This window comes from Erpetoichthys calabaricus, chromosome 5 (assembly GCF_900747795.2).
Source record: "Erpetoichthys calabaricus chromosome 5, fErpCal1.3, whole genome shotgun sequence".
NCBI classification, from domain to species: Eukaryota; Metazoa; Chordata; class Cladistia; order Polypteriformes; family Polypteridae; genus Erpetoichthys; species Erpetoichthys calabaricus.
Window position 1 is genome coordinate 236,109,826 of NC_041398.2, and position 144,179 is coordinate 236,254,004.

The window sequence follows — 144,179 nt, forward strand, 5'->3', positions numbered from 1 at the left end:
CTACTGCCCTGCTCACTCTCTCTTCCTCCACCCCTGCTCGGACCTCTTCCTGGAGTAGATGGATTCTCTCCTTGCCCTGGGCCTTGCTGACCTGGGTCTTTGGGAAATAGCCCAGACCTGCTCTACCTGTTTCCACGGTGCCCACTAGAGCCTTCTGTCTCAGGCGTGACGCTGCCACCTCCACAGCCTTCTCCGCCCTCCATTTCCTGCCTGTCCTCAGCTCAATGCCAGCTGCTGACACCTTACAATTCTTGGGGTCCCTGTACTGTAGGGCTTCTCTGGTGTGTGCCACCATGAATTCTTCAGTGAGGCCACAAAATGGTAGCCGCAGGATGTTACTTGTCCCATACAGTGCTGCTATTGAAACAGCACTTTTGTATATTGAACAGCAGGAAGACGCTCCACCTGTTGACATTTTCATGCCGAGGCAACTGCTGAACATTGCGACAAAGAAGCGAGGAACATTACATTCACTACAGTATGAAAAGAGGCTTAATAATAATATACTGTATACTGTGTAGCTCCAAGAGCATAAGGTGAGTTCAAGAACGGGTAAAACGCGTGCCGAAATAAATCTCTCAGTCCAAAATTTCATTTTAAAATATTTAGTGAAAATTCAAAGGAAAGAATCTACACAAGAATAAAGAAAAAAAGTTACACTGGTCAACAAGCATTTTGCTACTGGGATTCTTTCACCTGTACTTTAACACATTTCACTTGCTGACTCCAAATCTGAAAACCGTTTTCGTCCAGCACGTCCCATTTTTTAGTTATGATGTTCCAGGTCTTGGACAACTAGGGTGACTGGACAGTAAAGGTGATGTGTTTCAGCATTTAAGAAATACAGTAAGTTTGGTCTTGAGAAAAGTGAAGCCAAAATTAAGGAAGGTGTTTTTGTTTGCCCTGAAATCCATGAACTGGTGCTTGGACGATGAGTTCAAAAGGAAACTGAAGCCCACTGAATCAGCACCCTCATTCGTGCAGGCTGTCCAGAATTTTCTTGACAGTCACAGAGCAGAGAATTATACTGAGCTTGTGGAGAACCTGCTAAAAGTGTATCAGCTTACGGGAGCCAGAATGTCACTGAAGACGCATTTTTTACATTCTCATCTCGATTTTTTTTCACTAAATCTAAGCGATGTCAGAGATGAGCATGGGGAAAGATTTCATCAAGATATAAAGGTGATGGAAAACTGATATCGGGGAAAATTCACTCCGAGCATGATGGGTGACTACTGTTGGTTCTTGCAAAGAGAGACGGATGTACAGTACAAGCACAAAAGAGAGTGCCTCTAATATTTTTGTGCACACTGACCTCACTTTTATCCATCCATCCATCCATTTTCCAACCCGCTGAATCCAAACACAGGGTCACGGGGGTCTGCTGGAGCCAATCCCAGCCAACACAGGGCACAAGGCAGGAACCAATCCCAGGCAGGGTGCCAACCCACCACAGCCTCACTTTTATATCGAGGTAAATTGACATAAATATACTTTAACGTGTCTCTGGTATCATCTGGTTTATTTTCAGAATAAACGCATCAAAACAATTTTGGTGGGACAGAGTCCAAACTCTAGATATCGTGTTGATATATTAAATTGATATTCAAAAGTATCAAAACGTCAATGATGTGTATTACAAAAACCTGACGTGCTGGCTTAATTCCGATTTCATATATGGAATCAGTGCAAAAAACTTAATAAAGAGATGCTGTTAAGTTCCCAGAAGCAAACAAAAAATATTTTTTTGTTGACCAGTGCTATTACACACGTAGAATAAAAGGCAAAAAATAGAAAAAAAAATGTATCTTCTCTAAACTTAGCTTTTCTTGTAAAACCTTAGTTGTTTCTATGCTTAAAGTCTCTACTTCTTCTCTACACTTAAAACGTACAGCGCAGCACATTCAATTAAGTACTTTGTCTTTCATGTTACTTGGCACACAAAACACTTAAGGTATGCAAACTGAGAATAATGTTTAGTCAGAGAGGCTAGAAAGAGTTAGAAATAGTTAGAATATACCAATTCAATTCAACTTATGGAGGTTATAGGAACCTCCCATAGATTATGCACTAATATTTAGTAAAACATTCACAAAACTTAAATTACTAGCAAATGTCTCTTACATACTGTATAAATTGGTAAAATTTTTTACATTCATAATTTGTCATGGGGTGGCATGGTGACGCAGTGGGTAGCGCTGCTGCCTCGCAGTTAGGAGACCTGCGTTTGCTTCCTGGGTCCTCCCTGTGTGGAGTTTACATGTTCTCCCCATGTCTGCGTGGGTTTCCTCCCAAAGACATGCAGGTTAGGTGGATTGGCGATTCTAAATTGGCCCTGGTGTGTGCTCGGTGTGTGGGTGATTTTTTGTGTGTGTCCTGTGGTGGGTTGGTGGTCTGCCCGGGATTGGTTCCTGCCTTGTGCCCTGTGTTGGCTGGGATTGGCTCCAGCAGATCCCCGTGACCCTGTGTTCAGATTCAGCAGGTTGAAATATGGATGGATGGATAATTTGTCATTAGAAATGACTGTATTTTATCGAGGTTTTCAGCAACTCAAGGTAGCATCAGTCCACATTACCTCGGACAATTAATGTTCTACTGTACTAAATTCATTTGAAGATCAGAAAAAATGAAGTGCTAGGAATAAGAAAACATAGAGGAAATCAAGAAGTGGGCAAATACTTTTTTTTGGCACTATATATAATGCAAAAGCAGGGCCTCACCTGGAATGCTGTGTTCGGTTTTGGTCTTCAGGCTACAAAAAAGACATAGCAGCACTAGAGAAAGTCCAGAGAAGAGCAACCAGACTGATTCAAGAATGAGAAGTGTGAGCTCTGGGGAGAGATGGAAGAAGTTGAACATTTTCAGTTTAAGCAAATGGAGATCAAGGAGTGACATGATTTGAAGTGTTCCCGCAGCCAGATGCCACATGAAGAGGTCCTCCACCTGAAGCTAAGCACTTTCAGGCCCAGTCAGTACCTGGATGGGAGAAAAGCTTGGGTTGCTGCTGGAAGGGAGGAGGTGTTGGCAAGGCTGGCAAGGTGGGTTACCCTGTAGTCTGTGTGTGGATCCCAATGCCCCAGTTGCAGTGATGGGGAACACTGTGCTGTGAAAATGGTGCCATCCTTCGAATGAGATGTAAAATCAAGGTCTTGACTCACTGTGGTCATTAAAGACTACTGGGCATCCTTTGTAAAGAGCAGGGTGTATGCTGATGTACTGGCTAAATTGCCCACCATGGCCTCATCATTCCCTGTCTTTAATTGGCTAGCTGTCTTTCACTCCTTCAACATCTAATAGCTCATGTGTGGTGAGCATACTTCTTCAAAAATGGCCACCATCACATGATCCAGGTGGGTGCTGCACATTAGTGGTGGTTGAAGTGGCTCCACACTGACTATGTAAAGTGCCTTGAGTAATGAGAAAAGCACTAAATAAATGAAAAGAATTTTAATTATTTTAAATTATGAAAGGAATTATTACAGCATTACTTTAAATAAATTCTACAACAAGAGCACAGGAACACGGCTCAAATATTTTTAATGGCAAATTTTGCACAAATGTTAGAAGGTTTCTTCTTAATGCAAAGAACCATAGACACATGGAATAAATTACCAAGTAGTGTGGTGGAGAGCAGGACTTTAGGGACCTTCAGATCTCAACTTGATGTTGAAGTGTTCAAAATTATGAAGCAAATTCGTAGGTGGATGTCAGTAGAGCCTCTGTTGCACTGTGGTGTCTGAAGGAATATCTGTAATGGCAGAGGTGACCTAGAAGTGCATACTGGAAAGCAGAAGTGGAGGTGATAGTACTTATGGGAATCACCTGATAAGGGCATTGTGACGGATGGCCACTGCCAACATCTGGTCGCGATGCCAACTGGATGGAAGGACAGACGGAGGGAACTCCTACGAGGCCCTAGGACGCTAGAGAGCAGCCTACCCAGGTGGCTTGGTACCACGGGTTTCTACAGCACAGACTAAGAATGAGAGTTTGATGTACCCCTGTTGGTTTCCATGGGGGCAGCCAGGGGCAGCTGCAGAGTCTGGCAGTGGATTTCCATCACACCTGGGTGTGATTCCAGGTAATGCTGATGTAGCACCAGGAAAGCTCCCAGGATCTGTTTAAAGGGAGCCTGCCACGGCTAATGGGAAGCAAGAGTTGGGAAGAAGAGGACAGAGTTTGCCAGAGATAGTGTGGAGGCGGAAAGTGTCAGAAGATGACCTCTTGTGTGTTGAACTGCAATTTACATCACTGTTGTAATGGTGGGAAGTGAAGTAGAGTGGTTCCCACGAGGAAGAGTAATACAATTGTGTGCTGAATGGTAAAATCCTGTGTCTCTGCCTGTCTGTGTCAGGTTAGGGTGGCTCTCTGTGCCCCTGGTTTCCACAGCATCCACCTCTTCAGTTGGACAAGCATAGAGTAGGGCAAGCAACAGAAGCAAGGACTCGTCTGCCAAGAAGAAAAAGTAGGCCAGTGAGCCGAGGAAGAGGAAAGTTGCGAGGCAGGAAGCCATGATGAGCTGTGTCAGTGAATTTCTTTGTTGAATAAAATATAACTGTTGTCACGTGGATATGCACGGGAGGCAGCTTATTGGCTTTGGTGACCCAGCTGAACCAGGGGTTGGCACTGTGCTCTAGTGTCTTCTCTTTTCCTCTCTCGGCAGAACAGAAGTTTGATGGCCACTCCATTGCTGACATCACTTCCTCCTGGACCCATCCCTTTCTGCTTCTTGATCATATAAACCTGGAACCGGCCATCTTCTTTCAAGTTCTGCCTTGAAATCACATCTCCACAATTACTGTGTGTGTTTCTCTTCTACAAAACCTTCAATTTTTACGTGGTCACCACTGTTTATCTTTGTTGGTCTCCTTTTTACACCATTTATAGCTTGATTCTTTTTCTTTTTGTAAATACACTACCAGGCAAATGTTTTAGAATACCTCAGTTTTTCTTCAAATTTAATCAGTTGAAATGCAATGTATAACCCAAAATGGCATAAAGGTAAGCAGTAAACTACCAGAAGTTTAAATTTAAAGTTTTGGTTAGCAAAAACTGAAATAAAAGGGACATTTCTGAATATTACAAATGGGCCTTCTTCAGGGAACAACTGATCAGTTACATCCTGCAGATGTTCTGCAGCAATTCAAGTAAATTAAGCTTTGCAAGTTGAAGCAAACAATTTGCACATGTGTCCCGACTTCTGTTGATTACTTAAAAACTCTCAGTCTATCTTAAAACAGAGTTGGGACAGACTGTATTACTACACCCTCTGAAGTATGACTTGGGGCAATATTCCAGTGAAAATGGCAAGAAAATGGTGATTAACAAATTAAATGAGACACAGCATTAATACCTTTAGACGTGTCAGTCTTTCATTTAGAGAAATTGTTAGGAAGAGATCTGGCAGAGCCAAAGTCACAACCCAGTTTCTGAGGTTCACCAGCTTGCATGATAGGCAACTCACAGCACAACAGCTTCAAGCACAGCTTAAAAGTGGCCGAAAAAACCAAGTGTCAGTTTTCACTATGAAGAGGAGACTTTCTTCCAGTCTGCAGTAGTCCATAGGCGGTATTTCTAGGCCCTATTTTGTTTCTTTAAGGAATGGTTTTCTCATTTCCACTTGCCCTGTCAAACCTGCAACACAAAGTCTCCTCCTTTGATCATCACTGAGATGTTTCTACATCTTGTTTGGAGTCCAATTGTGGTCACTTCATTTGATTGTACTGATTAGGAAAGGCATCCACCTGGCTATAGAAGGTCCCACAGTTAAGCAAAAACCAAGCTCTGAAGTCAAAGGAATTGCCTACAGAACTTACAAACTGGACTATGTGGAGGCGCAGATCTGGGGATGGCTACAAAAAAATCTTGAAGCATTGAATGTTCCCAAGAGTATATTGACCTCCATAATTCTTAAGTGGAAGAAGTCTGGAACAACCACAAGTCTTTCCCAGAACTGACTACCAGGCCTAACTGAGCAATGAGGGGAGAAGGGTGTTGGTAAGAGGGATGACCAAGAACCTGGTGGTCCCTCTGGCTTAGCTCCAGAGAACCTGTGTGGAGATGGGAGAAACTTCCAGAAGAACAACCACCACAGCAACATTCCACTGATCAGAGATTTATGACAGGATGGCTAGACAAAAGCCTTTCCTTAGCAAAGCACACATGGAAGCTCATCTGAAGTTACCAAAAAAGACACCGACAGTACTGTCAGAGTGTGGGAAACAAGATTGTTTGGTCTGATGAGACCAAAAGTAGTGTTACGTTTGGAGGAAACCTGTGCAAATAGCATAACAAGAGTGAAGTATGATGGTGCCAACACCAGACTTGGGTACTGGAAGACTAGAGGGAGTTGAGGGAACACTGAACGGAGAAAGGTACAGAGATATCCTTAATGAAAACCTGCTGCAAAGTCCTCTGAACCTTAGACATGACTGTTGGTCCAGAGCAGGACAATAACCTTACACACAAAGCAAAGACAACACAGGAGAGGCTTAGTATTAACTCTAGGAATGATCATGAGTGCCCTAGACAGAGCCTGGACTTGAATCACAAACTAATATCTCTGGAATGAACTGGAAATAGTTGTCCACTGATGATATCAATCTAAACTGACAACGCTTGCAGAGAAGAATGGCAGAAAATCCTCAAATCCGGGAATGTGGCGCATATTGTGTCAAACTCAAGAACACTCTGGGCTGGAATCGCTGCCCAAACTAACTATGGAGTGAAGTTCCTGAACATTTGTGTCTTGTGTTCCCTCTGCACTATTTAAATACAATTAATTATTATTATTATTTTATTAATTTGTTTTACTAATAAGTTTGAATAACATCGCAGTGCAGATTCAAAACAGGGACGGGTGGGTTCCTCTGAAGCACTGATTATCGCGAAGCAATGAATCATGGTTGAAGAGCCAGGGCTGTGTTGGTGGAACAGTTCCCCATGAAGTAATATGGTAACACATGTGCAGCAGTTCAAAAGTGCTGCATGGTACCATGAAAACCGCTTTATAGGTATGCAGTTTAGAGGATACATAGCTTGTGTTGATGTGATGTTTCAGTTTTTTGTATCCTTCCATCCTCTTTCTAAACCTGCTTTATCCTGAGCAGGGCTGTGTGGGAAACCAGAGCCATCCCAGGAATCATATGGCACAAGGCATGAACAAGCCCAGGACAGGGCACTTTAGTATCAAGGAGTCAATTTATTATCTCCAATCCACCTGCATGTGTTTGAGAGGAAACTCATGCGGACATGAGGAGAACATGCAAACTCTGTGCAGGGAGGTCCTGGGATGTGAATTAAATTTGTGAAAATGTACAAAATCCAGTTTCCGATTTGTCATTCAGGGGTACTGACTGTTGTTTAATGAAGGAAAACATGGATTTTTGCACAAGGCCGTAACATACAGTAGCAAAATGTGAAAAAAGTGAAGAGGTCTGAATACCTTTGGAATCCTCTGTAAGTCTTTCTCAGGTCATCTTCAGATAAATGTCACTTCCAGAAATAAAAAAAGACTGTAAAATGGTTTATTTCCACGATACTACTTTCATTGACCATATATATTTGTGCACATCAGTCAACAAAATATATTGGGTGGTATGAACTAAATTGATTACAAAATAGATCTTTACACATCACAAAAAAAAAAATGAAGACGCCTTCACATGCTTGTTGTCTCACAAAAGCCTCGGCATGTGTGGCTCAGACATGTCCACGGTGTGGAAAGATGTACTAATCACCTACTACAATTTTTAAGAGTTGTGTATTATTTTATTGCTCTTTTTCCTTGATGCTCCCACAGGTGGCTCTGCAATCTTCATTAGGGCTTGTGGAGAAGTTCATAGTGGAACAGTTGAGAGCTTCTAAGAAGTAACAAATGCCTGGAATATCACTGGGGAAGTTGGCTGGGAGGTCCCGTCTAGTGCGGGGTGTAAAAAGAAAGCCAGGATGATCTTTTAAAAGCCTGAAAAAGGAAAAAAAAAATTAGTGTTTTTGTTATGTTAGAGTCTTAAGGTGACCCCATTCTGTGTTTAATAATCTATATTATGTGGGCCTTACCGGAAAGCCCCCAAATCCCATATAGTTACCACACTGTTGTAATTACCTGCTACTTTCCCCTTTCTTTTACATTCAACAACACCTGGCAATTAAACAGAGTACCACAGCAAGCAGTTTTGGTAGAAAAAGTAGAAAAAAGTACAAATAGAAAAAAAATACAAAAATAATTATGTATTGTAGATAATATGCCCAAAATAATCAAGAAAGTAAAATGAGAGTAACTAAAATACCATTACAGCCTAAGTAGCAGTTCATCTGGTGTCCCTGTGCTTACTACCTGGTGTCTGTCTTACAGTATTAGTCTCTGGTCTGGCTTGGTTTTAATCCAGCATGTCGTCTACTTAGGGCAAAGCAGCATGGCCTGTATGAATATGGTTGTCAAGAGAGGTGGTCCCCTAGGAATTGAAAATGTCAGAGAGAGACAGTTTCTTTATTACTATGTCTTTATGTTTGTGCAGCTTCCTTCATGCACCTCCCAGAACAATGGGATATCTCAGGGCAAGGCGTCTCCCTGCTTATTTCCAGTCATGTTTAGACAGGACTCAGCCCAGGTAGATTCAGCCTCCATTCCAGTCCATGCTGACCTCCTGAAGGGAAAAGGTGTGTCAGACTTTGTGCCTGTTCCAGTCTATGCCAGCTTGTTTACTGGCCCTTCAAATTAGCCCACCTGTATTCTCTCAGGCTAGCTAACCAGAACGTTTCTGAGATTGTATCTATACTAGTTTTAACCACTAGCTAGTACAATAATTGGTTTCTAAAATATTATTTTTCTTTCTACTTTTCTATCATAATATTACACAGAGGGTGGCACAGTGGGTAGAGCTGCTGCCTCGCAGTTGGGAGACCTGGGGACCTGGGTTCGCTTCCCGGGTCCTCCCTGCGTGGAGTTTGCATGTTCTCCCCGTGTCTGCGTGGGTTTCCTCCGGGCGCTCCGGTTTCCTCCCACAGTCCAAAGACATGCAGATTCGGTGGATTGGTGATTCTAAATTGGCCCTAGTGTGTGCTTGGTGTGTGGGTGTGTTTGTGTGTGTCCTGCGGTGGGTTGGCACCCTGCCCGGGATTAGTTCCTGCCTTGTGCCCTGTGTTGGCTGGGATTTGCTCCAGCAGACCCCTGTGTTCGGATTCAGCGGGTTGGGAAATGGATGGATGGATGGATGGGTGGCACAGTGCCAGCATTATTGCTTTGCAGTAAGGAGACCAGGGTTTGCATCCTGGCTCCTCCCTACATGAAGTTTATATGTCCTTCCCATGTTCAAGTGGGTTTCCTCCTGGTTCTCCAGTTTCCTCCCACAGTCCAAAGACATACAGGTTAGGTGGATTGGTGATACTAATTTGCCCAGGTAGGCGTTCACCCTGCCATTGCCTGAGCATCTTGGATTGATCCATATATCTGCCTATTAATTACACTTGGATAACACTCACAGTGCACCACTCTGCCGTGGCACACTGGATGAAAAACACAGATCTATTTTATAATGCTTTTCATATCTATCTATCTATCTATCTATCTATCTATCTATCTATCTATCTATCTATCTATCTATCTATCTATCTATCTATCTATCTATCTATCTATCTATCTATCTATCTATCTATCTATCTATCTATCTATCTATCTGTGGTGGCGTGGTGGCACACTTTTTGTAACCAAAACATCTCAAGGCACACCACTGTTTTGGTAATCACAAAAAAAAAAAAATCTCATACATGTGTTCAACTGTTGGAAAGGCCAGAAATAATGCAGTAGCTGGTAAAAAAAGCAGCTCAGAGATCAGCACTTACAGACACAGCACTTATTGAGTACTTTGGTGGCATCTCCCAGCTGCTTCGTCCCTTTATCCACCCCTCTCTGTCTCAGGGGCAGCCCATATTTACCCACTATTCACCGGCACTGGAAGGCTTGCTGGTGACCACACAATCAGGCAGAAGAACTCTTGCAGCCAGGAGACCACTTTTATGCAAGTTTCTTCAGGTAGTTCTGTCCTCCTCAGACAGGTCTCTACCACCTGAGGACTTTGTCTCTCTCAGGTTCAGACCCAGGTGGACTACATTATTATTCCCATGGCACACTTGGGTAACACTCACGATGCACCACAGTGCCACGGCATACTGGTTGAAAATCACTGATCTGTTATATAGTGCCTTTCATATCTATCTATCTATCTATCTATCTATCTATCTATCTATCTATCTATCTATCTATCTATCTATCTATCTATCTATCTATCTATCTATCTATCTATCTATCTATCTATCTATCTATCTATCTATCTATCTATCTATCTATCTATCTCATTTTACATTTTTTCTGCTCAATGTGGCCCATGTTATTATTAATTACAAATGGAGGAAATGATCTGTGACTTGAATAGTGTTTAGCTCTGCTGCTTCATGGCTCTATGTTCCTGTGTTCAAATCTTGCCCCCCGCTGTTGTCTGAGAAGAGTTTACACATTCTCCCCATTGTCTGTTTGGGCTTTCCTCTGGTGCTCTTGCTTTTCTACCACATCCCCAGAGATGGGCCTACTAGGTCATTTCCAACATTGACCTTAGTCAAATGAGTGTGAGTGCAGGTGACTGCATGAATGGGATGCCTGATGGAATGGCGCCTGGCGTCAGGGCTAGGTCTTGTCTTGCACCTGATGTTGCTCTCCCATGATCCAGATCTGGTTTCACAGTATTTTCAACAGCTCCATGCATTATACAGTACCTATATGAGGTTGGGCTGACGTTGATTTTCCTTGGCATGCTGCATGATTCAAATTTGTTGGCCAGTGTCACGTTGTTTCCAAAGAGACAATATCGTGGCATTTTCACCCCAACTACCCCAGCCAGGACAGAACCAGAGTGAAGGCCTATGCGCATCTGTTGAGGAAACAGATTTGGATATAAGTCTTTTAGCATGTCAGATTTACTTACCTGATTCTTGCTCTGGTATTGGGTTGATGTAAAAGTAAAATCTGTTGGAGACAATCAGTGTGATCTCATGGCTAAGGCTGCTGGTTCATTGGCTGTCTCAGAATAACAGCCTGACTCTGAGTAGATCACTCGTGGTTAAACATATCTACTCTAGGGGGTCTATTCTTCAATGCCCTTGGATGGTTTTCACCGTAAAGCCAGGATCTTCATTGATGGTTTTGGAGGGCCGCAATGGCTGCAGGTTTTTACTTCTTAATTAAAACCCATTAATTTGCTAAAGCAAGATGTTTTTTGGCTAAAATTTAGTTAACTCACATGTTACGATTTAGAACCCCCAATTGTTCATTTAAGCTTTAAGCAGCTCCTTTTCGGTTTTAATTGTTTTCTGTTTCCTTAAGCAGCCACCGTTAATGACGAAATGCAAATAACAAAGAAAGAACTGGAACCGGCTCTACTGCTAACTGGGCTCCGTTTACAATTGTGAATGTGCATCATGAAATATGTGTGCTAATAAAATGTCTAGAAAACATTAGAGAGAAAAGGGAATGATCGTGAAGTATAAATCTGCTCTGCTCTATAAAACATATACATAATGTTCTTAGAAAAGGAAACTCATTAAAATGTGTCTTGAAGGAGTGAGAGCATTAACAAGCAAAACAGTTAAACACCAAATATCATGATCAGCAAGGACTGTCTTCTAATAAGGAAACTAGCTGGAATGAAAACCTGCAGCCACTGTGGCCCTCCAGAACTGCAAGTGAAGATCCCTGCTCTAAAAAGGCTCTATATAAAACAACGTGGGCTGATCTTACCAGATATGACTGCAATTACAATTTAACCAATTAAATGCTACATAAAGCACATTGACAGAGATGCCATTATGAAAATGGACTGGCGGGGCATGTTTCATGAATGTCATTTAATTTTAAAGAGATAAATTTTAAATTTTTACCAATCAGTCTACACTCAATAACCCATAATGACAAAGTAAAAATGTTTTCAGAAAGGGTCTCAAACTTACTAAAAATCAAAAAATGGAAATATCTCATTCTTATAAGTATTGAGACCTTAAACTCAGTACTCCACAGATGCCCCATTGGCAGCAATTTCAGCTTCAAGTCTTCTTGGTAAGTCTCTTTAAACTTTGTATACTTGAATTTAGACAATTTATCCCATTTTTCCCAGCAGGCTCCCCTCAGGCTCCGTTAGATTGGATGAAAGGCCTCTGTAAAATGCCATCTTGAGGTCTGTCTCTCCACACAGTATTCCATGGGCTTTAAGTCTTTGCTTTGGTCAGGCCACATAAGGACACTCAGAGACTTGTCTTAAAGTGTTGTCTAAGTTGTATGTTTTGGATATTTTGTGCTCTAAGGTGAACCGTCACACCAGTCTAAGGTTTTGTGTACTCTGGAGCAGGTTTTCTTCAAAGACCTCTCAGGATCTGACTGCATTCATTCTTCCCTTAATTCTGACCACGTTTTCCTGTCCCTGTCGCTGAGAATCATCCCCATAGCATGATGCTGCCAAAACTAGGCTTTACTGTAGGGAGGGTATTAGGCAGGTGATGAGGAGTGTGTGGTGTTCACCAGACATAGTGCTTGGTGTTCAACCCAAAGAGTTCAATTTTTGTCTGATCTGACCAGAGGATCGTTATCTTCATGCTTTTAGCGTCCTTTAAATACCTTTTATCTAGCTCCAAGTGGCCAGTCATATGTCTCTTGCTAAGGATTGGCTTCCATCTGGTTGATGGTGTGGTGCTGAGATGGTCATCCTTCCGAAAGGTTCTTCTATTTCAGCTGAGGGCTTCTGGAGCTCTGTTACTGTGACCATTGGGTTCTTGGTCACCTCTAGTTACTCAGTTTGGCCAGACAGCCATCTCTGGAAAGTGTCCTGGTGGTTCAAAATTTCTTCCATTTCACAATTATTGAGGCTGCTGTGCTCCTCAGAACATTCACAGCTTTAGAAATGGTTGTATCCCTTTGCCCTGATCTGTGTCTCAACACAATTTGATTGTGGAGGGCTAGAGAGTTTCTTAGACTTCATGGCTTGGTTTATTTTCTCACATACAGTGTGAATTGTGCGACCTTCTATACACAGGTACATCTGTCCCTTCCCAAATGATATCCAAGCAATTCAGTTTGCCACAGGTGGACTCCAATCAAGTTGTAGACACAACTCTGACAGAATTAAAGCAAACATGTGCTACAGCAAATTGTCTGAATACTTCTAGATATAAGAGATTTCAGTTTGTGATTTTTAACAAATATGCAAACCTTTCTGAAAACATATTTTCATTTGGTTATTATGGCTTATAGAGTATAGTGTGGCAGGTGGCCGGGTGTGGTCATCAGCCACCTGCCTATTTGAGGAGCCACCTCCCCTCACTCAGGGCTGGAGTCGGGTGAGGAGGTGGACGAGGTCGGAGAGGAGGTGGCAAGGAGAGGCCTGGAAAGACAGAGAAAGAGAAAGAGAAAGAGAGGTGGCTAACTGAAGCCTGCACTTTTGGGAGACTGTTGGGGTTTGTGTGGCGGTGCACTTATGGACTCTTGTAAATACGGTAGTGCAAATAAACGTGTGGTGATGGCTTTAAACGTGTCTGCCTGTCTGTGTCCGGGCCGCATAATTCACAATAGATTGATGGGCAAAATTAAATCTACAACACAGTAAAGTGTGCAGAGCAAAGGGGTCTCAGTACTTTCTGAATCTAGTATAACAGGTACACTTTGACCAGAAATTAATACTCTGCTTCAAAAATATGGACAAATATTTCTGACATAATTAACTCCATTTTGTTTTTTGCTATTCGGCTGCCAGTAATCCTTGCACTGTGGTGGCCATTTTGTTTATGGTAATGATGTCCACTACCAGGCATGATGTCAGTTCATAAAACCTATTGAAGATGGTGGCTCACTTAATCTGGTATGCAAGCTTGTGAATAAATCTGAAGGATACACCTACAATTTGGTCGGTTTAGTTATGGTTAGGACTCATTTTCAGGGTTGTTTTTGATTTTGAATTTTGGCTCTCAGTTGTGCTTTGATGATCTATAAAGTTTTATGATTTGATATGACGAGCCTGGTCTGCCTCATGACTGCTGTTGATAAACAGTGTGTCACACATGTGCGCTTGGGAGGCAGGCTAAGGGCTTAACCAGGGGCAGAAAACAAGAGCAGGTTTTTTCAAAGTGCACTGACCTTTGCTCTCCTTCTCCTATAGATCCCCCGAAGGGAAACCAACATAGAATACTTCCTGCTTCCCTTACCTAACCGCGCCTCCTACCAAGGTCACTTCCGGCCTCAATTATTGGACCCCACCTCTTCCTCCCTGGCTATTATAAAAGCCTAACTCCTTTTGTGTTTAGTTGTCCCTGTTTTGGACATGGAACCAGACGTCGCTCTGAAGCCATTTATTGAAACTTTGAGTTGCTTTGTTTTGTATGCTGTACAATATAGGGGGTGGTTCCCCACACCTTTTTCTGCCTTCTTTGTGTATCATTACAAGTGTATGAGTGCTTTATCTCCCGGCTGGATTACCGGTCATTAATCAGCTTCTCCTCCGCCTTATTCAGATAACAGATGTTTCATTTTAAACAAACCTTAATGATCTCTCCTTCAGGAGTGAGCACCTCATCTGCCAGTTCCATCATCTTTAAGGCCATCAGTGCTATCTGCAAAGCATGAGTCTGACTCTCCTTATGTAAACCTCCTGCTACACAGTAGGCATCTCCAATGGTCTCCACCTAAGACAAAACAACAAGGAAGTTTGAAAAGAAAATTAAATTCAATGCATTCTTATGGCACATGGTACACTTCCATATAGAGTAATGTGCATTTTCAGGAATAATCTAGAGTTAAAACACAAAAGCACCATCTCTATCTATATAAAATCCAACATCGGTCTGTCTGTCTGTATGTTTGTCTGCTTTTCACGAGAGAACCACTTAACGGATTTAGATCAGGTTTTTTTTCCATAATTTGTTTGAACATTCTGGTTGATTTTGAGACTTCTCTCATTGCACTATGTATCATAGTTCTCATGCAGTGCCGATTTATTAGCAAGAATCTGAGAGAGACACAGTGGGCAGAGGGGAAGAGGATGGGGTCCTCCTCACTCACGCACCAGCCTCAGGGCGTGTACCTTACCTCCACTTAGCTAATGAATGAGAGAAATGCTTAACGGATTTAGATCAGATTTTTTTCTATAATTTGTATGAAAATTCCAATTGATTTTGTGACTTCTCTCATCGTGCTAAGAATCAGAGTTTACTTGCAGGAGCGATATATTCATGCTAATCCGAGACAGAGGCTTCGGGTTGAGGGGTGGGGGAAGCGTGACGTCAAGAATAGAGAGCCGGGCAGAGCCCTCCTAACTGTCCTGTTTCACTACTACGCAAGCAAAGTCTAATATACTGTATACAGGGAAAAACACAATATGCACTATATGGACAAAATGTATGTGGACACCCCTCCAAATTATGGAATTCAGGTAAAAGGGTACATAAAATCAAGAACATAGCCATGCAGTCTCCACTGACAAACATTGGGTGTGACTGAAGAGCTCAGTGACTATAAATGTGCCACTGTAATAGGATGTCTCCTTTGCCACAAGTCAGTAGGTGAAATTTCTGCTCTGCTAGATCTGCCTAATTGTGAAATGGAAACGTCAAGGAGGAACAACAGCTCAGCCATGCTGTGGTAGACCAGGCAGACTCACAGAGTGGGGCTGCCGATTTCTGAAGTGTGTCAATATCACTTATCTTCTTTGCATCATTCACAATAGGATTCCAAACTGACTCTGGAAGCAACATCAGCACCAGAACTGTTTCTTGGGAGCTTCGTGAAATTGGTTTCTATGGCCGAGGAGCTGCACGTGAGCCTAAGATCACTACGTGCAATGACAAGCGCAGGGTGGAGTGGTTGTAAAGCATGCTGCCATTGGACTCTGGAGGAGTGGAAATGTGGAGTGATGAATCACGCTTGACTATGTGGCAGTCTGATGGATGAATCTGGATTTGGCCGATGAATTAGAATGCTACCTTCTGGACTGCAAAGTGTGTACTATAAAGTTTGTTGGAGGGGGAAAATGGTCTGAGGCTGTGTTTCAGGCTTGGTGCTAGACCCCTTGGTTCCAGTGAAGGACACCATCAATGATACAGTAATACAAAGACATTTTACACAATTAGACACATCCAAATTTGTGAGCTCTCCTAACTCACTTGGAGATGCCAGAAGATGGTGTTCAGGCAGAGGTTGGCACATACATCCCAGGAACATTTTAGAAAAACTAGACAACAATGAACTCACAAAAAGAAATCGATTTGACAGAGAACAAATAATATTTGCAAAAAATCTTGTACGTTACATGATCGAACCAGAAAAACTATACTCACTGTCAGCCAAAATGAAAGTGTTGGTAATGTTTTGCTTTATGGCAACAATGAAAAATGCAGCTTTGCAATTGACAAGATTTGGGTAAGTCACAACCAACCATTTCTCAAATTTTCCACCCAAATTTGAATGCCCTTACTGGACATGAGGTAATGTGCAGACTAACATATTTTCCTACCACACCACATGAGGGTATTGTTAAAGCAATTCATCATTCATGCAAATCAACATGTGCATAAAGATCATTGTCCCGATTGTGGATATGAATTTCAAGTGATATCACTTAATCAACATACAGGTGCTCACCGATGGCAAAGGGTATTGTCCCCAGAAAATAAGTAGGGCTGAACTGGTGATTGACAGTCAGATGTCACACAGGTACGCTGAGCTCTGCATTCCACAAACCACGCTGATGTCTCTTACCACATTTTATAAGCCTGGGAGAGTTCAAGAAGACAGTTGGAGACTCCTGGGACATTGGATAAATAGCGTCTCACAGAAAATAAAGGGGGATCACAGAGAAAGCAAAGACACATGAGTCTGGAAGACGATCGGAAATACTGGAAGAGTGAACATGACGTCAGACACATTGCTGGAATAGCTGTGGGTATAGTTTGAGTAACTGTTACATTATGAGGCCAAAATAGCAGAAAGTGAATGTTCTGATAGTATGCCTGTACTGTATATATATTATTCATCGTTAAATAAACGTGCCCAATAATTTTTCTTTGTGTGTGTGTGTCTCAATCTATCCATCTGACCACAATTACATGCAGCTTAGCGCAATAATAATAAATAATAATAATTCATTAATATCTTATCTTATTATTTTTTCCTTCTTCTTCTCCTAATACTTTGATGATGATGATGATGATGATTATTACTAGCTATGTAAGCCCGTGCTGTAAAAGCCTGGGCTCCTAGAAACCATGAATTCTGGCACTTCAATCAATCAGTCAATCGGTTGTGCATTAGCCGCTAAGTGAGGTGTTCTTTCCTCAGCGGTTTTGTTTTGCCGACGTGCTCGCCTTCATTGTCTATCATCGGCTAAGTGAGTTTAGTCCTCCTCCAGTGGTTTCATTTTTCCGATGTGCTCGCCTCGCATGTGTATTAGCGGCTAAGCAAGTTTCTCTTTTCTCGGTGGTTTCACAGAGTCGCTTTCTTTGAGCTTCATGCTGTACCCTAGCAGACAAACAGACACACACACTTCCACGTGTAGACGTCTATATAAAAATTTTTTATTATTATTATTATTGTGAAGCCTGAGCTTTAGTTTTAGAAAACTACAAAATGTCATCCTGAGTGGCAAATTGCAGTTCAGGGTGATGTGAAATTGTGATGTCTTTTCTTCTTAATCAAAAGTGTACTCGGATGCTTCAAAATTACTGCACTTCTCATGCCCTACTGAGATGTAGGACAAATTTTTCTTTTTGTTCGACTTATAGTTCAATTCCTAGGAGTAATTCTGAGACATTTGATAAACACGCGCTCTGGAATAGGTCCCCATGCAGTCTCCTCTGCTCGAGATTAAACAGACAACTCCCTGAGTCACAGTAGGACATGTCCTGAAGTCCTGAGATGCATCTGGTTGTTCTCCTCTGGAAGCTTCAAGTGCTGCTTTATGTTTTTTGTAGTGTGGTGACCAGAGTGCACATGATATTGCAGATGCTTTCTCACTGATGCATCCAGGGCCGGATTAAGACCCTTAGATACCCTAAGCACTAAGTAATTTTGGTGCCCCCTTACACTAGTAATTCAAAATATTAAAATAACAAACTAGAAAATAAAATTTTATTTTATTATCGAAAATTCAAAATTAAACAAACATACTTATAGTAAGAAGGAAAATAATATTTATTTTTGTATGCTTCATTTTATTTTTATCTTAATAATTTTCTCCTACTTTTTTTCCTTGCAAACTCTTTGATTAGATCTTCATAATCAATCTTACATAACACATCTGCTTCTATACATAATAGAGATAAGGCATCCAGCCTGCCTTGATGCATAGTTGTTCTGAGGAGATTTTGAATATATTTCAACCAAGAAAATGAGCGCTCAGCTGAGCAGTTTGTGACCATTAATGTTAAAAATATACTGTCTACATTTGGAAAAGCACACTCAATATTGTCTTCTAAAATTATTTTATAAAGTTCTGCATGACTGAATCTTGTTTTTACATTTTCTGTTGCACTGAACATATGGCGCACATATAAATGAAACTGCTGAAATTCAGCTTAGAAATTACTGTTGAAGAGAAAATGGCATCCGAAATTTTACAAATTTTAACGTTTGGGGTCAATTTTAAAGGATTTTTTTTTAAATGTACGGTTTTCATTTTGAAATGAAAACCATAGATTTACCATTTTGATTATTTAATTTATTTATGGCTTTTGTGTCAGTTTAGCAAATCTATTTACACATATTCTTAGTTCAAGATTTGAAGAATATTTTGTGAAAATTTTGTTAATAAATCTTTATTAGTAAAAAAGTTATAAACAATTTTATCCAATAGTAATCAGCTGTACGATTTTCACTTTTACATAATGTAAATGAATTTAAAAATATCCAAGAATAGAATTAAATAGACTTACCAGAATATTTTTCCCTCAAACTGGGACGATTTTTTGTTTTTGCTTAAAACAGAAAATAACGCTTTCTACACACTAGAAATTTATTTTAAGTTAAATAACAGACAATTCACAAAACACAACAATTATGTGATAATAATTTTTAATCAACTATTAACTATTATTTCAAAATATAAAACATATTGTTTTGAATCAAATTATTTTCACAATATTTTGACATAACATGGCATTTACGGAAATCACCATGAAATGGGAATTCCCCATCGTAGATGGCACCAGTATGCAGAGCACACTGTGTAAGGCGCCATCTACGAACAGTGACGGCATAGGGAGGTACTGGGAGGCATTATTCATTTTTCATTAAATTTTGAAAATGGCTATAAATTTAATTAATTTAATAATTTATGTGATAAATTTGGCCATGAAAAATTTTTGTGGTGCCCCCTTTACCCTTGATGCCCTAAGCATGTGCTTACTTTGCTTATATGGTTAATCCAGCACTGGATGCATCATACAGTCTGAGCATAAATGCACCTTATATTCTACAGTTGGTACAATATAATCTCATTTTTATTTTCATTTGCTTCTTCACATTGTTGTAAACAACAAGAATGTTGCACCAATTGTCAGTGTTTGCTTCCTTTAGGACAGTGTCGTCTAGTGATATCTAGTATTTATAATTAACTATCCTTTTGCCCCTTTGTAACACTTTGAACATTTCTAGTACATTAAACTGTATTTTCTAAGTGTTTACCCAGTTCTAAACATTGTCCAGGTCTTTTTGAATTATTTTTTCTGCCTCCTCAGCATCTACAAATTTCACAAGTTTACTAAACTACACCAAAATTTTTATTATTAGTATTGTCACGTGTGCGCATGGAAAACAGCTTGAAGACTTGGGTGATGGTAATTCTCTGCTGAGACAGGAGGTGGCACTGTGAACTAATAACCTCTCTTTTCCCCTTTTGCAGAGAAGATGACTGACACCATTCCATCTGACATTAGCACCACAGTTTGTCCACTTGGACCCAACTCTTCCTCCCAGATCGCCTTAAACAAGCCTAACTAGTCAACCTTAGATAGAAATCAAGATGACTCCATTTGTCATTATAACACACATTTTCTTGAAATTTATTGTTGAGAATTACATGGGGTTGGACGCAAAGGTGTCCCAAAAGTCTAACCCTGTCCTGTTTTTACTTTTACAGTATAAATCAGAAAAAATAGGTGTCCAAGTGCAGACCCCTGAGAGACTCTACTGATGACCTCACTCACTCTTACCCGTAACGATATGCATTACCCCATCATTGTGTTGTAAAGCGAGAGAGTTGGCAAGTGTCACTAAAGGTTCTTGGTTAGAGGAAACAAGGTTAGATCAGTTGATCTACTGAATATGGTAGCTGGATCCTAACTGACCAAGAGAATCAATCGTAGAGTGGAGAACAGTACAAGGAGACAACATACACTGTCATGACAAGGAGTAGCGAGAGGAGAAGTGGAGGGCTTCTTTGGGTAGACCTGCTTAGTGACTAGCTATTATTTAGGCAGTCATATCAAGTCAAGTCAAGTTGGGGAGCATGCACTGGTACAGTGCGTTGCCGCACCCGCTACATGACGAAACAACTCAGAATCCCGGTTGGCAACCCCCCAGGCAGACACGCGGCCCAGTCCTACACTCCGGAAATTATCCTCTATCTGCCACAGCCAGGTGTTATGTGGGTGACCCCTTGGCCTGGTCCAGCCACTTGGGTCCCCAACAATGAGGATCTTACGAGCTGAATCACCTTTGTGGAAACGTGCCACATGGCCGTAGTAACGTAACTGACGCTCCCTCTCAATGCAGGTAATGTGCCTCATTTGGGACTCCATTTGCAACCGCTAATTCGACACAAAGTCAAACCAACAGTACCCAAGGATTTTCTGGATAGACACAGTACCAAAGGAGTCCAGTCTTCATCTCAGGCCGCTGGATAGCATCCATGTCTCACAACCATATAGCAAGACAGGAAGCACCAGAACTCTAAAGACTTGCATCTTTGTCCTTTTGCATAGATATCAGGAGTGCCACACACCCCTTTCCAGTGACTTCATGACCCCCATGCTCTCCCAGTCCGTCTACTGACTTCACAGGAAGAGTCACCAGAGACATGAATGTCACTACAGTCATGTCCACTATATAAAAATCGATAGAACAATTATAAAGATTTGGGGAATCCACCCCGTATATTGTCACTACCAACACAATATGGTCAAGCGTAATTATAAAAGACTGAGTCACATCAGACTGATCAGTGAGTGGTAGGTTCAAGAGGCAAGATAGGAAGGGAAGTGAGGTCAGTAGAAAGGCGTGGTCTGAAACCGGAAGTGGGTGGAGTTTTAAGTGGTCTTCCTTTCTGAAGGTTGGTGGAAAAGGGAGAAAAGGCATTAGTGCTGTTTATCAACCCCAGCCTGTTTTGCTTATCCTCAGCTAAGCCCTTAGACTGCTTCCCATGCACATGTCTATGACAACCCTAAGCTTGAAAATATCAAATAACTTTACTCGAAGTCTGTAAAATGATGAACAAACTCGTCTCACTATATAACTCAGATTTCTGTTTTAATCTCTTAAACAAACTGCAAATCAGTCACTGTGAGAGAATAAAAAACAGAGTTAGCCAGACAGATAGTTTTACGCATGCGTCTTTGACCGTTACAGTGCGCCTCATTTGGAGCACAAGTGGCATTTTGCTGAAGTGGAACTAACAATTTTTATTATCAATAACTTTTTTCCTTCTTTGTGGCTTCACTTCATCAGTATAATCCTTTAATAAATGTTAATTGATATGTTAAGTCTGAGGTCAATTAAAATGAAATCAAATAGCAAAGAAAATTGGTAACTAATTAAGAAAAGGGTTAGAATGAAAACTTGCAGCCACTGCAATGCTCCAGGACTGGAGTTGGCAACTCCTGCTCTACAACATTGTTATTAGTCCAATTCTTTTTGAATGTAGGGGTGTTTTGATGCTAAATCTGAAAATGTATCTTATGCATTATAGTTTTAACACACAGTTATGCTAATATTAATTGCTAGAAAAATTTTGTAATTAACATGTTCTTGCATATACTAGCTATCCCCCATGGCTCCACCTGTGTAGTAGTGAATGTGAATTTCCCATTGGGATTAATAAAGTATCTATCTATCTATCTATCTATCTATCTATCTATCTATCTATCTATCTATCTATCTATCTATCTATCTATCTATCTATCTATCTATCTATCTATCTATCTATCTATCTATCTATCTATCTATCTATCTATCTAGTGAAACAGGACAAACTTTAAAAATAAATTTAAAAAAAAAATGTAATAATTTGTATTGAGATGAATTTATATTGATAACTTTCATATCCGAGGGCCTCTTGATATATAATACTTTTGGTTTTGCTATCAGGGGCGAGAATGTAGCTGTGATCTCTTTGCCAAAATGTAAAAAGTTGTCAAGATATCTATGGCCAAGCAAAAGGTAAGGTACATTCCAACGTCTAAAATGTTGCAACTGTATATCTGATCATGTTCAGCTCTGATAGGAGAGCATCCCACGCATGGGAAGAAAAGCACATGACCGTGATATCTCTGCCAATCAGCACCTACCCTCTAAAACTCACGTAGCTCTGATCTTTCTCTCTCAAAAATGTCAAACGTTACTCTTTAACAATCTCTAGATGGTAATGTCTGCTGAACAAACAGGTATCGCTACATAAGTGGAGGCAAGGTCCGCTCCAACATGTGGCGCGAGGTAGAGTGACTCGAACGGAGGCCGGCGCATGAGTGAGGAGAGCCCCGCCCAGCTCCTTACTCCTGAGGTCCCGCCTCCCCCTCCCCTTGGCCCACAGCCTGTTTCTCGGATTTTCACAAATAGATCGGTACCACAACCGAACTATGATACTTAACATTATGAAAGAAGTCGCAGAATCAGCCGGAATGTTCAGGCAAATTATAGAAAAAAACTCGATCTAAATCCGTTACGTAGTTCTCTCATGAAAAGCGGACAGACAGACAGACATTGTGCACTTTACAGGACAAAAATGTGCCTGTGCAACTAAAAGGTCTACTCTGCATTATCTGTTGACAACTTTTCAAAACATTTCAAGCAGAAAGAAAGTTTTCTTCCCATGCTTTTGTGATTATTGAGTAGAATTCATCCGCTGGAAATGAGAAAACCATGAAGAAGAAAAAGAGTGTGACGCTCTCAGTTTTCAACCATTCAGTGCAGAAGACTTTATAGCGACCTTATGAAAGACCCAGTCCATAAACCAAACACTTTCTTCTTCCATGGCATCTGTGTGAACAGCATGTAGACTTCCTTACCACAATTTTCATTAAAGTTATTATTACAGTGGATGAAAGTAAGGAAAGGTGAGTCTGTTTAATTCTTTAACATTTTTTCCCCTGTTTCTACTGTTAGGATATTTATCATGCAGTCAATATATGTGACTTTTTAAGGATAATAACCAGTTTAAGTCACACCTTCTAGTAAGCTCATCTAATAGCATGCTTTAGTTTTCCTGCAGAGCTTGTCAAGTTAAAATCACAACAATAACTTCTAAGAAAATCATGAAGTATGAATTATTGTGTTCCCTTAAATAGACTTATTACTTTAAAATAACATGGTTGCTTGTGTTTCCAGCTAGAAATCTCTGACTTGCAGAACATTTGTCTTAGTGTGAAATTTACCAAGAAATTTTAAGTGAACTGGGGATTTATTTATTTATGTATGAATGTGTGTAATTTATAGTATAACTAGACAAAGAGCCCGTTTCGACAACGTAAGATGAAACGGGCACGAGTTTGTGTCAGCAGTGTATGAAGAACAAATGATAAGTAACGAAGAAGTTGTTTTGTAATGATTGTAGTCCACTTTACTCATTACTGTACAGGCTTGTACTGTTAGTTGATGAATTTTCCAGGCCTATAGTATAATATTGAATGATGAATGTTCCAGTACAATATGGAATAGTAATAAGTATAAGCACCACAAACCTGATACAGGTGTATTGAATGAATACGTAATTGACTCAGAATGTGTAATTAGGCCTCGAGCTGTAGTCAAAATATTTTGTAAGCCTGAATCTTCCCATCTTACTTTGAGTGTCCAAAGAGCCCAAACAGGAGCCTGACTTGTGAAATGGCTCATATTGCAGAGTGATTTCAGTTTGTTCCAGTCAGGCACTTGTTTCCTGGAGGCAGGCACCATCTTTGGCTCAAATGATGAGATGTTGTTGTTTTGTATTTTCACTACACTGCATGTGTTATTGGTTGACTTTATAAGCTGAAGTGTGCATTGTAAGAGTAAATTGAAATTAAAATGGAAACTGATGTGCAGTTTTTTCTCTCAGCACTTGAGCCTATGAGGTAGTGTGAGGTGCTTCATCGTGATGGACACTTTGATTGTAATCATTGCAAACATTCATTGGCCGTATTTCTCCTCAGTGAATTGATTGCCTCGATTTATTGAAATGAGTCCAACTGGGAAAGGTGCCCATTATAAAGTGACTTTTAAAAATCACTGAACCAATTATAAGCAACATGCAATTCAGCCATCATGTAAAATTACAGATTACAGGTGCTTTATAAAAAAATGATCACTAAGTGCTCTGGTAATTACAGACTGCCAATAATAATAATAATAATAATATCGACCCCCAAAGTTCTACTGCCTTGTCGTGGTGGGGGACTTGTAAATTTTTATTGTTCTTAGAGCGATACCAGCGAGATCTTTATGCTCTTTGTAGGGCCACCATTGTAGGTAAGATTGAGGTGACAGGGTGAGACGAAAGGTAGACTACTACTCACTGTGGCAGAGATATTACACATTAAAAATTGTTATAGAAAGAAATGTGAATAATCTCAAGTTGCCAGCCTGCTTATGAATCCAAGGATTAATAAAATCACAGTGGGAGGTCGAGCTTTTAGTTACAGGGCCCCAAAGTTGTGGAATGGTCTTCCTTCTACTATAAGAGGTGCCCCTTCATTCTCAGCTGTCAGATCCTGACAGACTTGCCACTTCAGTTTAGTATACCCTGACTAGAGCTGCTGATTAGCTATGCATACTGCATATCTGTTGTTAGTAATTACCACTAAAATATAAGTAATACAATATTTATAAATTTTCAAATCTCAGCTGAAGACTCACAACTTCAGTTTTGTATCCCCTGACTGGAGCTGCAGATTAGCTATGTGCACTGAATCTCTGTTGTTAGCCATTAGTGTTAAAATATCGATAAACTGTTGCTAATCCTCCCCTATTCTGTTTCTCTTCTCTGTATCCTCATGTGGCACTTGGTGCCACTGATCTATTGCCAAATTGTTTGCCTGCCTATAAAAAAGTCAACTCAAATAAAGGAGCACTGGAATCTTGTGGTAGAAGGGTCCTTTCATTAGATTTGCCAGCCCAGCACCGACTTGTTGGTCGAAGTCTCCAGGATTCTGACTGTGTCTGTCTTGTCTGACTGTGGCTGTGGCTGTTCAATTAACTGATGGACAGATGTTGTTTTTCATTGTTGCTCATTGGTGTGACATCTGGACAGAGGAAGTAGGGCAAAGAAACCTAATGGTGGAATGAGGAAGTATAGGAGAGTATACAGAGGAACAGGTTATTGAAGAAGTGGGATAGTCAGAGAGATGCAAAAACTGGACAGGAGTACAAGGAGATAAGACGTAAGGTGAGGTGGTGAAGGCTAAAATAAGCTGTATGATGAGATGCATAAGAGGTTGGACAATAAGGAGGGAGAAAAGGACCTTTCCCGACTGGCTAGACAGCGGGACTGCTGGGAAAACTTGGGGAAAAGGTTAGGGTAGTAAAGGATAAAGATGGTAGTCACAAGCAAGGAGGGTGTGTTGAGCAGATGGAAAGAGTACTTTGAGAGGCTGATGAATGAAGATAATGAGAGAGAGAGAAGGTTGGATGATGTGGAGATAATGAATCAGGAAGTGCAAAGGATTAGCAAGGAGGAAGTAAGGACAGCAATGAAGAGGATGAAGAATGGAAAGGCCGTTGCTTCAGATAACATACCTGTGGAAGCATGGAGGTGTTTAGGAGAGATGGCAGTGGAGTTTTATACCAGATTGTTTAATGGAATCTTGGAAAGTGAGCAGCTGCCTGAGGAGTGGAGAAGAAGTGTACTGGTGCCGATTTTTAAGAATAAGGGGGATGTGCAGAGCTGTAGTAACTACAGGGGGATAAAACTGATGAGCCACAGCATGAAGTTATGGGAAGGAGTAGTGGAAGCTCGGTTAAGAAGTGAGGTGATGATTAGTGAGCAGCAATATGCTTTCATGCCAGGAACGAGCACCACATATGCAATTGTTGCTCTGAGGGTGTTAATGGAGAAGTTTAGAGAAGCCCAGAAGGATTTACATTGTGTCTTTATGGACATGGAGAAAGCATAGGCACCTTGAGAGGAGTTGTGGTATTGTATGAGGAAGTCGGGAGTGGCAGAGAAGTATGTAAGAGTTGTACAGGATATATACGAAGGAAGTGTGATCGTGGTGAGGTCTGCGGTAGGGGTGACAGATGCATTCAAGGTGGAGGTGGGATTACATCAGGGATCAGCTCTGTGCCCTTTATTACTTGCAATGGTGATGAACAGGTTGACAGAGGAGATTAGACAGGAGTCCTTATGAACTATGATGTTTGCTGATGACATTGTAATCTGTAGCGAGAGTAGGGAGCAGGATGAGGAGACCCTGGAGAGGTGGGGAATTAATTAAGAAAAGGCTTTAAACAGGAGAGAAATGAAGGTCAATAGGACCAAGACAGAATACATGTGTGTGAATGAGAGGGACGTCAATGGAATGGTGAGGATGCAGGGAGTAGAGTTGGCAAAAATGGATGAGTTTAAACACTTGGGATCAACAGTACAGAGTAATGGGGATTGTAGAAGAGAGGTGAAAAAGAGAGTGCAGGCAGAGTGGAATGGGTGGAGAAGAGTGTCAGGAGTGATTTGTGACAGACAGGTATCAGCAAGAGTGAAAGGGAAGATCTACAGGATGGTAGTGAGACCAGCTATGTTATATGGGTTGGAGATGGTGGCACTGACCAGAAAGCAGGAGACAGAGCTGAAGGTGGCAGAATTAAAAATGTTAAGATGGAGAGGATTAGAAATGAGAACATTAGAGGGTCAGCTCAGGTTGGAAGGTTGGGAGACAAAGTCAAAGAGGCGAGATGGCATTAGTTTGGACATGTGCAGAGAGGAGAGATGCTGGGTATATTGGGAAAAGCATGTTCAAGATAGAGCTGCCAGGGAAAATTAAAAGAGAAAGGCCTAAGAGAAGGTTTATGGATGTGGTGAGAGAGGACATGCAGGTGGTGGGTGCAACAGAGCAAGATGGCAAGGGCAGAAAGATATGGAAAAAGATGATCTGCTGTGGCAACTCCTAACGGGAGCAGCCGAAAGAAGAAGTTTCTACTTTGTTTTTGATGTATTTGAACAAATCTGTATCCTCATATGTGATAGTTCTGTATTTAGTGAGTGGCATAATCTTTCTTGCGTTTTGCCTAGAGAGTTGTCACATTGCTCTGAGCCTGCACTTGGTGTGTTTCGCTGTGCAAGAACAAAGTCGTTTGTACTGTTGTCTTGTATTTCTGATGTGGCCATGATAGATTTACCATCTCACTCTGTGAAGAGGATTACTTATGTTTTGGTGTTGTATTTACCCCATTCTTTGACACCCATTGCACACCCAATCTACCTGAAAGGGGGTCTCTCTTTGAATTGCACTTCCCAAAATTTCTTCTCAAGATGTTTTTCTGTACAAGGTTATGTTTTATTCAATATGTTTTTAATGTAAATTTATGCTTATGTGATTTGTATGTTAGATCGATGGAGTGGACACTGCTGTTCTAAAATAATTTTTTTGGGAGTTTTTTCTTGTCTTCTTAGGGAGTCCAGGCTGGGGAGGGCTATCAAAAAACAGGGTCTGTTAAAGAGCATTTAAGCATTCCTTGTATGATTTTGGGCTATACAAGAAATAAATTGTTGGTGATGTTGTTGCTCAACACCCAGGATAAGAAGGGCCACGTGCCTGAGTTAGGCCTATGTTCACAATGTGAGGTAAAATATCCTTTGGCTACTTGGGGCAAAAGCAGCGCCGGCCCAAGTGTGGCTTCTGCAAAGCCCACTCCACAAAGTGGTGGGTCAGACCACCAGACTCAAACTGCTATGGATGACTTGGGTGGGCTCCAAACACCTGGCCAACAAAGCAGATGAGATCCACCAGTGCATGCAATGTACAAAAGATACAAATGAGTTCATCTTGCATCCATATTATAGGCAGTCATTTTTCTGAACCACTTCGGGTCGCAGGGGGTGTTGGAGCCTATCCCAGCATGCAAGGCAGGAACAAATCCTAGACAGGGTTCCAGTTCACTTCAGGGTGAACACACACAAAATCCCCAACCACACACTAGTGCCAATTTACTGTAGTAATGCCAATCCACCTAACTTGCATGTCTTTGGACTGTGTTAGGAAACTAGGGCACCTGGTGGTATCCCACACAAACACTGGGAGAACAAACCCTGCTCTTCTTACTGTGAGGCTGCAGCGCTGCCACTGAACACCATGCTGTCCTAACATATAACAGAATTATAGAATTAGAAATGGACACAAATTACACTTAGCATTTACACAGATATACCCGAAACTGCCAATCACAGAACAAAGAGTTTCAGATCAGTGACGAACTATTCTCACACATAACTTCATCCCAAAAACAAGACTCGACAAATAAAACAGTGATTTGCTGGTAACTGTCAGAAACCAACAGAAAGTCCCAACAAAAACTCAGTCTCATGTGACACATAGGAAGATAACACATTCAACAATGCAAATCCTAGAACAGGGGGACACTGCAATAAATTATATTATTATGACCAAAACCACCAAGACATATCAAAGATTATACCTTATACTAGTACTACACAAACAGAGAAAAAGACACTGAAAGAACACTCATACGATACACAGGGACAGTCCCCACTCAGCATTCCCTTATGCCAAACACACATAACATGAAGAAACTGTCACAGAACAACAAAACTCGTTAATAAAAATATACTTCCACAATACAGAGGTAATGGAAATGCGAATATACAGGTATGCATTGGCAGTCACCACCATCACCCATGTTTTCTTTTTTCTTTTTTACAATTAATGCTGGACTTTGGAACACAATTTTGTGTGGCAAGTGCATGGGGACCGCCCTTCAGGAACCCCCTCTTAAACAATTGTTCAGTGAGAAACAAACACACTCTTACAACTCCTCTTTGGGGGATCAGCTGCAAGCATGCAGGCTTGGGCTTCGAACATTTAAAAAACTGAGCCACTGTCATCCTGAGGTCTCACTCTCTTGTCTCTCTTCCCCCAGACTCCTTCTGCTCCGCCTGCTGCTTCCAAGCTGCTGTACCCCTCTTGATGAAGAAGACTTTGTGTTCTTTTGAGCAGGAATTTGGGCCAAGGCATCACGTTTGACAGTTGTTCCTTGTGAGGCCGGATTGCCTCTATAAGAGACTTGTGTTTGTATCTGTCTGAACAGCAATAAAAGTTTCTATTCCTTCGAAAACCTTCGGTAATCTCATGTGCAGCTTTGTGGCCCAAGATTGACAGCATATATACCACGATTATGAAAGTAATAACTTTGACTTGAAAAATATCGAATGTATCCTTTGTCACAAAGTAGAAGAGAAGTGTATGGATCAAGTGAAAGTAATTCCACACCAGGCCAGCAGGTGGTGGAGTGCACTAAACCCTCTTCTGTTGTCTCTACAGACCAAAAACGGAAAAACCTGCATGATTCTCCCGTAAAGGCATCACTTCCGGTTCTGGCGCCCAGGAGAACGTCACTTCCAGTTCCAGTGCCCAGAAGAACATCACTTCTGGTTCCACAATGCCATTTCCGGTCATGGCCTTTAAAGTCGCCATGTTTTGAAGAGTAATTCAGTTCAGTTCAGGACTCGATTTAGTGCACCTGAGTGCTCATTCTAAACCCTTTTGCAGCCAGGGACAATATATGGGTGGCTGCCCTAAACCTTTTTGTGTGTGTCGAGGCTGTTCATTTCACACCTTCAAACAAAAACCCGTAGTTAAAACACAGATAGAAATTATGCAAAGCTTAAAAACAACATGACTCACGATCCCAAAATAATGAAAAACTATTCAACAGACACATACTGAATAACACACAGCATTAGACACTAATGGCACACCAACAGCTTCCACAGTTATCGGTCTGTCGAATGAGATTCAGCATAATAGCACGGTAGCTCAGATCAAGGAGGAGCATAAAACACGGATAATATAATGCCTTAACAGATCTCACAGAAACAGTAAAAGGCACCAGGACTGGATGGCGTTCACAATTTGTGGTATCAGAGGCTCACCACTCTGCACTTAATACTTACAGACAATTTGACAGACATTCTACACAACCCACAAGAAACCCCTCAGTTTTAAACAGAAGGCATCACATACTTGAAACCCAAGTCCAAAACCACAGTTCCCAAAAACTGCAGATCTACCACCTACTTGCCGATGCTCTACAAAGGACTTACTTAGTGTATATCAAACAATATAGACACACACATCACAGGTGATATGCTTGAAGAACAGCAAAAAGGCAACACTTGGTTATAATGAACTGCACTTTGTTGATTCTGTGATACCCCAGCAAGCATACAAAAGATACAGAAACCTACACACGGGATTCCTTGACGACAAAAAATCATTTGACAGCGTCCCACACACATGGTTAGTCCAAATTTTACACTAATACAAGATACACCAAGTATTCATATACTGCCTATAAATAGTAATGGAGCACTTGAGAACAACACTACATGGATGTGTGGACAACACATCAATACACACCGACTCAGTACAGATACAATGAGGCGTCTTCCAGGGAAACTCTCTTAATCCATTCTGGTCCTATCTCACTCTCAACCCATTAAACTGCACAACAATTTTTTTGAAAAGTTTTTTCTGATTGTAACAGGTACCTACTGGGTATGCACAAATATAGTTTTGGTTTTCTGCATCACGTAGGAACTCTGAGAAATTGACATTTATATGTTTACTGACAATAATGTTTTTAGTCATGTTTATGTTTCGCATAAGCTTTTAAATTCAATAGAATTAAAAGTGTTTTGCTCCTGATTTTCTTTTGTATTCAATGTCTGGTGCATCATGTTGCAGTGTCCAACAGTAGTCAGCAAGCATTGACAGATTCCAGTTGCCCTGGAATTGTTTCTCCATCGTAGCAATGTCCTGGTGAAACCTTTCACTGTGTTCGTCACTGACAGCACCGAGATTTGCGGAGAAGAAGTCCAAGTGTGAGTGGAGGAAATGAATGTTGACTGACATGTTGCATTTCATTGTCTTGTATGCTTTGAGAAGTTTGTCTACCAGCTGAATGTAGTTTGCATTGTAGTTTGCAACTGCACAAACCGTTGTTGATAAGTCACTTATGGGAGTGAAAATGTTTGGATACAAATATAAGAAAAAATCATGACAAAACAGAAGACAAAACGGTACATGATGGGTACATTTTGATGTAATATTTGTGATCAGAACCCATAAATCTATAAGAAACACCCAACAGTGTTCAAGAAGCAAAAACTTTGTTGTACAGTGTTATCAGACTGAGTAAATGGCACACAACATGAATACAAAATCAAAACCCAATAACACCAATACACCCTATTACAACTATTCTACATGGACGACATGAAGACATATGCAGGAACAAACAAACAAATCATACAGTTACTTGAAATAATCAAAACGTATTTACAAAACATACAGATTGAGTTCGAACTGGACAAATGTAGAACTCTTCATGCAGAAATGCTAATCCTTATAGAAGGTGGGTGTAGCCTTGAAAATGTCAAGGCCATGGTAGATGGTGAACTGTACAAATGCACTGGGTTCCAACAGGACAAATGTATACAACACAAACAAAATTAAATATAATCTTGCACAAAAATATACATCACATTTTTCACAAATACTAAAAAAACAACTACATACACTATACCATTACTCACAAACTCCTTCAGAGTGATACAAACAGAACTACTGACAAAACACACACAACACCATCCTAAAGCTGCCACGGAGCAACTCCAGGTCAGGTCAGGTTGGGGAGTGTCCACCACACGACACAACAGCTCGGGATCCCAGTTGTCAACCCCTCAGGCAGACAGTGGTCCAGTGCCACCCTCCGGAAATGACCATCTATCTGCTGCAGCCAGGTGTTACATGGGCATCCCCTTGATCTGGTCCAGCCACTTGGGTCCTCACCAATGAGCATCCAACTAACTGGATCACCCTCTGGGAATGGCGCCACATGGCCATAGTGCTGTAACTGACGCTCCCTCACAATGCAGGTAATTTGCCTCATTTGGGACTCTGTGAGCAACCACTAGTTTGACACAAAATCAAACCAGCAGTACCCAAGGACTCTCCAAAGAGACACAGTACAGAAGGAGTCCAGTTTCTGTCTCAGGTCACTGGATAGATTCCATGTCTCACAACCATGTAGCAAGACAGGAAGCCCCAGGACTCTAAAGTCTTGGACCTTCATCCTTTTGCAGAGATATCGGGAGCACCACACTCCCCTTTCCAGCGACCTCATGACACCCCAATGCTCTCTCAATCTGTTTACTGACTTCATAGGAAGAGTCACCAGAGACATGAATGTTGTTGCCTAGGTAAGAAAACCTATCAAGGAGGTCGACATTCTCTCCACAGACAGACACACTGCTGATGGCTGTGCCCAAGACGTCATTAAAGGCCTGGATCTTTGGTTTTTATCAGGACACTCGCAATCCCAGACACTCGGACTCAGGCTCAGTCTCTCGAGAGCCCCGCTGAACCTCTGTTGACTCTGCAAAGATCACAGCACCATCACCAAAGTCAAGATCAGTGAATTCTTCTTCACCAACAGATGCCCCACAGCCACTGGACCCCATGACCCTGCACAACACCCAGTCCATGCAAGCACTAAACAAATTAGGAGGAAGAACACAACCCTGATAGACTCCAGAATCAACTGAGAAAAACACAAAGGTTCTGCCACCACTCTGCACCACACTCACAGTACCAGTGTACAGGCCGGCCATGACATCCAGCAACTTCAGGGGGATGACCAAGGCTGCAAAGAAACTCTGCTGATACTTGTATTTGCGTTTCATTAGAATCCACAGTACCAGGATGCAGTCGATGGTAGACCTCTTAGGTGTAAAACCAATCCGCTCCGGTCACTGGTAGGTGAGCAAGTGATCACGGATCCTATTGAGGATGACCCTAGCAAGGACCTTACCAGGCATAGAGAGCAGTGTTATCCCCCTGTAGTTGCCATAATCCAGGCAAATACCCTTCCCTTTCTAGATAGAGATGACAAGTCCCATTTTCCAGTCATTTGGGTTGGAACTCCATAGGAAGAGATCTCCTTAATATCTTTTGGATTCTCCTAGACAACAATGAGATTAGAAAGAATATAAAATGGAGACATCTTTAGTCTCCTGCTTTTCAGATTTTTCTCCTGAGAAATCTAATTCCCAATTATTGTCACAAGAGTCACCTCTCAGGGTTCAGCGAAGATCTCAGCAAAGTCATACAATGAACTCAGATTTTCAAAGTGATGTCTTGACATTTTTTTTGCAGCATGAAAGCATTTATATTGTGTGCTCAGTAATATGTGGTGAACTGTATGGACAGCTGTTTTTGGTGATAAAACACTGTACTGTGATTACAGATCTGTAGTCCTTGCTTCAGAGTAATACTATCAGCTGCACTAATTTATTTTGCTGTGTCCCAATTTGATCAAAATAATTCTGGAAAGAAAATACCAATACCAATCTTCACAAACTCTTTCAGAGTTATACAAACAGAACTAGAACAGCTCCAAAGGAAAACTACTGACAAAACACACACAACACCACCCCAAAGTAGTTAAGACTTTGTACTTCAATCCCTGAGGTTGTGGGTTTAAATCCCACTACTGACACCACTGTGCAAGCACAAGAAAGTCACTTCATCTGCCTGTGCTCCAATTGGGAAAAACAAAAGAAATGGAATCAATCGTATCTCAGATGTTGTAAATCACTTTGGATTAAAGGCATCAGTCCAATAATAAGTAAAACATATGAAGTCTTGAAAGAGATTAAAACATGACTAGAAATTGACTATAACATGCTTTTCAAACCATATTCTCAATTTTGACTCTCGTATCTCACATTTTCTTTTTGTCTAAGGCTGTTTTTTCCTAAGAAATTTTAGGAGAAACATCTGTGACAAAGTTAATTCTTCAATGAAACATAAATGATAATCTCAACTGCTCAACTGCTAAGATCAACTGCTCAGCAGTAAAATGTTCTGGTGGGCCCAGGATCGGAGATGGACACCCCAGCATAGTTTGATTAACAAGTTCAGAAAATTAATAAAACCTTTGTGATTATGAGATTTGCCAAAATATAAATGCATTTCAAACCGAATTCTCAATTTAGACTCCTTCTCCCTCAGGCGGGTCTCATGTGGAGACTGTGGAAGATTGTGGGTTCGCTTCCCGGTTCCTCCCTGTGTGGATAGCGCTTTGAGTACTGAGAAAAGCGCTATATAAATGTAATGAATTATTATTATTATTATTATTATGTCTCCTTTATGTTTAAAGCTATTTCTCTTAATGAATTTAAGGAGAAACATCTGTGACAAAGTTGAAATGAAACATAAATGAGAATTTCTTTTAAGCCTCATGAACCATCAGAGATCAGCCTTTGAGCAGTCAGATTCTCCTATGGGGACTCCCTCTTCCACATGCTGAAGGAGGACAGGGTCTCATAGATATACAGTCAAATTAAAAAGTATGTGAACCCCTAGGAATTCTCTATATTTATGTCTAATTCCCATATAAAACATGGTCGTATCTTCATGTCATTCACAATAATGAACAAACACAGTCTCCTATAACTAAAGATACACAGATTTTCAGAGATTTTTTTACCAAATTGAATAAATCATTCAAACTGTGAAACTGAAGGTTGGAAAAAGTAAGTGAACTCTAAGCTATTGACTTTTTAAAAAGCTCATTGCAGTCAGAATTTAGCACACCTGGAGTACATTTAATGAAACGAGTTCAGAGGTGTGGCCTAGAATTACTTTGATTGATCACAAACACTATAAAGTTTGAGTTTGAGCTTTTGACAAGAAGCATATGCAGATGGGAATCATGCCTCACACAAAAGAGCTGTCTGAAGAGCTATGATCGAGAATTGTTAATCTACATACAGTAAGGCTGGAAAGGGTTACAAAGTCCTCTCAAAGATTTGAGATATTCATCAGTCTACTGTTAGGCAAGTTGTCTGTAAATGGAGACAATTTGATATTGTGGCTACTCTGCCTAGAAGTGGGCGCCCTGCCAAGATGACCCCAAGAGCACAACGCAAAGTCAGCAATGAGGTAAAGAAGAACACTAGAGTGACAGCAAAGGACTTCAAGAAGTCATTAGAACTGGCTAACATCTCTGTTCATGAGTCAACTATACGCAAAACATTGAACAAGAAAGGAGTCCATGGCAGGACACCAAGAAGGAAGCCACTGCTACCAAAAAAGAACATTGCTGAACACCTGAAGTTTGCAAAAGAGCACTAGGACACTTCACAATGGTACTGGGAAAATGTTTTGTGGAGTGATGAAACCAAAATTGAACTATTTGGGAGGAACAAGCAGAACTTCATTTGGCGTAAAAAGCAAAGCAGCGGGTCCAGATGGAGTACGACTGCTGAAGGTCTGTGCATCGGAGCTGGAGGGTCTTCTACAGCGCATCTTCAACCTGAGCCTGGAACAGGGGAGAGTCCAGAGGCTTTGGAAAACATCTTGCATCACCCCAGTCCCAAAGGTATCACGTCCTAGTGAGCTGAATGACTTCTGGTCTGTTGCTCTGACATCACATGTGATGAAGACCATGGAGAGGCTGCTGCTTCACCACCTGAGGCCACAGGTTCAACACTCCCTCGACCCTCTGCAGTTTGCATATCAGGAGAAGGTGGGAGCGGAGGATGCCATCATCTACTGTATATGCTACACCGATCCCTCGCCCACTTGGACAGAGGCAGTGGTGCTGTAAGAATTATGTTTCTAGACTTCTCTAGCGCATTCAACACAATCCAACCTCTTCTCCTTACAGACAAGCTGACAGAGATGGGAGTAGATTCATACCTGGTGGCATGGATCGTGGACTATCTTAAAGACAGACCTCAGTATGTGCGTCTTGGGAACTGCGCGTCTGACATTGTGGTCAGCAACACAGGAGCGCCACAGGGGACTGTACTTTCTCTAGTCCTGCTCAGCCTATATACATCGGACTTCCAATACAACTCGGAGACCTGCCACGTGCAAAAGTTCACTGACGACACTGCTATCGTGGGCTGTATCAGGAGTGGGCAGGAGGAGGAGTATAGGGACCTAATCAAGGACTTTGTTAAATGGTGTGACTCAAACCACCTACACCTGAACACCAGCAAAACCAAGGAGCTGGTGGTGGATTTTAGGAGGCCCAGACCCCTCATGGACCCCGTGATCATCAGAGGTGACTGTGTGCAGATGGTGCAGACCTATAAATACCTGGGAGTGCAGCTGGATGATAAATTAGTGTGGACTGCCAATACTGATGCTCTGTGTAAGAAAGGACAGAGCCGGTTATACTTCCTTAGAAGGCTGGCGTCCTTCAACATCTGCAATAAGATGCTGCAGATGTTCTATCAGACGGTTGTGGTGAGCGCCCTCTTCTACGCGGTGGTGTGCTGGGGATGCAGCATTAAGAAGAAGGACGCCTCATGCCTGGACAAACTGGTGAGGAAGGCAGGCTCTATTGTTGGCATGGAGCTGGACAGCGTGACATCTGTGGCAGAGCGACGGGCGCTCAGCAGGCTCCTATCAATTATGGAGAATCCACTGCATCCACTAAACAGTGTCATCTCCAGACAGAAGAGCAGCTTCAGCGACAGACTGCTGTCACCGTCCTGCTCCACTGACAGACTGAGGAGATCGTTCCTCCCCCAAACTATGCGACTCTTCAATTCCACCTGGGGGTGTAAATGTTAGCATTATACAAAGTTATTGTCTGTTTTTACCTGCATTGTTATCAAACTTTAATTTAATATTGTTTTTTTGTATCAGTATGCTGCTGTTGGAGTATGTGAATTTCCCTTGGGATTAATAAAGTATCTATCTATCTATCTATCTATCTATCTATCTATCTATCTATCTATCTATCTATCTATCTATCTATCTATCTATCTATCTATCTATCTATCTATCTATCTATCTATCTATCTATCTATCTATCTATCTATCTATCTATCTATCTATCTATCTATCTATCTATCTATCTATCTATCTATCTATCTATCTATCTATCTATCTATCTATCATATCAACCTCAAAACATCATCCCTACAGTAAAGTATGGTGGAGGGAACATCATGATTTGGGCCTGCTTTGCTGCATCAGGGCCTGGACAGTTTGCCATCATTGAGAGGAAAATGAATTCACAAGCTTATCACCAAATTCTCCAGGATAATTTGAGGGTGTCTGTCTGTCAACTTAAGCTCAGAAGAGGCTGGGTGATGCAACAGGATAATGACCCCAAACATCGCAGCAAATCCACAGGACAATGGCTTCAGAAGAACAAACTCTACCTTTTGGAGTGGCCTAGTCAGAGCCCAGATCTCAGTCCTATTGAGATGCTGTGGGATGACTTGAAGAGAGCCATACATAGAAGACCACCAAAGAATATGGAAGAGTTAAGGCAGTTTTACAGGGAAGAATGGGATAAAATCCCCCAACCCGCACAATGTGCAGGTCTGATCTGCAGTTACAGGAAGCGCCTGGTTGAGGTCATTGCTGCCAAAGGAGGATCAACCGGTTATTAAATCCCAAGGTTCACTTACTTTTTCCACTGCCACTGTGAACATTCAATGCGTTTGTAAAATAAAGACATGAAAGAGTAGAATTTTTTGTGTGTCATTGGCTTAAGCTCATTGTGTATATCAGTACCTGTGACTTAGATGAAGATCACATCACTTATTATGACCAATTCATGCAGTAAACCAGATAATTCCAAAGGGTTCACATACTTTTTACTTTGACTGTAACTAATTTACACAACACGCAGATTCATAATTTAAGAAAATTCTTCCGCACAAATCAGCATACTGTATATCAGTCAGTCAGTCAGTCATTTCATAACCACTGGGGTCTGCTGGAGCCTGTTTCAGCCAGCATAAGGCGCAAGGCGGCATCACAGACGGCCGGGGTCCTTGTCCGGCCAGGATGCATCTTCACTGAGAGGACTGGGGGTGCAAGCGTGGCCAGAACAGTTCCTTCCCCAGGACGCTAGATGGCAGGCCCCATGGGTTGCAGTGGTGCCTCAGACTCCTACAAGGCTTCATGGGAGATGGAGTTGGATACAGCCCTTTTGGGATCCAGGAGGTGCTGCAGCTGCTGCTGAGCCTTGGAGAGCAGCTGTTCCACCACACCAGGAAATGCTGCCAGAATTAGGTCAAGAAGCACCTGGAGCACTTCCGGGTGCCTTATAAAAGGGGCCAGCTGACACTACTCGGAGAGACAGAGTCGAGAGGAGGGAGACAAAGACAAAAGAAAGAGAAAGTATTGTGATTGTGTTTAGTGCTTGGATTGTGTTGTGGGCTCGTGGGGACATGAAGATGTTCCACATGAGCAAAGAAAAATAAAAAACAGCTTGTGTTTTCATAAGTGTGCCTCCCGTGTCTGTCTGTGTCGGGTTAAGCACTGGTATAACTATTGTGACAGCGGGAAACAAACCTTGGACAGGATGCTACACAAAGCACAAACAAAGTACACACCACAGGCAACAGAGGACATACCAACCACACAACCAGAAAACATTGCATGGCAGACGTCCTCATGAACTTGATTGGCCTTTTTGAAGATACGATTGCTGGGAGGACTTTTTAATGGAATGTTGTCGATGGATGGGCATCACAATCGGATTGCTTCGTAGCACTTTTCCCTGTTAGAAGGTTGTCATAATGACCAAAAACTGAAATCTCTCATTCATAGAAGTATTCAGACCCTTAACCCTATGCACAGATACACGTGGGACTCTCTAAATGATGGCCAATCAATTCAATTTTCCGCAAGTAGACTCTTATCAAGTTTTCGCCAGGATAACTAAAGCAATCAGGATGAGACTGAGCACAACATGGAGGGGCACAGCAAAGGGTCTGAATATTTACCGAAATGAGAAATTTCACTTTCTGGTTTTTAATAAATTTGCAAACCTTTCTTAAAACATGCTGTCAATTTGTCATTATGGGTTAAGGAGTGTAGATCGATGAGCACGAGTAACAAATGTATCTATTTCAAATTAAATTTACAACACAATAAAGCATGAAGAAAGTGATGGAGTCTGAATGCTTTCCGAATCCACTGCAGGAATTAAGGAAAGAGCAAACCCTGAGCGGGACACCAGGGGCCTCATGTATAACGCCGTGCGTAGAACTCACACTATAACATGGCGTAAGCACAAAAGCGGGAATGTGCGTACGCACAGAAAAATCTAGATGCAGGAATCTGTGCACACGCAAACTTTCACGTTCTTCCACTACATAAATCCCGATCAGCGTGAAAAGTAAAGCACGTGCACGCGCCTTCTGTCCCGCCCCAACTCCTCCCAGAATTACGCCTCTTTGAATACGCAAATCAATATAAATAGCCTTCTGTGAAAAGACAATGAGAAAAGCTCAGGAGAAAATATAAGAATTTCAGCGAATACCATGTGGAGGCAAAGGAAAAACATACTATTTGTTGGTTTAAACAGTGGTATAATCAACAAAAGAAAGTTGATCGAGTGACAGAGTGTCGGAGAAACTCGAAAGCTCAAGTTCAAAAAGTTGCACAGTGCCCAAAATAAAAAAGAAATCACATATCAAAGTCGCCGTGAAAAGGCGAGTCGTAGCCCACTGTCTGAGTGTCATATGAAAGCTTATTAGGGTACAGAGAAAAAAAATAGGTACCCAGTGGGAAAAAAGCACGAAATGTCAACTTTAATCTCAAAATTTCCACTTTAATCACGTAGTTTATTTTGTCATTAAAGTAGAACATCATAAACTTCATCTTAAAATCGTTTATTTTACTAGTTTCTCAAGTAACACGTTTAATGCTTTGTTCTGTGTTTGATCTTCTATGTGCTCTATGTGTGTGAATCACTACGTGCTTCCGTTGTTTCTCTTTCTCCGACAGGACACAGAATCCATTACATTCGTGATATTACAGCTCTCTGAATAATTTAAATACTGAGATGTATACGTGATATCTTTTTCATGATGATAGGAATGAAAGCATGTTATTAAACATGGGAACACGGTGGAGCAGTGATTGTTCATATCTCACACAAAAGGCTTGCTGCGCTATGTGTGACCTTCGATGAAATAATTTATTACAGAAGTACTGTCTCTTTTAAACGTACTAACCTCCAATTCCTGTCCTTACTTTTCTTTCTTCAAATACCCAATCGCCACACAATCAGCTCTGTAATAGACGTTAAGCCATCAGTAAGCTTAGAACGCCGATTCTATAAAACTTTTAAGGAACATTGAAATATCTTCGTAGTACATGTTTAATTTTTCTATCCGTCTATCCTTCCAGTGTCGCGTCAGCACCAGCAATAATACAGCGCAAGGCAGGAGCTATCCGTGAACTAGCTAGCGCTGTGGCACCGTGTCCTCACATGTTTAATTATTAACAATATAGATTATTTAAATGAAGTTAAAGCTTTATCTCTATACTATAAGCAACATATTTTGCTGCATTTCATCTTAAAAATTATATCGTCATCATACGCGCTTTACAAAGTGGCGCAGGTTGTGCATTATTATAACTGTAGTGCAAGTTTACAGTGGGGTAATTGTACTTATAAGTACAAACAGTTCTACAAGGAGCACTTGATTGAGTGTGTTTATAGTTCTTGAGATGACACTGTTTCTGAAACGCGAGGTCCGTACAGGAAAGACTTTGACGCTTTTTGTCGTGGCTGAGGTAGTGTGTGCTTGAAACTGCATACTGATAATTCTCTTTCTGATCAGCTGCTGCTGTGATTCCCCACTCAGATACAGTGATATAAATACTCCGAGTGCTGCAGTGAGAGTAATATGGAAAAAGATGATCCACTTTGGCAACCCTTAACGGGAGCAGCTGAAAGAAGAAGAAGATGCAGTGAGAGTAACAACGCTAAAGCAGTTATGGTATTTGGAATACTATGGCTATTCCCTGGACCATTATATTGCTACAGGTTAATTACAATCAGATGCATTACACTAATAAACAATATGCAGTTAATTTCAGTGTATTTATAAAGCCGCGTCAGGAATGTGGGTCTAAGAAAGAAAGGGTGACCACACAGGAACAGTAGCACTGCTTTGATGCTGGGTGCTGCCAGTCTGCAAAACCGAGCGGAGAAATTGCGTACGCCAAGGTATGAGGTATGGAAATGTGCGTGGCTTTACGCCAAGTTTAGGTTTTATACATCGCGATTTGAGCGTGGAAACATTCGTACGCAACATTTCTGTGCATACGCACCATTTATACATGAGGCCCCAGGACATTCAGGAAGACCCCAAAGCTTACAGTCACAAAGAGTCATTTAGAGAAATAGCGTAACTTAAGCAGCATGTCTTTGAGGTGTAGAGACCACTGACTGCTATGAAATGCCAAACAATAACTTGAGGAGCTGGTGGGGCTGGAAGGCTTACTTAGACCCTCTTTGGTAAGATCTTCTTAGTGACTAATTAAGTAGCAAACTATTTAACTAATCTTGTAATATCACAGGATATAAAAACACTATGTCACCAACACCTTTCACAGTGATGTGCCTGAATGCCTTCACTGATACATAGCAGGGCTACGAATAGATACACCCCACTCCTGGGTGGTCCCAAGGATGTGTAAAAAGAGTTGGACTCACACATGCAGTGACTTGTCTGGAAACTGAGCACAGGTTTCTACAGCTGGAAGTGTCTAACAACTGTGTCACCATGCTTTTTAAACTATTTAAAAGGTTCACCAGAAGCCCACAAATCTGTCAACCTGCTTGTGTGGTCTTCACTCTTGGACTCTTTTCAAATATTCTCAACAGCAGGTTGTTTGGCCAGCATGCAGAACCCAACACATGATTTAATTCCACTCTACCTTATACACGTCCAGCTCCCCGCAATAGAAGTCAAAGCGCGTGTATAGCTCACTCAGCATGGTGACCACCTGCATCGGGGTGCACTTGGCACAGATGGCGGTAAACCCAACTATGTCGGAGAACAGCATCGTGACATTATCAAACTTCTTGGACTGGACGTGCTGCCCTTGCCAGAGTTGCTGGGCCACTTCCCCTGGGAATATCGCAAATAAGAGATCCACCGTCTTTTTCTTTTCTTCCTCCAGAGCTTGGTGGGCCTGCTCCAGATCAGCCTTTGCCTTGCTTAGTCTTTTCTTCAAGCCATCTTGAGCCTTGGCTTGTTCTCCCACCAATACCACATCTCTCAGTGCATTATGGATCGGGATGTCAGAGAGGTAGAGCCCACGACCCGTCAGCTCCTCTAATTTGCCCACCCAGGGTGAGCCCAGGAAAAGGATGGTGTTGGATTCCGGGACATAAATCATCTGACCTTTAAGATCCATCAGCTTTAATTAAAGAGAAAAGAGAGAAGAAAATTAAACTTATCAAGCACCACCAATTGCTACAATCATGATATAATTGTAACTATAATGAAGTATTATCATAGGAAAGGCAGTTAATGTCAGAAACTAAATTAAACACAGCTTTTAAGGTTTACTTTCTTATAGGGAAACAATGTTGGTGATTAGGGCTGATTCTTAGGACCCTTTTGGATTGGGAAAAATGAATATAATGAGAGTGTTAGAAATAAACTTGATCTATTAGGCTTAAAAGTTAAGACAGAGGTAAAGGGTTTAGGGGTAATTATTGACTCTGACCTAAATTTTAAATCACATATTAATCAGATTACTAGGCCAGCATTTTTTCACTTAAGAAATAGAGCAAAAGTTAGGTCCCTTATAACTCTGCAAGATGCTGAGAAATGAGTTCACGCTTTTGTTTTCAGTGGGCTAGATTACTGTAACCCACACCTCTCAGGACCACCCAAAAAAGACAACAATCAGTTACAACGAGTGCAGAGTGGAGCTGCTAGAATCTTAACTAGGAAAAGAAAATCTGAGCACATCACGCCAGTTCTGATGTCACCTCTTAAAGACAGACCTCAGTATGTGCGTCTTGGGAACTGCGCGTCTGACATTGTGGTCAGCAACACAGGAGCGCCACAGGGGACTGTACTGTCTCCGGTCCTGCTCAGCCTATATACATCGGACTTCCAATACAACTCGGAGACCTGCCACGTGCAAAAGTTCACTGACGACACTGCTATCATGGGCTGTATCAGGAGTGGGCAGGAGGAGGAGTATAGGGACCTAATCAAGGACTTTGTTAAATGGTGCGACTCAAACCACCTACAACTGAACACCAGCAAAACCAAGGAGCTGGTGGTGGATTTTAGGAGGCCCAGACCCCTCATGGACCCCGTGATCATCAGAGGTGACTGTGTGCAGATGGTGCAGACCTATAAATACCTGGGAGTGCAGCTGGATGATAAATTAGTGTGGACTGCCAATACTGATGCTCTGTGTAAGAAAGGACAGAGCCGGTTATACTTCCTTAGAAGGCTGGCGTCCTTCAACATCTGCAATAAGATGCTGCAGATGTTCTATCAGACGGTTGTGGTGAGCGCCCTCTTCTACACGGTGGTGTGCTGGGGATGCAGCATTAAGAAGAAGGACGCCTCAACAAACTGGTGAGGAAGGCAGGCTCTATTGTAGGCATGGAGCTGGACAGTTTGACATCGGTGGCAGAGCGACGGGCACTGAGCAGGCTCCTGTCAATCATGGAGAATCCACTGCATCCACTGAACAGGATCATCTCCAGACAGAGGAGCAGCTTCAGCGACAGACTGCTGTCACCGTCCTGCTCCACTAACAGACTGAGGAGATCGTTCCTCCACCACACTATGCGACTCTTCAGTTCCACCCGGGGGGAGGGGGGAGGGGGGGGTGGAAGCGTTAACATTATACAAAATACAAAGTCTATCTATCTATCTATCTATCTATCTATCTATCTATCTATCTATCTATCTATCTATCTATCTATCTATCTATCTATCTATCTATCTATCTATCTATCTATCTATCTATCTATCTATCTATCTATCTATCTATCTATCTATCTACAGTGGTTATCCGTGCCATTTAGAATTGACTTTAAAATACTGCTTATGGTTTATAAAGCCTAAAATAATCTGCTCCATCCTATATTTCACAATGTCTTTCACCTTACACTCCAAATCGTAACCTTAGATTTTCAAATGAGGGTCTGCTTACGACTCCAAGAGCTAAACTTTAAAGAAGTAGTATTATGCATCTAAAATCTGGAATAGCTGACCGATAGAAATTTGCCAGGCTAATACAGTGGAACACTTTAAAAAACTGCTGAAAACTCATTACTTTAACATGGCTTTCTCATAGCTTTATTGTAGCGTAACCGTGATATTCTGGATATGCATTTAATTATCATTTTCATCATGGCTCCACAATCTGTACTAACCCCTACTTTCTCTGCTGTTGTTTTTTTCGTTTTTCTGTAGTGGTGTTCTGCACCCCCAACACCTGATCAGGGCACCGTGCAGTCCCTCCATTGATGGATTGAAGGCCAGAGGTCCACATGACCATCATCATGTAATTCTTCCATGTGGAGCCTGAAAACCGTGAGAACTGATTGAGACCATTTATGTTAGGTAGAATGCCTAGAGGGGGGCTGGGTGGTCTCGTGGCCTCAGTACCCCTGCAGATTTTGTTTTTTTTCCAGCCATCTAGAGTTTTTTTTTTTGTTTCTTCTGTCCTCCTGGCCATCAGACCTTACTTTATTCTTTGTTCATTAGTATTGCCTAATTTTATTTTTATATATATATTTTTTTTTTCTTTCTTCATCCTGTAAAGCACTTTGAGCTACATCATTTGTATGATAACGTGCTATAAAAATAAATATTGTATTTATTGTGCGAAATTTACCCTTAACAAGTTTCCAACTGTGTCCCCATGTTCTTGTTGAACTCATTTTGAAGTCACAGTCTCGATCCACTGGACTAATTCCCTTCATAATTTTAAACTTTTTAGTCATGTCTGCTCTTCATCTTCTTTCGCTTACACTGTAAAGGCCCAACTCTTTTAATCTATCCACATAATTTATCCCCTTTAGCACTGGAATCAGCCTTGTTGCTCTTCTCTGGACCTTTTCTAGTGCTGCTGTGTCATTTTGTAGACTGGAGACCAAAACTGCACCCAGTGCTCTAGATGAAGCCACACCAGTGTGTTATAAAGCTTGAGCAGAACCTCCTGTGACTTGTACTCCACACATCAAGGCGCTATATAACCTGACGTTCTGTTAGCCTTCTTAATGGCTTCTGAACACTGTCTAGAAGTTGATAGTGTCGAGTCCTCTGTGAATCCTAAATCCTTCTAATAAGGTGAACTTTCGATTTTCTGACCTTCCATTGTGTATTCAAAACTCACATTTTTACTTCCTATGTAGAGAAAAGCCTTTTATTGGCTAACTAAAAAGATTACAATATGCAAGCTTTCGAGGCAACTCAGGCCTCAGGCCCCTTCTTCAGGCAAGATGTAATACAGAAACTGGAGCTCCCTATGTTTATATACACACTCTACGACAAGAAACAACATTGGTAAATCTTTAAATGAGAAATTTTAAATGTAAAAAGTTAATAGATTCATTGAGACTAGGGTTAATTTAACAAGAGAGAGAAGAACAATGTATGGTCAAGATCTCTGGATAAGATAACTGTCCAACAAAGTCTTTTGAAGTTTGTAATGATTTATTTCAAAATAATGTGGATCTGTAGACAGGCTGTCTGTCATTCTGAGAGATGTAAACAATCCTCATATCTGTCCATAAAACTCTTGTCTCTATTCATCCCATGTTGCAATGTATTAAATTTTAGCATGAGTTTAACTTCCCATTCTTTTCTCTCTTGCTTTGTTCTGAAGTTGCCCATAAGCTCTGTGACTTTAAAGTCCCTCTCACAGTGTCCATGGCTGTTGAAGTGGGCCTGCTACAGGAACATCTGTATTGCCATGTTTAATGTGGAACCTGTGTAAATTCATTCTCTGGCGGAGTGTTTGTCCAGTTTCACCCACATAGAGTGCAGTGTGATGTTCAAGTCGGCAGTGTGGTATAACTATACGGTCTATATCATAAATGTGTGTAATACTTTACATTTACTGACATTAAATTTAATCTGCCACAAGGCTGCCCAAGCCTGTCTGCTATCCAAGTCTCTCTGTAATGATATAACGGATTCCAAATTATCTGCTAATCCACCTATCTTGGTATCATCTGCAAACTTAACCAGCTTGTTACTTATATTCCTATCTTAATCGTTTTTATATATTAAAAATAGCAGCAGCACCAGCACTGACTCCTGTTTGTCACCACTCTTAATATCACCAAATTCTGATTTGGTTCCTCAAACCATCACCCTTTGCTTCCTGTGTCCGAGTCAATTCTGCACCCATCTACACACATCACCCTGAACTGCCACTTCTTTTAGTTTGATGCCCAACCTCTCGTGTGGCACCTTATCAAATGCGTTCTGAAAGTCCAGATAGATAATATCATATACACCACTCTTGTCATACCCTTTTGTTGCTTCCTCATTTACAGGCTGCACATTTAGGTATTCCGTGCAATGAACTGAATGCTTATATGTTTGGGAGGCTTGTCTAACAATCAGGGTTCACCCAGATCTCAAACATGTATGTAAAGAATTTTGGAGAGCTTGAATTGCAGGATACCTGTAAAGTAGGCAGACATGCATGTAAATGTAAGCTATTTTGGAGAGTGGGATGAGGTCCCCTCTGAAGGTCTGTAGATGCCAATATATATTACAATGGAGTAGCTCGTAAGTTACCTGTGATTTTTAAACCAAGCTTGTGTTCGATCAGATAATGCCATCTCTGCCTTTACTCCCTCCCTGGCATTTTGTCCCTAGTGAAGCAAAACCAACGATTACAGCCACAGTACCTAACCCCCTCACTAGAGCTTTATAGCCAGCTTGCTAACCATTGAGCTTCCATTTCACACTTTACTGCAATCCCCAAACCTAAGCAAGTCTCTTTATTCATGCCCAGGACGCCACCTCTTCTTCATTCATCCTTTCTCCCTATTGGTTAGTGGTGTTGTCAGTCACTTCTGCTGTGGTCTTCGTTTGCATAACGTCTGTTCTCTGCACGGCAGAAAGCATGTGCACTGGCATAATATTAATACAAATAAAAAAATTATCAACAAAAAAAAAAAATGAAACACAGATCAGCTAATATTTCTGTTCTCTGTAACTTCACCAAAATTCAATCAAACCACTCAAAGCATTTTGGAGTTTTTCTAATGTGTGTGGTGGTGGTGGTTTGGTTATTTTACCACTAAATATTGGTATATCAAAATGTTCTTTCTTAGCTGATGCCTATTGCCTTAAATCAGTGGTTCCCAAACTCAGTGGCCTGGGGCTGCAGGTTTTTGTTCCAACCAGATTCACAATCACTGATAATAATTGATAAAAACTGATTTCATTCATGCCCTGCGGTGGGCTGGCACCCTGCTGGGGGTTTGTTTCCTGCCTTGCGCCCTGTGTTGGCTGGGATTGGTTCCAGCAGACCCCCATGACCCTGTAGTTAGGATATAGCGGTTGGATAATGGATGGATGGATGGATGATCTCATTCAGTTAGCTGTTTTTTTTCTCTCTTTTCTTATTCTGCATTCAGAAAAGCACAGCAGTTTGACTTTTACATTATAAGACATTTAGAAATATTTCTAATTGTTCAAAAGCTTTAAACGCTTAATTCTTTTTTGTTGTTTTCCTATTATTTTCTCTTATTCTGTGTGGTTTGCTCCATTCATTCTATCCTCTTCTTCTTCTTTCGGATGATCCAAATACTGACAATTAGAAACAAGCAAAGCAGGCACCCGGATGACCAACACAAAGTGATGAAAGGCTGCAACTGCTTCAACATCAGACCCACTAATTAGTCAATAATTAAAAGGCAGAATGGAAATCAGGATGAACATAAAAACTTTATCCACATTGTGGACACCAGGGGGCACTCCAGCTCCCCAAACCCCACGCACGCAGACACAAGTTTCAGTACTACACAGGCTTTTATTTAGATGTGGGAAACTCTTCCCAAATGTTTCCCACCTAAACAGCAACGTTCACAGCACAAAGCACAAATAAAGTAGCACACAGCACTTCTTTTCTTTATTTTCTCTTCTCTCTTTCCACTTCCAGTCCTCCTCCAGCAAGCTTTGTCCTTCTTACTCCTGACTCTGGCTCTTTGAATGAAGTGAGGCGGTCCCTTTTATGCTGCACCCAGGAGCACACCAGGTGGCCCATCAGCATGGTCCGGAAGTACTCCCAGTGTGGCAGAAGCCCAACTTAGTTGGGCTCCTTAGCTCCTGCAGCATCTCTTGTTGGCACCCATGGAACCCAACAGACCTGTGTTTAACTCCAACTCCCATGAAGCCCTGTGGGAATCCAAGACACTGCTGCAACCCAGGGGGGCTGCCATCTAGTGCTCCGGGGGAGGTAGTGCCCTGTGCATGTCCTCTCGCCTGGTCCTTCCATTATGGAGGCATTTCAGCTGGGAAAGGGCCCTGGTCGTCCTCCAAAACCTATTTTTATTAAAATGTATTAGCACATTTGCTTTTGTAATTTCTTCATTGACCCCAAAACATAGAAATTTGGAAATAACAGCTCATTTAATTAGGGTAAGAATTCAATCAAGAATAAAACTTGGTTGGAACAAAAACCTGCAGCCTCAGGGGGTCTAAAGGACCGAGTTTGGGAACCACTGCCTTAGATGTTCCATCCTACCAAATATCAGACCAGCTTTTTAACTAAATGGGAAATAGTGTTTGTATTGATGAGAGAGTGAGCGTGTGAGTCAGTCAGTCACCCTTGAATTATTTAAAAATAGATATCCATCCATCCATTTTCCAACCTGCTGAATCCGAACACAGGGTCACGGTGGTCTGCTGGAGCCAATCCCAGCCAACACAGGGCACAAGGCAGGAACCAATCCTGGGCAGGGTGCCAACCCACCGCAGGATAAAAATAGATAACTTTCATGTACAAAAAATGATTTAAAGCAATGGCTCTCAGAGTGTTTTAGATTGAGGACCACTTTGTCAAAGTCAACGATATGGAGGACCACCAATGGCCAACAGCTGCTCATTACCTTAAATTCCCTCTTTACAATTATCACTTTCTTTTTTCCTACATGTACTTGTGTGATAAATACTGTCAGGACCCGAGGTGAAAAGAAAAAGAGTTGGCACACAAACTCACCATCATACAAACTAAATTATGAGTATATACAGTTAGGTCCATAAATATTTGGACAGAGACCACTTTTTTCTAATTTTGGTTCTGTACATTACCACAATGAATTTTAAATGAAACAACTCAGATGCAGTTGAAGTGCAGACTTTCAGCTTTAATTCAGTGGGGTGAACAAAACGATTGCATAAAAATGTGAGGCAACTAAAGCATTTTTTGAACACAATCCCTTCATTTCAGGGGCTCAAAAGTAATTGGACAAAATTAAATAACTGGAAATAAAATGTTCATTTCTAATACTTGGTTGAAAACCCTTTGCTGGCAATGACAGCCTGAAGTCTTGAACTCATGGACATCACCAGATGTTGGGTTTTCTCCTTTTTAATGCTCTGCCAGGTCTTTACTGCAGCGGCTTTCAGTTGCTGTTTGTTTGTGGGCCTTTCTGTCTGAAGTTTAGTCTTCAACAAGTGAAATGCCTGCTCAATTGGGTTAAGATCAGGTGACTGACTTGGCCATTCAAGAATTTTCCACTTCTTTGCTTTAATAAACTCCTGGGTTGCTTTGGCTGTATGTTTTGGGTCATTGTCCATTTGTGTCATGAAGCGCCGCCCAATCAGTTTGACTGCATTTAGCTGGAGTTGAGCAGACAGTATGTCTCTGAACACCTCAGAATTCATTTGGCTGCTTCTGTCCTGTGTCACATCATCAATAAACACTAGTGTCCCAGTGCCACTGGCAGCCATGCACGCCCAAGCCATCACACCGCCTACACCGTGTTTTACAGATGATGTGGTATGCTTTGGACAATGAGCTGTTCCATGCCTTCTCCGTACTTTTTTCTTGCCATCATTCTGGTAGAGGTTGATCTTGGTTTCATCTGTCCAAAGAATGTTTTTCCAGAACTGTGCTGGCTTTTTTAGATGTTCTTTACCAAAGTCCAATCTAGCCTTTCTATTCTTGAGGCTTATGAGTGGCTTGCACCTTGCAGTGCACCCTCTGTATTTACTTTCATGCAGTCTTCTCTTTATGTAGACTTGGATATCGATACACCTACCCCTTGGAGAGTGTTGTTCACTTGGTTGGCTGTTGTGAAGGGGTTTCTCCTCACCATGGAAATGATTCTGTGATCATCCACCACTGTTGTCTTCCATGGACGTCCAGGTCTTTTTGCGTTGCTGAGTTCACCAGTGCTTGCTTTCTTTCTCAGTATGTACCAAACTGTAGATTTTGCCAATTGTAATATTGTAGCAATTTCTCGGATGGGTTTTTTCTGTTTTTGCAGATTAAGGATGGCTTCTTTCACCTGCATGGAGAGCTCCTTTGACCGCATGTTGTCTGTTCACAGCAAAATCTTCCACATGCAAGCACCACACCTCAAATCAACTCCAGGCCTTTTATCTGTTTAATTGATAATGACATAACGACGGACTTGCCCACACCTGCCCATGAAACAGCCTTTGAGTCAACTGTCCAGTTACTTTTGAGCCCCTGAAATGAAGGGATTGTGTTCAAAAAATGCTTTAGTTGCCTCACATGTTTATGCAATCGTTTTGTTCACCCCACTGAATTAAAGCTGAAAGTCTGCACTTCAACTGCATCAGAGTTGTTTCATTTAAAATTCATTGTGGTAATGTACAGAACCAAAATTAGACAAAAGTTGTCTCTGTCCAAATATTTATGGACCTAACTGTATGCCCGAACATAACTGCTCATCACAAAGCACCTCCTTAATTTACAGTAAGTGTCTAAGTTATGGCTTTATAAGATATTCTAAGAAAGACAACAAAATAAATAATGGGTGATATTATTATATTGTAGATATTATAATGAGGGAGTTCAAAAAATTTCTTCACTTTTATATTTTCATTGGAAACGGTGAAGGCAGGAGGAGTAGTAATTAAAAAGTTGGTACAACGCTGGGAAAATTGCATTGCATATGAAGTTAACTCTGTAGAAACGTGGTGTAATTTGTTTTTGAAATTGTTAATAAATAGAGTTAAAAAAAAGTGCAGAAATTTTTTGAGCGTCCCTCGTATATTACTGTTGCGTGTGATGTCAGACTGGTGTGACAGTTCATTCTTAAGAATGACAATGAATCAAAGCATGCAGCCAAGGCAAGGCTGAAGTGGCTTCAGGACAAGTCTGTGACTCTCCTTGAATGGCCCTGTCCAACCCCAGACTTAAAGCCCATAGATCATCTGTGCAGAGACCTGAAGACGGCAGTTAACAGAAGCTGCCAATCCAGTCTAATGGAGCGTCAGAGGATCTGCCAGGAAGATTGGGATTAAAAAGACGAAATCCAGGTGTGCAAAGCTTGTACAGAATTGCAAAAAACAAACGGCTCAAAGCTAAAAGGACAGGTTCTGAATACTTAAATAAATGAGAGATTTTTAATACATTTACATAAAGGCAAATTTACAAGATGGCAGTTTACAGATGCTTCTCATTCAATCTAACGGAGCTTGAGAGGAGCTGCCAGGAAATAAAAAAATGCCCAAATGGAGGTGTACAAAGCTTGTAGAGACTTACTTCAAGTGGAATTGCTGCCAAATGGGCTTTTACAATGTACTGAAATTTCAGTTTTTGAGTTTTAATAAATTACAAACGTATTTTTACTTTGTTCTTATTGGTTATTGAGTGCAGATTGATAAGCTTAAATGGCAAATGTATCCAATGTCATGCATGTTCGTTGGAGGACTCCCTCGTACTGTAGGTTCTGTCGAGGTATGTAATAACCCACCGAAGCAATAGGGGGCGCTGCCACTAAAGTTGTCTTGTCTTTCTCTCCCTGCAGTTTCAAGAAGCCGCCCAGTGAGGATGATTAGCTCCGCCATCCTTCCAGTCCCACTAAACCCAAGTATCTTAGAAAGAGGCATCACTGTTGGCCAGACACAGCTACGCTAAAGCCAGCCCCCTAAAATCTATTTCAAATCCCCATTGAAGGGACATGCGCCAATGTGCACTATTTACCTTCTTTTCTTTATTTTTTTCTCACCCTGGGAAAAATTAAAAGGACGGCCCAGTTGGTGTCCCAAAATTTTTCGGCTGTCCAGTTTGTTTTTTGCACCCGGCCACACCATTGAAAATCAAATCTGCAGCACAATAAAGTGTGTGGAAAGTGAAGGGGTCTGAATACTTTCTGAATCCACCGTGTATCATTACATTCATTAACCATTACTTAAATATTCAGTCAGTCAGTCATTATCCAACCCACTATATACGAACACAGGGTCACGGGGGTCTGCTGGAGCCAATCCCAGCCAACACAGGATTGCAAGGCAGGAACAAACCCCGGGCAGAGCGCCAGCCCACCACAGGGCACAGACACACACACCAAGCACACAGTAGGGACAATTTAGGATCATCAAAGCACCTAACCTGCATGTCTTTGGACTTTGGGAGGAAACCGGAGCACCCGGAGAGAAACCCATGCAAACACGGGGAGAACATGCAAACTCCACACAGGGAAGACCCGGTAAGCGAACCCAGGTATCCTTTACTTAAATATTGATTTTATTTATTTATTTTTTGGTATAATATAACTTTCACAAACTGCTGTAGGTTTGATTACCTGAGGCGCACCATCAAAATCGCTGGCAGCTTGCTTTATCCTCAAAATGAAGAGGGTATTCAGCATGGTTAAAATGCCTTGGAAAGTACTTCTGATTCCCGGAGACAAGATGACAAAGTACTCCTCAAAGGTGGGCTTTCTCTGAACATCTTTTCGAATCAGCCGCTTCCGGAAGCCATTGCCAATTTGCAGTAGGGTCATATCCTCATCAAACAAGATGTGAAAGGGAAATGTCCGACAAAAGAAGGCCACGGGGATTTCTAACCCTGAGTGGGCCTTCAGTGGGCTGAGAGCTAACACGTTGCTGCTGTTCAGGATGACATTATAGAGCAGATATGGCTGCTGATGGAAATCTTGAACTCTTTCGTTGAGGCTTAAGTGCTGCACCGTGATGTCCACTTCAGTCTGGTATAACGTGACAGCTGCTGCTTTGATAATCCCAGCAAAGAATAATTCGGTTGTCTTTCTTGGATGGAAATAGTAGACGGTCAGAAAGCCAGGCTCCTTCTCCATACAGAGGACGGAGGCTTCATTCTCCATGTCCCCCTTACAAGCCTGATGGCAGCTGCTTTGTTTCAGAAGCTCGTTGAAGCTGTTCAAGAAGTCGTTCAACGTCCCCCCAATCGCGTCTAAGATATGCTGATCTTCTTCATAGCAGATTTTGAAGAGCTCTTCCCCAAGGGAAATTTTTAAGGTGTTCATTGGAATTCCTAGAAATAGATTAAAACTAGAAAGATCACAGTTTTCAAAAACACGTTCAATTTACTGGAAGTAATCACACATTGGCTTTACCTGATTTTTCTGAGAAACTCTTCATCACTTTTATAAAACTTTCTGAATCTTCCACAGTTCTGTGAGCATCCAGATACAAGTCTCCAGAGCTACAGAAAAACACAACTGCATGATTATACTGCGCTAAAGAAATAATGGAAAGAAATCAGAACAAGTCAGAATTAGCATTAAGCCTCCCATATTCGAGGTGTTTGTAAGAAATGTAATGGTTTACTTCATGAGGTACAAGAACAGTTTGAAATATTAAAATATTTACTTCAACTTAAATGTTTAAAAAATAAATATTCTCAATTGAAGCAGAATTTTGTCACTGTCATCCTCTCATAGAGGTCCATAGAGGGCACGATCCCTAGTAAAGGATCAAAAAGCGTAGAGTAGAGTAGATATGTTTAACCACAAGTGATCTACTCAGGGTCAGGCTGTTATTCTGAGACAGCCAATGAACCAGCAGCCTTAGCCATGAGATCACACTGATTGTCTCCAACAGATTTTACTTTTACATCAACCCAATACCGGAGCAAGAACCAGGTAAGTAAATCTGACGTGCTAAAAGACTTATATCCAAATCTGTTTCCTCAACAGATGCGCATAGGCCTTCACTCTGGTTCTGTCCTGGCTGGGGTAGTTGGGGTGAAAATGCCACGATATTGTCTCTTTGGAAACAACGTGACACTGGCCAACAAATTTGAATCATGCAGCATGCCAAGGAAAATCAACGTCAGCCCAACATCATATAGGTACAGTATAATGCATGGAGCTGTTGAAAATACTGTGAAACCAGATCTGGATCATGGGAGAGCAACATCAGGTGCAAGACAAGACCTAGCCCTGATGCCAGGCGCCATTCCATCAGGCATCCCACTCATGCAGTCACCTGCACTCAAACTCATTTGCCTAAGGTCAATGTTGGAAATGACCTAGTAGGCCCATCTTTGGGGATGTGGTAGAAAAGCAAGAGCACCAGAGGAAAGCCCAAACAGACAACGGGGAGAATGTGTAAACTCTTCTCAGACAACAGCGGGGGGCAAGATTTGAACACAGGAACCTAGAGCCATGAAGCAGCAGAGCTAAACACTATTCAAGTCACAGATCATTTCATTTATTTGTAATTAATAATAACATGGGCCACATTGAGCAGAATAACGAAAACTAACCTTAAAATATAAAAAAATGTAAAATGAGATAGATAGATAGACAGATAGATAGATAGATAGATAGATAGATAGATAGATAGATAGATAGATAGACAGACAGACAGACAGACAGACAGACAGACAGACAGACAGACAGACAGACAGACAGACAGATAGATAGATAGATAGATAGATAGATAGATAGATAGATAGATAGATAGATAGATAGATAGATAGATAGATAGATAGATAGATAGATAGATAGATACTTTATTAATCCCAAGGGGAAATTCACATACTCCAGCAGCAGCATACTGATACAAAAAAAACAATATTAAATTAAAGAGTGATAACAATGCAGGTATACAGACAGACAATAACTTTGTATAATGTTAATGTTTACCCCCCTCATAATAACATAATATTCAGAATCACTGATCATAAATAGCCAGTCAGTTTTACTCTATTTGTGAACTTGGGGAGGCGTCAGCTAACTCTTAAGAATTACCCAGTGGTGAGGATGTGGACCCACCTGTGCTTGCTGCCCCACTGGCTTTCGTAAGAAGATACTGGCGATACCATATCTCAGCCATATTGCTGGCAAACGAGTCCTTTTAATCTTTGTTTCGAGAAAATACCTCCAGATACACAATGTTTTTAGTGAAAGTTGTCACTGTATGCCTCCATGATTAGTGAGTATTAGAGTTCTAATAAACATCTTCTGATGCCTTCACTTGGACTCATCATCAGTGACAGCTCCTGAAGTTATCAGGTATTTCTGATCTTTTCAAACTATTATTTGCCATCCTCTATGTGACGCGACTGAGGCTGATTAATTAAGTAAGCCTCAGCCTGTGTCCAAGTGGCACACTACACCCGTCTTTTGTCCTCTTTTCAGCCAATGCCATCTCAAAGTTCATTCTGCAGCCTCCATGTTGCTGTTAATGGCTCTTGCCCTGCTTGCTCCCTGGTGATGACAAAGATTCCTTACAGGCCTACCTCAAAATTTCTTACCTGAAAATTTTCAAAACACAGTTTACAACAATATTTAATTTTGAAGATTTTGGACAATTATTAAATGACAATAATAATTATAACTTATTATACCGCCAACCATTGTAAACATACAATGATGACAGAAAAGCTAATCCTAATGTGTGATTTAAAAAATATTCTTAGAAGAGGTTAATCTTTATCCACTGGACTGGCCAGTACACCAGAATATCATGCAATTGTTTGCCTTGAAAAAGACTGCATTGTCCCTGCTAAATAAAACAACTGAAGATAAAAATGCTGGCAGCTGTGAGGTGTCATTTTTGATTCTTCATTTATTTACATTCTTAACCCTCTTGGTTATGGGAACACATACTTTAGTTGTCAGTCAGGCTTGTATTATGTGGCCCTGTTTAATTGTAGGTGGATGATTCAAATCAAGATGGTAAAGCATGTAAAATGTTTTATTTCCTTACAGTTATATCCTCTACTAATGATTTTTAAGAATGCAAATGTGTGCATAATATAAATAGTTGTGGAAAAGTGCGAAGTTCTGTTCACACAGCACCAGATAGTTAAATGTGAGGCATCGAACAACAGTGCCAAGTGTCTCATTTTTTTCCTTCCCTAATGTTCGTCCTCTTTCTGTCTCTTCTCGCTTGTTTTCTGTTTATCTCTCTATCTATCTATTTGAGAACACAGTCAGATTCTCACTGTACAATAAAGATTTTTCCCCCTGTACACTTTTGCAAGTACAGTGGAACCTCGGTTTGCGAGCATAATTCGTTCCGGAAACGTTTTCGCAGTCCAAAGCCCTCATATATCAAAGTGAATTTCCCCATAAGAAATAATGGAAACTCAGATGATTCGTTCCACAACCCAAAACTATCTATCCATCCATCCATCCATTTTCCAACCCGCTGAATCCGAACACAGGGTCACGGGGTTCTGCTGGAGCCAATCCCAGCCAACACATGGCACAAGGCAGGAACCAATCCCGGGCAGGGTACCAACCCACCGCAGGACACACACAAACACACCCACCACACACTAGGGCCAATTTAGAATCGCCAATCCACCTAACCTGCATATCTTTGGACTGTGGGAGGAAACCGGAGCACCCGGAGGAAACCCACGCAGACACGGGGAGAACATGCAAACTCCACGCAGAGAGGACCCGGGAAGCGAACCCAGGTCCCCAGGTCTCCCAACTGCGAGGCAGCAGTGCTACCCACTGTGCCACCGTGCCACCCCCAACCCAAAACTATTCATATAAAAATGATTAATACAAAATATAAAGTAAAAATACATAAAACAAATTAACCTACACTTTACCTTTGAAAAGGATCATGGCTGGTGGGAGTGAGTTTCTAAACTCTTGTGGGATTCCACCCAACAGGACGACACCCGGAAGAGCGTCCCAAAGCAATCGCAGGCTCCCAGCGCTGTAGCAGTTCGCCATAAAAGCGAATCCGAAAAGATCGCAGACATGCTATAAGTGCCTGCCGTCGATGGGTGATACAAGGAACAAGGAACATTATAAATATGCAGGGCACAGTATTACTTGGCCACGACCCTGCCTGACTGCCGTGTCTGTGTATAGGAGAGTGGCAGATCCCGCTACAATAAATAACCGCGCTGTTGTTGTTTCAAGCTGAATAAAGCTGGTGTCGCTAAAGTACTGAGACTCAGCTTCGTGTTTTGGGGTGCAAGACGGGGACCCACACGTCACGTCACAGCATACACACACACGCACAGTCACAATGCTGTAGTAAACAGTATACACTCGTACGGATGTTGTCTATATGAGTGAGGCACACCGACTCAGACGGAGAATAGGAGACGACTGCCCACAATCCCGCAGCGAGAGAGAGAGAGAAGAACCATCAGCTCAGTTGTGATCACATGACGCTCAGCAGACAAAGCGTATACAGACTACTCGTATTGCAAGACCTCACTCGTTTATCAAGTCAAAATTTATTAAAAATTTTAGCTTGTCTTGCAAAACACTTGTAAACCAAGTTACTCGCAAACCGAGGTTCCACTGTATCTTAAAGATTTTGGCTCTCTGATCACAAATATCCCCTTTAAATTTTCCTGTCATGCAACATTTCATTTCAGTCACTTACTTTGTGACTTCCTGATATATGGCAAGCAGTGCTGCAGGTAATGAGTTAAAATTAACTTGTGTTACATAAAGTCAGATTACTTTTTAGAGTAACATTATCTTATTAACTTATTTTATTCAAGTAAAAATACCCATGGGCAGCATGGTGGCGCAGTGGGTAGAGCTGCTGTTTCGCAGTAAGGAGACCTGGGTTTGCTTCCCGGGTCCTCCCTGCGTGGAGTTTGCATGTTCTCCCCGGGTCTGCATGGGTTTCCTCCAACAGTCCAAAGACATGCAGGTTAGGTGCATTGGCGATTCTAAATTGTCCCTAGTGTGTGCATAGTGTGTGTGTGTGCCCTGCGGTGTGCTGGCACCCTGCCCGGGGTTTGTTTCCTGCCTTGCACCCTGTGTTGGCTGGGATTGGATCCAGCAGACCCCCGTGACCCTGTAGTTAGGATATAGCGGGTTGGATAATGGATGGATGGAAGTATCCATGTTACTTAAAAATAAGGACACGCATTACTGCATTACTAATGTAAGAGCCGTTTGTTAGTTAGATAGATAGATAGATAGATAGATAGATAGATAGATAGATAGATAGATAGATAGATAGATAGATAGATAGATAGATAGATAGATAGATAGATAGATAGATAGATAGATAGATAGATAGATAGATAGATAGATAGATAGATAGATAGATAGATAGATACTTTATTAATCCCAAAGGGAAATTCACATTCTTCAGCAGCAGCATACTGATACAATAAATAATATTAAATTAAAGAATGATAATAATACAGGTGAAAAAAAAAAAAATTATGTAGTTAGGTTATGTTAAATTAATAGAAGTATTTTCTTGGTTATGTTAAAACTAGCTGCATGTGGTCTTCAGGACAAAAGTAAAACCTTAACACTCTCTAGCAGTCAGTTTTATTATATTCGTGAACTTGGAGAGGCGTCAGCTAACTCTTAAGAACTCTTGGACCCACCAATGCTTGCTGCCCCACTGCCTTTCATAAGAAGATACTGGCTATCGATACCGTACAGCGCATCCGGAAAGTATTCACAGCGCATCACTTTTTCCACATTTTGTTATGTTACAGCCTTATTCCAAAGTGGATTAAATTCATTTTTTTCCTCAGAATTCTACACACAACACCTCATAATGACAACGTGAAAAAAGTTTACTTGAGGTTTTTGCAAATTTATTAAAAATAAAAAAACTGAGAAATCCCATGTCCATAAGTATTCACAGCCTTTGCTCAATACTTTGTCGATGCACCTTTGGCAGCAATTCCAGCCTCAAGTCTTGTTGAATATGATGCCACAAGCTTGGCACACCTATCCTTGGCCAGTTTCGCCCATTCCTCTTTGCAGCACCTCTCAAGCTCCATCAGGTTGGATGGGAAGTGTCAGTGCACAGCCATTTTAAGATCTCTCCAGAGATGTTCAAACGGATTCAAGTCTGGGCTCTGGCTGGGCCACTCAAGGACATTCACAGAGTTGTCCTGAAGCCACTCCTTTGATATCTTGGCTGTGTGCTTAGGGTCGTTGTCCTGCTGAAAGATGAACCGTCACCCCAGTCTGAGGTCAAGATGCTCTGGAGCAGGTTTTCATCCAGGATGTCTCTGTACATTGCTGCAGTCATCTTTCCCTTTATCCTGACTAGTCTCCCAGTCCCTGCCGTTGAAAAACATCCCTACAGCATGATGCTGCCACCACCATGCTTCACTGTAGGTGGATGGTGCCAGGTTTCCTCCAAACGTGACGCCTGGCATTCACACCAAAGAGTTCAATCTTTGTCTCATCAGACCAGAGAATTTTCTTTCTCATGGTCTGAGAGTCCTTCAGGTGCCTTTTGGCAAACTCCAGGCAGGCTGCCATCTGCCTTTTACTAAGGAGTGGCTTTCGTCTGGCCACTCTACCATACAGGCCTGATTGGTGGATTGCTGCAGAGATGGTTGTCCTTCTGGAAGATTTTTCTCTCTCCACAGAGGACCTCTGGAACTCTGACAGAATGACCATCGGGTTCTTGGTCACCTCCCTGACTAAGGCCCTTCTCCCCTGATCGCTCAGTTTAGATGGCCGGCCAGCTCTAGGAAGAGTCCTGGTGGTTTCGAACTTCTTCCACTTACGGATGATGGAGGCCACTGTGCTCATTGGGACCTTCAAAGCAGCAGAAATTTTTCTATAACCTTCCCCAGATTTGTGCCTCGAGACAATCCTATCTCGGGGTCTACAGACATTTCCTTTGACTTCATGCTTGGTTTGTGCTCTGACATGAACTGTCAACTGTGGGTCCTTATATAGACAGGTGTGTGCTTTTCCAAATCATGTCCAGTCAACTGAATTTACCACAGGTGGACTCCAATGAAGCTGCAGAAACATCTCAAGGATGATCAGGGGAAACAGGATGCACCTGAGCTCAATTTTGAGCTCATGGCAAAGGCTGTGAATACTTATGTACATGTGCTTTCTCAATTTTTTTATTTTTAATAAATTTGCAAAAACCTCAAGTAAACGTTTTTCACGTATTCATTATGGGGTGTTGTGTGTAGAATTCTGAGGAAAAAAATGAATTTAATCCATTTTGGAATAAGGCTGTAACATAAGAAAATGTGGAAAAAGTGATGCGCTGTGAATACTTTCTGGATGCACTGTATCTTCACCGTATTCAACTGTAGGCATGTGGGGTATCATATCAGACTATTTCAAAGTTAGTGATTCCAAATATGATATTTTTGATCCTTTACTAGGGATCGAGCCCTCAATGAACCTCTACCAGAAGGTGACAGTGACAAATTTCTGCTACAATGGAGAATATTTAGTTTTTAAACATTTAAATTGAAGCAAATATTTTAATATTAAGTAATATTAAGTAATCTTCTGATCACAACTGTATGCATGTCAGTTCTCACTACAAAAGACCTGATGTGCAGCAAACGCCGCTGTGCAACGATGACACCGTGCTAATGACACAAATGAAGAGACACAACTTTGAAGCGAAGCAAACGCCGCGGCTCAGCAACGTGCAAGTGAAACACCTCAGCAACAAAGGGCAAGGCTTGAAGTTTTCACTAAAAACATTGTCTGTCTAGTGGTATTGTCTCGAGACAAAGATTAATAAGACTCATATGCCAGCGATACGGGTAAGATACGGTATCGCCAGTATCTTCTTATGAAAGCCAGTGGGGCAGCAAGCGCAGGTGGGTCCACGTCCTCAGCGCTGAGCGATTCTTAAGAGTTAGCTGACGCCTTTCCAGGTTCACAAATAGAGTATAACTGACTGCTAGAGAGTCTTTGGGTTGTGTTTTTGTCCTGAAGATCACACACAGCTAGCTTTAAGATAACCAAGAAAATACTTCTATTAATTTAACATAACCTAACTACGTAACTAACAAATGGCTCTTATATTAGTAATGCAGCAACACATGTCCATTTTTTTTTAAGTAACATGGGTAATTTTACTTGAATAAAATAAGTATTGCATCATGTTACTCTAAAACGTAATCTGACTTTATGTAACACAAGTTAATTTTAAACCATTGCCGATAACAGTGCTTACCATATGTCAGGAAGTCACAAAATCGGTGATTGAAATGAAATGTTGCATGATAGGAAAATTTAAAGGTAATATTTGTGACCAGAGCGCCAAAATCTTTAAGATACTTGCACAAGTGTTCAGGGGGCAAAATCTTTATTGTCCAGTGAGAATCTGACTGTTTTCTCAAAGAAAGAGATACAGAGAGAGATAAACAGAAAAGAAGCGAGAAGAGACAGAAAGAGAAAGAGAAAGAGGGCGAACATTGGGGAAGGAAAAAAATGAGACACTGGCACTGTTGTTCGATGCCTCATATTTACTGTAGCTATCTGGTGCCGTGTGAACACAACCTCCACTTTTCCACAACTATTTATATTATGCACACATTTGCATTCCTAAAAATCATTAGTAGAGGATATAACTGTAAGGAAATAAAACATTTTACATGCTTTACCATCTTGGTTTGAATCATCCACCTAAAAGAAAACAGGGCCACATAATACAAGCCTTGAGGTATCCTGACCGACAACTAAAGTATGCAGACCCATAACCAAGAGGGTTAAGAATGTAAATAAATGAAGAATCAAGAATGACACCTCACAGCTGCCAGCGTTTTTATCTTTAGTTGTTTTATTTAGTAGGGACAATGCAATCTTTTTAAGGCAAACAATTGCATGAAGAGACGGCACGGTGGCACAGTGGGTAGCGCTGTTGCCTCGCAGTAAGGAGACCTGGGTTTGTTTGTAGGTTCTCCCCGTATCTTTGTGGGTTTCCTTCAGGTGCTCCGGTTTCCTCCCACAGTCCAAAGACATGCAGGTTATGTGCATTTGGTGATCCTAAATTGTCCCTAGTGTGTGCTTGGTGTGTGTGTGGCCTGCGATTGGCTGGCACCCTGCCCGGGGTTTATTTTCTGCCTTGCGCCCTGTGTTGGTTGGGATTGGCTCCAGCAGACCCCCGTGACCCTGTGATAGGATATAGCAGGTTGGACAATGACTGACTGACTGACAATTGTATGATATTCTGGTGTACTGGCCAGTCCAGTGGAAAAAGATTGACCTCTTCTAATAATATTTTTAAAAGCACACATTAAGATTTCCTTTTCTGTCATCATTGTATGTTTACTATGGTTAGCGGTACAATAAATCAATAAATCATAATTACGAGGGGTGTTCAGTTATAAACAGGAATTTTCATGCTCTGTTCTGATAAATTGTGCAAGGTAGACCTGACTCATTGGACGAACACACACATACGTATATGAACTTGTCGTTAGTAGTTCTAGCTGCTCTTTCCCCCCTTCCTGTCAGATGTAATGAACATGTCGGAGCAGGAGGTACACAGTAGTGTTGCGCAGCGCATTATTGTTCATTTTTTGACAAATGAAGGAGTCATTCCACCTCTGATTTATTTGAGACTTAAACAACAGTTTGGGGATGAGTGTCTCGCTCTCTCAGTCTAGAGTGTATGATTAGTACAAGTCATTCAGAGAGGGACTATCATCTCATCGGTCCACTTAAGGAATTTTTAGGAGGGAAGAAATTCAAGCCGAATGAGGAGGTTATTGACGCTGTGCAATAATGGGTCAACATGAAGTCAGAAGACTTCTACTCTTCGGGGATTAAGAAAGCTTCTTGAGAACTGGAACAAGTGTATTGCAGTGGCAGGAGACTATATAGAAAAAGAGTGTGTAAGTCGTTTCATTGTATTCAATAAATAAAGCATAGCTCATAAATTCCTGTTTATATTTGAATGCCCATCGTATTACTGTAATTTAATAATTGTCCAAAATCTTCAAAATTAGATATTGTTGTAAACTGTGTTTTGAAAATTTTCAGGTAAGAAATTTTGAGGTAGGCCTGTAAGGAATCTTTGTCATCACCAGAGGGCAAGCAGGGCAAGAGCCTTTAACAGAAACATGGTGGCTGCAAAAAGAACTTTGAGATGGCATTGGATGAAAAGAGGACAAAAGACGGGTGTAGCGTGCCACTTGGACACAGGCTGAGGCCTACTTAATTAATCAGCATGAGCTGGGTCACCTGGAGAAGTGTGAATGATATGTCTCTATGCATGCTCAATGCGACTCTTTAATTCCACCCGGGGGGGTAAACGTTAACATTTAACATTATACATAGTTATTGTCTGTTTTTCACCTGCATTATTATCATTCTTTAATGTCTGCGTGGGTTTCCTCCGGGCGCTCCGGTTTCCTCCCACAGTCCAAAGACATGCAGGTTAGGTGGATTGGCGATTCTAAATTGGCCCCTAGTGTGTGCTTGGTGTGTGGGTGGGTGTGTTTGTGTGTGTCCTGCGGTGGGTTGGCACCCTGCCCGGGATTGGTTCCTGCCTTGTGCCCTGTGTCGGCTGGGATTGGCTCCAGCAGACCCCCGTGACCCTGTGTTCGGATTCAGCGGGTTGGACAATGGATGGATGGATAATTTAATATTATTTATTGTATCAGTATGCTGCTGCTGAAGAATGTGAATTTCCCATTGGGATTAATAAAGTATCTATCTATCTATCTATCTATCTATCTATCTATCTATCTATCTATCTATCTATCTATCTATCTATCTATCTATCTATCTATCTATCTATCTATCTATCTATCTATCTATCTATCTATCTATCTATCTATCTATCTATCTATCTAATCCAGGTAAGGAAATTCTAGAAAGTTGATTCTGTTCATCTGGACATAGTTTCTTTTTCCGATACGTTTCATCACTCATCCAAGTGACTTCCTCAGTCTCAGTTGACTGCAGGTTTCTCCAACCTTATAAACAGTACCTTGGCCTAATGACCGAACTAGCACCATTGACTAACAATGGGCCGTGTGATCAATGATATGCAAATTGTCTATTGATCAATGGCCATGAGTACCATTGACAGAGAGTTGGGGAATGGCTGCAATCACCACATTGTAAGATGCTGAAAGATGTACCCTTAGGCCCCCTCCTCGGTTGATGATTAGCGTGAATCATACATTGGGGAAACCAAACAACCATTGGCGAAGCGGATGGCACAACACAGAAGAGCTACCTCGTCAGGCCAGGACTCCGCAGTCTATTTACATCTACAGGACAGTGGTCACTCTTTCAGGGATAAAGGCGGAGTGGTGGCTCTGAGGGTAGAAATCTGCACTGGCAATCGGAAAGTTGCCGGTTCGAATCCCGTAAATGCCAATAGGGACTCTGCTCTGTTGGGCTCTTGAGCAAGGCCCTTAACCAGCAATTGCTGAGTGCTTTGAGTAGTGAGAAAAGTGCTATATAAATGCAAAGTATTCTTATTATGAAGATGTGCACATCCTGGACAGGGAGGAACGCTGGTTTGAGCGAGGAGTCAAGGAGGCCATTTACGTGAAAAAGAAAAGGGCGAATGATAGTTTGAAAAAATCTGAAATACCTGATAACTTCAGGTATGAGTCCAAGTGAAGGCATCAGAAGATGTTTATTAGAACTCTAATGCTCACTAATCATGGTGGCAGACAGTGGCAATGGGTTGCAGGTTGATTAAAAATATGCCAGTAAGAATTTCATTGTACTATGTACAATGAACACTCAATAAATCTGCTAATGTATAGTGAACATATGAATGTACTGAGACCTTGTCACTTTATGTTCTCTTTCTAGTGTTGTAGATTTAATTTTAAATGGACACATTTGTCATTTTTGCCCATCAATTTACATTCTTGACTATGTGAAAACATGTTTTCAGAAAGATTTGTAAACATATTAAAAATCAAAAACTGAAATCTCTCATTCATTTAAGCATTCAGAACATGCACCTTTAGCAAAAATTCTAGCGTCAAGCCTTCAACACCTGGATTTATCCCACTGTTCCAGGCAGATCCCTTGAAGCTCGATTAGACTGGATGGGAAGTATTTGTGAATTGCCATCGTCAGGCCTCTCCACAGATGGTCTATGGGGTTTAAGTCTTTGCTTTGGCGCTGACCACTCAAGGACAGTCTCAAAGCCACCCCAGCATTGTCTTGGCTGTATATTTCAGCCCATTGTCGTGCTGAAAATGAGGGCTGAGGTCACATTCACTCTGGAGCAGGTTGTCTTCAAGGACCTCTTTGTATTTGGCTGCATCAGAGACATGGAACACAATATACAGTATACCACGCAGTGCCTGCCAGTTGTATACGTGGGGCAAACATCTTAAACACAACATCCTTCCCTCAATTCTGACCAGTCTCTCTGTCCCTGCTACTGAGAAGCACCCCCATAACATGATGCTGCCACCATCGTGCTTCAACACAGGTGATGAGCAGTCCCTGGTCTTCACCAAAAACGGTCCTTGAAGTTCTGGCCAAAAAGCTTAATTTGTGTCTCATTAGACCAGAGAATGTTGTCCTCATGGTCTCAGGGTCCAAGCAAGCTATCACATGCTGTTTACTTAAGACTTTCTTCTATCTAGCTACTCGATTACAAACGCCTGATTAATGGAGTGCTGTTGAGATGGTTGCCCTTCAGACTGGTTCTCCCATCTCAGCAGTGGACTTCTAAAGCTCTGTTAGAGTGACTTTTGGGTATTTTGGTTGCCTTCCTAACCAAATCCCTTCTTTTCTGGTTACTCGGTTTGATGTCCAGCTAAAGGAAGAGTCCTGATGGTTCCAAAGCTCTTCTGATTCAGAATTCTGGAGGCCACTGTGCTCCTGGGAAGATTCAATGGTTCAGAAATGGTTTCATCCCCTTGCCCTGATCTGTACCTCACCACAATTTTATCACCGTGGTCTACAAAGAGATCCTTAGGCTTCATGGCTTGGTTTTTTTCCATACCAGGGTGGGCAAAGTCAGTCCTGGAGGGCCTCAGTGGCTGCAGGTTTTTGTTTCAACCCAGTTGCTTAATTAAAAAAACAATCCTTGTCAATTATTTAATTTCATGGCTTGTCAGTGCTTTAACTCTCTTCATGTCAAGTCATTCTCATATCCGAGATTGTCTTTAACTTTCTAAGGAAAGTTCATCATCCAAACGATTTGAAGTCTAAAACGGATGAGTAATTCTCTGTCCTTCACTTTTTTCACTTCACTTTTCTTTGAAGTATTTAATTAAACCAAATAATGCCTGATAAATACACCCGGGTGTAAATGGAAACACGCTAAATGGAGGACTGCTGCTTTCTTTTGTCATTTGCTTCGTATTGCTAATAAGGAGCAGTTAAAAAGCAAGAACACAGCTGTTTAAGACTAAAATAAGCAAAAAGGGTTCAAAATCTTAACGAGCGAGACAACTAAAATGAAGCAGAAGTGTCACTTGATCAAATAAGTGCTTCTTATTAAGCAATTGGGTTGGAACAAAAACCTGCAGCCACCGCGGCCCACCAATAATGACTTTGCCCTCCCCTGTTCCATACACAAGTGCATGTGTGCCTTTCCAGATGATGTCTGATCAGTTCAGTTTGCCAGAGGTGGACTCCAGTCAAGCTCTCGATAGGACAATAAAAGCAAACAGGATTTGGAGTACCAGAAAAAAGGGTCTGAAAACTTCTATGAAGGAGAGATTTCAGTTTTTCAATTTTTAAGAAATTTGCAAATCTTTCTGAAAACACATTTGCCATCAGGGTTTATTAGGTGTAGGGCAAAAAAAATGGCAAAATTACCCATTTTGAAAATGAAATCTGGAACGCATGAAAATGTGCAGATAGTGAAGGGGTCCGAAAACTTTCTGAATCCACTTTATAATCATAGTGAATCTGATTTAAGGTGGATCTGAAAAATGGACAGATGGATGGATATGATGTGAAAGGAATGCATTTGATCACACACTGCAACCTTGAAATGGCATTCCAGGATGGAGGCACTACATGAAATATATTAAAGTCACTGTGTAGATCGGTGGTTCGCAATCTTGGTCCTGGGGACCCCCTGGGGCTGCTGGTTTTTAATCCAAGTTACTTCTCTTTTTAATTCGACTGCTAGCCTAATGAAGTGATCTGTCATTACCCAGTTTCTGTGTTTTGGATTCAATGTAAAAATTATATAACTAAATTTAGTAAATTTTTATTAAAAGTTTAAGCAGTTAAATGGAAAATGAATTTTTTTTTACTTTTAAACACTATTTTCATCCTGATTTTCATTGTTCTTTTGCAGGTTTTCTGGTTATATAATCCATTACTTACTAATTAAATGGTATCTATCTATCTATCTCTAATTAGTGGCTCAAAGTAGTTGCAGCCCTTCATGATTCAGTGTTGTTCTCCCAGGTTTCTCTGCTCTGTTTCTTTCTAATTGTCATTATTAGGATACAATGAAAGAAGCAAACTACACAGAAGTTCAGAAATAATAGAAAAAAATGAGTCGAGCGTTTAAAGATATTGAAAAAATAGAAATACATCTAAATGTTTAATAAATATAAAAAATCACACTATTGTGCTTTTCTGAATGTAGAATAAGAGAAGAAAAAAAAATGACCAGCTAATTAAATGAGATCATTTATTATCACTGATTGGGAATCTGGTGGGAACAAAAAATTGTGAATTTCCCCTTGGGATTAATTAAAGTATCTATCTATCTATCTATCTATCTATCTATCTATCTATCTATCTATCTATCTATCTATCTATCTATCTATCTATCTATCTATCTATCTATCTATCTATCAAAAGCCTGCAGCCTCAGAGGGTCCCCAGGACTGAGTTTGAGGACTCCTGGGTGGCCAACTCTGATCCTGGAGGGCTGCAGTGTCTGCAGTTTTTGTTCCAATCCATCCATCCATCCATTACCCAACCCGCTATATCCTAACACAGGGTCACGGGGGTCTGCTGGAGCTAATCCCAGCCTGCACAGGGCGCAAGGCAGGAACAAACCCCGGGCAGGGAGCCAGCCCACCGCAGGGCACACACACCCACACATCAAGCACACACACGGGACAATTTAGGATCACCAATGCACCTAACCTGCATGTCTTTGGACTGTGGGAGGAAACCCATGCAGACACGATGGAGAACATGCAAACTCCACGCAGGGAGGACCCGGGAAGCGAACCCGGGTCTCCTAATTGTGAGGCAGAAGCGTTACCACTGTGCCTCCATGCTGCCCTTGTTCCAATCCCAGTTTCTTAATTTGAAGCCAATCCTCACTGATAGCAGATCTTATTTAATTTTATGGCTTGTTCATGTTTTAACTCTACCATGCCAGTTCATTCTTAAATCATACATTTTTTTGTCCTTTCTAATGATACACGTATCACCCAAGTGATCTGAAGCCTAAAACGGATGAGTAATTTTCAGTTCTTCACTTTCTCTTCAGTTTCCTTCTGAGTACTTCATTAAACCAAATAGTGAGTGATGAATACATTCATCCATTATCCAACCCACTATATCCTAACTACAGGGTCACGGGGATCTGCTGGAGCCAATCCCAGCCAACACAGGGCACAAGGCAGGAAACAAACCCTGGGCAGGGCGCCAGCCCACCGCAGGGCACACACCAAGCACAATTTAGGATCGCCAATGTACCTAACCTGCATGTCTTTGGACTGTGGGAGGAAACCCAATCAGATACGGGGACAACATGCAAACTCCATGCAGGGAGGAGATAACTCCACCTGGAAAGCGAACCCGGGTCTCCAAACTGCGAGGCAGCAGCGCTACCCACTGCGCCACCGTGCCGCCTGTGATGAATACACACAAGTGGAAATGGAGACAAGCAAGATGGAGAACTGCTGGTTCCTTTGTTATTGGCATCTTACTGCTAATAAGGAGCAGTTAAAACAATGAATACAGCTGTTTAGGAGTAAAATAAGGAATTGAGGGTTCAAAATCTTAACAAGCGAGACAAGTAACATGAAGCAGAAAAATGCCACTTGAGCAATAACTACGTCGTCAGCAGTAAATGATTTCTCACGGAGCAATGGGGTTGGAACAAAAACCTGACGCCACTGCGGCCCTCCAGGACCAACGCTGCTCAGCTCTGATGTAAACACATGGCTTGAGTGCTTTTTGCAAACAACATATTGTACCCTTTTCTTGTTTAAATATTTTTTATAACATAAAACTTTGACACTTTAAAAAAGAAATGGAGTTTCAGTGCTTCATAATAAAATATCGCAGAGAACAAGATTTGTTGTTCAGAAAAATTGCAGATTTTGACTTTTACAGGGTAATGTGGTTATTAAATCTTTGAGAAAATGGTAAATAATACAGTAATGTGTTGGGAAAATGAGTCACCCAAACCATCCAGAAAATGTTGGGCCTACGATCTGATTCAGGTGAGAATGAACAAGACATTCCCAAGAAAACTTAAGCAGGAAAATCTGAACTGACCGCAGAGGCAGGGTCTGTGTCTTAAATAACAAATAAATTAAATGAAGTTAATTAGTAGCAAAAACTGGTCACTAATTAAGAAAATAGTTAGAATGAAAACCTGAAGCCTCTGCGGCCCTCCAGGACAATCATTGCTCAACCCTGATTTAAAGCAGGGGTGCCCAACTCCAGTCCTGGAGGGCCGCAGTGGCTGCAGGTTTTCATTCTAACCCTTTTCTTAATTAGTGATCTGTTTTTGCTGCTAATTAACTTCTTCTGAATTAATTTTAATTGACTTGCTTTTTCAGAAATGTTTCCCTAAATTTCTTCACCGTTCCTCTGAATTGATTCATTTCTTTCCTTAAATGGCACCCAAACAGAAATGAAATGTGAAATGAGTGAGCCAACAGAAGACCAACTAAGTCAGGGCCTCAAACTTCAACCAATTTCACTCCAAACAGTTGCTCAATTAGGCACTGATTCTTGTTATTAATTAAACTCGTTCTTTAATTCCGTGGCTTGTTGCTGCTCTCATTGTGCAATAGCAGGCATTTCCAAAATTGTGGATTTTCTCTTTTCTAAGAGCAGATCAGCATTCCTGAGACCTTCACCTTTCTTTATTGATATAGATATTGTATGATGGGTGGCATGGTGGCACAGTGGTAGCGCTGCTGCCTCGCAGTTAGGAGACCTAGGTTAGATGAATGGAGTTTGCATGTTCTCCCCGTGTCTGCGTGGGTTTCCTCCCACAGTCCAAGACATGCAGGTTAGGTGCATTGGCGATTCTAAATTGTCCCTAGTGCAGGGGCGGGAAAAGTCATTCCTGGAGGGCCGCAGTGGCCGCGGGTTTTTGTTCCAACCCAGTTGCTTAATTAGAAAACAATCCTTGCCAATAATTACATTTCATGGCTTGTTAGTGCTTTAACTCTGCTATGTCAAGTCATTCTCATATCCTAGATTTTGTTTTCCATTCTAAGGATATCATCCAAATACTTTGAAGTGTAAAACGGATGGGTAATTGTCAGTCCTTCACTTTTTTCTCTCCTCTTTCCTTCCAAGTATTTAATTAAACCAAATAGTGCACGATAAATACACACAGGTGTAAAGGGTAACAAGCAAAATGGATAACTGCTGGTCATTTGCATCTTATTGCTAATAAGGAGCAATTAAAAACTGAGAATGCAGCTGTTTAAGACTTAAATAAGCAATAAGGGTACAAAATCTTAATGCGGGAGACAACCAAAATGAAGCAGAAGTGTTTCTAGAGCAATAAGTGCTTCTTATTAAGCAATTGGGTTGGAGCAAAAACATGCAGCCACTGCGGCCCTCCAGGAATGATTTTGCCCACCCCTGCCCTAGTGTGTGCTTGATATGTGTGTGTGTGTGTGCCCTGCGGTGGGCTGGCGCCCTGCCCGGGGTTTGTTTCCTGCCTTGTGCCCTGTGTTGGCTGGGATTGGCTCCAGCAGACCCCTGTGACCCTGTAGTTAGGATATAGCGGGTTGGATAATGGGTGGATGGATATCGTATCACAGTTTGCTGGTCCTGTTTTGACTCATTTTGTATCTCATTATTGTTTGGCTGCTAATTAAGGAAAAAGAAACAAATGAGGGGTCTGAGTCTTCAAGAGCAAGTCAATTAAAATAAATTCAAAAGAAGTTAATTAGCAGCAAAAACAAGCCACTAATTAAGAAAAGGGTTAGAATGACAACCTGCAGCCACTGCGGCCCTCCAGGACTGGATTTGGGGACCCCTGTTGTAATACATACCTGACAGTTGCAGTGCACAGTTGGTGGCTGGGTGAGATTAGTTCTAAAAAAATTAAACGTGAAAGATCACACATGTTTAGAATGGTTTTTAATCAGTTCTTCTCTGAGGTGCACCATATGGCTGAGATAAAGGCCAGTTTAGGAGCAAAAACAGGACACTAATTAAGAAAATAGAATGAAAACCTGCCTCCAGGACTGGATTTGGGGACCCCTGATTTAAAGAGTCTGAATCTTAAATAGCAAATAAATTAAATAAAGCTAATTAGTATCAAAATCTAGTCACTAATTAAGAAAACAGAATGAAAACTTGAAGCCACAGCGGACTAAGGACTAACATTGCTCAGCCTTGATTTAAAGGGTCTGAGTCTTAAATAGCAAATAAATTAAATTAAGTTAATTAATAGCAAAAACTAGTCACTAATTAAGTTAGAATGAAAACCTGAAGCCACTGCGGCCCTCCAGGACCGACGTTGTTCAGCCCTGATTTTAAGGATCGAAGGCTTAAATAGCAAATAAATTAAATAAAGTTAATTAGTACCAAACTCTAGTCACTAATTAAGAAAAGAGAATGAAAACCTGCAACCATTGCGGCCCTCCAGGACTGAATTTGGGGACCCCTGATTTAAAGGGTCTGAGTCTTCAATAGCAAATAAATTAAATTAAGTTAATTAATAGCAAAAACTAGTCACTAATTAAGTTAGAATGAAAACCTGAAGCCACTGTGGCCCTCCAGGACCGACGTTGTTCAGCCCTGATTTTAAGGGTCTGAGGCTTAAATAGCAAATAAATTAAATAAAGTTAATTAGTACCAAACTCTAGTCACTAATTAAGAAAACAAACTGAAAACCTGAAGCCACAGCGGCCCTCCAGGACTAACATTGCTCAGCTTTGATTTAAAGGGTCTGAGTCTTAAATAGCAAATAAATTAAATGAAGTTAATTAGTAACATAATCTGGTCACTAATTAAGATAACAGTTAGAATAAAAACCTAAAGCCTTTGCGGCCCTCCAGGACCGAGGTTGTTCAGCCCTGATTTTAAGGGTCTGAGGGTTAAATAGCAAATAAATTAAATAAAGTTAATTAGTATCAAAATCTAGTCACTAATTAAGAAAACAGAATGAAAACCTGCAGCCATTGCGGACCTCCAGGACTGGATTTGGGGACCCCTGATTTAAAGGGTCTGAGTCTTCAATAGCAAATAAATTAAATTAAGTTAATTAATAGCAAAAACTAGTCACTAATTAAGAAAACAGAATGAAAACCTGCAGCCATTGCGGCCCTCCAGGACCGACATTGTTCAGTCCTGATTTTAAGGGTCTGAGGCTTAAATAGCAAATAAATTAAATAAAGTTAATTAGTACCAAACTCTAGTTGCTAATTAAGAAAACAGAATGAAAACCTCAAGCCACTGTGGCTCTCCACAATCAGAGTTGGCCCGAACTGGTATAGGTAAAGACAGATCAATATTTGTATAAAGTGAAGACTGAACAATGCAGACTGTTTCCTGACTTTCATGTACTTGTTTGGCTGATGCTTTGTCCAGCCCAACTTGCTCGTGGTCACACAGTGTCCGGATCTGAACCCACAACCTCCATGCTTTATCCACTACACCACACTTGAGCATTGTGTTATTAGGGTGTGCTCCATCCCCTTGCAATCCCAAATTAGATTTCGTGGGTTTGAGAGTTTTGTGTTAGGCTACCTGACTTATTAGATTTTGACTGTCTCGTCGCCTACAAACACACACATATTAACAAATGGCAATAAGGCAGCACATTTAATATTGTTTTTTGTATCAGTAAGGTGCTGCTGGAGTATGTGAATTTCCCCTTGGGATTAATAAAGTATCTATCTATCTATCTATCTATCTATCTATCTATCTATCTATCTATCTATCTATCTATCTATCTATCTATCTATCTATCTATCTATCTATCTATCTATCTATCTATCTATCTATCTATCTATCTATCTGTTTAAATTAGAATTAGAGAAGGGCTGCATCACTGTGAAAAAAAAAGGTAAATAGGGTGAGAGACATTTTTCGGCTATTCAGCCTTCATTCAGGAGCCAAAATGTGTTTCTCATCCTTTTTTTATTTTCAATGTGGGAATAACCTTTAGATTTTTTTTTTCCTTTATAAGTTTACATTCATCACAGAGAATTCTTAGGATCACATCATTAAAATACAATCACCATAGCATATCTGAATCTATAGAATTGTAAAATAACTTGCAATGCTTTCTCAGGCAGCTTTCTCTTGTTTAGAAAATAAAATGAAATGAACATGATTATATTTTTAATTTCAACATTTTACCATTCTTTTTCATTGTTTTATTAATTAGAATGCAAGGAACGTGCAAACATTTGGTATACCTGATCACAGCAGTCTCACTGACTTGAAAAACCTGTTCTGGCAAAGCTGGCTTGTGCCAAGCCCATCCACACACTCTTCATTATTTTTTACTGATGACAGAAAATATTTACTTTTACAAATGTCATGTAAATATCATGAAAGATGCCTTACCATACTGACTCTGTTTTGTGCTGTCGGATTATTCTGCAAAAGGCAACGTTCAGCCTGTGGAACTGGAAATGACAAAAGGGCACAGCTTTTACAACTGGAAAGGGTAATGGTGGGCATTTATTACATGTGATAAAACTAAACATAATATAAGCGCAGCATTACAAATCTCATATATTTATTACTAATAATGTTGCAGCTGTTTAAAAAGCACAATCACTTTTATTACACAATGTACATTTTGCAAAAAAATAAAAATAAAACATCAACTTGAGTTCAATGAGACCTTCGACTAATCATGCAGGGTCAGGTTTAAAGGGCAATCTTGTCAATGAATGAAACGTTTGGCATGGACGAAACTGACGTACTTCTGCAGCACCAACACATTCATTTATTTTACCTCTGGGTACACTAATTTGCGGACGCTCTCCCCCAGGCTGTGCAGGTTAACTTTGCTCCGGCTCGTTTTACGCAGCGGTCCGAGGCTCGGTTCGGTGGCAAAGACTTCTTTGGAGACGGGCTCAGCGGCATCGGGAAGATTTGTTTCGGCGCTTTCCTCGAATTCACCTGGCTCCTCATTTTGCGCCAGCATAGAAAACGGACACTCTCCGGTAATTTTGAGCTCCTTGAGTTTCGCACAGAACATCCTGAAACGTGTGAATCGCTTTTGTGTAAAGCCGCTCTACAGTACGTGTTGCTTCTTCAGAGAGGTTCTGCTCGAAAGCGGGCACCCGAACCTCCGGACCGGAGCATCCCTCCGCAGCTGCTGCCGCCGTCGCCGCCGTAGTCACTGGCGCTGCCTCTTGACAGCTCTGCCTTCCCGCTCTCTCTCTCTCTCTCTCTTTCCCCCTCTCTCTTTCTTGCTCTCTCGCTCTCTCTCTCTTTCTGTTTTCTTCACGTGAGAAACCCGAAAGACTGCAAAATGAATACTGAACTGGTGTGCAAATCGGTTTAAAAAATTATAAATAACGCGCCCAATAGAAAACGAGAGCTAAAATCCCTCTGACCAATCACCGTTTACATGGCTACTATTTAATTCACCATTTAAGGCAGCAGGGGTTTAAAAGGGGTTAAGAGCTTTGGCGTGAGCAGTGTTCACAATTACTTGGACTTTATTTTTCCGAAATATTATGAGAAGATGGACTCTCGATGATTGCTTTCCAGGCAGAAGCACCCTTTCATTTTCTTCTTTTTGCGCGATCACAACGACAATATCCATCCTTTAAGCGACCTTACTTCCATCCATCCATCCATTATCCAACCCGCTGAATCCGAACACAGGGTCACGGGGTCTGCTGGAGCCAATCCCAGCCAACACAGGGCACAAGGCAGGAACCAATCCTGGGCAGGGTGCCAACCCACCGCAGGACACACACAAACACACCCACACACCAAGCACACACTAGGGCCAATTTAGAATCGCCAATCCACCCAACCTGCATGTCTTTGGACTGTGGGAGGAAACCCACGCAGACACGGGGAGAACATGCAAACTCCACGCAGGGAGGACCCGGGAAGTGAACCCGGGTCCCCAGGTCTCCCAACTGCGAGGCAGCAGCGCTACCCACTGCGCCACCGTGCCGCCCGCGACCTTACTTAACAAACCTATTTCACCATCCACGTACGACCCCAATTCCAAAAGAAAGCGGGGACAGTGAGGTAACATGCTAATAAAAATAAAAAGGGGAGATTCGTAAATTCTTTTCACTCTGCAATATATTAAAAACTCTACAACAACACACAATTTGATATTTTACAGTTAAACATTAGAAAAAAAAGAAACTGACAAGAACTGCTCTATCAGCCCAACGGCCTGGCCTATTCTAAACTTTTATTTTCACCAAAATAACACCTAGTAAAGTTCTGAAGGTCCCTAAAGTCCTACTGTCTACCAAACTCCTTGGTCACTTATTTCAAGTGTCTGTGGTTCTCTGTGTTAAGAAAACTTCTTAATGTTTGCGTGAAATTTACCCTTAACGAGTACCCAACTGTGCCCCTGAGTTCTTGTTGAACTTAACTTAAACTAATTTTAAACACTTCAATCACACCACTTTGTAATCTCCATTTGCGTAAACCGAAGCTCCTTCAAACTCTCCTCATAATTCTTAGATCTCATACCTAGTCGTTCTCCTCTCAGCTTTCTCTAGGACTGCTATATAGGTATATCCGGGGGGAGACCCCTTGGCTTCAACCATTGTTTGGACCGTGCCAGCCTCCAGGTGTTTTGAAGGATCCACGGAATAACTAGCATGTAGTGTTCAAGTTTAGGAATCGCCTAATCTATATACAGTATATGTTACGGCCAAAACCCAAAGTTCTGCCAGTTCCCGAATTGGCCGGCCGTTCCGCGAGGCGTGGCCAAAGTCCGAATTACTAGAAATGACCAGTGTATATGCTACTTTGGCCGGCCATTTTGCGAAGTGGCGAGAACTCCCTGACTAAAATTCGATGTGCTGATGTAAGACTGTCCGCTCAAGGTGCGAAGATGCATATTCAGAAGTGAGTTTTCCATTCTGCATGAGAAACTGCTCGCACTGGAATTCGAAAGGCACAGAAGAAAAAATCACTACGAACTGTCGCATCTTCCCAATCACCGACCGGTGGCCAAGGCTACACTCTATGCAACTGCATTACTAAATGCGCAATAAATCACTGCTCGTGCCTTTTTTGCTCCAGTTTTGGCCGATCGGCTCATGCCACTTCACAAACTGGCTGGCTAAATCCCGAAATCGAGGAAAAGATCGGACATTGGCCATTTCCCGATTTGGCCGGACACTTCCCGCTTTGGCCGATTTTGGGTTTTCGCCGTATGATATTTGGAATGTAGGTTACCCTTGGCCCATAGGTGCTCTCTAAATCGCAAAATTTCGTATAGTTTTTTAGACCCGTTTGTATGTATGTCCGCTTTCAGGAGAGAACTGCTTAACGCATTTAGATCAGTTTTTTTCCTATAACTTGCTTGAACAGTCTGTTGATTTTGCGACTATCTCATCGTGCTAAGTATCATAATTCACTTGCGGTACCGATTTAGTAGCGCAATTCCGAAAAAGACTTGTCAGGCTGCAAGGAGGCATGTCGGGCCGTCCTCACTCATGCGGCATAACCTTAACTCCGCTTAGTTAGTGAACGAGAGAACTACTTAACGGATTTAGATCTTTTTTTTAATAATTTGCTTGAACATTCCGGTTGATTTTGCGACTTCTCTTATTGCGCTAAGAATCATATTTCACTTGCCAGGAGCGATATATTCACGCTAATCCTAGACAGAGGCTGCGGGCCGAGGGGAGGGGGAAGAGTGACGTCAGGAGTAGAGAGCTGGTTGGGGCCCTCCTCATACTCCTGTTTCACTACTACACAGGTGAAGCCACGGGGATGGCTAGTCTTGAATAAGCATGCAACAGGTGTGTGGATAGCCACAAAAAAAACAGAAACAACGCCTGAGTTCACCTGAGTGGCAGTGCTACCCGTCTACGATGGGTAGAAATAATTAATGTAGACCTCAGCTTTAACTTTTGCAGTGCACCATCTATTGGAATTAATTTTGTAATGTAGTAATAAAATGCATTGCATTTGTCATTCCAACAGATGGTGCATAACAAACATTTGTAGTAATAAAATGCCTTACTATAAATGTTTGTGATATGCCATTAGTCGGAATGACAAATGCAATGCATATGTCTCTGTTATATGCCATTTGGCATGGGATTCATAAAGGCAGTGTTAGTGTTTGTGATGGAATGACAGAGACATGCACAGACACAGAAACACAAACACTTGTCCTTTTATGAAGGTGGATGTATATTTTTGCATTTTCCATATTGGTAACTAGATATCCACAAAGGGAGAAAATAAGTCACATATCTTAAAATATTTTTTTATTCCTAAGCTTTCGACAACCTATCACAGAGGTGGCAAACTCCAGCTCCTGGAGGGCCGCAGTGGCTGCAGGTTTTCATTCTAACCATCTTCTTCATTAGTTTTTGCTGCTAATTAACTTCTTTTGCCTTAATTTTAATTAACTTGATTTAGGCCTCTTAGTTGTTTCTTTTTCTTTAATTAGCTGCCACACAATAATGAGACACAAAACAAGGTGCCGCATGACCAGCTGACCTGTGCCCATCACGCAATATCTGAAAATGAGGAAAGGTGAAGGTCTCAGTAAGGTTGATCTGTCAGGTCCCCAAAATATTTTGATAATGTTCTTAGAGAAAACAGAAAATCAGCAGTTATGGAAATGTCTGCTGTGTCAAAATGAGACCAGCAACAACCCATAGAATTAAATAATGAGTTTAATTAACAGCAAGAATTGGCTTCTCAGTAAGAAACTGGTTGGAGTGAAATTAGTTGGAGTTTGAAGCCCCAATTTAGCTGGTCAACTGTTGACTTGTTTCACATTTGATTTCTGTTTGCCTGCCATTTAATGAGGAAAATAATCAATTCAGAGCACTGAATCCTTAAAAACATAGCTATTAAAATGAAGGGAAAAAGAAGTTAATTAGCAGTGAAAACTGGTCACTGATTAGGAAAAGGGTCTGAATGAAAACCTGCAGCCACTGTGGCCCACCAGGACTGGAGTTTGCCACCCCTGACCTATCAGGTGTTATCATCAGAGCAAATGAGGGTACTGGTATAGGGGTAGTTTGAAAGGGGGGGGGGGGGGTTAATAAGGTGAGGTTAGGAAGGCGTTACTCATAAAGTCTTTTTATTATTTGTATATTCTTCTTGTGGGCGGCACAGTGGCACAGTGGTAGCGCTGCTGCCTCGCAGTTAGGAGACCTGGGTTCGCTTCCCGGGTCCTCCCTGTGTGGAGTTTGCATGTTCTCCCCGTGTCTGCGTGGGTTTCCTCCGGGTGCTCCGGTTTCCTCCCACAATCCAAAGACATGCAGGTTAGGTGGATTGACGATTCTCAATTGGCCCTAGTGTGTGCTTGGTGTGTGGGTGTGTTTGTGTGTGTCCTGTGGTGGGTTAGCACCCTGCCCAGGATTGGTTCCTGCCTTGTGCCCTGTGTTGGCTGGGATTGGCTCCAGCAGACCCCCGTGACCCTGTGTTCGGATTCAGCGGGTTAGAAAATGGATGGATGGCTGGATATTCTTCTTTTTAAGCCTGCATATGCTTGGTTCAAGTCCAAGTGTCTGTTACTAGTATGCTCTCCTTTTGTGGATCTCTAGCTACATACAGTATCTATATAGTCACACATGCAGGGCTGGATTAAGATGAAATTGGGCCTGATACTGCAGCGCAAAAAAGGCCTATTTTTTTCTCAGCATTGGTGCATGTGCATTCAACACTCACCATACATGCGCACTCAGACCGACCAAGGAGCCTTAATAGCTTGCGACGCAACCAGCCAGCCTTTATTGAACATGAATAATAATAACGACGTTTTAATAACAATACAGTTTACAATACAATACAGTTTATTTTTGTATAGCCCAAAATCACACAGGAAGTGCCACAATGGGCTTTAACAAGCCCTGCCTCATGACAGCGCCCCAGCCTTGACTCTCTACGAAGACAAGAAAAAACTCCCAAAAAAATGGAAGAAACCTTAGAAAAGGCAGTTCAAAGAGAGACCCCTTTCCAGGTAGGTTGGGCGTGCAGTGGGTGTCAAAAGAAGGGGGTCAATACAATACAATACACAGAACAGAGCAAATCCTCAATAAAAAATAAACATTTTTTAGAAGTATGGAGCAGAATTTAACAGTAGATGATATCACATAATAAGATTTAGATAATTTTAGACTCCTGGAGACCTCATCCATCAAGCTGCCTCCCCCATTTGGCCATTCCACAGCTGAAACAGTGCTGGGCCAGCCAATCCGATGAAAGGACCCCTCTTTCCCACGATTCCTGCGATTCTCCATCAGGGATCACTTTACCTTAGGCAGGCAAAACAACTTGGCAGGTGGGCTGTGGCACCAAATGGCACATTTGAGTACCGAGACGAGAAACAGAATAGGTGAAGGTTAGTATCCAATTCTAACAATCATGTTACTTATGTTTTAGTGCTAATGACTAACAACAGAGATGCAGTCTGTACAGTTAATCAGCAGCTCTAGTCAGGGTGTGCTAAACTGAAGTGGTGAGTCTTCAGCCGGGATTTAAAAGCTGAGACTGAAGGGGCATCTCTTATAGTAGCAGGCAGACCATTCCACAGTTTAGGGGGGTCCTGTAACTAAAAGCTCGAACTCCCATTGTTATTTTATTAATCCTTGGAATCATAAGCAGACCGGCATCTTGAGATCTTAATGTGCGCTCTGGTTTGTAAGTCATGATAAGTTCAGACAAGTAAGCCAGACCTCAGCCATTTAATGCTTTATATGTTAAAAGAAGGATTTTGAAATCTGCCCTAAACTTAACTGGGAGCCAGTGTAAGGATTTAAGAACTGGAGTTATGTGTTCGTATTTTCTTGTTCGTGTAATAATTCTTGCAGCCGCATTTTGTATTAACTGGAGGCTGCATAGAGAACAGTTTGAACATTCAGTGAACACCGCATTGCAGTAGTCAATCCTACTAGAGATAAATGCATGAATTAGTTTCTCAGAATCCTGTTTATTTAGAAAGCGCCTTCATTTCCTTCATTTTTAAGATGGAAGAAACATGTTTTGGACAACTTTGTAATGTGCGCTTTAAATGACATGCTAGAGTCAAAGATAACTCCTAGATTGCGGGCTGATTCAGTAAAATTAATTAGGATTCCAACTGAGTTAAATGATGACAAAATATTGTTATTATCAGCGTCATTCCCTCCAACAATTAGCATCTCTGTTTTATCTGTGTTTAAAGACAAGTAGTTCTCATTCATCCACTCCTTTAACTTACTAACACAACTAATTAAAGACAACATCAGAGAAACTTCATCTGATCTAAATGAAAGGTATAACTGGGTGTCATCTGCATACGAGTGAAAATTAACATTATGTTTCCTAATGAGAGATCCCAGTGGAAGCATGTAAAGTGAAAACAGTAAAGGTCCCAGTACTGAGCCCTGCGGGACACCATATCTCACTTCTGTGTATAATGATGGAGTACTGTCAGTGCATTTCTGTACATATTGGAATCGATTTGATAAATAAGAACTAAACCAATCGAGCACGGTGTCTGTAAGCCCAACATCATTTTCTAGCCTGTGTAGTAAAATAGAATGGTCGATGGTGTCAAATGCTGCACTTAAGTCCAACAACATAATTACAGTGGACTTTTCTTTCCTTTTAAAAACGAAAGTCGGACTCCAAATTTCATTCTAAGAATTATGTTGAGGTTAATATAGCAAAGGAAAACTGTTCATCTTCCAGATAATTCTCGTCTGTTTTCATCTGGACCTATTTCAGCAGCATCAATAGCACCAACCTTAATTCGGCCAGGCACACATGCATGCCAGAGGGTCATCTTCCAGATTTGCCTAAAGGTAGCAATACCAGCGCAGAGGGGGTGCTGTCGCAAACAGTCTTGTCTTCTTCTTCCCTCATTGCCTTTTAAGGGCACTGAAGCAAAGGAAGCCCCGCCCCCTCCAGTCCACACAACGCTCCCAGAAGGTGGTGTCTCATTTCTGTGTCAACCCTGAGCCAAGCCAAAAAGAGGACTACCACAGTGATAAAGAAGGCGCATTGAGGCACATGATTTTCATGTATTTTCTGCTTTTGGGTCTAATTAAATAGGGTTTTGTCCAGTTTGCACCCCAAACATTTAACTCTGTCTTGCACCCTCGTTTCGTCCCACTACAATATTATGTGCCAGAGAGGAAGGAGAGGCATTCTGGCCAGGATGAAGGAAAGATTCTTGCCCAGTCAGGAATAGCCTTAATGAATGAATGAGCTGGCATGCCGAAGCAGTTCATTTCCCAAGACGCCAGGTGACAGTTTTCCCCCAAGGCTGAACCAGTTTAAGACACCCAACAGGGTGGCATGAGAGTTGGAGTCAGTAAATGCAACCCTTTTGGGGTCTTTGGATACCACCAGAGGGTACTGCCGGGGAAGGACAGCCGTGGTTTCCACACGACCCAGAAGTGCTCCAGACAAGTTGGGCAAGACACCATGGACAGTTCTCAGGCTGAATTTAAAAGAGAGCCTATTGCCTCATTTAAATGAATCAGAGTAGGGAGGCAGTAGGCAACGCCGTCTTGGAGGAGGAAGGACAATTGCATATCGTTGCAATTTTTCTGGTGTCCTGGAAACAAGAGCTTGCATTTGGGGGTGGCAAGTGGGGTGACCACCCCAGACCCCACGCCTAAGGGGGCCCGCTTTTGAGGTCCACGTGTCCTGCTCAAGCGGATTTGTCAAGTTATATTCTCCAGTTATATTTTGATAAAGTCCGCGTGTTATCTTGCAAAAAATTTAGCTGAATACTGTAATGAGAAAATCCGGGGTATGTTAAAATTATTTATATTAAATTTGCGTGCAAGTTTATACAGTCCACACATTCAGGTTAAGAGCGTGGGGTTGGTCAGCCCTAGGCCCCACACACTGGTAAGGCCACCTATGCCTGGAAAAGAAGGTGTTGGCAAAAAATAATATCCTTTATTTGGATCAGGAATTGTGTTGGGTATTACTGTGTCTGTGGTTGGAGGGCTCAGTGGTGCCACCTTATGGTTTCTGTTGTGATGGACAGCCAGCAGCTCATCCCAGCCAATGCATCCAGGACGCTAGATGGCGTCTTCCCTGAAGCCTAGAGGTGCCCTGGATTCCTGCAGGGCATCATGGAAGATGCAGTTTGGCTTCACAACCCTGCTGGGTACCGTGGGGGCCACCGTGTGACACTGCAGGGAGACGAGGGGATTTTTGTTTCCCGTATAGCCTGGAAGTATTGCCAAGTCACGGGGATGGAAGAACAGAAGTACTTCCGGGCTGAAGAAAAATACAAGTCTCCATCTGACCCTGAAGTGCTAATGAATCACATGGACAGAAGGACAGGAGCAAGGACTATATTAAGGACTGGTGGAGACCCAGCAAGCTGAGCCAGAGTTGAGAGGGAGTGTGACAGAGCTGCTGGGAGGAGAGGAGGAAAGAAAATGTTGTATTGATTTATTGTGTATGGTGGTGGAGGTGCTTTGGGGCACTTTGAAGAAGAAAATAAAAATACTTCTGGGTGTTTTTAAACCGGTGTCTGCATCTGTCTGTTGGGTTTCATGGGGCAACAGCGCCCTCAAGTGTCCACTTATTGACACTGTATAAATATGTACTTAGTGCAGGGCCGCATTAGCATGCATAAGTGGTTTGTCAAGTGATGGGGCCAACTGCCCTCAACCCTACAAAGCCAGGGTCAGTCCACAGCCCCTTGCAGTTCATTGAATGCACTTTGGAGTTGGTGAGTTTTGTTGATTACCGTGCATTTATATGAATTACTGGATTTTGTGAGTTTATGCCGTGCTTTTGACTTTGCCTTGGATTTGGTATTGGAACTCGGTTTGCCTTGGATTGCATCTAATGTTTCTGGCAACACCTGCTGCCATTTTGTGCTCAATTAAACTTATTTTTGCTCAAGAGTAGTTTTTGTGAAAATAAATCTTTAAGTTAAAAGAAATTCTTCAGGCTGGGGTTTGACAAGAAATTCCCCTACTTGAACTTTTGGGGTCTTTGTTTGAAGCTTTTTGTGCTTTGGGACTCTCGAGTTCACAACACCTCTGGTGTAGTATATGTAGGAAGTGAAGTATGGAACAAAGCCAGAGCAGATGAACGGAGAAAAGGTGAGAGACGGCATGACAAAGCTGTCATTAGAGGAGACGAAGAGCGAGCTTAAAACATTAGTCGGTCATTAAGGCCTGGAGAAATATATGATCCCAGGATGAGAATGAACGTATCTACTTCTGCTTTTCTTTGAAAAGTGTTTTTGAAACCCTGTGGAAGACTACAAACAGAGAGATCAGTGTGGCTGTGTTTGTGGGATGTGAAATGATCTACACTAGGCTTGGTAAGGTCTTTGATCTTAACAGCTCGAATCTCCTCCCTGAAACGTTCTACTAGCCGCCTCCTTGTTTCACCTATGCAGATGTCTGAACTCTTCCTACAAGAAATGCAGTAAATAAGATTTTTAGACTGGCAAGAGGCCCATTGTTTAATATTGAATTGACCAGATGCAAGGATATTGTTGGTGACATATTAGCAAGTGACACAGCTGCTCCTGTTACATCTCAAACCGTCTGGTGAAGAATGAGGCTCTTCACTGTGAAGGGAGCTGTAGATGAGACGTTTGCGTAGGTTAGGTGGTGGGTGGAAGGAGATCAGGAGAGGGTTAGAAAAAAAAATCAGCATACTGTCTCCTCTCTCTTTCTACATACATATATATACAGCAATCAGCCACAACATTAAAACCACTTGCCTAATGTTGTGTAGGCCCCATTCCTGCCACCGAAACAGCTCTGACCGGTCAAGGCATGGACTCCAAAAGACCTCAGTGGTATGGGGACCAAGACATTAACAGCAGTTACACTAAACCCTGTAAGATTCAAGGTGGTGCCTCCTCAAATCAAAATTCTTTTTCCGGAACATCCTACAGATGCTTGATTGAATGTGTTGGATCTGTAATTGTATTGGGTGTTCTGACACCTTTCCCTTGTGGCCAGTTTTGAATTTTTCAGGTATTTGTGCTACAGTAGAGGGTCGCAATTAGCCCTGTATGGCCATGACCCTATCACTGGTTCTCCAGTTGTCCTTCCTTGGATCACTTTTGGTAGGTATGAACCACTGCATACCTGGAATACCCCACAAGACCTGCTGCTTTGGAGATGCTGTATCCCAGCCATTTAGCCATCACAAGTTGACCTTGGTGAATGTCGCTAAAATCCTTATGCTTCCAACACATCAATTGTACGAACTGATTGTTCATTTGCTGCTGTGACAAGAAGAGACCCAAGACATTGTAAAGGTCTGGGGCAGCCACCTAGTATAATGTGTTCCTGGCTGCAAAAGTCAAAGGTTTGGTAGCAAGTAAAGTTAACAAGACAGAGTCCAAGACAGAACTGAATTCCAAAGGAAGGGAGTGAGGCTTTATAGGAAGTCTGGGGGAAGTGATGTCATCCTCTGGGCCAGGACTGGAAGTGGCGTGTCCCAAGTCGAGGCAGTGGCTCCTGGTGGGATTTCCCGGGAAAAGTCTGCAGGGAATTTAGAAAGAGTGTTAGTGTACCCCGCCACCCCCTGGGCAGATGTGTTACCATTATTCTCCGAGCCCTTCAGCTGCCTCCTATTCACGTGTGTGTGACACTACCTAATACAGTACAGTGCATCCGGAAAGTATTCACAGCGCAACACTTTTTCCACATTTTGTTATGTTACAGCCTTATTCCAAAATGGATTTAATTCATTTTTTTTCCTCAGAATGCTACACACAACACCCCATAATGACAACGTGAAAAAAGTTCACTTGAGATTTTTGCAAATTTATTAAAAATAAATACACTGAGAAAGCACATGTGCATAAGTATTCACAGCCTTTGCCATGAAGCTCAAAATTGAGCTCAGGTGCATCCTGTTTCCCCTGATCATCCTTGAGATGTTTCTGCATCTTCATTGGAGTCCACCTGTGGTAAATTCAGTTGACTGGACATGATTTGGAAAGGCACACACCTGTCTATATAAGGTCCCACAGTTGACAGTTCATGTCAGAGCACAAACCAAGCATGAAGTCAAAAGAATTGTCTGTAGACCTCCGAGACAGGATTGTCTTGAGGCACAAATCTGGGGAAGGTTATAGAAAAATTTCTGCTGCTTTGAAGGTCCCAATGAGCACAGTGGCCTCCGTCATCCGTAAGTGGAAGAAGTTCGAAACCACCAGGACTCTTCCTAGAGCTGGCCAGCCATCTAAACCGAGTGATCGGGGGAGAAGGGCCTTAGTCAGGGAGGTGACCAAGAACCCGATGGTCACTCTGTCAGAGCTCCAGAGGTCCTCTGTGGAGAGAGGAGAACCTTCCAGAAGGACAACCATCTCTGCAGCAATCCACCAATCAGGCCTGTATGGTAGAGTGGCCAGACGGAAGCCACTCGTTAGTAAAAGGCACATGGCAGCCCGCCTGGAGTTTGCCAAAAGGCACCTGAAGGACTCTCAGACCATGAGAAAGAAAATTCTCTGGTCTGATGAGACAAAGATTGAACTCTTTGGTGTGAATGCCAGGCGTCACGTTTGGAGGAAACCAGGCACCGCTCATCACCAGGCCAATACCATCCCTACAGTGAAGCATGGTGGTGGCAGCATCATGCTGTGGGGATGTTTTTTTGTGGCAGGGACTGGGAGTCAAGTCAGGATAAAGGGAAAGATGACTGCAGCAATGTACAGAGACATCCTGGATGAAAACCTGCTCCAGAGCGCTCTTGACCTCAGACTGGGGCAACGGTTCATCTTTCAGCAGGACAACGACCCTAAGCACACAGCCAAGATATCAAAGGAGTGGCTTCAGGACAACTCTGTGAATGTCCTTGAGTGGCCCAGCCAGAGCCCAGACTTGAATCTGATTGAACATCTCTGGAGAGATCTTAAAATGGCTGTGCACTGACACTTCCCATCCAACCTGATGGAGCTTGAGAGGGGCTGCAAAGAGGAATGGGCGAAACTGGCCAAGGATAGGTGTGCCAAGCTTGTGGCATCATATTCAACAAGACTTGAGGTTGGAATTGCTGCCAAATGTGCATCGACAAAGTATTGAGCAAAGGCTGTGAATACTTATGTACATGGGATTTCTCAGTTTTTTTATTTTTAATAAATTTGCAAAAACCTCAAGTAAACATTTTTCATGTTGTCATTATGGGGTGTTGTGTGCAGAATTCTGTGGAAAAAAAATGAATTTAATCCATTTTGGAATAAGGCTGTAACATAACAAAATGTGGAAAAAGTGATGCGCTGTGAATACTTTCTGGATGCACTGTAAATGCCACGTCTTGACTGGTGCTATTGATCAATGTTATTCACTTCAATTGGCAGTGGTTTTAATGCTGTGGTCGATCAGTGTGATATCTACTCTATATATTGTGGTGGATGGCCGGCTTAATATTCCGGCCCTCACCCCCAGGCCGCCAGGAGGAGCTCTCCCGACAGCATGGACGGGCCCCGAATTCCAGCAGGGCCTCATGGACTATGTAGTTTTTATACACAACCCTGCTGGATACCTTGGGGACCACTAGGATTCGCTGTAGGGAGGCTCATGGACTCGTATGTGCCCTATAACCTGGAAGTATGTCCTGGTCATGTGAACAGGAGAGATGACGTACTTCCAGGTTGAAGAAAAGGACTTCTACCCTGACCTGGAAGGAATAAGGACTTGTGGGTAATGGAACAGGAACACCTCCGGGTCAGGGGGTATAAAAGACTCTGGGAAAGCCCAGTACACTGAGCTGAGCTGGGAGGTAGGGTGGCTAAGTGTCTGGGAGCGGAGGATTTGTGATTATTGCAGTGATTGATAGTTATATGAGTATTGTGGAGTGGAGGGTGCTTTCTGCACAGTATTATAACAAAATAAATAATTGTTATACTTTTACCTGGTGTTTGGAGTGGTACCTGAGGGTTCAAGAGGTGGATACACGCCTCAACTGCTACAATATATACAATCCTAAGCCTAAAAGTGCAAAGATTTTATGTCATGTTTTTTGTCCATGCTTTAAATTAGGCTTATTTTAAAACCTACATATATATGTTTGGTATCATTCTTTTCAGAATTCATCGAGCTTTAATGTGATGTTGTTAGATTTTCAGGTTCTTATTCTGTATTTAAATTATAAACTAAAAAATATGAAGAACTCACGTCCCGCGAGACGAGACTTTGTGCCAAGAGATTTAACTATGCCCGGGGCTGGAAATAAAAGACAAAGAGTAGGACTGCTGCAGTACAGGCTTTTAAATGTTCGAAGTGCAACACGAAATGCAGATCACGCGGCACGTCAGCAGCAGCAAGTCAGCTGCTGATCAAGCAAAAAGGAGGTAAAAAAAAAACTTTGTTCCCCATTGTATCACCGTTTAAGAGGGGGTTTTGGAGGAGTGACCGCGTCTCCTTGGGGTGCGTTCAGCCCCCCCCTCTTCACAACGTGAGCGGTAGAGACGGGGGAAACCCCTTAGTACTCTATATATAGTATATATAGTGTCACACATGTGCGCCTTTGGGATGTCTTAATGGCTCTGGTTAGTGCTAATTCCCCACTAATCCACAGAGTGGTGCTGCACTCTATATGCCTCTTCTCTTTCTCCCTCTACAGACTGGATGATTGACAACCTCACCACCTCTGATGTCACTTCCAGTGTCCGTCCACCTGAATCCGTCTCTTCCAGCGACTAGTTGGCATTTAACTGGGAGTGTCCCGATGTTGGATAGTCTAATCTGAAACTAGCATCCTTAGGGACATTTTTTTGCTAAAAGGCTGTTGCCTTTACAATATACAGGGTAGCAGTGTCACTGCTAATCTTGGTCTTGTCCTCTTTTACAATATGTACACTGTATATGCTTACTGACAATCAGGTGATCATAGTACGCCATGTTAATGATCAAATCTGTCATCAGGGTGACTCAGGTGGACATCCTGCGCCCTTCTCAAAAAGGAGGCATATATGAGAAAAAAGAAAATGTCTAAAATCAGGAAAAGTCCATGTTTTCATCTATAGCACAAGTACACACCCAAAAATCCGCTATCCAGCTCACACCCTAGCCCGACTTCAATCCTAAATAAACCTAAATAAAAAGATTTTTTTTTAATATTTATCATATAAAGTATCTATCTATCTATCTATCTATCTATCTATCTATCTATCTATCTATCTATCTATCTATCTATCTATCTATCTATCTATCTATCTATCTATCTATCTATCTATCTATCTATCTATCTATCTATCTAATTCATTGATAAGTGTGGGACACAATCACGGCAGGTGTTTCAAGATATTTAAGAAGATATTTCATATGATGTGTTGCTGTGCCTCAAAAAAATCACACTTTCAAAACGAGAGCCATGTAGTGGGACAAAAAGAAAATTTTAAATGAAAGAGGGGTATTGAATTAAGGGGTTTGAGTCTTCAAGAGCTGCGGTGGGCTGGCACCCTTCCCAGGGTTTGTTTCCTGCCTTGCGCCCTGTGTTGGCTGGGATTGACTCCAGCAGACCCCCGTGACCCTGTAGTTAGGATACAACACATTATAACAAATGCAAATTATAGCTTGAAATCAATGCACTTTAATAAATATACCAATCATTAAACCATTAGAAAATGTTAACAGGATCAAATACCAGTACCCAGTCAGTATCAGTAACCCTAACCCTAACCCGAACCACAACCAACAGTAAACATCCATTCATCCATCCATCCAACCCGCTATATCCTAACTACAGGGTCACAGGGGTCTGCTGGAGCCAATCCCAGCCAACACAGGGTGCAAGGCAGGAACAAATCCCCGGGCAGGACGCCAGCCCACAGTAGGGCACACACACCCACAGCACACATTAGGGACAATTTTGGATTGCCAATGCACCTAACCTGCATGTCTTTGGACTGTGGGAGGAAACCCACACAGACACGGGAAGAACATGCAAACTGCATGCAGGGAGGTTCCGGGAAGATAACCCAGGTCTCCTTACTGCAAGGCAGCTGCGCTACCACTGCACCACCCAACAGTAAACATGTTGTTACATTTAATTACACACACTGAAAAGAATTCAATATTTAAGAATGTTTTGGCACACTGTCAAAGTTTGCATTTGTGGTGTTTGGTGTTCTGCAGATGTGCCAGCTTATCGATTACAACCCTTAATAAATCAGCTTCCATAATTTCAAAAAACCTTCAACACGCAGGGAAAAATAAGTCTGCTAACTTTAAGTTCTTTTTCCCTACTGTGCAAAGGTATGCGGTTCACCAGGAACAATACGGTAAAAGGGAGCGTGTCCTTATGCAAATATCATTTTACAGTTATTTACCTTCGTTATTTAACAGTTTAAACTGGAAAATTAACAGCAATTTTTTTCAGTGTAACCGTAATGTATCAGTAAACGGTATCAAACATATTTTGAAGGTAGAAAAATATCGATTTTTACAGAACTTGGCTATAAAAATAACGAAATGTATAGTTTAAGATATACAGGTAGTTTTCAGTAGAACGTAAGGTAATTTTCCTTTTTTTCAGAAAAGGTATTTTGCTTTTACCATTGTGAATTAGACGCTATATAGCGCCTGACCCGGCACAGAATACACCGAGGCATGTGTAAAAACACAATAAGACTTATTTTCTTCACCTGTTGGGCACATCTTCCCCATGAACCCCACAAGCAATACACAGTCCCAAAGCACTTGAACCACAACACACAACCCTTCTTCTGGTACCACCACTCCTTCCAGGCAACCTCGTCCTCTTCCTCCCGATTCTGGCTGTTGAGGAGTGGTGGCTGGCCCCTTTTATAGCCCACCCGAAAGTGTTCCATGTGCTTGACCACCTGGTTCCAATTGCACTTCCGGGTGGAGCTGAAGATTTGTCCAGCTGGGCTGTGGAATCCATGTAGCACCTCCTGGCGGCCATCCCAGCTCCCAACCGGGCTATTGAGGACTCCATCTCCCATGGAGCCCTGCGAGAAACTGAGGCACCATCGTCAGCCAGGGAGACTGCCACCAAGCGTCCTGGGGGAGGTACTGAGACGCCCATGGTTGCTCCCCCAGAACATATGTAGAAAGGGCGTCCTGGCCGGGCATGGGACACGGCCACCTGCCATACCATTCACAGTATTTTTACCATTAAATTTGCTGAGTTTTTAACAGCGAATGGCTGCGGCTCAGGGCACCACGGCGCACAGTTTGGGAACTGCTGGTCTAACTGCTGGAGACCACCACCTCCTACACCGCAAAAAATGAAATCTAAGCCGAGTGAAAAGTATTTAAATCATGATGTCCTATTTGTAAAAATTATTAATTTATCTAAAGATTTGCATTTACGATTATTTTGCTTACTTTAAGAAGTAAATTTTGCTTAACCCTTTGGAAGATTAGTTTTTTTTTTTGCTAAACACAAGCAATTGAACGCCCATTTAAAGTTTTTTTTGTCTGTTTTTTGAATATGCATTTTTTGTACAACAGAGAAAGGCAAGGAAAAAATAGCAGGAGCCTTACTGAATTTTTTAATTAATTCAATTTAATTAATTGCCGGCATTAACAAAGGCAAAAGGGATAAATAATTAACCAAGTCAAATCTCTCCACATCTCCCACACATCCCATTTGCGTGTCTCCCCATCGCTAGAACTGGAATCTACAGTACAATGCAGTGACTGGACATTTGTGAAGAACTGTCACTAACACCACACACAGATTCTCCTCCATGCGCTTCTCGTTCTGACAGCTTGGATCTTATCTGTCAGCTGCTGTTCACAGGGCCATTAAACTCGGAGACTACGGTGTGCTTGTGAGGACAGCTGGATGAGTTATGTCAGAAAATATCTGTAATGAAGTTAAAGAGGAGGGCACAGTCAGTCAGTCAGTCTAGAGGCAGGAATATTTCTTCAAACATTTCAGGGCCCACATAGCTCATGGAGCCCTGGGATGCAGCCCAGGTTAGTCTGACTGGCCTTTTTCACAATCTGGAGTACTCCGGGTGATGCCTCACTAATGTGTTATAAAGCTTGGACACAACCTCCTTTGACTTGTACTCCAACAACATGATGCTTCATATCAACGGTGGAGGGAGATCCTGGTGTTCTTGTATAAAATCCGAGAATTTCTCATCCAGGCAGAAAGCATTTAGATGTGACAGCCCAGCAAGTTGGTTCTTGTTCCTTGTTTTGTTTAGTAAGGGGCAGGCAGCTCAGGAACTCTGATGGATGTCTAGTCCTTTAGGGTAAAACTATGGCACAAAGCGGTGCCTGGGAAATATGAGCCACTGGAGAGGACAAGAGGTATGTGACATCAGTGACATAAAGACCAGAAGTTTGAGTGGTGCCTTAAATGTGAAAGGGGTGACGGGTGCCCCCTGACACGTTAGTGACATTGGTGGCAACACTGAAATGGTGGGAGATGAGAAGGCCAGTAAGTGATAGAGGGGACGGCACTTTGATAAAAATGGAAAAATTCACCACTGTTAACCCTTTAACCGCCAACTCCCTAAATATTCCCCAAGCCAGGCGAAATCTGAACAATTTTTGTTTTTTTACTTTTTTACATTTTTTTTACATTTTTTACATTTATTCAAGCAGTATTGACCACTAAATGTTGTGCAAGTTGCCAGTGTATACACGAAATCTATAAATGTAACCTGAATTCTCAGCTAAGCAAAACATCTTGATACCAAACCGTGCCCTTTTCAATGGTAGATACTGTCGAAACTGTAAGCGGCCCTTCCACGACAATAAACTTTCATCAACTGCAACTGACGGTCCTGGCATGTAGGGCAACTGAAATGCTTCAAATAAATGATCAATCAAAGGACGTAGCTTGAACAAGTGGTCGCGGTTTGGATCTTTCTTATCTGGCTCGTTTCTGTTGTCATTCAAATGAAAGAATTTCAGCAGCAAAGAGAATCGGTTACGTGTCATGACAGCTGCAAAAATAGGTGTTGCATACATAGGATCTGTAGACCAGTACATCTCAATATCTGGTTTTCTGATTATTCCCATCAACATCAAAATCCCAATGAATTTTTTCATTTCGTTTTCATCAGTGTCAAACCAAGCACGAACACGGGAATGTGGAGGTAAATTGGGATTTTTCTCAATAAACTGTGCTGCATACAGATTTGTCTGATGAACAAAATGTCTAATCAAATCAGGTGACACAAACAGCTCATAAAACTGCTCAGCAGTGTAATTGTTTACATCAACAATAAAGCCACACGTTCCCTCAAACGAATGCAGAAAAGGTAGTTCACCACGGGCAGCAGCCCAGCTGAGATGCTGGGGATACACCCACTCAGCGCCGTCATCCGATGCGTCTTCATTCACAATATCATGCAGCGCACGTTGCTGCTCATCACTGTCACTAAAATCTTCTTCAGAACTGCTACAATCATGATCAGAACTGTCCAAAATCGCCTGCAAAGCCTCACTTGAAGTCAGTTTACGTTTCGCCATATTCACAGCTGTTACATGCGAATCACGTCACATGACCGGCCAAAAAAACCACAGACTTGTCGAAATACAACGTAGTAATAATACCCACGCCAAACCGTCAGTTATACTACTTGCCAGGCATTCATATAGCCACAGGCAAATGTGCCGGATAATTCCGGCAGTATGGCGTTAGCATTAAAACAGCGGTGCCGGATATATCCGGCAGAGGGCGGTGAAGGGGTTAAAGATGGTGCCCATTACCTGATTGGGTAAAAGTCATTATTCCTTTGTGTTGTGTATTTCCCTCTCCTTTAAATGTTTTAAAACCCTTTAATTTCTATATTTGGTGGTTCTAGGACATATTCAAGTTTATGTAAGCCACTACATCTTTTAGGACACAATTAGGTCTTATTGCAATAACACGGCACACTATCATGCTACCATGTCCAGATTATAACAAGAACTTACCGGGGCAGTGACTGGGGAAGGGGGGTCTCAAAAAAGCATATTGTTCAGTGAATATGGTGGGCTTGCTAATGACCTTGCCCTCCAAATGATTTCATCATGTGACTAACTTAAGGAAACATTTTTTTTTCCCAGTGCCCCATGATGCTTTGCGAGGCTAGCAAAACACATGTTGCACATTCCTGGGTGGTTCTGGGATAGATCACCTTGGTAACGACTTCCGTGATCACTCCAAAACAATAAACAACTATGGCGCTGAGGCAAGATTGTAAACATTTTCTACTTTTTCATTTCGCCATAAATGAAAAAAAGGATTTTATTTTTAGATTAGTTGAAGTTCAAAACCTCTATCTGGATGCATAGTTATTGAAAATCCTCCAGGAAAAGTTACAAAAAATTGTAACAGACTGCTAATCATAACAATAAAGCTGATGCCTTGCTTATTCAGGTTTGTTAGTAGTGACACAGAGCGCGATAAATAGAAAAAGGACTCGGAGTGTTGTGCCCTCACAGCACAAAATGAAATCTCAGCAAGTGAAAAGTGTTTATATCATGACATTAAATCTTGGTTTTCCTTAGTGTAAGAATTATTGACTTATCAATATTTACGATTTTATATTTACGATTATTTAGCTTACTTTAAGAAATATTGTTAAGCAAGTTTTGCTTACCCCATTGTCAGAATTTTTTTTTGCTAAATAAAAGCAAACAACTCCCATTTCAAGTTTTTCTGGTCTAATTTCTGCATGTGTATTTTTGGCAGTGCTGCTCTTGTGATTTCATTTTTCATACTTATTTGGAGCTGCTGCCCGATATAAATATTCAAACATTGACTTTACATGTTCAGAAATGACTTAAATAAATATGTAGGATACAAATAAAGTGGTGGGGAACGCAGCAGGCCCCAAGTTAATTCCAGAAGCTGGTAAACGGCAACTGGTATCCCCTTTGCCCTCTTGAGACCTCCTTGCAACGGAATGTATGGATGTGCCATCCTGGGGGAGCAGGGCTACCTGTGCGACCTGAATCAGCTGCAGGCACTGCCTCATGCCATCAGTAGTGACAAGGACACTAGCAAAATGCAAAACTAGAGAAGAATCAGGAAGGGAGGATGAGGAGAGAGCAGTTGTTTGTGGCCACCATTCCCTGTTTTGGGGAGGGGGTGGTCTTGCTGTGTCCTCTCCAGTGCTCCTGTCGTCACTTTCATTTGCACCAAAGCAGGTGACGTTGATTCGCAGTCGCTTATTCGTCCTACCTGGACAGACTGATATCCCTGAAGCTTCATTGCTTTGCTGTTAGACTGGGACGATTAAACGCTCTCTTAATTTTTTTTGAGCAGTGTATATTCAGGAATAACCATTGAGAATTGACTTTATATGTTCAAACGTTATATATTCAGATACTGATTTTATAAATTCATACTTTGACTTTATATATACAGGAATGACTTTAAGAATTTCAAATTTGACTTTATATACACTGCAAAAAATAAAATCTTAACAAGCCAGACAATCTTGAAAAGAGATAATAGATCTTGTTTTTCTTATTTTAAGAATAACTGACTTGAGTAGATTTGTATGTGTAAGATATATAATCTCATTTTTAGAAAATTTAACAAGTTAACAAGTTAAACTTTCTCACTATATTGGCAGATAATTTTGCTTGATTCTAATACCTTTTTCTTGTTTTAATCAAGCAAAATCATCTGCCAATATAGTGAGAAAGTTTAACTTGTTAACTTGTTAAATTTTCTAAAAATGAGATTATATATCTTACACATACAAATCTACTCAAGTCAGTTATTCTTAAAATAAGAAAAACAAGATCTATTATCTCTTTTCAAGATTGTCTGGCTTGTTAAGATTTCATTTTTTGCAGTGTATTAGTACATTGACTTTACATAAACAAATTTTGACTTTATACAAGGAACGTTCAAAAAGTTTCCGCACCTTTTTTTAACTCTGTTTATTAAGAATTTCAAAAATAAATTATATCACTTTTCTACACAGTCACCTTCATTTGCGATGCAATTTTCCCAGCATCATACCTACTATTTAATGCCCGATTACTAATCCTCCCGCCTTCATCATTTCCAACGAAAATATAAAAGTGCAGAAACTTTTTGAACGTCCCTTGTATATTCAGAAATGTCTTTATAGGTTCAGATATTTTATATATTTCAACTTTGACTTCAAATATTCAGAATTGACTTTATATATTTAAAATTTGAATTTATATATTCAAAAATGACAATATGTTTTAACTTTGAATTATATATTTAAATGCTGACTTTACAGTATATGTTCAAACTTTTACTATATATATTCAGCAATGACTATTTATATTCAGACACTGATTTTATATATTCTGACTTTGACTTTATATATACAACAATGATTTTATGAATTTAATATTTGACATTAAATACAGTATTAGTACATTGACTTCACATATACAAGTTTTGACTTTATATATTCAGAAATGTCTTTATATTTTCAGATGCTGACTACATATTCAGGAATAGCTTTATACTGTATATTCATACTTGGATTTCATATACTCAGAATTGTATATATATTTAACATTTGAATTTAAATTTTCAAAAATTACTTTATATGTTTTCACTTGGACTTAAATATTTACATGTTGACTTTATATATTCAAAACTTTTACTTTTTATATTTTCAGTAATAACTGTTTGTATTCAAACACTTTATATATTCAGACGCTGACTTTAATTTATTCAAAAATTACTTTATATATTGAAACTTTGACTTTATATTTGTAAATGTTGACTTTAATTTATTCAGACTTTGACTTTATATATACAGGAATGATTTGATGAATTTAAAATGTGACTTTATATATTAAAACATTGACTTAACATATTCAAACTTTGACTTTATATATTCAGTAGTGTCTTTATATGTTCAGATGCTGACTTTACAGTATATATTCAGGAATAACTTTATATACTCAAATGTTGACTTCATATATTCAGAATTGACTTTATATGTTTTAAATTTGACTTATATATTAAAATATCGACTATGCCGAAACTTTTACTTTATATTTTCAGTAATGACTATTTACAGTATATTTTTAGACACTAACTTTTTATATTGAGATACTGACTTTAATTTATTCAAAATTGACTTTATATTTTTAAATTTGGACTTGATATTTTTAAAGGTTGACTTTAATTTATTCAAGAATTGCTTTAATTTACTCAAGAATGACTTAATATATTCAGACTTTGACTTTATATATGCAGGAATGAATTTATAAATTTAAACTTTGACTTTATATATTTAAACATTGACTTTACATATACAAACTAAGTTTATATATTGAAAAATTAGTTTACATATTCAGATGCTGGCTTTATATATTTAGCATAACTTTATTTATTTAAACTTTAACTTTACATATTCAGAAATTACTTTATAAACTCAGACTGTGACTTTATATATTCAGAATTGCTTTTCTATTACTTTTTTACTTTTATGTACTTTTCAGACACTGTTTTTATACATGCAGAATATACAGACACTGACTTTCATTTATTAAAGAATGACTTTGCGTCTCACAATGGACTGGCATGCCGCGGTTTATTTCTGTAACGAGTACACAAGGTGTCAAAAGCTTTAAGTAGAGTGGCATCAGGAGACGTAAAGTAATAGCAATGACGAGCCAAGGTTAAATCCAGGAGGACCTGATGCAAATGAACAAAGTCCAAGACAATTGAGGGACATAGTGAGAAAGTCAAATATCAGAATATTACCGTACATAAATAAATCAAAGTCAGAGAACTCAAACCACTTTATAGCCAAAGAGATCTTGAAAACAATGATGCCAGGGTTTTTAAGTATGGAATAAACATGGACAGTTAAAGAGTGTATAAGGCTGTCCTTTATGCCATTGTAGGAACTACTGTACATCACGCGTCACACAGCGCCGGACATCATGCCCAGCAGCAGCCTGGCAACCCTGCATTACAAATGAGCAGTTATAGTGCAAAAAATGGCACCTCAGGGAATCATAAATCATAAAACAGATAGGACCTGAAATTCCCTGTCCTCTAAAAGCTACAAAACATAGACGCCAAGGAAACGGTTTAAATAAAATTAAAAATAACAATAATAGTAATAATAAACACCTAAAAATGATAAACAAAGTCCATGACAGTTAGGATGGGATCTAACCTAAATAGCTCTGACATAGGTTAAGAAGATTTAATAATGGATTTGAAAGGTTTTACAAGAAAAGAAGAATAAGAACCAAAAGGTAAGCAAAACTTTTTTTTTTAATTCTCCATTTAGTTTAAAATAACATTTAACTTTTCAGTTGTAATTGTACATGAGAGAAGAACAGAAAGCAGGGAATGTAAAGCTATTAAGATTTTACATTCATATTTTTAATTGAATAAAATCTATCTCTCAATAAAATGACAAAACGTCCAGAATCCAGAATCCATGCCCGGGCGTAATGTCATCCGGTGTCCACAAGAGGGTGGGGATGTCTGATGAACAAAAGGCAACACGAGGCACACGTGATCAAAACTGTCTTCCTTTTTATGCTAATATGGAATAAAATAGGATTAGAACAGAAAAAAAAAGATTTGGTAATAGATGGACAGATGAATGGAGAAGTGAGCTTCATTTAATTTCACTCTAATTGTATAACTGCGTGATGCCATAACACAGCTATGGAAGGCTGAACCCCACTGCATAAAATTCCTGTCCCAGTCATTCTGTGATCTGCTCCAATGCCCACCTAAAGCTGAAACACCAACGTGCCGCTTATGCTCCAGGGGTCACATTTATAAAGCTTGCATGCACACAAAAAGAGGCTTGAAAAAAGAAGACTTGATAAAAGAAAACTTGACGGGGGAACATGCATATATACAGTATATTTAGGGCAACTGTGACGCATGCATATGCAAGATTTCAAAGAAACTGGGAAATGATGACACCCTTGACCAAGTAGGGAAATGCAGCCAAACCAGCTAAACGATGCTTCACGTGTATAATAATTCATGATATTGTATCTGCCAAATAATACACGCAATATGTTTGTCACCCTTATTGGGGCTCATCAGATGTATGGCCTTTTGCCAAACCATTACGTGGATCGAATCTCAGACGTCAGCACCTGAGGCAAAGCCTCCGACATGGCACTGCAGCAGCCGGTTCGCTTGTTTGACAGGGTGGACATTGGAGTACAGTATTACATTCTTAGTTCTGAATCACAATCTGATTATTTAGGTGGTTACCTACCAGGTAACACTTGTGATTGGTCGGCCAGTCGGTAAACATCTACCACGTCCTCTTAGTTGTGAGAAGCAGATCATAGATATGTGATACGGTATCTGCCAAGTAATACAAAGAGTACATGACACGTGATTTACCCTTATTGGAGCTTGTCAGGTGTACAGACGACTTTGGCATCCCCTTACGGGGATCGAACCTCAGCACCTGAGGCAAAGCCTCTGACATTGCTCCACAGCGGCTGGTTTGCTTATTTGATAGGGTGAAAATCAGAGTACAGTATAAAAATACTTAGTTCTGAATCACAATCTGATTGTTTAGTTGGTTACCTACGAGGTAACGCAAAAGAGTATACACCTGATGAGTCCCAATAAGGGCCAAACACGTGTGGTGTGCTCTTTGTATTATTTGGCAGGTACTGTATCACATATGTACATATACTTTGTTAAATGGTGCGACTCAAACCACCTACAACTGAACACCAGCAAAACCAAGGAGCTGGTGGTGGATTTTAGGAGGACCAGGCCCCTCATGGACCCTGTGATCATCAGAGGTGACAGACGTATATAAATTCCTGGGAGTGCAGCTGGATGATAAACTGGACTGGACTGCCAATACTGATGCTCTGTGCAAGAGAGGACAGAGCCGACTATACTTCCTTAGAAGGCTGGCATCTTTCAACACCTGCCATAAGATGCTGCAGATGTTCTATCAGACTGTTGTGGCGAGCACCTTCTTCTACGCGGTGATGTGCTGGGGAGGCAGCATAAAGAAGAGGGACGCCTCACGCCTGGACAAACTGGTGAGGAAGGCAGGCTCCATTGTAGGCACGGAGCTGGACAGTTTGACATCTGTGGCAGAGCAAAAGGCACTGAGCAGACTCCTGTCAATCATGGAGAATCCACTGCATCCACTGAACAGGATCATCTCCAGACAGAAGAGCAGCTTCAGCGACAGACTGCTGTCACCGTCCTGCTCCACTGACAGACTGAGGAGATCGTTCCTCCCCCACACTATGCGACTCTTCAATTCCACTCGAGATGTAAATGGTAGCATTATACAAAGTTATTGTCTGTTTTTACCTGCATTGTTATCACTCTTTAATTTAATATTGTTTTTTATCAATATGCTGCTGCTGGAGTATGTGAATTTCTCCTTGGGATTAATAAAGTATCTATCTATGAGCTACTCGCAACTGAGAGGATGTGGTGGATGTTTTACAACTGGCTGACCAAACGCAAGCATTATCACCTAAATCAGTGGTCTCAAATTCCAGTCCTGGAGGGCTGCAGTGGCTGTAGGTTTTCATTCTAACCCTTTTCTTAACTGGTGACCTGTTTTTGCTGCTAATTAACTCCTTTTCCTTTCATTTTAATTCTAAGATTTGTTCCCCTGAATTTCTTCATCGTTCTTCTGAATTGCTTCAGTTCTTTCCTTAAATGGCACCCAAACAGAAATGAAATGTGAAGTGAGCGAGCCAACAGAAGACCAGCTAAGTCAGGGCCTCAAACTCCAACCAATTTTACTCCAATCAGTGGCCTAATCAGGTGCCAGTTCTTGTCGTTGATTAAACCCGCTCTTTAAATTCATGGTTTGTTGCTGCTCTCATTGTCCAATAGCAGACATTTCTGAAATTGTTGATTTTCTTTTTTCTAAGAGCACTGGTGAAATGTTTTGAGGACCTGAGCAGATCAACTTTCCTGAGACCCTCACCTTTCTTTATTTTCAGATATTATATGATGGTCACAGTTTGCTGGTAATGTCTTGGCTAATTTTATATCTCATTATTGTTTGGCTGTGTAATCTAGACGCCGCATAGCGCCCGACCTGGCACAGACTGACGCAGAGGCACGTACAAAATGAACACAGGTTTATTATTCTTCAACTGTGGGACACGTCTTCCCCGTGCCACACAGCCCAACACAGTCCCAAAGCACAATTACAACACCACCAAAACACTCTTCTCCTTTACGACCACTCCTCCTCCAGCTTAGTCCTCCTCCTCCCGACTCTGGCTCTCGAGCAGTGGTGGCTGGCCCTTTTTATAGCCCACCTGGAAGTGTTCCAGGTGCTTGACCACCTGGTCCTAATTGCACTTCCGGGTGGGACAGAAGATTCATCTAGCCGGGCTGTTGACTCCAGGCAGCTCCCCCTAGCGGCCATCTGAGCTCCCAACCAGGCTGTGGAAGACTCCATCTCCCATGGAGCCATGCGAAAGCTTGGGGGATCACCACCAAGCGTCCCGGGGGAGGTATTGAGCTGCCCATGGTTGCTCCTCGGAACAGATGCAGCAGGGGCGTCCCTGCTGGGCATGGGACCCAGCTGTCCATCACAGCTGCTAATTAACAAAAAAGAAACAATGAAAGGGGCTGAGTCTTCAAGAGCAAATCAATTAAAATTAATTCAAAAGAAGTTAATTATGAGCAAAAACAGGGCACTGATTAAGAAAAGGGTTAGAATGACAACCTGCAGCCACTGCGGCCCTCCAGGACCGGAGTTTGAGAACACTGACCTAAATGATCAGATTGTGATTCAGAACTAAAAATGTAATAATAATTCATATCACTGAGGCATTATGATAATGTACATTGACGTAGCAAACATGTTACACCTCAAAAGTGATGAATGTGACGTACAGACTATTTTAGTTCTCTTTTAAGAGGGTCAATGCTGCGTATTTGCATTGAAGAACTGTTTCGTTTTTTCATCAGTTATATCGGCTCCCTGTTATCACTTCTCAGTGAACTGCCTGACAGGTCAGGAATATCTCAGTTAAGCTTCATGCCTGCTATGTTAGAAGCCATTAACTGACCGGCCTGGCGCTACATTCAGTATTTCGTATGGTGTTGGTTCACATACATAAAATAGAACATGTCTTTGCTAACAATAAAAATGGCAATCTCACATATGTCTCGCTTGAAATTGTCCAAAATGTTTCCAGGGCAAGATCCAACCTGTGAACGCGGCAATCGAGCTCCAGCCTCACTGGATCACATGTTTTGGGCCTGCACCAAATTAACATCATTCTGGACAAAATTTTTTAAGTGCCTTTCAGACAGCCTTGGTGTCACAATCCCTCCTAATCCACTAACAGCTGTGTTTGGTGGGCTCACAGAGGGGCTTGAAGTGGTGAAGGACAAACAAACTGTGATTGCCTTTACTACACTATTGGCACACAGACTTATTTTGCTCAAATGGAAGAATCCTAGCCCACCATTTCTATTCCAGAAAAAATATTGATCAGTCTTTGAAGACTCATCTCTATAATATATAAAAACATTTTAAAGTCCCTTCCTTTCAAAGATACCAGAGTACAGTGGGAAAAGGATCTCTCACTCAACATTTCTGAAAAGGAGTGGAAGACAGCAATGCACAGAATTCACTCAAGCTTCAGATGCACAAAGCATATAATTATTCAACTTAAAATCATTTATCGAACACATCTATCTCATTTCAAATTGTACAAAATGTTTCTAGGGCAAGATCCATCCTGCAAACGTTGCAATCGAGCTCCAGCCTCACTAAGCCATATGTTTTGGGCCTGCACCAAATGAACATCAGTCTGGTCCAAAATCTTTAAACGCCTTTCAGACAGCCTTAGTGTCACAATCCCTCCTAATCCACTAACAGCTGTGTTTGGTGGGCTCACAGAGGGGCTTAACGTGGAGAAGGAAAAACAAACTGGAATTGCCTTTAGTATACTACTGGCACGTAGACTTATCTTGCTCAAATGGAAGAATCCTAACTCTCCAGTGGGTAACTGATGTTTTATATTATTTGAAATTGGAAAAAATCTAATTCTCACTTATAAGATCTGTGCAGAACTTTTTCAAAACCTGGCAGGATCTGATCAATAATATTTTAGAATAAGCTCTTAAAGCACTGAGGAAGTAGATTCTCTCTCCATTTCTTTTCCTTCTCCATTTATCTGTATCCGCCTATTAAACTCTTCAATTTTTTATTTTTACTATTTTTAAGTTTTAGTCCATTGGCCAAGCTTTCTTTCTCAGGGCTGGGGGTTGATTTGTTTTCAATCCTATTTTTGGAATAATTACAATAAAATCAATAAAATTAAAAAAAAAAAAAATGGCAATCTAAAGAAGCGTCCAGTTCTTCGAATGTAATCAGAGCAATTGACTACACTCATATTGCAATACAGGAACCTAACGAGAATGAAGCTACTTTGGTTAACCATGAACAGTCCATGAGAAATTCCATTAACATACAAGTCACCTGTGATGTCAAACGTTGTGGCTCGATATTCTGGGTCAACCTGTGACTCATTTATTTTGAGTAGCTTTGGCAGTGTCACAAACTTGACCACAAGTCATAGCAAGGTTTGTGGCAGCCACCTGTATAATTGGTATCCTGGCTGCAAAATGGTCAAAATGTTACACAGCACTGATGTGCAGTAAACCAGAGTCCAAAACAGAACTGAGGAAATAGGGACAAGGTGGAGGCTTTTAAAGGGGAAGACACAGTGGCGTAGCGTAGTGGGGGCGGCAGGGGCGGCCCGCCCCGGGCGGCACTTTTAGGGGGCGGCAAAATTTCACAATAAATAATAATAATATCTTGTAAAAATTTGAACCATACCTAAATAAGGGGGCGGCGGAATTTTCCTCCGCCCCGGGCGGCTGACACCCACGCTACACTACTGGGAAGACAGAAAGTGAAGTCAGTGGGGTCAGGCTCATAAGGGTCTTTAGCCATAGGCTCGCGCCCGGACGTGATGTCACAGAGGCCGGGGCCGACAAGGTCTTCTTCAATAGGCTCGGACCCGGAAGTGACGTCAAGAGGACCAGGTGGAATCTCCTGTGAATGGTCTGTAGGAAAGGAAGAAAAAGAGTCAGCGCACTCTGCCACATCCTGGTCTGACTCGGAATTTCCCTTACTCATGCCCCTTAGCTGCCCCCCATGTGCACTTGTGTGACAGCAGACATGATGGTACTGTATATGGTGGATGACTTGTTGGTGAGGTAACTGACTGAACCACCAGATTTTCATATATTTTATACAATCCATTGTAACAGCAGTCATGTCATTATTTGTGCGAGGTAATAGCAGCTACCCACTCAGACATTGGCACCTTACACCTTTCCCTGACCCCCAGAATGCAGAGGAGAGGTGCTATAATTCTGCACATGATCTTGTACGCTTGGTTGCAGAGCACAGTCAGATACTCCTGAATGCAGTTGGTGGGGTCTCGAACCATCGGGTGGGAGGCAGCTCTACCAGCCAATGAAGTTGTGAAGCTTTATGATTGCATATGTATGAGGTTGATTAGCACACTAAATGTATGGATATTTCCAGGTAACGTTTGAAGCCTGTGATTTATAAAGGGTAAATTGTGTAGAAATGTGCAAATGCCAGAGTTTATAAATCTAATTTTTTTGGTGTATGTTTGGTTTTTCTGACATGTACATTTTTCATGGTCCAAATCCATCTCTCTATATTTAAAATCCAACATCTGTCTCTATATCTGTCTGCTTTTCACGAGAGAACTACTTAACGGATTTAGATTAGGTTTTTTCTATACTTTGCTTGAGCATTCCGGTTAATTTTGCGACTTCTCTCACCGCGCTAAGCATCATAGCTCACTTGCGGTACCGATTTATTTGTGCAAACCTGAAAGAGAGGCTGTGGGCTGAGGGGAGGGCGACGGGGCCCTCCTCACTTATGTGAACAGCCTTGGGTCATGAACCTTACCTCTGCTGAGCTAGTGAATGAGAGAACTACTTAACAGATTTAGAGCGGGTATTTTTCTATAATTTGCTTGAATATTTCGGTTGATTTTGTGACTTCTCTCATCCCGCTAAGTATCATAGTTTGCTTGCAGGAGCGATATATTCGCATTAATCTGAGACATAAGCTGTGGGCCGAGGTGAGGGGGAAGCGTGATGTCAGGAGTGGGGAGCCGGGCTGTGCCATCATCACTCATGCGCCAGCCTCCGTTCGAGCCTTTCTACATTTCCGTTTTGGAGTGTACCTTGTCTCTGTTTATCTAGTGATACCTGATTGTTTATTGATTTTTAAAGTTTGTCCTGTCTCACTACTAAGCAAGCGGAGCCACGGGGGACGGCTAATCTTATATATAATTCACCAGTCTCCTCACTCACTCACTCACTCACTCACTCACTCACTCACTCACTCACTCACTCACTCACTCACTCACTCACGTCTGTCCGAAGCCAAATGCGCAGTTGTCTTCTGTGCACGTCGCCGTCTGCGCATGTCCGAAACCAAATGCGCAGTCGCCTTCTGCGCAGCTGGCCGAAAAACCTTACGAGACCGACATCGCAGCAGGCGGCGAATTTACGGCCGCGAAAATTCAAAGAGAAAGGCAACTTCGACCAACATTGCGGCAGACGGCAGATTTACGGCCGCGAAAATTCAAAGAGAAAGGCGACTTCGATTAAAGCTCTAGACGCCTGAAAGGCGATTTTCGACTACAGCTCCAGGCCTAATTACGCATTCGTTCAATACACCTACAGTATATCAGGTTTGTGGTGCTTATACTTATTACTATTCAGCTCGTGCCCTTTTCATCTTACGTTGTCGAAATGGGCTCTTTGTCTAGTATTTAATAAATGAGGTCCCTAGACTGAGGCACTGGAGTATATTCTTAGAACTTGGCACAAAAATCCGGGGGGAGGGGCATAATAATGGTGCCATGATCAAGTGCTGAAGACAATATATATACCAATTATTCAGCACAATTACATTCAGCCACTGCAGTGGATGATTCATTTTGTTAAAGTGAAGGAGAAGACCCAGGCACGACCAAGGGTGCAGACAGGGCTCTTTGCAATGGACCAGGATTCGCAGTTGTCCAAAACCCCTGGGAGAGAAGTGTTACGATGGCATCATGATCAAGTGCTGAAGATGGTAGCAGATACCATCAGCTCTGCCATCATTCAGCACACGGACAACCAGCCAGTCGCTTTGTTGAAGCGAGGGAGAAGACCCAGGCACAACCAAGGGTGCAGAAAGGGCTCCTTGCAATAAACCAGGACTGGCAGTTGAAGGCTGACCTGTGGAAATGGCTCCAGTTCCCAGGGTCCATCACAGCAACCACATTTAGGCCAGACATAGTGCTGTTGTCAGGCATATCAAGACAGGTGGTCCAATATCCTGGTTAAGACTGGATGGAGGAAGCCACAGAGAGGAAGCAAGCCAGGTATGCAGACTTGGTGGAGGAGTGTCACAGACAAGGGTTTGCTCATGCTGGCATTTCATCTCCTGGGCATCAAGGGGGACACAAAGAAAACAGCCAATCAGGAAGAGCACAGAGGCAGTGGAGAGAGCCACAAGATGGCTGTGGTTGAGGAGAAGTGAACTATGAGCTATTGCTACTCAGATACAGGCAGGGGTCTGGTCAACCTCTGCTAGGCCACCTAGGCAAGGGTGTATGATAATGAAAGACCCAAAACATACAATGACCCCTGTGTTACAACACTGATGATGTGCCCAAGTGCTTCAGAAGATGTATGTATGAAGTACTGGTCACCAGACTAGCCATTATAGAACCTAAATAAATGAAAGTTTATTGAACAAAGAGTAGGAAAACTAAATAACGCCAATCTGTTCACTGGATTTCACAGGTTCTACAATTTCACCTTCATTTTAAATTAAACGGGTCAAACATCTCTTCACTCACTTTACATAGGATGAAGACATCAATGAGTTGAAATAATTTTTTGCTTTAAAAGCTTCATTTATGAATATAATCTTCAGAAATGTCCATTAAGATATAAATAGCTTTCCAGGTAATTATGGAGCCTTACGGTTAAAATTGAATTTATCCAATTTACTCATAGTCTGTCACTAAGAACATGATTAAAAAAACGTCATGCTGTACACATTCATGAGAAATCCTGTTCTTAGAAATTTTGGAACAGTCTGGGGAAAAACACACACACACACACACACACGCACACACACACATACATATTGGTGCAAAGCATCCGTACTGTTGAATGTGCTGCATAGAATGTCTTGTCCTAGTAGGCCGCATGCACAGAGGAGCACCATCAGGGCAGAAAATGCAGTGTAGAAGAACTGCTGCAAGAAATATGGAGGAGTTTATAACAGTATTAAAAAGGGGGGGTGGGGGTGCTCTGGCAGTAGAAATGCTCATCAGGGCCAACAATCAAATGCCAACTAAGACGACAGTCTCTATCTCCTTAGTAAGTGCACTAGAAATATTTACTCTTGGAAAAGGAGTATTACATTGGCACTGGGGGGATTAAAGTTAATTAATGCAGCAGTCCCACAGTCTGAGAAGCCCCTTGAGTAATACTGTATGCGGCCCCTGTTGTGGTGGTACAAGACTTCCAAAGGATGGCCTGGTCCTATTAAGTTTGGACTCAGGCCTGTAGAGACACCTGGCGCACATAGATGGAAGGTGGCCCAGTAGTTCCTGATCCCAGAGGGAATTAGAAGAGTTAGCCTGGAGATAACTGGAATTGCCTTTACTTCACTATTAGCACATAGACTTATCTTGCTCAAATGGAAGAATCCTAGCCCACCTTTTTAAGTCAGTGGGTAACTGATGTTATATAGTATTTGAAATTGGAAAAAAATCAAATTCTCACTTAGTGGATCTGTTCAGAACTTTTTAAAAACCTGGCAGGATCTACTCAATAACATTTTAGAATAAGCATTTATATTGGGGAAAAGGATTCTCCTTTAATTTTTCTACTCTTAAAAGTTTTACTCTGGCAGTTGTCCTTCCTCTTTTTCTCTTGGGTGGCAGTTGAATTAAATTTAGTTTTGTTAAGTTTAACTTGCTTGTATGGAATGTTACTTACTTTTAATTAATTCAACTTAAAAAAAACCAAATGCATTTACTACTGGTTAAAACAATTATAGTTGCGATCTGAGAAACCTTCTGGTCAGCTAGCCTGAGAGAATACAGGTGGACTAATTCGAAAGGCCACTGAACAAGCTGGCATAGTCTGGGATGGAAGGAACAGGTAAAATTTTCAGGAGGTCAACATGGGCTGGAATGGGGGCTGAGTCCTGTCTAAACAGGACTGGAAATAAGCAGGGAGACGCCTTGCACTATGATACCCCATTGTTATGGGAGGTGCATCAAGAGAGCTGCACAAACAAAGACAGGGTAAGAAAGTAACTGTCCCTCTATGCCAATTTTTTTTCCTCACAGGGAAATTTACCTTTTAACAGAATCTCAATAAATAAATATTATCTATGTATATAAAATGCCACAATGACAAAATATCCAGCGTTCATACATGGAAGTAATCTTGTTCCGTGTTCACAAGAGCATGGGTGTCTTAGTGTGCGAGTTAGTGTAATGATTACCCACAGCCCACTGGGTATCTCTTGAAACCTGGAATGAAAAAGACATGTGACAGACATGGATCAAGACGAAGTGGCCCACAGAGACTGCTTATGTATATGGCACAGAGTTCTGTGCTACACCCCTGACAAGAAAGCTGCTACATCCAAAGAATAAAGACAACATAGAGCATAAAGAAAGAGGTAAGGCCTAGCACACCTGGTGAACAAAAGTTCCTAAATGAATGAATGAATGAATGCCTTTTATTATCACTATACACATGTACAATGAGATTAAAAGCAGCTCCTTTCAGTGCAGACATATAGAGTATGTAGAACACAACAAGTAAATAAAATAAACAAATGGTGCAAAAAGTTGCAAAAAAAGTTCTGCGACGCTATATACAAATGGAAAGAATAATAACTAAATCGAGTTATTGCACATTATTTAAATACTGGAAAGAATAAATAACTATTGCACTATTGGGGTATTGCACATAATTTAAATACTGCACAATAATAATGATCATGTGCAGTGAGTAGTAGATATTGGACCTGAGAGTAATGATATTGTACAGTATGCAGATATTACACAGTTATTATCAGTACCATTTAGATATTGGATATTGCACAGTTGATGGATAGAAGGAAGTCCAGGGGTTGGGGGGTTAGACTGTGTAGTCAGTGCATGTGTGAGTTTAGAATGGTTATGGCTTTTGGGAAAAAAACTGTTCTTGAGTCTGTTTGTCCTTGTTGTGATGCACCTGTAGCGCCTCCCTGAGGGCAGCAGGTCAAACAGATCAGAGCCAGGGTGGGAGCTGTCCTTAATGATGTTTTTTGCTCTGCTGAGGCAGCGGGAGATGTAAATGTCCATCAAGGAGGGGAGAGGGCAGCCGATGATCTTCTGGGCTGCCTTTACTACTCGCTGAAGCCTCTCCCTGTCTGCCATGGTGCAGCTGCCGTACCATACTGTGATACAGTACGTCAGCAGGCTCTCGATGGACGAGCGGTAGAAGGTCAGTAGCAGGTTGGAGTCCAGGTTGTGCTTTCTGAGGACCCTCAGGAAGTGTAACCGCTGCTGAGCCTTCTTGATGACTGCTGTGATGTTGTCTGTCCAGGAGATGTCAGCGGAGATAAGGACACCAAGAAACCGGAAGGTATGGACCCTCTCCATACACTCGCCGTTGATGTAGAGGGGGGCTAGGTCGTTGCTGTGCCTCCTGAAGTCAACAATGATCTCCTTGGTTTTTCTGGTGTTCAGAGCCAGATTGTTCTTCGAACACCAGGCTGCCAACTTCAGGACCTCCTCTCTGTAAGCTGCCTCGTCTCCCTTTGAGATGAGTCCGACCACTGTGGTGTCATCAGCAAACTTGACGATGAGGTTGTTGTTGTGGGCCGGACTGCAGTCGTGGGTGTAGAGACAGTACAGAAGGGGGCTCAGCACACAGCCTTGCGGGGTACCGGTGTTTAGTGTGCGAATGGAGGAGTGGTGGGGGCCGAGTCTCACAGTCTGGAGCCGGTTGGTAAGAAAGTCTCTTATCCAGACACATGTGAGAGGGGGGAGGTCAAGAATGACCAGTTTGGTGATGAGAATGTCAGGAATGATTGTATTGAAAGCTGAACTGTTATCCACAAACAGCATCCGGACATAGCTCTGCTGCTGCTCCAGATGGCTCAGCACAGAGTGGAGAGCTACAGCAATGGCGTCTTCTGTGGATCGGTTCGTGCGATATGCGAATTGGTAGGGATCGAATTCTTGGGGGAGATAGTCCTTGATGTGCTGGAGAACCAGTCTCTCGAAGCACTTCATGATTACCGGAGTGAGGGCCACAGGGCGATAATCATTTAGGCTGGTGATGGGAGACTTCTTCGGCACTGGAATAATTGTGGCTGATTTAAGGCAGGATGGAATGACTGCCTGGGCTAGGGAGAGGTTGAAGATTTTGGTAAAGATAAAGGTGAGCTGGTGGGCACACGCTCTGAGCACCTTACCAGGCACTCCATCTGGGCCAGCAGCCTTCTTGGGGTTCACTGCCAGGAGCACCCGTCTGACATCGTGCTCCTTTACAGTGAGTGGAGTAGTGCAGGAACCCGATGAGGGTGGGAGCAGGGCTGGAGCAGGTGAGTGCTGCTGTTGTGAGGATTCAAAGCGAGCAAAGAAGCAGTTTAGCTCCTCTGCTAGCGATGCACTCAGATCTCCTGTTGTTGCATCATAGCCTCTGTAGTTTGTGATGCTTTGTATTCCCTGCCACACCTCCCATGTATTGTGGCTGGACAGGTGGGACTCTATGCTCCTTTTATGGTCCGTCTTGGCTTTTTTAATTCCTCTTTTCAGAGCGGCTCGGGCAGCCCTGTACAGAGCTCTGTCACCTGACCTGAAGGCAGCGTCACAGTCTCTGAGGAGTGTACGGACCTGGCTGGTCATCCAGGGTTTCTGGTTTGGGAAAACCTGAATGTTTTTGTCCACAGTCACATTTCCGATGCAGAACCTGATATAATTCAGTACCGTTCCTGTGAATGTTTCCAGTTCTTGGTGTTCAAATATGTCCCAGTCCGTCTGTTCGAAGCAGTCCTGTAATTTGGAGAGTGCATTTTCAGGCCAGGTTGTAACAGTCTTTAGGGTGGGCCTGGCACTGCGTCTGAGGGGGGTGTAGGCTGGAGAGAGCATGAGAGAAAGATGGTCGGACTGTCCGAGTTCGGGGAGGGGTATGGCTCTGTACAAGTGCTTGATGTTGGAGTAAACATGGTCCAGTGTGTTCTCCCCTCTAGTAAAACACTTAACATGTTGATAAAATTTAGGAAGTACAGTCTTCAAGTTGGCCTTGTTAAAGTCTCCTGCAATTATATGAGCACCGTCAGGGTGGGCTCGCTGCTGTTCATTAATGGTGTTCAGCAGGAGAGAGAGCGCCATGTTTACATTGGCGTCGGGTGGAATGTACACAGCCATGACGATCACTACTGCTAGCTCTCTCGGTAGAAAAAAAGGCCGGCATCTTACAGACATGCACTTGAGGTCAGGGGAACAGTGTTTGTCTATAATTGTCCCGTTGTTGCACCAATTCTCATGCACGTAAATACAGAGTCCCCCTCCCCTGCTCTTACCGGATTCCTTTGTCCTGTCCCAGCGGAGTAGAGTGCGGCCTGCTAGCTGCATACTAGCATCGGGTATCCCCGGGTGAAGCCAGGTTTCAGTTATAATCAAAACACAGCAGTCACGAACATAGAGATTTCCAGCGAGTTGTAATTCCAAGTCATCCGTTTTATGCACCAGGGATCTGGTATTGGTGAGATACAGGCTCGGTAGAGGTGGCTTGTGCGGATGTTTCTTTAGCCTTAGCATAACTCCGGATCTGCGGCTCCGCTTCTGCTTCCTTTCCCTTCTCCGTCTGCGCCGTCTCCCAGACCCGACAACAATCCACGGAGAGCCCGCTGGTCTCGCTATGCTGTCTGGGATGTTGTGTATGTGATGAAAATCACTCGAAACTGATGTCTGGCACTGGACACCGATGTCTATAAGGTTCTGACGGGTGTAGCGGATGTTCGCCGAACCGATCGTGCACAAATAAGCAAGGAAAAAGTAGAAAAACAACAATAGATGATGTCATCAAAAGAGACAGACCATTGTGCCCATTTTAATGAATAGGTGTCTCAAATATGCACCAGAATGGCTAAAAACAAAGAAAACTTGTGACTTGGCAGTCCCAGTCTCAGTGAGGCCTTATGCAGATGTACTGCCTTTTGGTATAAAGGAGTACCAGTTGCATTTCTTGACACACTTCTGCTGAATAACTTCTCGGCTGAAATCCTCAGTGTTGGTGTGTCAGAAAGGGGAGGTGCTGGTTTGTTCACAATCTTTCTGGCAGATCCACTCAAGCTTTGTTAGATTGGCTAGAAGCTTCTATACACTGCCATCTTATAGTCTCTCCACACATGTTTATTGTTGGGGTTAAGTTTGCATGTTGGCTTAGGCAAATTCCAAGCGGGCAGTCATTTGCTTTCTCAATAAGACTGGCTTCCCTCTGGCCACTCTACCATAAACACCTAATTAAAGGAGTGCTGCTAAGATGGTCATCCATCAGACAGGCTCTCCCATCTCAGCAAAGGGTTTCTGAACTTCAATTACAGTGACAAGTAGGTTCTCCTCCCTGACCAAGGCCCTTCCTGCTCATTTACTCAGTTTGGACAGATGATGAACTCTAGGAAGTCTTGGTGATTCCAAACATCTTCCATTTCACAATTGTTGAGACCACTGTTCTCTGGGGAACATTCAGAGCTGTAGAAACAGTTTTATTACCTTGCCATAATCTCTGCCTCACCACCATTTGATCTTGAAGGTCTACTTAGACTTCCTTGAAATTCATGGCTTGATTTTCTTTGTGACACTCAATGTGCACTGTGAGAACTTACATACACCCAGATACATGTCTACCCTTCCAAACAATGTCCAATTAATTCTGTTTTCCACAGGTGGACTCCAATCTGGAGCAAACAGGATGTGCATAACTATAATTTGGAGTGGGTCTGAATACTTGTGTGAATAAGATATTTCTGTTTTTAAATTTAATAAATTTGCAAATTTTTCTGAATACATTTTCACTTTGTCATTATAGGTTACTAGCGATGTAAGCCTGTACTGTAAAAAGCCCGGGCTCCTAGAAACCATGGATTCTAGCACTTCAATCAATCAATCAATCAATCGCATTGGTTATGCATTAACAGCTAAGCGAGGTTCTCTATCCTTTGAGATTTCGTTTTGCCGACGTGCTTGCCTCGCTTGTGTATTAGCGGCTAAGGGAGTTTCTCTTTTCTTGCCGGTTTCACTTTGGTGACAGAGTCGCTTTCTTTGAGCTTTATGCTGCAGCCTCGCACTTCTGGACTGGACAGACAGACACACAAACTTCCATGCATAGACGTTTATATATCAGATGGGTGTAGATTGATGGCTGAAAAGAGAACATGTATCCATTTAAAATAAATTCATATCTCAATAAAGTGTACAGAAAGCGAAGATACGTGAATACATTCTGAAAGCACTGTATGTAATAAATTTTAAAAAACGTCCATGTCTGATCCTCCAGTTTAAAAATGAGTCAACGGGGTATCGGTAAAACCTTGGAAATCACGGACTATAATGGATTACTATGTCGAAACATAGAAAGTAATGACAGACAGTCTATGGAAAATTTCACAGATGCCATGTACAATGACAGAATTATCATCTTTTAAATTAATGTGGTAGCAACAAAGACTTTCAGTGGCTGTTCATTTCTCTGGAGCTAAGGTACCTCAGTCCATCTAGGAGTACTGTCACCAGCTGAATACTTCAGAAATCTTCTGAAGAGATTCAACAGCTGACACTCACTAGCTATTTAACTAACAACTGAGAGTTATATGCTGGAGACCCAAACTGCACACAGGATGCCAGGAGAGGCCTCACCAGAGTGTTATAAAGCTTAAGCAGAACCTCCTTGGGCTTGTACTCTACATACCAAAGCGTTATATAACCTGACATTCTGTAAGCCTTCTTAATGGCTTGTGAACACTGACGGGAAGTTGAAAGTGTCAGGTCCATCTTCTCATAAGGTGTACTCTCGATTTTCAGACAATTCCATTGTGTATTCATATCTCACATGTTTACTTCGTATGTGTAATACTTTATATTTACTGACATTAAATTGCATGTGCCATGAATCTGCCCAAGCCTGTATACTCTCCAAGTCCTTCTGTGATGATTCAACCGATTCTGGATTATCTGCCAATCCACCTATCTTGGTATCATCGGCAAACTTAAGCAGTTTGTTACTTACTGTATATTCCTATCCAAATTATTTATGTATTTTAAAAATAGCAGCAGCCCCAGCACTGATCCCTGCTGGACACCACTCTTAACATCAGCCAATTCTGATGAGGTTCCTCACACCACAATCTTCTGCTTCTGGTGTGAAGTGTGCCGTCCATCTAAGACTGCTATGAATTGTGCATGTTGAATTTTTTTTTTGCTCTCTTAAAATATTTTTTAGAACAAGATATTATGTGCAAATGTTAGCTAATTTAGCTATTTCTGTAGCACCTTCTGTTTGTGCTCTTCTCATTTATCTTTGTTGAATGTAATAATTAATTTTTCAAAATGCAACAACATTATTTGGTTTAAGAATCAGCTGCCGCCAGGTGATTATTCCCATTAACACAGATGCCATGGAAGTTGCAAAGCACTCTTGTGTCATCGGTGTGACACTTTAAAGAAAGGGGAAAGACTCATTTGGTATCCATGACTGGGATAAAAATGAATATTCTGTCTTTACTTTCTACCATTTCTCTTTCTAACTTTGATTTCTAGTTTAATATTTGGTTCGTCCAGCTCATGACGTTAAACCGAGCCGAATAACAACGGCGAACGACTGGTGCCGGTCAAGTAACTGGTCTAACTCGCTAGTTGCGAGTAGGGTGTGGTGATACCCTTAGTAGTTAAAAGCTACCAAAACAGCGGATAAACCTAACAGAGAAGTAAACGGCGTCTACCTATGCTAGAGAACTAGCTTAGCGAGGAGAGGACTGTGGAACCGTCTCGTGAAACAAACCACAAGAAACAAAACATGAGAGGACGACTTAACAAAACGGAATGCCAGCTGGGTGGTCGCCTGGATAAACAAGCGCCCTGTCGTAGACTTAGGGCAACCCTGGGGTTTACTTCGATAAATGAGCTACAGGGAAGGACCAGACAAACAGAGAGGCTGATTGATGCAAAACATTATGCATCAATCGGAACATGGAACGTGAGGACACTCTGGAAGGACGAGAGCCTTGAACTGCTTGTCGACCATCTTAACAAGTGGTTCAGATGGGATGTGATCGGTCTGTCAGAGGTGAGAAGAATGAAACAGGGCTTAGTGGAACACGATGGACAGAAACTTCTCTACTCAGGCGAAGAGAAAGTACATCAAGGAGGTGTCGGTTTGCTACTTTCAAAAAAGGCAGTCAAGAGCTTAATCGACTGGAACCCGGCGTCGCCAAGAATCATCAGTGCACGGCTCATTGGACAAGGCCACAACATCACCATCATTCAAGCGTACGCACCAACTACAAGCCACAGTGATGAGGCTGTCAATCACTTCTATCAGACCTTACAGCAAGTCATCGATAAGGTGCCTAGAAGGGATGTCAAGATTATAATGGGCGACTTCAACGCGCAAGTCGGTAACGATCACGACACATGGAAAGGCGTGCTGGGACACTTTGGCTACGGCTCAATGAACGAAAGAGGGGAAAGACTTCTCCAATTTTGCAGGCTCAACAAACTGAACATCATGAACACCTGGTTCAACCACAAGCCATCAAGGAAATGGACATGGAGCTCACCTGGAGATCGAACCCAGCAGATGATCGACTACATCATGATCGATCAGAGATGGCGTAGCTGTGCCCATAACACATGCAGCTTCCCAAGCGCAATAGTGCCGAATGTGCACAACGATCATAACCTCGTGATGGGCAACTTCAAGTTAAGATTCAACATCCAAAAAAGAACGGTCACAAAGAAGGTGGATATCGAACGACTGCAAATACCCGAAGTCAAAGAAAGTTATAAGATTGAACTAAAAAATCGTTTTGAAGCACTCAGCGGTCTAGTTGAAGAAACAAACGTGGACGAAGCACTGGAGGCCATCAACGACACGATTAAGAGAACAGCGGAGGAGGTAATTGGCCTTAAGAGATACAGAAAGGCCCCATGGATCAGTGACAAAGTGCTCGACCTGTCTGACCAACGACGAGCTGTGAAGGCAATGAAGAACAATAATCCACAGGATGAGAATTTGAAACAACTATACTCACAGCTCAGGATCATCATAGACAAAAAGGTTGAGGAGTGCCGAGAGGATTGGTTTAACAGACAGTGCTGCGAGGTAGAGGAAGCAAGCCGAAAAAACGATATTGCCACTCTCTTTCAAAAGGTCAAAACGCTCAAGAAAGGAGTCAAGCTGAATGAAAGGTGCAACAACATCAGAGACAAGGATGGCAACCTGCTCACCAAGGACATCGACATTCTTAAGCGATGGTACGAATACGGTAGAGGCCTCTATAATGCAAACATTGAAACGGATGGTGACGTTCTTGAACAATTTTGGCCTAATTGCAAGAGAGAGGAAGAAGAGCCAGACCTTCTTGAAAGCGAAGTACGAGCAGCCATTACGAAGATCAAGACACAGAAAGCTCCTGGTATCGACGACATTGAAGGAGAGCTAATCAAAAGCGGCAGAAGAGCAATGGTTCAAATCATGCACAAGATCTGCAACAAGATATGGGACACAGAAAAATTTCCGACACTCTGGACTAAGTCTCTTGTAGTTACCATTCCAAAAAAAGGGGACTCCACCAAATGCGAGAACTACCGCACTATAAGCCTTATCTGTCACGCAAGTAAGATCATCTTGGAGATTATCAGGAGCCGGATGAAGAACGCGATAGAAGTGCAAATGGCGGAGGAGCAAGCCGGATTCAGGTCAGGACGCGGTACAATTGAGCAGATCTTCTCACTCAGACTGTTATGCGAAAAGTATCTCTCACTACAGGATAAAGAGCTTCACTTGATTTTCATCGACTTCAAGAAAGCATTCGACCGAGTGTGGCACCAAGGCCTCTGGAAAGTACTACATCACTACGGCATACACCCAAAGCTGATCAGTCTGATGGAGAATCTGTACAAGCGAACGCAGAGCGCCATAAGAGTCGGAAGAGATGTGACAGAGTGGTTCCAACTAGCAATCGGAGTACGCCAAGGCTGCATATTGTCGCCGGATCTCTTCAACATCTATCTAGAGCACATCATGCGGGAAGCACTCGACGGACTAGAAAGCAAAGGAGCATGCGTGAATGGCAGAACGACTAACAACCTTCGTTTTGCTGACGACATCGGTCTTATAACTGAACTCGCAGTCACGCACAACTCCTACTAAATAAGGTGGAAAGCGTCAGTTCAAGATACGGACAAGAGATAAGCGACACCAAGACAGTATGGATGCTGCTGAGCTCGAAGCCTGAGCAAGAAACGAAGAATAGAGTTGAAGAGGGCATGTTGCTCAGAGGAAAGAAACTGCAGCATGAAGACAGTTTTAAGTATTTAGGATCGACCTTAACCATAACGTGTGACAGCTCGAAAGACATCAGAACGAGAACAGCCATAGCCTTAAGTTCAATGAGCGACCTGGACAGTATCTGGAAGAACAAGAACATCAACAAGATAACCAAGATGAGACTATACAACTCGCTTATAGTACTGATTGCCTTGTACGGATGCGAAACGTGGACTCTTAGAAGTGCTGAAGAAAGACAACTGCTCGTGTTCGAGATGGCAGCGCTCAGAAAGATACTTGGAGTACGCATCATAGACAAGATGAGAAACGAAGACATCAGGAAGGCCCTCAACCAGACAGAAACGACAACATAAGTGGCTAGGTCATGTACTCCGGATGGACAAGAACAGGATTGCTAACATCACACTACATGGAAGTGGATGGAACCAACAAGAGAGGGCGCCCAACAATGACATGGGTGTCGGCAGCACTCTCAAGATATGACATGGGACTGCAAGATGTAACGCGGACAGCCCAAGACAGAGATCTGTGGCGTTTGATGTCTCCTCATGCTAGAGCCCACGTCGACGTGTAATTACAACACTGAGATATGGCGAAGAAGAAGATTTGGTTTTGGTGTATAGGATTTGGTCTTTATGATTTTGACACATTTCTGTTTGACAAACTTTTCATCTTCTGGTCCTCTTCTCACCTTTGGGCAGTGGGTTGAAATCTAAGTAATCAATGGAAACCTCAGCGTTAATGTTTGCAGTGCATCATCTAATATATAAACATCTACGTGTGGAAGTGTGTGTGTGTGACTGTCCGGCCCGGAAGTGAGATGTGGAGTCGGGGTAAGAGCTCCACCTCAGAGGACACACAAGTGAGGCCAGCACGTCAGCAAAACAAAACCGCTGAAGAAAGAGTCACTTGTTTAGCTGCTAATACAGAAGCGAGGTGACCACATCGGCGAAACGGTATCCCTTTTACTTTTCCTCCCACTGCTAATAAACAAGCGAAGTGAGCACATCGGCAAAATGAAACCGCCAAAGAAAGACGAAGTCGCTTAGCCGTTAATGCACCAGCGAGGCGAACACGTCGGCAAAACGAAACCTCCAAAGAAGGACGAAGTCGCTTAGCTGTTAATGCACCAGCGAGGCAAACACGTTGGCAAAACAAAACCTCCAAAGAAAGACGAAGTTGCTTAGCTGTTAATGCACCAGCGAGGCAAACACATTGGCAAAACAAAACCTCCGAAGAAAGACAAAATCGCTTAGCTGCTAATGCACAAGTGATGCGAACATGTTGGCAAAACAAAACCTCTGATGAACGACAAAGTCACTTAGTCACTAATGCACAAGCAAGGTGAGCACGTCGGCAAAATGAAACCTCCTAGGAGAGAAACGCTCAGAGTAGTTCCTTTCAATTACTTTACATCTCTACATTTCAATTTTTTTTCTAACGATTTCAATAGTTTCTAGGAACCCGGGCTTTTCACAGCACAGACTTACACAGCTAGTGTAGTAATAAAATGCATTGTATCTGTCATTCCAGCAGATGATGCATCATAAAAATTTGTGGCAATGAAATGCATTACTACAAATGTTTGTGTCGCACCATTCTGTTGGAATGGAAAATGCAATGCAATTTGTGACTACAAATGTTTGTGATGTAAAATCTGGAGTAACAGAACATAACAACTGGGCAGACACTCAGATACACAGACACAAAGACACTTATCCTTTTACTGAGGTTTCATACTTATCTGTCCCATCACATGTCCTGCCCCGAGGTGTATTTGCTTCAGTGCACACAAATGCTGGTATTTCACTATTTTGCTGTCAGGAGTTTCTAATAAAAGAGTTGGAGGCAGAAGAGAACTGTGCTTGCTGTTGCTCATCTACGTAGGTCATCAGCTTCCTGACTGGAGAGGGAAAGGACAGGGATGGGATCTGCAGTTGTTCTTTGGGGTCCCATGTAAATTGGTTCTCATAAGACCTGTGGAACATTCTCACACATAACAGTGAATGCTCACTCATGAGTTGTGATCAAAATTTGCATCCCAGGTTTCAATACAATTATTATAATTCTAATATTATAATATGTGGTGCCATGGTGGCACTGTCACCTCACAACAAGGACACTAGGGTTCACGATCCCGGTCCTCCCTGCACGTTCTCCCCGTATGCACAGGGATTTCCTCCAGGTGCTCTCACGGTCCAAAAGACATGCCAGGTAGGTGAATTGGCATAGCTAAATTGGGCCTAGTTTGTGTTTGTGTGTGTGACACCCTGCCAAAGTGTTGTACCCACCTTGTGCCTGATAATTCCTTGGACAGGCTCCAGTGTTCCTGTGCTCTTTCCCTGGATAAGCAGGTTATGAATCTGGATGTTAAATTTGTTTCCAAACCTGCTAAATATATTGTGAGGTTGCAGAGTGGCTGGCACAAATTAGGTCCTAACCCTGAATAGGGGCACCTGCCCATAGCAAGACCCCTACGTACAAAAGTTTTAAATATATTACCTGGGGAAAACTCGCACAAATACTACAGTGATAAGATAAAATGATTCAAACCTAGAAAGATGGCTCAGTGAGGCTGAAGTGCTAACCACTGCACCACCAATGCCTCCCTCAAATGTAACCTTCAAGCTCATCTATTAAAATGCTTTAGTGGCCCAAGAACGGCAAATAAAAAAACAGAAAAGACTCTTTCATTCATGTAAAGATCTGCAGTTTTCTCTTGCATCGCTATGCAAAATAATTTCTGAAGGGAAGCACCGTGGGATGTGAATGTGATCAATAATTCATTAACTGAAACATTTTATGAGTTTGTAAAGCTCCATGTGTGATTTGAGCTGATTCTGCTGACGAACAGAGAGCAGTGTCATTGCAATGGGGGCACAACATCGAGGATTCGAGCTTTCCCAACAATGTACTGAGTTAGAGATGTATTCTATATATAACTGAAAATAAAATTTAAATTCATTTGACACTTAGGACTGTAGGAATTTTATCTACATTTGGTGTTAATAAAAGACAGCAGAAGCAAAGAACAATTTAGTGGGACAAACATAAGCAGGGGTGCCCAGCTCTGTCCTGAGTGGGTTGCGCCGACTGAATTATGGAACAAAACATAGGCTACATTTGCCCATTTTATAAATAGGAAATCTGCACAATATTTATTGGAGTTGAGTTTAACAGTTTGTGGAGTTGCAATACCTTATACATTAGATTTGCTAAAGCAAAGTGTAAGAGATACAAGAGGACAACAATAAAGAGCTGGGGTAGCAGCTTGGTGTAACTGGATTGCAAAAAACAAAACATGCAATAATTGTGGAGACGTCTTTCCAGACACAAGTTCAGGATAAAACTGACAAAAGACGGCAGAACTTCTGTTTTTCAGTCCTCCCAGCAGGAAGAGGCGGATCACAGTAGGCTGACACAGGAAGTGATGTCAGCGGTGGTGCAGCCGTCAATCATCTGGTCTGCAGAGGGAGGAAGAGAGAAAAGCATTAGGACAAAGTGTCAACCCCTGATGTGGTGGTAGAATTACAGTCACTAGAGCCCTTCAGGTATCCCCCTATGACACACACTAAATTCCTGACAGACGCCTAAGAGACTGGCAGACTCATCTTGACATTCTCTGTCATTAAATAATATTTCTGCCCCATCTCAATGCATCTACATCAAGGATTCACAAACTCGGTCCTGGGGACCCATTGTGCCTGCAGGTTTTGGTTCCAACCGGCTTCTGTTTTTAATTGGACTCCTGGGTTAATTAAGTGAACTGTCATTTCCCAGATTCTGCGTTTTGGGAACAATATAGAGATTAGAAAACTAAGTCTGCTCAAGCTCAACTACAGCCACGGGAGTTGGTTTGAATTCTACGGAAGACATAAAAGAAGCTTATAAAAGTGTGACTTGTACTTGGTGAGATGGCGCATACATGCAGTTTTAAATTTTTTCGGCAAGTGCCTGCACTTCAGTTCTCACTATGAAAGACATGCGTGAGTGTGTTTGTGTGTGTGTATGGAGCAGTCTGCTTTGCTCAAGCTCAACCACAGCCACGGGAGTTGGCTTGAATTCTACGGAAGATGTAAAAGAAGCTTATACAAGTGTGACTTGCACTTGGTGAGATGGCACATGCATGCATTTTTTCATTTTTTCGGCACTTCCATACACCTCACTTCTCATTCAACCCAAGAAGACAAACTCAGCTTTGTGGTACATGCATTTTGTACGTTCACACAACGAGCTACCATACGTTCAGTCTGTCTCACTCAGTTTGTGCCACAGCTGCACTCGACTACACCTCTGTCTCGGTCCACTCAGCTGACGATTCTGCAACTTCACCAATATGGTAAACTGCTGGGGAGTCTTTTCACGAAGACCACACACAACTGGTTAGTAATATTCTGAATTTTCCTTTTTTTTTAGTGTTTGCTAACTTAAAGTTTAAATTTAAACCTCTGGCAGTTTACTATTTACCTAGTCACCATTTAAGGTTAATCATTGGAATTCGGCTAATTAAGTTTGAACAAAAACTGGAAAAACTGAAGTGTTCTGAAACTTTCAACTGGTAATCTACACATATAAAAGGCAAAGCCCTCACTGACTCATCACTGACTTTCCATAAAGGTGGGAAGCTGAAATTTCGCTTGCTCATTCCTTGCAGTGTACTTACAAAAGTTAGGTATGTTTCATGTCCTATTACAACACCCAAGGATGGGAAACGGGTGTACCCTCTAAACTGTATATATACAGCAGATATGGGAAACCCCTCCTCACCATTTCTGTGAATTCCAATATACATAGGAAGCCCAAATTTTCTATGCTCATCCTTTGCACTGTACTTACAGACGTTAAGTATGTTTCATTTTGCGCCGGGCCCTGTAACGAACTTATGAAAATAACGTCTTCTTTTTGGCGGTTCTCACCAGTATGCCATAAGGAACTTTTGGAACTGACCACTCCTTTTAGCGGTTTCATTCCTTATTTCCATTAACAGATGATTTATTTCACGGCAGTGACGCACAAGGGCCACCCCTGGTCCCCCTTCCTTTTTCTGCACGGCCGCTGTCCGCGCACCTAACACGTGGTTGGCTCCCTGCTTATATACATTAACGACATCCTGCGCTCATGTCCCTCCTCACTCACTTCCTTACTTTCCTCAGCTGTTCATCGTGCTCACTGCTCCCTTCTTCTTTACTCCACCACTTCATACATTAAACTCTTTACAATCATCAAATTCACTCTCAAAACTAAAATAAACCTACGACAATTACATTGACAATCATGTTGCGTTATTTTTAAAATGTTTCCTTTTATTTTTCATAACTTCTTCAACACACTACTTCTCCACTGCGAAGCGCGGGTATTTTGTTAGTCTACTTTACATAAGGTGGACAGCGCTTGCGAGGAGGAGTGGAGACATTGAGAGACAGACACCGAGAAAGGAAGACAAAGAACTGTGTGCTATGCAGCCGTTTATTGTACTCGTGGCTGTGGTGGTGGGAAACGCTTGTTGAGAAGAGTTTTCCCACAATAAAAGACTCTTTGTGCTTTTACCTTGTGTCCGTGCCTGTTTCTGTTGAGTGACTGGGGAGCTGGAGTGCCTCCTGGTGTTCACAGTGCGAAAAGCAAAGGGATCCGAATACGTTTTGAAACCATTGTACATATCGTCTTGCACGTGGGTTCCAGGAGTGTCTTACGAGGACAGATTTCTTTTGGACACTTGGGAAATGGAGGGGGATTACACCATTTATAACTGCAATTTCCCTTCCTGTGTGTCTAATAAAGAAGAAGTCCTGCCCGAAGACTGAAGTCACATCATCCTCACTCTTCCTCCTCTTTCGAGACAGTAAAAGAAGCCCACCCCAGGAAGTCATCTTCCTTTAACCAGTGTTCTGAAATTTTTGACTGGTAATCTACTTTATTCATTGCACCCCTGCTGTCTCTGTGTTTACAGTTGACTAATTCATGGTTTGCCTAATTTTTGCTCCGTACCTTGTAAATGAATAAGCACGTTTGTATTTTATGAGCATTTAAACTCTGTTGTTGTCTTCTCACTTGCCCTAGTCCATCCTCAGTAACAAACTAGTGCTGGAGATATCCTGACAGGCGCTGGTACCCAAGGCTGTGGGAGTCGGACCTCACACTGATAGCTGTAAGTGTACATCAACAACTACTGTGCCACCATTCTGCCCAGATTTAACTTGCCACCTGCCTTTTCTATTTATTCACAGGCAGCTCTTTTCTCTTTCATACATTCACACACACACACACACACACACACACACACAAAGGTGTTCTTGCACAGTCAGTAACTTCCAGAGTTTTTGATTTGCACAGTGTGCAGATCCTGGGCTTGCCAGGGAGCACTTGATTTATTCAGCAGAACGCGTCATGCAGCTGCCATCTCAGAATATTGCTGTGTGAGCCGAGAGTCGCAGTAATAGCAAGACCCCCATGTTCATCCTGCAGAAGACAAATGACATCTCATAAGAAAGAAGACAGGCCGCATTGTGACTGCTGAGCTCCAATGAATTATTTGTGTAATTTAAAACAAAACTGGATGAATTAAATCATTTATGAACACACCGGGGTTTCAACCAAAGCTGCTGATCATCTGGTTAGTAGAAGGAGAATGAAACAAGAAATGTCAGGATTGACATCCCTCTTAGCTTGTCTTTCTTTTTTAGTCCAGTGCCCGTATTTATAAAGTGTTTTTACTGCATCAAAAATTTCAAGGGCGATGCAAATTCGGCCCTGCTCTTAGAAGGTGAAGTAAAAGCATTTTATCAGTTTTCCAAATTTAGGAAACTACTCCTAACCTCAACAGGATTTAGAATTTGAGAGCTTGGGTAGAACTCCAGCTATGTCAGGCAAATACCAGGCAGTGGTCATCATCTGCTGTCTACCAACCCTACAGTGAAGCATGGTGGTGGCAACATCATTGCATGGGGGTGCTTCTCACTGGCAGGGACAGGGAGACAGAACTGAGAGAATGATGAATGCAGCCAAATACGGTGAGGTCCTTGAAGAAAACCTGCATATCACCTCATACTGGAGTGACAGTCCACCTTTCAGCATGGCAATGACTTAAAGCTTACAGGAAAGAAAATGCTGGAGTGGCTTGAGGACAAGTCTCCGAGTGTCCTTGGGTGGCCCGGCCAAAGTCCAGATTTAAACCTCATAAACCATGGGCATCAAACTCCTGTCCTGGAGGGCCGCAGTGGCTGCAGGTTTTCTTTCTAATCATCTTCTTCATTGGTGACCAGTTTTTGCCGTTAATTAACTTCTTTTGCCTTTGTTTTAATTAACTTGACTCCAGGCCCCTTAGTTTTCTTGTTTTCCTTAATTAGCAGCCAAACAATAAGGAGACATGAAAGAAGCCACCACATGACCAGCTCACCTGTGCCCATCACACAATATCTCAAAATAAAGAAAGGTGAAGGTCTCAGCAAAGTTGATCTCTCAGGTCAACAAAACATCTTGACGGTGTTCTTAGAAAAAGTTTTGGAAATGTCTGCTGTGGCAGAATGAGAGCAGCAACAAGCTATGGAATTAAATAATGGGTTTAATTAACACCCAGAATTGTCTTCTCTTTAAGAGATTGGCGGGAGTGAAGTTGGTTGGAATTTGAAATCCCAGTTTAGCTGGTCATCTGTCGGCTCGTTTCACATCTCACTTCTGTTTGGCTGTCAATTAATAAAGAAAGGAATCAATTCAGAGGACTGAATCCTTAAAAGCAGGTTTATTAAAATGAAGGGAAAAGAAGTTAATTAGCAGTGAAAACTGGTCACTGAGTAGGAAAAGGGTTAGAATGAAAACCTGCAGCCACTGCGGCCCACCAGGCCTGCAGATCGACACCCCTGCCATATACCATATTTTTCGCACCATAAGACGCACTTTTTTTTCCCCAAAAGAAGGTTGGAAATGTCTGTGCGTCTTATGGAGCGAATATTGTGTCGCAGACCATGAAATGTATTACCTGACAAAAGTCGACATGCAGGGGTAGAGGGCGACAAAACTCACTGTTACGTTACAGGCATTCCCTCTGTGCTTGGAGGAATGTTAGACTCATTGACTCGGCATTTAATCCTTGCGTGTGCGTGAGTTGCGAAATGTAAACAAATGTAAACAAAGGCAAGATGGTATCGATATCTCACGAGGGAGCGAAGCGAGTGCAGAAAACAAATGTTTTGCGCGTTATCACTGAGTCGGACTTTTGTTGAGAGTGATCAGGAGATCGAACAAGAGAGTGAGGAACTGGCATCAGCTGATCGGGACACCAGCCGATGCCACCCCAGCTGAGCGCATTCGTGTAGCCGATGCACCTATGGCAAGGTTCGTGTGGGAGGAATACCTAGACATTGATCCGTGGGAGCCAAACTGGCTACCGGACTTCATAAGACAGTATGGCTTGCTGTTGGACACGACAGATTACCAGCCGCTGGACTACTTCAGGCTGTTCTTTCCCGAAGCTGCCTTTCAGCTACTGTCAGACGAGACAAACAGGTATGCAAAGCAATTTTTTGAATTGAGGGCTGTGCTTGCACCGCATTCTTGTTTTTCAAACTGGAAACCCACAACAAAACACGAGATGAAGGGCTTTGTGGCATTACCAATATCGATGGGACTAGACTGGCGATATAACTTCAGGGAGCATTGGTCCAAACGTGCGTGATGATAGGTACGTGCTCCTGCAAAGTGATTGTGAGCATAAATTCTGACACTAGCGATGAGGAGTTTTTGGGGTTTCCATAAAACTAGAAGAGTGCTTGAACCTTAAACTATCTCCATATTTGTTAATGACTGTGATGATGTTTCTTAATACTGCTGTTGAATTTACATGGTTGAAATATTATTCTGCTATATTTTATTAAACATATTAGTACACCATTTGGTTCAGAATATTTTTTTTTTGTTTTCCTCCTCTAAACCTAGGTGCTTCTAATGGTCAGGTGCGTCTTATGGAGCAAAAAATACGGTACAATCTGTGGACAGACCTGAAAATGGCAGTTTACAGATGCTTACCATCCAATCTGAGGGAGATTGAGAGGCCCTGCCAGGAAGAATGAGGTGAACTGCTCATATCCAGGTGTGCAAAACTCAAAAATCCCAACTCCCCAAGAGTGGCTGCAGGTTTTCATTTGGGGGTCACTAATTAAGAAAAGGGTTAGAATGAAAACCTGCAGCCATTGTGGTCCTCCAGGACTGGTGTTGGGGACCCCTGTTGGAGAGATTTGCCAAGAAGACTCAAAGCTGTAATTACTGCCAAGAGGATTCTACAAAATACCGAATTAAGGGTCTAAATACTTCTAAAAATGAGAGATTTCGGTTTTTGATTTTTAATAAATTTACAAACATTTCTGTAAACATGTTTTCATCTTGTCATTATGGGCTATAGAGTTTATATTGATATGCAAAAATGGCAAATGTATCCGTTTAAAATTAATTTGGTACTCTGAGGGACGCCCTTGGAATGGATGGACCCGGGGATAGATTATGTGCACAGGGTGTTAGTGTGCAGTGGTGCTTCAGATGCCCACAGGGCAGTATGGGACATGGAGTTCATCCACTCAGCCCTGTTGCATTCTGGGGGTGCTGTAGGGACTGAGGAGCCCTACTTCATGGGGTTTCCATCTTACCCAGGTGTGCTGAAGATAAAAGGAGCTGCTACCACACATGGATGAACCAGATGCTGGAGGAAGGTGGACGACGCTTGAGAGAAGGAATGAAGGAGGCAGTAAGAGAAAAAGACTGAGAAAGGAAGACAAAGAACTGTGTGCTATGCAGTCCTTTATTGTACTTGTGACTGTGGTGGTGGGAAACACTTGCTGACAAGAGTTTCACCACAATAAAAGACTCTTAGCGCTTTTACCTTGTGTCCGTGCCTGTTTGTGTTGGGTGACTGGAGAGCTGGAGCACCCCCTGGTGTCCACAATGCAAAATGCAAAAGGGTCCGAATACTTTTTGAATCCATTGTACATATCGTCTTGCACGTGGATTCCATGAGTGTCTTGGGAGTGTCTTAGGAAATGGAGGGGGGTTACACCATTTATAACTGCAATTTCCCTTCCTGTGTCTAAGAAAGAGGAAGTCCTGCTCGAAGACTAAAGTCACATCCAGCGCCTCCTCACCTCTCCTCTATCAGAATGGAGACAGTAAAAGAAGCCCACCCCAAGAAGTCATCCTCATTTAACCAGCAGCATTGTGTTTAATTCTTTAATAGTAATTATCTTGTCCTTAAAAAATGACCAAGGTATAGTTGTAGTGATTTGGGAGGCCAGGGAATGTTAAGCATGTTAAGAAACAAATATATTTAGTCATAACACCACCACTTTGTGCCTTTCTTTTCATCTGGTTGCCAAAAAGTTGCTAGGGAAGGTCAATTGGAAGTGTGTGGCATATGCAGTGCCAGTTAAAGCCATTTTTGTTTTTGTTTTTTTTAAGCATTTTATTGATTTTATTAAAATGAAATAACATTCCAAGTCAAGTTTAACAAAACTAGGTATGAAACAAATCAACCAAACCCACTCCCGCCCCCATGAGAAAGAGAACTAGGCCAGCAGAGTAAAACTTTAAACTAGTAGAAATAAGTAAATGCTGTTCATGAGACTCCCTGCACACCTAGAAACTTCATATAATTCAATATCCTCATTCATTAAATTGAGTTTCCCAGCTGAGACCACAACTCTTTTTTTTATTTTTTTGTTTTTTACAATATCTATAGGTGGTCAGCTTAGAATTTCCAGTCATCCTAAGAGCTCATTTTTTGGAGCTGTACAAAGAAATGTGTAATACCCACAAAATGCATCATGTAGATACGGGTACCCCATCCAAACTCCACACGGAGAGAGGCTGGGTGTACGATTCATACACGGACCCTGAATCTGCAGCCGCTGAGCCACACGACACCCTGTGAGGCCTCCTCACTTCTGCTTGATTTGAGGAATTTTTCCATTAAGGTGTTTAAGAATAAGTTGAGTAATTGAGTTTGGATTCATGGTTATATTCTGTATTACGATTCTGGATAATTAATTCTGGTTTGAATTACAGTGTGGATTTATTCTTCTGTTTAGGACTTTTCAAGAGTTATGCTTAAGCTTATTCTAAAGTGTTTAGATTCTGGTGTCTGAGCAAGAAATACATCTGCCTAATGGATTTAGGAAAACCTCGTCTTAATGATTTGAAGCTTGGCAGTAATGAATTTAAGTGCTCTGTTACCATAAAATCAGGGGGTGTCAATTCAATTCAATTCAATTCAATTTTATTTGTCATTCAGCAGAACATCCAAGATGTGCTGCAGAACGAAAATACGATGCGCAAGACATTAATAAAAACACATAGTTAAAATCAGCCTACAATAAAATACTAAAATGCTTCATTTAAAAGACGAACGGCAGTAGGAAAAAAAACTGTTTTTAAACCTGGTAGTTCTACATTTCAGGCTGCGGTACCTTCTGCTTGAGGGCATGAGGGAAAAGAGTTCAGAGGCAGGATAAGTAGGGTCTCTAGAAATCCGCACAGCTCTGGCCAGACAGCGTTGTTTTGCCAAATCTTGTACATTTGGCAACGGGGCTCCAATGATCCTCTCCGCAGCCCTCACCACTTTCCTCAGTGCTTTCCAGTCCGAAGCGCTGCAGCTATCCTGCCACAGAGAGCTGCTGCTGGTTAGCACGCTCTCTATGGTCCCTCTGTAAAAAGTGGTGAGGACTGACTTACTGAGATGGGCCCTCTTTAGCCTCCGCAGAAAGATCAAGCGCTGGTGAGCTTTCTTGATGACGGAGGAGGTGTGCAGGGACCAGGTGAGGTAGTTCGTCACATTAACTCCCAGGAACTTAGTAGACTGCACAATTTCCACAGCAGTGTTCTTAATGTAGACCGGGATGTGTATCAGCTGTTTCTTCCTGAAGTCGATCACCAGTTCTTTTGTTTTTTCGACATTCAGTATCAGATTGTTTTTATCACACCATTCCACAAATGACTTCACCTCCTCTCTGTAATCCCCCTCTCCATCACCTCGAATGAGACCCACCACTGTTGTGTCGTCCGCATACTTAATAATTTGGTTTGTGCTGAACTTGGCACAACAATCGTGGGTCATGAGCGTGAAGAGGAGGGGACATAGAACAGACATTTGAACTGAATGTCGACCATTAAAAGTTGATTTGGACCAGCAGAACGTGAGATCTAACCATAGGGACAAAAAAGGAAAATGGAATAAGTAAGAGTCTTACAAAACTTTTAAACATGTTATTGTCAATAATCTGTTAATGTGTGGCAACTCACTTGTAACACTTATCTGTCCATCTGTAAATGATATGTAGTGCCTTTCATATCTATCTATCTATCTATCTATCTATCTATCTATCTATCTATCTATCTATCTATCTATCTATCTATCTATCTATCTATCTATCTATCTATCTATCTATCTTATAGTGCCTTTCATATCTATCTATCTATCTATCTATCTATCTATCTATCTATCTATCTATCTATCTATCTATCTATCTATCTATCTATCTATCTATCTATCTATCTATCTATCTATCTATCTATCTATCTATTTTATAGTGTCCTTCTTATCTATCTATCTTTCTTTCTTAGGAGATTCTGAGCACCACAGTGGATGGATTCTCTGCTCTTTACACAGCTCTTTGAGGTGACTCGCTAACCTTTAAAGGGCTGTTTGCCTTCTGCCACACTTGTTGGAAAAGGCATGTGTGACTGTGCAGAGTTGTCGATCTTATCGGCGCTCCCTCCATTGATGACGTAATGCCATCTCGTTCTTTGGGTGACTCATCCCTGGCTCATACAACTCATCCAGCGCCGTTGCAGAATTAAACTTACTTACATATTCACCTGTCCCTGAATAAAGTTTAATGACTAATTCTGCTTTTTTAAAGAAGCCTAATGTAATCACATATTTGTCCCATGTAAGTTCACAGTAGACCCAAGCTTTTAAAATGTTCAGATCTTACCTTTGTAATTGTGGATGTAGCTTGAAACATATAGTTTGAAGCCCTTCTCCTTTTTAGCTCCTGAAGTTTGGCATAATGTTTGGATAATGCAACTTATGTTGTTTATTGTCTGGGAATGTGTTGAGGCAATCAGGTGAAATCTAGCCATAGCTAGTCCATTTAGAAATCAGTGCCAGAAGTGCAGCAGCTGGCTGTCACAGATTCCGGAAGAGAGTGTTCATACCAAATACCAAATATAGCCTACTGACTGCTGCACAAGTCCGCATGTGAATGCTTGTCTGCCCAATTCCTCATCACCACTATGGAGTTGCTCCACCATGCTAACGCTTGAACCTACTCCATCCCATATCTCCACACAACATTTTATATATTTAAAACTATGAGGGCTTCGCCCCCTGCTCACTTTGCTTGCCAACCCACTGCCCCCTGCGTGTCTGCTGCATGCATATGTGGATTTCACTTTCACCAAATAATAAATCTTTTAATTCTCGCGGATACACCTCTTCATTAGGAGGAAACACTACTTTTCCCTGATGGCAACACGAATTAGACGATCTACAAGTCTCCGACTTAAAGTTTAAAGCCAAACATATCCACATACTTCAGTCATATCACCTCTGTCCATGTATTCAATCTCTTTTTCGCTTTTACCTTTTCGTTAATACCGCATTGAATTTCGATTCCGTGTTTGGAAGTACATCGTGACAACGCAACATATAACTGCCCGTGAGTGAATATCGTTTCTTTCTCAATACACGAACTGTGTCTGACAACAGCATTCACACAAATGAGAAATGACTGAACCGTGTGCGTGGTTGTAAATGTTTTAGATGTGGGCAGGACTTTTCAAAATCTCTTTGCATAAAGTCTTGTCTCATGGGGTTTGAAATTTTCTTTCATGGAATTTCACTTTCACCAAACAACAAATCTTTTAATTCTCACAGATACGCCTCTTCAATGGGAAGAAACACTACTTTTCCCTGATGGCAACACGAATTACACGATCTACAAGTCTCCGAATTAAAGTTTAAATCCGAACAATTTATTCAGTCTCTTTTCGCTGTTCCGTTCTTTCACTAAGGAATAATTTCCATTTGTTTGCGCTAATGCGATCTTTACTATCATTCGAATTTCGAATTTTCTTACTTCCATTATCTCTAACCTGCTCTGCATGTGTATCGCGCCAACATTTCTGAATTCTTTATGACGTTCTACTTTGTCATCTGCTCTTTGTCTTTAATTTCCGGCCTCGAGCGATGGTTAAAGCTCTTGGCACAGAGTCTCGTCTCGTAGGATGTGAAAGTGTCTCTTTGAGAAAGTCACGTCTTGTCTTTCTTCCCAAGATTTTTTTATTATTATAGAGAGAAATGCTCACTCTAACGTGAGTCACCATAATGCTTGATTGCTGTTATCCAGCAGAACAACAAAATGGTCAGATTTAAGGGTGAATAGCGTTTCAAAAGACCCTAAGGTCCCCAAAAGAGAAAGAGATGGCATTTGTTGTCACAAAATAGAAATGCATTCTGTGCCAGACAATAACAGGTATAGACATCCAGACATGCAATCAGTTGGACAGTACATTATACATGATAAAATGTAATGCATAGCCAGATGAAAGGGATACTAAGATATGATCTTCTAGCTGCTGATCAGTTCTTAAGAAGTATTTTGTAGTTGTTATTTTTCCCTGTCACTTTCATCTTACCGAGCAGTCTGATCACAGTGTGCCTCTGCCTCTGTGTGCTCTGCATATTGATATCACATTTGCATCCTTAGAGCAGCTGCACTTAAAATGCAACCTTTGTTGAAAACATTCCTTTAATTAAATACAAGTCAGGGGACGAGCAGAACAGCACTTTACAGGTACAGTACTTCTTTATTTTTTATATTTCTATAAAGTAAGCAATGAAAAGTGAAATTATCGTCCAATGGAGGATCAATGAATGGAGAAACAATGAGAGAAGACCATTCAGTTATAATAGCTAAGCTGTCATAATATCCATCCATCCATTATCCAACCCGCTATATCCTAACTACAGGGTCACGGGGGTCTGCTGGAGCCAATCCCAGCCAACACAGGGCGCAAGTCAGGAAACAAACCCCGGGCAGGGCGCCAGCCCACCTCAGGGCGCACACACACACGCACACACACGCATACACACATACACACCAATCACACACTAGGGACAATTTAAGATCGCCAAACCACCTAACCTGCATATCTTTGGACTGTGGGAGGAAACCGGAGTACCCGGAGGAAACTGTCCTAATATCTCATCCTCATATATACATTTCAAAATTTGTCAAGGTTTCTATTTCAGCCCAGTGCCTCAGTAATTTGCTCCAAATTCCCAAACCTCTTCTGTGAATTTCCACCAGGGCCCTTGAGTATGTGATTTAGCATTTAATTGACAGAATTATCACTGATATGTTTTATCACCATCTTTGAGAACTCAAACAGGTTCTCATACAGCCTCCAATGAAGAAGTTTATTTACCTAAAGCCGGTGGCAAAATACATGACTTCTAGTCAGAGGGGATGACTGCAGTTGCTGATCTCACCACTTGAATACTTCTGATTACACTAGAAGACAAAATACAAATAAAGCCAGTAGGGATCCCATTTCCTTGGGGCCCTAACCTGAAAATTGCACTGGGGTGCAGTACAATGGCTGACCCTATGTTCTGACCTCCACGGGTCATGCCAAAAAACAGTTTCCCCTCTGGATTAACAAAGTATATCAAATAACATGAAAAAAAGAAAAAGAGAGAAAAGCTAAATAAATGTTTCCATTTTTAAAGAATACCTACGCACAATTAACTTTGTAAAGTGTCCCTCGGAGATGATTGCTTAGAAAGTACCAAAGTTAAGCTGATTCTACTATAAAGAGCTGTGAAAAGAAGAAGTCTTTTATATTCCTTTCAAGTGACTGCAACCCTAATTGCTGCAGCACATTAGAGTTCTGATTGCATTAATTAAGCTGGGGGCACATCACATGACTTCTAGTCGGAAGGGAAGTCAAAATTGATGACTGCATTCACTAGTCTTGTCACCTGAATATATCAGATTACACAATTAGCTAAAATACAAAACCAGGGAAAACCAAAATTAAAGTTTCCACAGGGCGGCACGGTGGCACAGTGGGTAGCACTGTTGCCTCACAGTTTGGAGACCTGGGGACCTGGGTTCGCTTTCCGGGTCCTCCCTGCGTGGAGTTTGCATGTTCTCCCCGTGTCTGTGTGGGTTTCCTCCGGGCGCTCCGGTTTCCTCCCACAGTCCAAAGGTGGATTGTCGATTCTAAATTGGCCCTAGTGTGTGCTTGGTGTGTGGGTGTGTTTGTGTGTGTCCTGCGGTGGGTTGGCACCCTGCCCGGGATTGGTTCCTGCCTTGTGCCCTGTGTTGGCTGGGATTGACTCCAGCAGACCCCCGTGACCCTGTGTTTGGATTCAGTGGGTTGGAAAATGGATGGATGGAAGTTTCCACATTTAAAGAATAACTACACAGACAAGGATAATCAACTTTGCAAAATGTCCCAAAGAGATAATTGCTTAGGGACAGTTTCAAAGTACTAACACTAAGCAAAATGATTCCATAGTAAAGAGCTGTGAAAAGCAAAAGTCTTTTATATTCCTTTCAGGTGACTGCCATCTTAATTGCTGCAGCACCTTAGAGCTCTGATTGCATTAATTAACCCTGTGGCACATTGCAAAATTGTTAGACAGAATGGGTGTTAAAATTGATCAACTACAGTTCATTGATCTTGTCACCTGAACATACTAGATTACAGAACTAGTCAATATGAAAAACCAAATTAAAAGTCTCAGTTTTTAAAAAATAACTACAAAGACAAGCACAGTCAACATTTGCAAGATATCCCAAAGGGCCGATTGCTTAGAAAGGGCCTCAAAGTACCAAATGTAAGTTAACTGATTCCACAGTAAAGGGCTGTGAAAAACATTAAGTCTTTTATATTCCTTTCAACCCTAATGATTGCAGTGTCTGAGAGCTCGGATTGCATTAAGCTGGAGGCACATCATATGACTTCTAGTCAAACTAGATGGAAAACTTGACATCTGCAATTGCTCATCTTGTTGCCTGAGCTTCTATTTCATGTTGGGCAAGGATTTATTTTTATTACCAGTAACGGCACACACCTGAAGTAACAGCGGTGGGTTGGGTTGTGAAAGTTTTAAGCTGAACAAACTGAGTGCGGCCTGAGAGGCAGGATCTGAACCAATCTAGTTGAGTGTGGGTAATGCCAATAGAAGATAATCTATTGAGAAGAGTAGTGTGACAAATAGTGTCAAAGGCTGCACTCAGATCAAGAAGGATGAGAATAGTGCTTAAACTAGAATCAGCTACCATAAGGAGGTCAATTGTGGATTATGCTACCCATCATCCCAAAGCCATTCCCATTCAAAAATCTTTTCCTAGGGGTCATTATGCAGGTGGGAATCCCGACAGAAAGTTTAAAAGGACCAAGAGAATCCCTTTACTTGAAGGACATTTCTCAAATGGCCAGACTCCTTCACATTAAGCATTTGAAGACATCCATTTCTTACCTTGGCTGGTTGGATGATTTAACCTGACCCTTAAATAGATGTTTGCTACCACACATTCCTACCCAAACAGGTATTGAAGGAAGTCATATGAGCTGCTTCATTTCAGGCAGGTAATGCAGTCATATATTAATTTTTCACTGAGGGATCCTGGACATGACCCAAGAAGGATGGGCTGAGCAGATTAGCACCCAACTTAATATACTGGAACATGTCACTCAGCTGATCGATTGATTTGAGAAACTAAGGTTCCAAACTGCACATGCAGAAAGACCAGCAAATGCAGATGTGGCTTTATAATACCCCAAGGAATTGCACATAGACATTAGTGAGGATGTTCATGGAGATGTTGACCATGTGTGGGATCTGAGCCCATTACACAGCAACACCCCCCACCCCCCACTCCCAAACCCCAATAGGCCACCATAACTCAAACCTAATAAAGATAAATGAATGAAATTAATCTCCAGTGTAAGGAGTAATTATAGGATGCCGGTTCGTTAGAATATGAAAAGGCCAAGGGCAAAGTAATGGAAAATGAAGTGTGACAGACATGGACACTTGAGCCCATTTTTAAATTTCCCGAGAGACTCAATAGCATAAAAAGTTATTTCAACTATAGTGTCAGAACAATGAGCAGCCGTGCATATCAGCCATGGCTGTTTCTTGGCAAAAAATGCCTCCTGGTTTTAAAATAAAATGGAAAGAAAGTTATGTTATACTTGTGGAGATCTCTGGGAGGTTGATGTGGGCGTTTGGCATCTAAGAAAGTATCAACGCCAAGTTTAAAAAAGAAAAATACAAAGAAAGTAAACAGGAAAAGGTGGGAGTTGTATACTTCTCTTCATATACGAGGCCAAGAAACAGGTCCCTATAGTATGGCAAATCCCCGCTACCGCACAACTCGCCTCTGCTTCGAGGATGCAGCATCATTCAGAAGTGATTCATCCTTCCCGGGCAAGTAATTAAGAGAAAAACATTATGCTCACTTTGCTTGGACCGACTGCCACTTTTGAATTTCTTATGTTTGGTGTCAGGGTTGTGTAGTGGGTGTACCAGAAAACTGGAAGAGTGTTAAGTTTGGATTGGAAATTGTCTTTTCGTTTCTTAAATCCACACCATCATTTTCATATCACAACAGATGTTTGTTCCAAACTGGCTTCCATCTGCTCATTTGCTGCGAGGTTAACATTTTCTTATCCGCTTTCTAACAAACTATATCTTTGAACGACATCACCCAATATAAAATGAGTTATTTTAATTGAGATGTGTTCATGTTAGTAACAAGAAAATGTGTTTAATAGATGAAAATCTGGAAAATAGACAGTAGGTTAGTGAATAATGGTTTGGCTTTGACCCCACTCTGAATTAGATTAATAACATTTAAGAACATTCTGTTATGACATGCTGTGTTATGCCATGTTATGTGATGCTGTAATATACGCTCACTGGCCACTTTATTAGGTACACCTGGCTAGTACGGGGCTGGACCCCCTTTTGCCTTCAGAACTCCTGTAATTTTTTGTGGCATACATTCAACAAGGTGCTGGAAACATTTCTCAAGGATTTTGATCCATATTGACAGGATAGCAGTTGCTGCAGATTTGTCGGCTGCACATCCATCATGTGAATCTACCATTCCACTTCATCCCAAAGGTGCTCTATTGGATTGAGATCTGGTGAGTGTGAAGGCCATTTGAGTACAGAAAACTAATTATTAATGTTCAAGACACCAGTTTGAGATGATTTGAGCTTTGCCAGTGTAAGGTTATATAGCGCCTTGATGTGTGGCGTCCAAGTCCAGGGAGGTTATGCTGAAGCTTTATAACACTCTGGTGAAGCCTCATCTGGAGTACTGGGTGCAGTTTTGATCCCCAGGCTACAAAAGGACACAGCAGTGCTAGAAAAAGTCCAGAGAAGAGCAACTTGGCTGATTCCAGCACTACAGGGGATCAAATATGAGGAAAGATTAAAAGAGCTGATCCTTTACAGTTTAAACAAAGGAAGATAAGGAGCAGACATGACTGAAGTGTTAAAAATTTTGAAGGGAATTAGTCCAGTGGATCGAGATAGTGACTTTAAAATGAGCTCATCAAGAACACAGGGACACAATTGAAAATGTGTTAAGGGTAAATTTTACACAAACATGAGGAAGTTTTTCTTTTTGACACAAGGAATAAGTGACCAAGTATTATGGTAGAAATGAGGACTTTAGGGATCTTCAAAATTCGACTTGATGTTTTTGTGGAAGAATTAAGTGGATAGGAGTGTCAAGCTTTGGTGGCATGTTCTCTGAAAATTCCCTTTATTTCAGAAGCATTTTGAAAGTGAACAGCCAATGGCTCAATGGAGATTGCAAATAGCAGTGGTGATAAAGGGCAACCTTGTCTTGTACCGCGTTCAAGTTTGAAGTTGCTTGAAATAATGTTAATACAAACTTGAAGCTTCTGGATTGATATACAGTAGTCTGATCCATACACATATGTTCGGGCCCAACCCAAGTGGTGAATAGGTAATCCCATTTAACAATATCAAATGCTTTTTCTGCATCTGAAGATAAAAAGATCTCCAGAGTGTTACAGTTTATGGGTGAATATATTATATTAAACAGGCGTCGAAGATTGGAAGCCAAATGTCTACCATATGATATTACTGAAGGGAGCACTTTCTCAATCCTTCTACCATGTTTCCCTGCAAATAAGACTTACTCCGAAAATAAACCCTAGCATGATTTTCAGGCTGCTCAGTAATATAAGCCCTACCCCAAAAATAAGCCCTAGACAAGATCATCAGCTGAAAAGTAAGGTGCCTAAAGCTAGGTTTATACTTCATGCGATGTGACGCCTGTGTCCGAAACATGTATTAGATTCCGAGGACACCTTGCCACAAAATCTCTGAAAAGGATATTTAATGATTACATCCATCAATCCTGGGATGCGCCCAGTCCGGCGCAAGACAGAAACAGGATCCCTGGTTGGAGCATCAGCTCATGGCAAGGTGAACACAAGCACACACATACACTAACGTGATTGTAGCTTCACCAGATCCCCATACCTTCATGTGTTTGGATGGAAAACTGAGCCCACTGTGGAAAACCAACAGGAAAACATGCAAACTCCAGGCAGGGAACACCAGGGACGTGACTCTTTACTGTGAGACAGCAGTGCTACCACTCTGCCACCGTGCCACCCCCATATGTGTAATTATTAACAGTATTCATTATTTAAACAAAGTTAACGATTTATCTGTAAAATATAATATACATATTTTAATGCATTTCATCATGAATGTAATATCAAGTATAAATACTAAGAATTGTAAATGTGCAGAGAGTTGGAATATTATACATTTAATGTGTTCTGTGTGGCGATTGCTGCTGTCAGGTCATAAGGAAGCCCCAGAAGCAGGTAGCGATTAACAACTGGGTCGGTTTTAAGATGACATTTACAATGGTCTGCTTTAATGATAAAGTAAACTACAAGGTTAGAGTGGACATTTCGAGATTGAAGCCGAAATTTCCACTTTAATCAAAAAATAGACATTTTCATTATATTTTTAATTTTTTTTCTCCATGGCTCAAATTCGCCGCCGTACATTCTGATGCTGTTGTGAAGGTGCAAAAAAAAAAACAAAGACGGCACAGAAGATGGTATGTGAGACTTTTAAAATGTATCGTGTCATTACGATGGGGAATATGCAACTCGTGAATATAAAAGCAACATGAATACATTTGTATGTTGGCATTTTGCTTCACCTCATCGAACCGTTCATCAAACATCAATCCTGGAGGATCCTAAAAGCAGCTGGAGTAGCAAGAAATTCAGGCTGAAATTCAAGGTTTGAATGTGGAGAGTTATGACGATATTCCAGAAGAAGATGACATGACTGCATTTGGATAAATGTATATTGTTCTACATTAATAAATATAAGACATCCCATGAAAATAAGCCCTAGAACATCTTTTGGAGTAAAAATTAATATAAGACCCGGTCTTATTTTCAGGGAAACACGGTAACTAGGACTTTGGAGAGTATCATAACATCATTATTCAGAAAGTCCCTGCTTCTCAAACTCTACCATTTTGAAGCCCCTTGTTCACCTTGTGTTCGTTCTTTATTATCTATCTATCTATCTATTGTAATAGTAGAGGGCGCTATCGTCCTCTTGAACCCTCAGGTACCACTCCAAATTCCAGGTAAAAGTCCAATACTTATTATTTTTATTATAATAGTATCGTGACTAAGCACCCTCCACTCCACCCTACACATACAATAAACAATACAATATTCAATAACAATCCTCCTCTCCCAAACACTTAGCCACCCTTCCTCCCAGCTCAGCTCACTCATCTGGGTTTCCCACAGTCTTTTATAGTCCATGACCCGGAAATGCTCCTAAACCCTTGTCCATGTGACTCCTTAGCACTTCCGGGTCAGATGAAAACTCTCCTTCTTCATCCCGGAAGTACGTCGTTTCCTCTGTCATGGTAATTAAGACGCACTTCCGGGTTATAGGGCACATGTAAGTCCTTGAGCCTCCCTGCAGCGTCCTCTGGTGGGCCCCATGGTGTCCAGCAGGGTCGGGAAGAAAACTCCATTGTCCAGGATTCCCTGCTGGTCTTCGGGGCACTTCCATGCTACAGGGCGGGCTCCATCTAGTGGTCTGAGGTTATTGGCCGGGATAAACGACTGGCCATCTCCCACACTATCTATCTATCTATCTATCTATCTATCTATCTATCTATCTATCTATCTATCTATCTATCTATCTATCTATCTATCTATCTATCTATCTATCTATCTATCTATCTATCTATCTATCTATCTATCTATCTATCTATCTATCTACGCTCAAAACGTTTCCGCAATTTTTTTAAACTCTGTTTATTAAGAATTTCAAAATCAAATGCTATCACTTTTCTACATCTTTCCTAAGGCTGTCATGAATCAGGACATAGGTAAATCTGTCAAATCATAGGTAAAGCTCTCCTGTAACCTCTTCAACTGTTATTCATCTGTTTTCGCGAATCACTTCCAGAGTTCTTTCTTCATTCCTTGTGGTCGTGGCTGTAGCTGGACGTCCGGAGCGCTCTACATCCGACACACTAGTTTGCCAATTTTTGAAAATTTCAATCCACTCATAGACGGCTCTATGAGAGAGAACTTTATCTTCAAAATTCCCTCTTCCTCTTTAGTGCAATTTATGTTTTTGCAGCCATCTAGGCCACAGGGTGATAACTCTTATACTAAACTGCAAGTGCGGCTGGTTTGCCAGACAGATCTAGTCACATGACACTCTCAGACATGACCAATTACTACTCCTCCCATATTCACCGTTTCCAATGAAAATATAAAAATGCGGAAACTTTTTGAACGTCCCTCGTATCTATGTTTATCTTGTGTTATGTGATGCAATGGGAGGCTTGGTTGTGTGATATATTGCCAGATACAGAGAGGTCCTTGAAGAAAGCCTGCTCCAGAATACATGCAAGTGACATATTGGAGTGAGAGTCCACCTTTCAGCAGGACAATGACCCGAAACATGCAGTCAAGACACCACTGGAGTGGCTTTGGGACAAATGTTTGAGTGTATTTGAGTGGTCCAACCAAAGCCCAGACTGTCCAGATGGCAGTTTACAGATGTCTTCCCATCCATTCTAATGGAGTTTGAGAGGATCTGCCAGAAGGAATGAGCTAAAGTGCACAAATTCAGATCTGAAAAGCTTGTAGAGACTCACCGAAGAAGATTCTTAGCTGTGATTGCTGCCAAAGCACTGACTTAAGGTTACGTCTGTGAAGGAGACATTTCAGTTTTTGATCTTTAATAAATTTGCAAACCTTTCTGAAAACGTTTTCACTTTGTCATTACAGGTTGTTGAGTGTAGATTGCTGGACAACAATGGCACATGTATCCATTTAAATGTAAATCTACAAAACAATAAAGTGCAGCAAGAGAAGGGGTCTCAATACTTTTTGAATCCTCTGTAGACTGGGCTGCATTCCAACCTCAGTGTTTCTGCTATCCTTCACTGTCTTTCTCTAACGTTAATATTCATTTTGCTAAATTCTGGTAAATCTTTCTGCTCGCAAGTGATTCTTAAAGACAGTCTCCTTCCTTGTCTATGCTCAATGCTTCTCTGAAAATTCTTCTCTCATAAATAGTGTACGGACGCCTATTTCAAGAGTTAAACTAATGACTTAATCAGGGGTCTCACCCACGTGATGACTTTCCAATTCGTCTTTTATTTCTGGTGATAAGCCTTTCTTAAATAAAGAAACCAAAGTAACTTTCCTCCCACCCTACATCTGCTACAATGGTTGGAAATGTAATCACATAATCACTAATATTCTCATTCCCTTGTTTAAACTTTAAGACTATTTACAGCAAATTGTTACTGCACTGGAACATTGAAAATCTTTTCTAAACTCTTTAATAAATAGATATAAAGAACAAGAGCTGGTTTGGTTGGAGTCAGAAGAATTAGATGCTCAGACATGTGGACAGCGATCTAATAAAGAGATGATGAAAGTTTCTTTTGCATGATCTGACACTGAAGTCTGAGGTTTTGAAGTCAGGGTGAAAAACAAAACAGAGCTGCACAGCCAAATCACAAAACCAAAAGAAAGCAAAGATCTACAGCGCTGAATCAAACAAACGTTACATTTAGCCACACAAAGATCTCTTTGTTGTGTTTCAGCCGGGTTCTGATCCCGGACTAAAGCGTGTTTTCTTTTATTTTAAAGTTTTTGTTGTTTTTCAAATATTATTTTTCACCTTCTGTTAGTTTTGTTTTTGCATGGGTTTTATCTGTTTTAAATTTAAGTAATGGACACAAATGCCCACAGACACACTCCAAAATTTGGTGGAAAGCCTACAGTGAGGTCAACTGCATATTAACACTCATGGTTTTGAAATGGGATGTCCACAAACTGCATTGTGCATTTAAGTTGTTTGAGTCATTTCTTTGTGTTTTGTGGGCAGAGCCTAAAGAGGCGGGGCAGTCATGACATCATTACTTTGGGGCCGCCTCCAGTCTTCATACGGGTCTTGCAGGCAGTCCCATAATTGTGTTGTTACAGTTTATGAAGGAGAGATCTTTCTATTATGAGTAATATTGGATTTTCTGTTTTTTGTGAATTTTGATACTGTTTTTGGATTTTGCTTTTGGATTGTGGATTTAGACTAGTTTGCCTTGGATTACCTTTTCAGGTAATTCTTTTTTTATATTATTTTTGTCTTTTACAGTTTTGTTCTCTTTTCTACTTTTTGTGAATGTATTCTTCATTTATAAAGATTCTTCTTCGACTTTGTCCTTTATCCCTCAGTGCTAGGATGAAGTCAATGTTAGACCTCTTAGGAGGAGTTTCTTTGCAGCCTTTGTCAATATTCATAAGGCATTCGACTCAGTTGATCGAGGTGCATTGTGGGATATCCTGAGACTTCGTGAGATCCTCCCGAAGTTGCTGGATATCATGGCCGGCCTGTACACTGGTGCTGTGAGTTCTGTGCAGAATGGAGGCAGAACCTCTGTGTTTTTCCCTGTTGATTTTTTGGTTCATCAGGGCTGTGTTTTTGCTTCTACTCTGTTCAATGCTTGCATGGGTGTTGGGCAAGGTCAGAGGGTCCAGCAGCTGTAGGACACCTGTTGGTGAAGATAGATTCACTGATCTTGACTTTGCTGACGATGCTGTGATCGTCACAAAGTCAATGGAGGCTCTGATCAGGGCTCTCGAGAGACTGAGTGAGGAGTCTGAGTGTCTGGGCTTGCAAGTGTCCTGATAAAAACCAGCATCCAGGCCTTTAATGACCTCTTAGGCAAAGCCATCAGCAGTGCATCTGTTTTTAGGAGAGAATGTCAACCTTGTTGAGAGGTTTACTTACCTCAGTAGTGACATTCATGTTTCTGGTGACTCTTCCTATGAAATCAGTAGACAGATTGGGAGAGCACTGGGGGGGTGTCATGAGGTCACTGAAAAGGGGTGTGCGGCGCTCCAGACATCTATGCAAAAGTATGACGGTCCAAGTCTTTAGAGTTGTCTTGTTTTGGTATATGATTGTGAGACATGGATGCTGTCCATTGATCTGAGATGAAGACTGGACTTCTTCAGTACTGTGTCTCTTCAAAAGATCTTTGGGTACCGCTGGTTTGACTTTCAGTCAAATGAGCGGTTGCTCATGGAGTCAAGAATGAGGCACATTATCTGCATTGTGAGGGAGTGTCAGTTACGGCACTACAGCCATGTGGCACGATTCCCCGAAGGTGATCCGGTTCACAGGATACTCGTTGTTGAGGACCCGAGCGGCTGGACCAGGCCAAGGGGACGACCACATAACACCTGGCTGCAGCAGATAGAGGGTCATTTCTGGAGGGTGGGACTGGACTGTGTGTTTTCCTGGTTGGTTGCCAATCAGGATCCTGAGCTGTTTTGTAATGTGGTGGGTGTGGCAACGAGCTGGAACAGTGCATGCTCCACAACCTGACCTGACCTCACCTTTCTCCTATTGTTAATCCCATCATGTCCTATGGCCATCACACATGGAGAAGAAAATTAATGGGTCCTCTGCCAAGATGTCACCTGTAAATCCTCTTTTATAATGATTCTCGTGGGACTTGATTCTCTTCAAGCTGGGGTTTCATGGTATTCCTTCTTGTGAGACATATTTTCAGATATTTAAGAGTGTCATTTTCATTTTCCACCTTGCCTGAAAAAGGGGCCTGAGGTGCTTCGAAAGCTTGCATATTGTAATCTGTTCACTTAGCTAATAAAAGGTGTAATTTTGTTTGATTTCTCATTGCATTTTGAACTTTAAAATCATTTTCTCCATTTTGAGGCCTAGCACGAAACTTTCCAATTTCCCATGGTCAGGTCTCCTGGGGTGAGGCCATATTTTTGGGGCAGCACAGCTAGGATTCAGGTGTTTTGTGGGATTTTTTGAAGTCCTCATCTCTTTGCCATTTGTGTGCTGCAGTAATCATTACAACAGGTAGTGATGCTGCAAAGACAGCAGCATTTTGATGTTTGAGTATCCCTTGTTTGGATTATGAAGCAAAGACTTTAGCATAGGATAGTTTCTAAGCAAGTAGTCCGAGTGTCAGGATAGTGTTTTTGAATTCCCTTTGCGCCCTTGACTTTCAGTTTTTCAGTTTGTCCTCATGGAGACCAAGAACCCAATGATCACTCTGCCTTAGCTTAGGAGAACCTGTGTGTAAATTGGAGAAACGTCCAGAAAAACTACCATCAATACAACCAATCTGGAGTTTATGGCACAATGGTTAAATGACACATAAAGCCTGCTTGGAAATTACAAGAAAAGAACCTAAAGGATTCCTAGACTATGAAGGAACCTAAAGGATTCTCAGGC

The 144,179-nt window shown here is 41.7% G+C and overlaps 1 protein-coding gene across 2 annotated transcripts; it reads right to left on the reverse strand.

Annotated features, from left to right (window-relative positions):
* Nucleotides 1–7,509: 7,509 nt before the first annotated feature.
* gucy1a1 (guanylate cyclase 1 soluble subunit alpha 1) lies at nt 7,510–75,190 on the reverse strand. 2 transcript variants are annotated; one of them, XM_028802671.2, is made up of 8 exons: nt 74,574–75,061; nt 74,177–74,238; nt 53,861–53,949; nt 53,069–53,778; nt 42,220–42,705; nt 14,572–14,715; nt 10,768–10,922; nt 7,510–7,963 (listed from the first exon to the last, which is right to left on the reverse strand). In XM_028802671.2, exons 1-8 carry the CDS (start codon nt 74,817–74,819, stop codon nt 7,771–7,773), a joined length of 2,085 nt encoding a protein of 694 aa, XP_028658504.2. In that variant the 5' UTR covers nt 74,820–75,061; the 3' UTR covers nt 7,510–7,770. The 2 variants fall into 2 exon arrangements, with proteins under 2 accessions (XP_028658504.2, XP_028658505.2); XM_028802672.2 differs by lacking the exon at nt 10,768–10,922 and having other exon boundaries at nt 7,779–7,963; nt 74,574–75,190.
* Between the last annotated feature and the right edge of the window lie 68,989 nt (nt 75,191–144,179).

Coding starts and splice junctions, on each gene's coding strand:
- gucy1a1 (XM_028802671.2), bottom strand. CDS start 74,819: ATGTTCTGTGCGAAACTCAAGGAGCTCAAAATTACCGGAGAGTGTCCG. Junction 74,239..74,573: donor GCAAATTAGTGTACCCAGAG/GTAAAATAAATG, acceptor TGTCATTTCCAG/TTCCACAGGCTGAACGTTGC. Junction 53,950..74,176: donor CACAAAACAGAGTCAGTATG/GTAAGGCATCTT, acceptor GTTTTTCTGTAG/CTCTGGAGACTTGTATCTGG.